Below are 127,215 nucleotides of genomic sequence, written 5' to 3' on the forward strand. Positions count from 1 at the left end.
TCCATAGTTCTTCAGACACTCTGTCTATCAGATTTAATCCCTTGAATCTATTTGTCATTTCCACTGTACAACCATAAGGGATTTGACTTAGGTCATACCTGAGTGGTATTGTGGTTTTCCCTAGTTTCTTCAGTTTAAGTCTGAATCTTGCAATTAGGAGTTCATGATCTGAGCTACAGTCAGCTCCCACTCTTGTTTTTGCTGACTGTACAGAACGTCTCCTTAATGGACTCTCCTTAATGGGTGGCATCTGGGTACTGGTGTGTGTGTGAAGTTTGGCTCTCTTTTGTCCTGAAGGATCCTACATTTACAGGTGTTTATTTTACTCTACTACCCAGTGTGGAAAGGCACCCAGCCCCTTTCTAATGCTCCTCCTTCCCAAAAGTGATGCCTTTCTGAAGTCGCAGCTGAGCCCCGAGCTGCCCTGTGGTCCTGTCTTGGCGGCTGGTCTGCGACCGTTGTTGGAGTTCTGGACCTATTTCAGCTCAGTCTTAGGGCACTTGTCCATCTCCTCTCCTTTCCACAGTCCTTCTTAGTTCTCCAGGAAGTCTTAAGAAAGAGGCTCGAGAGAGATCTTTGGTGGACTTTGGGGTTTTTCACTTACAAGAAATGTGAGGCTTCTATTTTTCATGATTTGTGCGGTTGCATTTTTTTTTTTTTTTGCAGGACTGTACAGAGATTTAGTTTTAATGATGGTCACTATCTTGTGTTACACAGATGTTCTTTAACTACCTTTTTTATAGTTTCATCTTTAGAGTTTATAATGTTTTGTGAAAATGTAACACAGTTTCAAATATGGTTTTCACACCGTTAAGCAGTGTTTAGTTCAGTCGCTCAGTCATGTACGACTCTTTGTGACCCCATGAACCACAGCATGCCAGGCCTCCCTGTCCATCACCAACTCCCAGAGTCCACCCAAACCCATGTCCACTGAGTTGGTGATGCCATCCAACCATCTCATCCTCTGTCCGTCCCCTTCTCCTCTTGCCCTCAATCTTTCCCAGCATCAGGGTCTTTTCAAATGAGTCAGCTCTTCCCATCAGGTGGCCAAAATATTAGAGTTTCAGCTTCAACATCAGTCCTTCCAATGAACACCCAGGACTGATCTCCTTTAGGATGGACTGGTTGGATCTCCTTGCAGTCCAAGGGACTCTCAAGAGTCTTCTCCAACACCACAGTTCAAAAGCATCAATTCTTCGGCGCTCAGCTTTCCTTATAGTCCAACTCTCACATCCATACACGACCACTGGAAAAACCATAGCCTTGACTAGATGGACCTTTGTTGACAAAGTAATGTCTCTATTTTTGATATGCTGTCTAGGTTGGTCATAACTTTCCTTCCAAGGAGTAAGCGTCTTTTAATTTCATGGCTGCAATCACCATCTACAGTGATTTTAGAGCCCAGAAAAATAAACTCAGCCACCATTTCCACTGTTTCTCCATCTATTTGCCATGAAGTAATGGGACCGGATGCCATGATCTTAGTTTTCTGAATGTTGAGCTTTAAGCCAACTTTGTCACTCTCCTCTTTCACTTTCATCAAGAGGCTCTTTAGTTCCTCTTCACTTTCTGCCATAAGGGTGGTGTCATCTGCATATCTGAGGTTATTGATATTTCTCCCAGCGATCTTGATTCCAGCTTGTGCTTCATCCAGCCCAGCGTTTCTCATGATGTACTCTACATATAAGTTAAATAAGCAGGGTGACAATATATAGCCTTGATGTATTCCTTTTCCTATTTGGAACCAGTCTGTTGTTCCATATCCAGTTCCAACTGTTGCTTCCTGACCTGCATATAGCTTTTTCAAGAGGCAAGTCAGGTGGTCTGGTATGCCCATCTCTTTCAGAATTTTCCACAGTTTATTGTGATCCACACAGTCAAAGGCTTTGGCATAGTCAATAAAGCAGAAATAGATGTTTTTCTGGAACTCTCTTGCTTTTTCCACGATCCAGCGGATGTTGGCAATTTGATCTCTGGTTCCTCTGCCTTTTCTAAAACCAGCTTGAACATCAGGAAGTTCACGGTTCACGTATTGCTGAAGCCTGGCTTGGAGAATTTTGAGCATTACTTTACTAGCGTGTGAGATAAGTGCAACTGTGCGGTAATTTGAGCATTCTTTGGCATTGCCTTTCTTTGGGATTGGAATGAAAACTGACCTTTTCCAGTCTTGTGGCCACTGCTGAGTTTTCCAAATTTGCTGGCATATTGAGTGCAGCACTTTCACAGCATCATCTTTCAGGATTTGAAATAGCTCCACTGGAATTCCATCACCTCCACTAGCTTTGTTTGTAGTGATGCTTCCTAAGGCCCACTTGACTTCACATTCCAGGATGTCTGGCTCTAGGGGAGTGATCACACCATCGTGTTTATCTGGGTCATGAAGATCTTTCTTGTACAGTTCTTCTGTGTATTCTTGCCACCTCTTAATATCTTCTGCTTCTGTTAGGTCCATACCGTTTCTGTCCTTTATTGAGCCCATCTTTGCATGAAATGTTCCCTTGGTATCTCTAATTTTCTTGAAGAGATCTCTAGTCTTTCCCATTCTATTGTTTTCCTCTATATCTTTTCACTGATCGCTGAGGAAGGCTTTCTTCTTTCTCCTTGCTGTTCTTTGGAACTCTGCATTCAGATGGGTATATCTTTCTTTTTCTCCTTTGCTTTTTGCTTCCCTTCTTTTTCCAGCTATTTGTAAGGCCTCCTCAGACAGCCATTTTGCCTTTTTGCATTTCTTTTCCATGGGGATGGTCTTGATCCCTGTCTCCTCCATGTCACAAACCTCCATCCATAGTTTATCAGGCACTCTGTCTGTCAGATCTAGTCCCTTAAATCTATTTCTCACTTCCACTGTATAGTCATAAGGGATTTGATTTAGGTCATACCTGAATGGTGTAGTATTTTCTCCAGTTTCTTCAATTTCAGTCTGAATTTGTCAATAAGGAGTTCATGATCTGAGCCACAGTCAGCTCGCGATCTTGTTTTTGCTGACTGTATAGAGCTTCTCCATCTTTGGCTGCAAAGAATATAATCAGTCTGATTTTGGTGTTGCCCATCTGATGGTCAGATGTAAGCAGAGTAATCCTAGGTGTTTCCACAGCCTATGCTGCAGTCTGAGTGTCTGAGTACCTGCCCCCACAACTAAAGTCCTCTGCGGACAATAACCCACAAGGTCCTGTTGTGCAGCACAGGGAGCTCTGCTTCGTAACACGTGGCCGCCTGGATGGGGCGGGGTCTGGGGGAGCACAGTACATGTATGTGTACGGCTGAGTGCCCCTGCTCATCTGAAACCGTCTCAACATTGTTAATTGGCTATACCCCAATAGAAAATAAAAAGTTTAAATTGAAAAAAAGTGTGTGTGTATATATATATATATTATATATATATATATTATATATATAATATATATATATGGAGTTCTAATTCTTTGGCCACCTGATGTGAAGAACTGACTCATTAGAAAAGACCCTGATGCTGGGAAAGATTGAAGGCGAGAGGAGAAGGGGACGACAGAGGATGAGATGGCTGGATGGCATCACGGACTCAATGGACATGAGTTTGAGTAAGCTCTGGGAATTGGTGGTGGACAGGGAGGCCTGGTGTTCTGCAGTCCATGGGGTCACAAAGAGTCGGACACGCCTGAGCAACTGAACTGAACTGATACACACACATAAATATATAAAACGGAATCACTTTTTGTAGAGCAGTAATTAACATAACACTGTAAATCAACTATATTTCAATAAAATCATTAAAATAAAAAAGTAAAAAGCCATAAAGTGAAAGTAACTTAGCCCTGTCTGACTCTTTGAGACCCAATGGACTATACAGTCCATGGAATCCTCCAGGCCAGATTATTGGAGTGGGTTCTACTCCCTTCTCCAGGGGATCTTCCGGATTCAGAGATCCAACCCGGGTCTCCTGCATTGCAGGCAGATTCTCTACCATCACCAGGGTAGTCATTGGACCTATACGTCTGAAAGTCACTCAGTCGTGACCCAGAGTTGGTATAGTCCATGGGATTCTCCAGGCCAGAATACTGGAGTGGGTAGTTGTTCCCTTTTCTAGGGGATCTTCCCGACCCAGGGATCGAACCCAGGTCTCCCGCATTGCAGCTGACACCCTAAGCCCTGATGTGATGGGACTGAGGGGTGGGGCCTTTGGGAGGTGATTAGGTCATGAGGGTGGAGCCTCACGATGGGAATGGTGGTTTGGTGTTAGATGCTAAGTCATGTCCGACTCTGTGACCCCATGGACCTTAGCCCGCCAGGCTCCTCTCCCCATGGGATTTTCCAGACAAGAATACTGGAGTGGGTTGCTGTTTCCTTCTCCAGGGGATCTTTCCAACACAGGGATTGAACCTGGGTCTCCTGCATTGCAGGCAGTCTCTTTACTGACTAAGCCCCCAGGGAAGCCCAATGGGTCTGCTTCTAGCATCTGCTTTTTTCTGCTGTCTCGCTCACTTAGTCTTCATCTCTCAGGTGTTTTTCAGGAAATCCTGCTTGAAAAAATAATGAACAAGGTCAATGTGAAGGTTGGGATGATGTTTTTGTCTTTCACTATCGTTTTCTCCCATCAGGCATCTGGGAGGCTGGTGGTCAGCTGGGGACCCTGACCACCAACAGTTCTGTTGCTTCCTGACCTGCATACAGGTTTCTCAAGAGGCAGGTCAGGTGGTCTGGTATTCCCATCTCTTTCAGAATTTTCCATAGTTTATTGTGATCCACACAGTCAAAGGCTTTGGCATAGTCAACAAAGCAGAAGTAGATGTTTTTCTGGAATTCTCTTGTCAAGAGTGTATCTCTATTACCCTTTAATAAAACTTTGCTACACGAAAAGCTCCCAGTAGTCAAGCCTTGTCTCTGGCCCTGGATCGAAATCCTCTCCTCTGGAGGTCACCAGTCCTGGCGTAGCACACGGCTCACCACCGCAACCTTTCACTGGCACCACCAACCCAGTGCCAAAGCCTACCAGTGCAGCCTCCAAATGCAGCCCACAGCACCCCTGCCTGTTTCATCACTGAAACACCCTCTGAACCTTAGCAGACGCTCTCCTGGAAGGCTGGCTCCCAACCAAGCAGGAAGGCCATGTGTCCACGGCGCTGACATCCTTGCCCGGGCCCTCCCAGTGCAATCAGAAGAACTGAAGCCCCCGCCAGGCTTCAAGGCACAGAAGGCTGTGGCCGGAGACCCTAACTTACAGCCCAACCCTTGCCTGACCCTCAGATTCAGCCACTTGGGCCTCCTGAAGCTTATCAAATAGGCCAGGGCTCAGGCCCACGTGGTTGAGGGTCCTCTGCTTGACCCTCTCCATCCCCGCCCCCATTTTGTCTTCCTGACCTCCCCCCAGGTCTGTTTACCTGTCTGCTCTATCAGGGGTAAGGGCTCTGACTCCTCCGTGGGACCCCCAGCTCCGAGCACAGGACTAACACCAAGTATGCGGTCACAGTATTTGGGGAGTTAACTCACTAAACCATTTTTAGATACGCCACCTCATATTCCGTGGTCGTCTTCAGTATAGGTAATCCCTTAAGCAAAGCCCACCCCAACAAATTACTAACAGTAATCAGGTCTCTAAGAGCTTGGAGATAATGCAGGCGATCCAAGCCAGGCTCGCGGCGAGGAGCGCGCTCCGCTGCCTGCGTCCGCCCGCGGAGCCCGGCGCCCGAAGCGCACGCAGGCCCGCCCCCTCTGCGCTGGCCCCGCCCCCCGCCCCGGCCGGAGCAGGCCCCGCCCCTCTGCAGCCGGCCCTCCCTCTTTCCGGCCCCGCCCCTCCGCTCCGGCCTGCACAGACCCCGCCCAGCGCCCCGCCCCTTCCCATCCGGCCCCGCCCTCCGCCGGCCGGGTGTAGGTCAGCCCGCCGGCTCCCCGCCGCCGCGCCAGCCATGGTGAACTTGGGCCTGTCCCGGGTGGACGACGCCGTGGCCAGCAAGCACCCGGTGAGAAGGCCGGCCTGGACGCGGGCCCCGACCTCAGAAGCTGACCTGAGCGGGGCGGGGGCCTTGGTGGGAGTACCCTCATCAGGGAAGCGAAGAGGGACAGAGGTGTGGGACCCTCTTGCGGTGGCAGTGGAGGCCTCCTGCCTGGGTGGGCAGGGGGGCAGGCGGGGTGTGGCTGGGCCCCCAGGGCCTCACGATGAGTGGTCCCCTCCCCCGGGGCCGGAGTGCGCCCTAGGGAGGGACAGGAGGGGCAGGGAACTGAGCCTTCAACCCCTTCCCCCTCCCAGGGACTAGGCGAGTACGCGGCTTGCCAGTCGAACGCTTTCGTGAAGGGCGTTTCCACCTTTGTCACAGGTAGGCTGGGTGCTGGGTGTGAGGAGGTCGCACCCTGACTCCCCAGCAAGTGGCGCCAGCTCACCAGCCCGCAGTGCTGGGAGCCTGGAAGGTGCTGCGGGCACGCGGGCTCTGCCGCGGTGGTCCCCTGGCCGGCCCGAGGACAAGCTGGCTGATGGGGACCGTGGCTCTTGGCAGGCACCGGTGCAACCTTCGGCCTGCAGATGCTGGTTCAAAGGAAGCTTCCATACCCCTTTCAGTGGAAGGTGCTGCTGGCTGTGGGTGGGTACTCCAGCCTGGGACCCCTGAAGTGCACCTCAGTTGCCGCTGGCTCTTCAGCAGAAGTGGGTTCCCACTGGGGGTGGGTGGCTGTGGTTCTGGGCATGCCCATCCCCCTGACGCCTGCCCCCTGCTCCCCAGTCGCAGGCTCAGTGGCCAGCTACTGGGTGACTCGAGTGGAGTCGCAGAAATGCAGCAACCTCTGGCTCTTCCTGGAGACAGGGCAGCTCCCCAAAGACATGGGCACAGGTGAGAGCCCCCAGGGCAGCAGGACGCAGAACCGAGGCTGCAGTGTCCAGAATTGGAGGCAGCAAGCCCGGGTCCAAGGTGTAGGCTGCACAGGCCTGTCCCCTCGACATGCACACGAGGGGCAGGGCGGGAAGGAGAGGGCCCGCATGCAGGAGGAAGACGCAGGAGGGGGTGGGTGGCCCGGGGGGAATGAGTGCAGAGGGAGGAAGGCAGACACCCCAAGAAGAGCGGCTGGATGGAAAGGCCCTGCATCGGACACCAGGCTGGCTGATCTCAGGTCTGGCCTCCACTGCCTGCACCCTTCCTGTTCCAAGCCTCAGTTTTTGCCTCCAGAAAATGGGCACAGGGACTGGGAACAGCTTTGGGGTGTGGTTCTAGCTGTCTTCTCTGCCTCCTATAGATCGGCGCAGCTAGGAGAGCTCCAGCCAGGGCACAGAAGACCTGGGGCCAGACAATTCTAGAACACAGCCCTCGGCACCTCTGCGCCCCAGATTGGCCCTCCCCACACCCGTGGCCCCCGCACACAGGCATGACCAGGTCTGTTGAACCTGTGCAGACTGCTCCTGCCCAGCCTGGCTGCCCGGGAGCTCAAGCCAGGAGACTCTGTTTCTGGGATGGCTGTCCTGCAGGTGGACACAGCGCTGGAGAGGACCAGCATGCCTCATGCACCTTTGGGGACAGCCCTGGAGCAGGGAGGGGGCTTCTGCACTCTGCTGCTGACACTCCCTTTCTGGCCCCTGCATCCCCCACCCACCCCAGTCACAGATGACAGTTCCCCTGGGGGCTGCGGAACTAATAAACACCTTGTCCTATTTCCCACCTAAGTTCTAAAGCAGTCAGGGAACATGTCGCAGCAGTAGGAAGATGAGAGAAACGTCTCCTTGGAACCACACCGCTGAGGGGAGGAGGCACCAGGGCACTTCTGAATCTGAACCCCAGAATTAGACATCTGGCGGGCCCCACGTGCTCTCCACGCGGGCTGGGGGTCGGGGGAGGCACAGAGCAGATGTGTGCAGCCGAACAGCACCTGCTCTCAGGAGAGGAGGGCCGGAAGTGACCACTCCCACCCACCTACCATTCCAGCCCACCTATCAGATTAAGTCACTTCTCTCTGGGGGAGGAGGAAGTGAGGGGTGCAGGGGACCAGAGCCAGCTGACTGGAGCTCTGTCCACATGGAGGAAGGCTTCTGAGGGGGCAGGACTCTCCAGCTCAGCCACGGCCCACAGAGGGAGAGGGAGCGGAAGACATGACCCGAAACCTGGGCAGAGCTGTCGTCATTTCCATCAGGCTCCTCCAGAACACTGAAGGTGCACCTCCCAGGGCGTCACTGCTCCAGGCCCAGCCCCGCCCTGCTGGCCTGGCCCTCACTCAAAAGAACATCTGTTGCACACTTATGTGCACCAAGGAATCTGTGTGTAGAAGGCAAGATGGTAACTGTGGCGTAAGTCAGCTAGAGTTTGCGTTTTCTTTCATGTAGAAGTCCAAGTGGGTGGCCTGGGGCCAACAGGGAGTCAGGAACCCAGGCTCCTTTTACTGTGCTCTATGCTGTAAGGGCCCCCATTCCAAATCTTCCTCATGGTGCCAGGCAGCTGTACCAGCTCCAGCCATCATGTCTTCACCCCTGTGAAAAGGAAGGAGAAAGGGAGGGAGGAGAGTGATTCACTCACCACTCCTGCATTCACTCCATTGGCTAGAACTAAGTCAGGAGGGACGCCTGGTGCAAAGGCACCTAGGAGGGTGGCCTTGCTCCAGGCAGCCACGTGTCCCCATGATCTCTGTCTGAAGAGAGGAGAGCCAGTATCAGGGGACAGGCTCTGCATCACACCTGGGAGAAGAGGGGCAGCGAAGGAGTAGACCGTGCCCACGGCAGGTCCTTCCTGAGGGTAAGACCTGGGCTCTGAGGGAGGGCAGAGGATGAACTTGGAGTTTCAGATGGGACTGAAAACCGAGAGTGAGCAGAAAGGAAAAGGGTCTGTGTGAGTGGTCACAGAAAAAGATGCACACTGTAACAGCACATGGGTGAAGGCCATTGTCGTGGCTGAATTGTCTCCCCCAAGTTCACAGTGTGCGGCCCTGACCCCCAGGACCTCAGGATGTGACCGCATCTAGAGACAGGGCCTTTGGAGGGGTTGTTGTTCAGTCGCTCAGTCATGTCCGACTCTGCGACACCATGGACTGTAGCACACCAAGCCTCCCTGTCCTTCACCGTCTCCCAGTTTGCTCAAACTCATGTTCAATGAGTTGGTGATGCCATCCACCCATCTCATCCTCTGTCACCCCCTTTTCCTCTTGCCCTCAACCTTTCCCAGCATCAGGGTCTTTTCTAATGAGTCAGCTCTTTGCATCAGGTTGCCCAGGTATTGGAGCTTCAGCTTCAGCATCGGTCCTTCCAGTGAATATTCAGGGTTGATTTCCTTTAGGCTTGACGGGTTTGATCTCCTTGCAGTCCAAGGGACTCTTAAGAGTTTTCTCCAGCACCACAGTTCGAAAGCTTTCTTTGGTGCCCAGCCTTCTTTAAAGGGGTAACTAAATTAATTAAATGGGGGTGGGCCCTCATCCCATCAGACTGGTGTGCTTATCAGAGCAGATTAGGACCCAGAGAGTCCAGGGTAAGGACCCCATGAGGACACAGCAGGAATGCGGCATCTGCCAGCCTGGGGGAGAGGCCTCAGCAGAAGCCAGCCCTTGATCTCAGACCGCCAGCCTCCAGGTTGCACAACAGTAAATTCCTGTTTTAGCTGCCGGGTCTGTGGTGCTCTGTTTCCGCAGCCCTGGCAAACTCATGCAGGTTGGGAAAAGTACCCCAGCTGGTGCGCACCCCCTGGAACCCCAGGCTTGAGCCACGTGGCTGTAAGGCAGGCTTGGACTAGGGTGCAGAGGGAGGACACTGGCCCCTCCTGTAGTCAGTTGAAGTTGTTGAAACTCACTCAGTTGTGTCCAACTCTTTGCAACCCCATGGACTGTAGCCCACCAGGCTCCTCTGTCCATGGGGATTCTCCAGGCAAGAATACTGGAGTGGGTTGCCATGCCCTCCTCCAGGGGATCATCCCCCACCCAGGGATCGAACCGAGGTCTCCCGCGTTGCAGGCGGATTCTTTGCTGTCTGAGCCACCCGGGAGGCCAAATTTATTTCTGGAGTAAGTGAGAGCTAAAGCCAGATCCAGGACTTCGCCAGGGAAGTGGAGGTCGAGCAGGGAAGGTTACTGAGAGATGTGGGGTAGTGAGGACTGAGGTTGGGGTCTCACAAGCCAGGTCCCCAGGGTGTGGTTTGAACTTAGGGTGGGGTGAGGGAATGGAGACCCTGTAGGCAGTGAGAAGTTGGCGGTTTTTCGAGGCACCATGGAGGACCTTAGGGGTGTGGGGAGGACGGGGAGGGTGCAGTGTGAAGCCACCACAAGTCACCCTGCAGAAGACAGCAACACTGACCAGGGCAGCACTCCTGGGCAGAGAGCAGCAGGGAGACTCGTCTGGGGGAACAACTCAGGCTGGCTGGGGGCAGAGGATGGGGTCACCAGGGAGGGCCGGGAATTCCTGGGTTCCCTGGGCATTGAGAACCTCGGTCCCTGTCACAATGGGCCAGGATTCCAGGGACAATCTAAACAGGTTCTGCGGAGCAGGCTCAGCACAGAGAGGGCGGGAGGTGCGGAGGGGTCCTGGAGGACCCCCAGGGCCGCCATGAAGATCCGCAATGAGGCAGAGATGGAGGAGCAGATCCAGGAGCTGAAGACCATCACTCGGCTCCAGGGTACGCCTGCCACCGGGTGACTCGGGGCTCCAGGTGCAGGACTGTTGGTCCTAACACAGAGACAGCCCAGGGCAAACTGGCTAGGGGCCAGGCCACTGCTCACCCACAAGCAGAGCTGGAAGGATGGATGGGAAGGGTCTGCCATGGGGAGGGGCTGGAGAAGCTGGGGGCTTCAAAGAGATTTGTGAGTATAGTGGGCCCAAAGCCAGAGGGGACAGGAGCGTCTGGGAGTGATGACAGGCCTGCCCATCCTGGCTTCCACCTGCCCCACCCACCCCACCACCCAGCAACACTGTCCCCTGAACGCTGAGCACCGCTGGACAGCGAAGTGGGCCCCCATGCAGGCTGGAAGGAAGCTGCATGGGCTTAGAGACAGCAAACTCATGACCCCACTCCGGGCCTCCCCGGCCCCGAGCCTCGGCCACCAGGAATCCAGGCCCAGCCCTCGGCCCACATCCCACTGCCCTGCCCCTCCCCCACCCACAGAGCAATGTCGGGCGCTGCAGATCCAGTCCGTGAAGGAGAAGACAGTCAAGAACAAGGCCACGCTGGCTCTCCTGCGCAGCAACATCCGCCGCAGGTCCCAGGAGTGGGCTTTGGCCAAGAAGGTGGACTCGGGGCCCTTCCTGCTGCCTGATGGCTGGGGACGAGGGGGGGTGGGGGGGGGTGGGGGGGTGGGGGGAGGGGTGGGGTGCGCGCTGTAATAGCCTCTACCCCCAACACAAGTGGACAGCTGGCCCCTGCTTTCCCCACGCTGACCCCACCACCCACCTTAGGGGGTGGGGCCAGGACCCAACTCGGGGCCCTTTCTGGGGCTACCCCCTACGGCAGCCACTGAGGAGACACGGGAACCCCCCTCTCTGGACCCCATCACATCCGAGAGGGGATGACCTGATGGGGCCTGCAGCGCTCTGCCCCTTGCGGCCCCAGGAGCTGGGGTCTTGCTACTCAGAAGGGGCCTGGGGAGAGGGCCTGGAGGGGCCTGCGGCCGGGTGAACGCAGAGGGGATGGGCCCCCAGCTCACCGCCACCGCTCCGCAGTACGACCAGTGGGCCATCTCCAGGGCCTGTGGGAAGGACGTGCCCATGAGGCTGGCCAACAGCCGCTGCACCATGGAGGTAGGCGGCGGGACGGCCCCTCCGCCCCGCCCAGCCGGTGCCCCCCAACTACTCTAGGAGGTGGAGCCGGTGGGGAGCAGAGCGAGCGCCCAGCCCCAGGGTCCCTGCGGAGCTCCCACGTGCTCCGTGACCCCCCCGCGCACCCACTCGCGGGCCGTGCCCTCCCCGGCGCAGGTGGCGCGGGAGAAGCTGCGCAAGTATGTTTTCGACCGCGTGAACGTGCACAACGTGCTGATCCACTTGGTGCGGCGGCGCGGGCAGAAGCTGGAGAGTATGCAGCTGGAGCTGGCCGGCCTGAAGAGCCAGCCAGAGGCCACCAAGGAAGAACTGCGCCTGCAGCAGGTGCGGCCGAGGGGCGGGGCTGAGCAGGGGGCGGGCCCTGGGGAGGCGGGGCTCATGTGCCGGCCGGCGCGGGGCTGCGTGGGGCGGGGCTAAGTGAGACCCCGCCCCTAGGAAGAGAGGCCAGCCCCGCCCCCGTGAGTCTCTGGGCTCCCAGGTGGCCTGTCCCCAAGGCACTCTCAATGTGCCCTCCACCCCCCAACCCCAGGTCATCCGTCAGCTGGAGAACAACATAGAAAAGACGACGATCAAGATCACCACAAGCCAAAATATCCACTTCCTGTACATGGACCTGCTGGACCACCTGAAAAAGGTGAGCCCCCTCACCCCGCATCCCAACACCTGCCGCCGCATCTTGGTTCCAGGGAACCTAACCGCGCTTGAAGGGCGGGACTCTCAGGCCCCAGGCCGTGTGCAGGACTGGGATCTCCGTGGGGGCGGGGTCCTCCAGGGCAGGGCACCCCCACACACAGGGGCAAGAGACGAATCCAGCACCCTCAGGAAGTCCCCTCACATCATCCAGGGCTAGCTGCCTCTGCACAGGCCAGCAGCCTGGGCTTGCTGCCCACTTCTTCCAAGCCAGCCCCCAGGCTCCCTGCCGAGGAGACAGGGAAGCCCCAGGGGCCTTGAGCCCTCCTAAGAGGCAAGCCCCCTTCACTGGAGGCCCCCCCCCCAGGCCCCCACAGAGCAGAGCCCAGGCACCTGCCACAGGCCAGACGGCCAGAAGATGGAAGGAGGATAGGGCCCCTCTCTCATCTGGATGCATTCTATCCTCCCAGCGGTCCCTTCTTGCATTTTTAGAACATATGCATTAAAACAATACCTCCTGTGGCCACCTGAATTTTTTCTTGGTTGCATGGCACAGCATTTGCATTCTTAGTTCCTGGACTAGGGATCAAACTGGTGCCTCCTCCAGAGGAAGCCTGGAGTCTCAACCGCTGGACCGCCAGGGTAGTCCCCACACCCACTAAAATAAAAGAACAACTTTCTGGGAGTCCAGAGGTTAAGACTCTGTGCTCCCAATGCAGGGGCACATGTTCGATTCCTGGCCAGGGAACTAACATCCCACATGCCACGTGGCACACCCCTTCCCCCCAAAAAAGTAGACATTAAAGATACTATATATTCTTTAAAAATAAATTTTTAAAAACAGTAGAGAGTCTACATAATAGTTATCAACAACAAAATACTAACAGCTAAGGTGTCTTGGACATTTGTGAACCTGACCCTGTGTTAAATAATACATCATTCTACCATCTCAATCCATCCTGAGAGCAACCCCTTGAAAGAGCCATTATTACCTGTTACACACGGGGAAACTCAGGTTAAGTGGCTTTCCTACGGTCCCACGCTAGCTGGTCAGGTTAGCCTTGGCCCTGAGTCCTGCGTCTGACCCCACACCATCTACTTCACTTCAGAGAGCAGTCAGCCTCCCGGGGCTCCAGGGGCACCTCTCAGGTAGTCGGACTCCCCATCACAACTTCTTACGAAGTGTCTCTGGGTTCTAGCCCTGGGCAGGGAGAAGTCCCCCAGCAGGAGGCCGTTTTCCCTCTCAAAACTTTCCTTTAACCTGCTTTGGGCCTTGCTGGGGCCAAAGGCCAGGCTCTACTTGTCCTCTGGGCTCGCACAGTCTGGGGTGAGGAGTGGAGGGCAGGCATGGTCCACTCTGGGGGACAGAGGAGAGTCAGGAAGGGGCCAGGGGAGCCAACCTGGGACGGGCCCACAGCTCCTGGGCCGTCAGGGGTTCTGCCCCCCTGCCCTTGCCCTTGTGCTGCAGAAGCTGGCAGGATACCCCACAGAGCTGGGCAAGCTGCAGAGTCTCGTGACCAACTACTGCTTGGAGCTGTCGGACATGACAGTCATGTCCCAGGATGCCATGATGATTACAGATGAGGTCAAGGTGAGCTCCCAGGCTGGGGCCCTGCAGGGCCGTCTTGCAAACCTGTCTGGCCCAGGGCCCACCTGGACACCCCTGCCCACACCTTGCCATCACTGGAGGAGTCCAGTGGCTGCCCTGCCAGCCAGCTCTCCTCATCCCCCATGAGTCTGGGCAGACAGGGTCCCACCAGACACAGAATCCAGGAAGTAGACGGAGGAGACAGAGATTTGGCCTGGCCAGGGCAGGTGGCACCCCTTCACCCCGTCTGTGCTGAGGCCCCTGAAAAGCCTGTGTACCCCTCTTCATGAAGCAGGGCCACCCTGGGGTGCAGACCTGATCAGGGGGGCAGTGCACAAGTGGGTTCTGGGGGTGGAGATTGGGCGACACAGTCTTGGGGTCTAACAGGGCCAAAAGGAGCCATGGGGGCTGGAGCCCCCATGTGGGGCAGCATGTGGCCCCCGGGGAACCTGGAGCCCTGAGAGGAGATGGAGGGGACAAAGGATCAGATTCATGTTCCCAAACGGGTACGCTCTGACTGCAGAGATCAGAGGACCAGGGTCGAGATGCTAGTCACAAGGGCGAGGCTCCACATGGTGGAGATGAACTCGAGGCCTTTAAGAAGTCACCCTGATGAGGGGTAGGGTGTTAGATGTGCAGGCCAAGGGAGAACGCAGGGTCCGGGACGTGTGAGCAGGCGGGGACGGAAGGACAGTAGATTTAGCCACCAAAGCCGGATGTGCTGGGAGAGAGGTGGTTTGGGGAAAGATGATGAGCTTTTGTTTAGACACATGGAATCCACTTTAGTGAGTTCTAAGGGGAGCTGGCAAGGTCTACAAGATGGCAGAGCAGAAGGATGTGAGCCAAAGGTCCATCTGGTCAAAGCTATGGTTTTTCCAGTAGTCATGTATGGATGTGAGAGTTGGACTATAAAGAAAGCTGAGTGCCGAAGAATTGATGCTTATGAACTGTGGTGTTGGAGAAGACTCTTGAGAGTCCCCTGGACTGTGAGAAAATCACACCAATCAATCCTAAAGGAAATCAATCCTGAATATTCATTGGAAGGACTGATGCTGAGGCTGAAGCTCTGATACTTTGGCCACTTGATGCAAAGAACCGACTCACTGGAAAAGACCCTGATGCTAGGAAAGACTGAAGGCAGGAGAAGGGGGTGACAGATGAGATGGCTGGATGGCATCACCAACTCAGTGGACATGAGTTTGAGCAAGCTCCGGGAGTTGATGATGAACAGGAAAGCCTGGCGTGCTGCAGTCCATGGAGTCACAGAGAGTCAGACACGACTGAGGACTGAACTGACCTGAAGGGGAGCTGGCAGAGGTGGCAGAGAGAAGTGTAATACAAGGGAGGGCTCAGAGGCCAGGAGAGGGGACACAGGTGCAGCATCCCAGATCAGGAAGACACTGGCTTAGCACCCCACACGGCCTTAGTGGGACAGACCCCCGCCCCTTCCCCGTGTCCCCAGATGAACATGAGGCAAGGGGAGGCCACCTTCATCGAGGAGCGCCGGGCACGAGAGAACCGGCTGAACCAGCAGAAGAAGCTGATCGACAAGATCCACACCAAGGAGATGAGCGAGAAGTACCGCCGGGTGAGCTGGCCCATCTGGGCACTGCTCTCCGGGATGCCCAGCGCTCCTCAGCCCCGCAGAGGATGCCCCTCACCACACCTCCTCCTCCCTCTCTCCAGGGCCGGCGGGACTTGGACTTCCCCTCCAACCTGATGGGTCCAGAAACTCTGAAAGGTAAGCGCTCAGCTCCCACTGCCCCAGCCAAGGTCCAGAGAGGTCGGTCACCATGAGGCTGGGTGTCACCTGCAGTGGCCAGGGTGAGGGAGACCGATGAACCCCGAGCCCTCCCTGGTGGGCCCTGCACAGGCACACACCAATTGCCACAGCACTGGCTTCAGGGTGCTGCCACTGGCTCTGGGCTCTCGGCCAGGTGTGGCTAACCCCACCCCCGCACCCCGCCTCTCAGCTGTAAAATGCACTCAGCAATGCCCCCCTGGAACCCAAGCCCCTCTGAGAAGCTCCACTAAGCCCCACTACGCCAGCCGCTTCTGCTCCTGCTCTGGATGGAGCCGCTCGAGGGCTGGCTGAGGAGGGAGCCAGTTAAGATACAGGCAACTCTGAAGGCTACCCAGCTCTTGGGTGGCCTCCCCTGAGGACATGGGGGGCATCTGATGGCCCGCACAGAGCTCCCACGCCCTCCATGCATGCTGGCCGTCCTTCCCCTCTGCTGTGCCCAGTGAGGAAGAGAGAGGCCTCCAAGGCTGACGTTGAATACCAAACGAATGTGACTGCTCTGGTGGAGAAGGTCAAGACTGCCGTGCAGTGCTCCCACCTCTGGGTACTACTCACTGACTCCTGGATGTGGGCAGAGGGGCAGGGGGAAGGGCCCATCCCCAGCCCAAGGCCCAGCTGAGCCCGGCCAGGCTCTGCAGACATCTTCACATGAATGGAGACACAGGGCAGCAGCCCGCAGATCAAAGTGGACGGCCCCTGGGCCACAGCCAGCAAGCCTGAGCTGTGGTCCAGGATCGCACAGAGCCCACGGGAACTTGAGGATTAAACCCCGAGGGGGTGGCCTCCACCTCCGACTCCTTCCCCTTCCCAAACCAACAGCAGCTGCCTCTCCACCTAACCCCCCTTTTACTTTAATCCGCTCTGGGATTATTATTAGTAAACCTTGAGCTCCTGTCCATGGTCCTGACATAAGCTTGTCCACCCTTGGACAAGCGACTCAGAGCCACTCGGTCTTGGCGGTGGTCTCTCCAGCTCTTCATTGGGGTCGTCTGCCCGCTCTGCCTGTCATGAGGGGTGGCATGCAAGAACACACACCGAGGGCCTCACAGGCCTTCAACACATCGCGTGGTTGACATTACTGACCACCGGGAGCCAGAAGAACCAGCTGCCCCCTGGCTCACAGCTGCTGCTTGCCCCACTGGCCCTGGCAGGACATTGCTGGACGGTTCCTGGCTCAGAAGGGCACGGAGGAGGACCTGGAGCTGCAGATGGAGGACTGTGAGGAGAGGCGGGCGCAGCTGGAAGCCTTGATGAAGAAGCTGGAGATAGAGGAGGCCACGCTCAAGTTCCGCCAGACGCCCAGCTCCGTCAGGTACGTGGGGGGTCCCGCCTCTCTCTGCACTGACTGCCAGGCTTGGAGCTGAGCAGACCCGCTGCCTCAGGGCCTGGCAAGGGTGCTCCCCGCGCCCATGTCTTAGTTCTTGAGCCGGAATTAGCACAACACTCGCTCAGGACCCCGCTGCCATGCCCTCGGTCCGCCACCTCCCACCCTCATCCTCAACAGCTTTAAGTCTGTTGAGAAGAAAATGAACGATATGCTGAAGGAGGAGGAAGAGCGGCTGCAGCTGGCTCACAGCAAGATGACCAAGAGTCAGAAGCTGCTGCTGACCATCCAGACCGGCATCGACAACCTCTACATCCGCCTGATTGGCATTCCCCTACCCACAGGCCAGGTACCAGCGGAGCCGGGAGGAGCCCCCAGCACAGAGGGTCCCTGGGAGGGGCCAGGGCGAGACAACTGGTTCCTCCCCGCTACAGAAGGAAGCAGTGCCCTCGACCACCCTGGACATGTACAGCAAGCTGGCGTACTGCGAGGGCAGGCTGCTGTACCTGGCCGACCGAGTGCAGATGCTGGCCGAAACGGAGGAGGTAGCCCTGGGCCAGGGGTGCCTGCACGCCCCACCTGCCCCAAGGCTCACCGGCCCCGTGCCCTGCAGGTCAGCACCCAGGTGAGGGATGTGTTGGAGTCCTCCACCCTGAGGGAGAAGCAGAACACCAGGATCAGCTTTGAGGAGACGGAGGAGGATGTCATAGGTACAGGAGGCCCAGCAGCTGGAGGGGAGGCGGGGGCAGGCGGCCGGCCTGAGCCGTGCAGAGGCAGGGGCTAGGGGTGGCGCTTGCTGCATCTGACCAGGGTGGCCTGGAGGGACAGTGGGGGCTAAAGCAATGGGAGGCCGCGTCAGCTGTACCCACGGGACTTTAACTGATGGAGGCGATGGGAAGGCACCAGCGCCAGTAGGCAGGCAGGGGGTGCCTAGGCCAGGGCCCCTATGGGGGTCTGTGTGGGAAGCAGCAGGGCGCACAGCTTAAGACCCTCCCATTCTAATAATTCTGGCGCGTGTGGGGCCTCGGGGCTGTCCCCCTCTTGTCTGGCACCTGTCCTTGAGGGATTCAGGCTTGGCGTATAGGGTAGATATTAGCGGTCGAGCGTGGGCTCTGGAAGGACTGGGTGAACTCTCGGCTGTCTCTCTCCCCGGGTGTGCGAGACCCCAGACGCCAGACAGTAAGAAATACACGTCGTTGGTACAACGGGCCCTGCCGTGAAAGGGCGCCAGAGGACAGCCCAGGATCTGGTGACGCAGGTGGGGCAGAGGGGCTGCGGGCGCAGCTGCCCTCCCCCTCCTTCCTTGCAGAGACCTTCCAGTTCGCCGACGTGGACCACAGTTACGTGCCCTCGCGGGCCGAGATCAAGAGGCAAGGTCAGCGGCTGATGGAGGAGAAACTCAAAGTGGCCAAGAAGAAGAAGAAGTGACCGGAGGAGGACGAGGAGGCCGCCCTGCCCCCCCCCCCCGCCCCCACGCTTGCACTGCTTACACAAATAAACATTTTTCCAGGACTTCGGGGCGCCGAGGGGACGCGGATGCGAGGCATCACGTGGGGAAGTCTGCAGGGAAGTGGGGTGCTCGGTGTGGATCTGGGTCCTGGGGTTCAGGGGCGAGGGTGAGCAGGAGGGTCCAGGCGGGGGCGCGGACGGGGATCCGGACTGAGCTGAAATCCGGGGGACAAACTCGTAAGGCGGGACTGCAGAGTCCGAGGCCCTTTGCCTGCACCGCGCCGCTCTCCCGTGACCCTCGCGGTGCTCGGTACCCTTGCGCCTCGCGCCCTGCGCCCCGCGCCTGCGGCATTCTGCGCATCCGCACCTCGCGAGCCGTACTCCGATGACCCTCGCGGCGCCCGGTAGCCGCGCACCTCGCGCGCCGCACTCCCGTGGCCCTCGCGGCGCCCCGTAGCTGCACGCCCCACGCCCGCAGCGCTATGCGCACGCGCGCCGCACTCCCGTGGCCCTCGCGGCGCCCCGTAGCTCTGCGCCCCGCTGAGCCGGCGCCAAGATGGCGGCGCTGACGAGCACAGAGCGGCCGCGCCGGGGGCCGTGGGGGCCGGAGCGGAGCCTCCGCAGCTGAGCCCCCGAGCTGCCCTGCAGGCCGGCGTTCGCCCGCCGGAACCCGGGGCATGGTGCGACTACCGCCGCGCCGCCGCCGCCGCTGAGCTCGCGGGCCGTACCGGGCTCGGACGTGGGAGCAGGAAGATGTTCTCCGCGCTCAAGAAGCTGGTGGGGTCGGAGCAGGCGCCGGGCCGCGACAGGAACATCCCGGCCGGGCTGCAGTCCATGAACCAGGCGCTGCAGAGGCGCTTCGCCAAGGGGGTGCAGTACAACAGTGAGTGCGGCCCGGCGCGGAGGCGCCTGCGGGGCATGTGGGGAGGGTGGGGGCCCGGCCGCGCCGCCCGAGTCTCGCTGAATCCGGGTAGCTCCGACCCGGGAAGCGCGCGGGGACTCGTCGCACCCCGAGGGCCTTGCTGTCTGCATTCCGGCCAGCTGAGCCCTTGTCTGTGCCTGCGCGGATGGCGGGGGCCCCGGGGCGCTCCCTTGGGGTCCGGAGGTAATGCGGGCCGGCGAGGAGGGCCCAGAGCACCGCAGGACCGGGGGCCGGGCGCCTCGGCCTGCGGCTCTCCCGTCTGGCCTGTGGGTCATTCCCCAGGAATGCTGGCCCGGCGGGGGAACAGGCGTGCGTCTCGCGTGCACGGTGCGGTTCGTCCAGGCGGCTCCGGGTGCGTCTGCGGCACCCTGACTGGCCCAGGTGACCCCGTCCGAGAGGGGTTCTTACGTAACGGGGGCGAGTCTGTGGTCTGTGACCCGGTCTTAAAGGGGTGGCGGGCTCTCCACCCGCGAGCCGTGTGCCCACCCGCAGGAGGACGGGGCCGGGGATTCCGCTGGCCTGCTAGTTTGACCTACGGGGTTTTTCTCTGTAGACTTGGTATTCAGTTTGAAGAGGGAATGTCAGCTGCGCAGCTCGTTCTTGCTCCCCTTTTTTAAAAAGAAGCATTTGTAAGAGATATATTTAGAAGAACTTTAGAAGGAACAGACTCTTGTTACTGCAGAGCCTTCTCTTCTATGGGAAGGAGTTATTTACCCGATGCCCTGAAAGCCTAGATCGTTTCCAGTCCTCAGCTATAAATTATGTAAAATAGTTTAGCTCCTAGACGCTGACTGCCCTCTTGACCTCTTTAAAGTTTTTCCATCTTGCTGGCTTTTCGGTAGTGGTATTTGAAGTTGTTTGTTTTAATGTGTTCTCTGCTTCTAAATCTTTCCCCCCTAAGTATTTCTGTATATTGCTACAAGATATCGGACATTCCCCCATTTCCGACTTGCAGGGAAGCCTGCCAGTCTCTGTGATGAGCCCTGTATTTCAGTTAACAATGTGCCATATTAAGAAACTGATTGGAAAGACTTGGTTTGAATTTAAAAGAGGAGTCGTTTTGCACGTATTCTACCCAATTTTGTGTGTGATTCTCTCACGTTCCCAGAAGAGAACAGTAAATCAAAATACTCATTTTCAGGGACTTCCCTGGTGGCTCAGTGGATTAAGCATCCATCTTCCAGTACAGGGGACACAGGTTCGATCCCTGGCCGGGGAACTAAAATCCCACATGCTCAGGATCAACTAAGCCCACGGGCCACAACCAGTGAGCCTACACACCCCAACTAGAGAGAGGCCTGTGCCGCAAAGACAGCGGCGGGCCACAGTTAGGACCCGACACAGCCAAAAGTAAATATTAAAAAAAAAATACACTCATTTTCACACGTCTTATAATTCACCTTTGGTTCCCGTTATTTAATTTTATTCAGTTCAGTTCAGTCGCTCAGTCGTGTCCGACTCTTTGCAACCCCATGGACTGCAGCACGCCAGGCCTCCCTGTCCATCACCAACTCCTGGAGTTTACTCAGACTCATGTCCATCGAGTCAGTGATGCCATCCAACCATCTCATCCTCTGTTGTCCCCTTCTCCTCCTGCCCTCAATCTTTGCCAGCATCAGGGTCTTTTCAAATAAGTCATCTCTTCACATCAGGTGGCCAAAGTATTGGAGTTTCAGGTTCAACATCAGTCCTTCCAATGAATATTCAGGACTGATCTCCTTTAGGATGGACTGGTTGGATCTCCTTGCAGTCCAATGGACTCTCAAGAGTCTTCTCCAACACCACAGTTCAAAAGCATCACTTCTTCGGCGCTCAGCTTTCTTTATAGTCCAACTCTCACATCCATACGTGACCACTGGAAAAACCATAGCCTTGACCAGACGGACCTTTATTGACAAAGTAATGTCTCTCCTTAATTTTATTAGTTATAGTATTATTTGTTAAAACTTAATCTTCCTCCTTTGGAAACTGGCCTGGAAAGTGTTTACCTTCTGAAAAGCCCTCCCTGGTGGACACCCCCCTGGTTGGGGTTGGGGGGTGGGTCAGAAGCAGAAAGGACACTGGAATCCTTCCAGAGAAGAGCCCCCACTTCAGGGATTGGGGTTGCATGGCAGCAGATTCTGATGCAGAACACAATGCGTGAAATGTGGAGCGGTTGAGAAGCCGAGCCCCGTGCCTGTGTGACGTTTCAGGCTGACGCTGTCCCCGTCGTGGGCTAATACGCACTTTCCAAACTTTTTTACTTCCTTTATTAGTCAGCAGAAAAGAACATTTCTAGTACTTACTTTCCAAAACATCTTACTTAAGGAAGCACACCAGCCGTATGATAACTATGGACTCAGGATTTTTATGGGTAAAGAGCTCTTATAGAACTTTGTTCTCCTGCGGCAGATAAGTCGTTTTCTTGTAAATTGCTGTGATGGTGAGAAGTGACTCACATGCAGAGTCCCAGCATACACATCACATTTAGCATCAAAGCCCAGGTGAGCCACGGGACCACACCTGTGGGTCAGAAGCCGTTCGCGTGTGAGGCGGCAGGATGCTCCCTGAGCTGTGTGCTCTTGGTGCTCCGGGTGGGCCCGGGTGGTCAGCTGTGTCTGCTGGAGTGAGGATGCACTGGTCTTGTGGATTCCATGCCCTTGCTCCGGCTGCATTCAGAGTCCTGGCCAGTCAGATTTCAGTGCTAGAACTCAGGAAAGCTTTGAAAGGTTGGTCACTGGGAAAGGGCTTTTCCTTTCAGACATGAGCGGCTGCGTTTGGTAGACTGTGCGGCCTGCCCCGTCAGGGCTGGTGTGCGGATCCCCAAGCGTTGCTGTCTGAGACGTGCTCCACGCTTTTCTTCATAGGTTTTCCTTCCCTGGCATTCATCTGCTTAGCAAATATTTACCGAGCGCTCATCAGTGAGAACCCAGACCACAGTCTCTGCGCTACGGGGCTTACATTTAGGGGGAGTGGAAGGCAGGCAGCGGGCACACAGCCTGATGGCGGCCGAGGGTCTGCGCAGGCTGAGGGCTGAGGCTGGGGCTGCTGAGCCGAAGGTCAGCGCCGGCCTCAGGGAGAAGGGCCGAGGGCGTGTCGCAGTGCAGTGAGGTCAGGAGAGGAGCGTGAGGCCAAGCCGAAGGAGAGAGGGAGACATGGCCTTAGGCCCTCATGGCCCTCCCGCCATGCCCCATCCCAGGGACTCTGTGAAGAGAGACCCTGGAGGTTGTGTTGGGAGGAGCTGCCAGGAGGGGGCCAGCTGTCCAGCGACCCCTGCTGGTGGCACCACCAAAGGGCATCGTGGGGTTTCAGTCCTGCCTCCTGCAGAGGGAATGCATCACTCCCATCCAGGATAGACTGGCAGCTTTCTTTTGTATTTAAAAAAAAAGATACCCTGTTTCGCTTGCAGTGTGTGGCAGTCTGGGTGAATTACTATAGAACCAGGGAGTAAAAGAGATTCTGGAGCCCGTAGCCAATCCCGTGTCTGTGGTGTTCCTTCCTTCGAATAAAAGGCACAGGATAGAAAGGCAGCTGTTCTGTTCAGTAAAACGGCCACACGCTTCTCAGGTCAGGGCTTCTCGTCACTTCTTGAGTGAATCTTAATTAAAGGTTTTCCATTGAATCACTTAGTTTATCTGAGTGATGTCTAAGTTTCTAACATTGATTTGACTTTTTTACTTAGAAGTAGAGATCGGTTACTTTTTTTAACCAGATGAAACCAGGTCTTTCTGTTTATTTCTGGTATTATACACTTTCTTCTAATTGGCTTTTTGAAGGATAGATTTCAGATTTTAAAAGGATTTCAGTTAGAGAGAAAATTAAGACTTCATTCTCAAAACAGAATAGAAAACAAATATATGTTAAAGTTGGTCAGTTCAGTTGCTCAGTTGTGTCTGACTCTCTGCGACCCCATGGACTGCAGCACACCAGGCCTCCCTGTCCATCACCAACTCCCGGAGTTTACCCAAACTCGTGTCCATTGAGTCAGTGATGCCATCCTACCATCTCATCCTCCGTCGTCCCCTTCTCCTCCTGCCTTCAATCTTTCCCAGCATCAGGGTCTCTTCCAGTGAGTCCGTTCTTTGAATCAGGTGGCCAAAGTATTGGAGCTTCAGCATCAGTCCTTCCAATGAATATTCAGGACTGATCTCCTTTAGAATGGACTGGTTGCATCTCCTTGCAGTCCAAGGGACTCTCATCGGTCTTCTGCAACACCACAGTTCAAAAGCATCAATTCTTCAGCGCTCAGCTTTCTTTATGGTTCAACTCTCACATCCATACATGACCACTGGAAAAACCATAGCTTTGACTACGGACCTTTATTGGCAAAGTAATGTCTTTGCTTTTTAATACTTTTCTTCCAAGGAGCAAGCATCTTTTAATTTCATGGCTGCAGTCGCCATCTGCAGTGATTCTGGAGCCCAAAAAAATAAACTCTGTCACTGTTTCCACTGTTGGCCACGAAGTGATGGGACCGGAAACATATCAAAGAAGGAAACGGTTGTAAGATTATATCAAGAGTCAGAACAGAAAGGTTGTGTTTGAAAAAGAACCAAAGAGACCCTCCAGAAACGAAGAAGCACGGTCAGTAAGACAAGAAGCCGGCGGACGGGTGACGCAGCGTAGTGTTCCAGCTGAAGACGGAGCGTGCACTGATGGCGAGGCGCAGACTCGGGATGCGTGTGGCGCGTGCGCTGACGGAGACGCAGGCTCAGGATGCGTGTGGCGTGTGCGCTGATGGCGAGATGCAGGCTCAGGATGGAGCCGGGCATGCACACGTGCGATTGGAGTCTCAGAAACAAAGAGCAGGATGGAGAGGCGGCCACTGGAGAAACTCAGGCCAGGCTCTCCTGCGGCTCACAAAGCACACAGAACACCGAGAAGCCTGAGGCTGCGGCTTCTACACCCCAGAGCTGGACGCATCGTGGGAATCTCAGGACAGCAAAGCTGAAGGGGAAGAGAGCAAACGGAGCACCTTCAGAGAGGAATGAGAGCCCAACCCCACGCTGTCAGTGACCGCGCTGAGGGGGAGCTGAGAGCCTGACCCCACGGTAGCAGTGACGGCGCTGGGGGAGCCCCGAGAGCCTGACCCCACGCTGGCAGTGACCGCGCTGAGGGGCAGCTGAGAGCCCGACCCCACGCTGGCAGCGACGGCGCTCTGGGGTAGCCCCGTCGGCCTAGAAACGCAGGTGATCAGCCCTGCAGTCTGCGGGGGCCAGGCTCCTACCGAGATGGATCCTGGGCTGTGCACTCCAGGCGGATGGACGGTGAGCTTGGGAGATGCAGGAGGTCTGCAGGGCACAGAGATGGGGAACAGGCCTTGCGGCTGCCGTGGAAAACACAGGAGGAGAGGCCAGAATGCTCGCAGCCAGCACACAGCCCCGAGCTGACCAGTGGCGAGTGGCGTCTGAGTGGGGGCCGAGGACACTGGCTTCAGACTTACTGTGGCAAAGGTGTGTGTCAGAAGCTTAAGAGCAGAAATAACTTGGCGAATCTTCCAGGTAAATACCAGGCAAAAACAGGAATTTACAAAACCTTGCCCATTGTGAAAAGGCAGAAAAAAGGGGAGGGAACCTCTTGCAGGGACTGGAGACTGTCAGCTGCCAGGGAAGGCGACCATGCAGACTCAGCAGCAAAAGAAGACTGTGATTTGATTTCCTTCCGGTGTGTGATACGTAAGAATGACGTCCAGCTCACAGTGGCACAGAAAGGCCGGAAGCGGGGATGTGGGACCAAGCCCTGGGTAGACATCGGCCACAGGGAAGCTGAGCCGTGGGCGCTGGGACTGGGTGCAGGGCACACAACCGGCCCGGCGGGCGGAAGACCCGGTGGAGCAGCAGGCGCCTGCACCCAGCCCCCCAGACCCAGGCGCGTCCCTAACGCCAGTGGTCCCCACAGACAGCTGGGAGTGTGCGCCGTGAGGACCACGTGTGTGGCCGCAGTGAGCAGAACTGGTTAGGAACAACGACAAGCACAGCTCCGAGGGGAAACTTGGAAACGTCTCTAAGTAATTTACGGGTTGAAGAAGTACTTGTGATTCCCCACATACTTGGGCTGGTCATCGACCTGAGAATACAGCTTGAAAACCCAGGAAAAAGAGCAGGGTAAACCCCAAGGAAGTAAAAGGAAGTAAGTGACAAGGGGAAAAACAGAAGCAGGTGCTTTTTAAGAAGAATCAACAGAGGCGTCCAGCCAACCAAACAGGCTGTGTGCCCATGACTGGCCAAGCTGATGAACCCCTGGGAAGATTAATTAAAAAGACAAAACCGGTATCATGAAGGATAAAGAGTACACAGCTGCAGCCACTCAGTCAACGTGTTACGGTGACTTCGCGTCCCTCTGTTGGAAACTGAGAAGACAGCCCCCTAGAGAATGACTGGGCAAGAAACATGGTGTCTGTGCCCCCAGGCCCAGCCCTGCCGGGCGCTCGGTGCTAGCCGGGGAGACGCTGCCCCAGCCCAGCCTGTGGCCTCCAGAGCGCCTCCCTGCAGGCTGCCCAGCTTCCCTCCCCAGAGGCCCAGCTGCCCACCCAAGGCCATCAGCTCCACCCCGACCCGCTGGTTCTGCCGAGCTCCCCAGCTCTCTGGAACACTCTTAGGCCGAGCCCCTGCCTTCTCTGCAGGCAGCAGGAAGCCCACTCCTCTGCAACGCCTTGGGACCTTGCCCCCCTCCCCACCTTGTCCCCAGCCCGCCCTGTCCTCTTGGGCATGTGCGTGAGCACGCCTCTCCTAAGCAGTGGCTGGGCAGCAAGGTAGAATCCAGGCTTCCTGCCATCTCCCCACGTGTGTCATGAGGAGCCCTATGTCCTGCACCCAAGACGCAGGGCTGCGGGAAAGCAGGTTAAGGGCAGCCGTGGGACACGCAGGGCTGCGGAGGGGAGCGCACAGCCCTGCCTGCTCCGGAGGCTGCCTTCCTGAGTGCAGACTCCCAGGTGTGGGCCAGCTGCCCTGGGGACCTGGGGGTGAGCAGGGCTGCCCGCTCTCCAGCCTGTGCCCGCTGCCTCTTCCCCCAGGGCTCCCTGCTCGCCAGCGTACAGACATGAGTGTGCAGAAGGTGTGCGTGGATGCTTGCGGAGGAGCAAGTTTGCCTTGCTCTGATTGTTTGCCTGACCTGTGCTCTCTCCCAGTGAAGATCGTGATCCGTGGGGACAGGAACACGGGCAAGACGGCGCTGTGGCACCGGCTGCAGGGCAAGAAGTTCGTGGAGGAGTACATCCCCACGCAGGAGATCCAGGTCACCAGCATCCACTGGAGCTACAAAAGTGAGCACTCTCCTGTGACCCCTGCCCAGCCGGGGGTCGGGTGGGTGTAGCCTGCCAGGAGGAGGGGGGCTCTCCTGTAACCCCCCCAGCCTGGGGTCAGGCAGGCTCGGCCTGTGGGGAAGGACGGGGCTCTCCTGTGACCCCCACCCAGCCTGGGGTCGGGTGGGTGTGGCCTGCCAGGAGGAGGGGAGCTCTCCTGTAACCACTCCAGCCTGGGGTCAGGCAGGCTCAGCCTGTGGGGAAGGAGGGGGCTCTCCTGTGACCCCCAGTCTGGGGTTGGGCGGGCGCAGCCTGCGGGGAGGGAAGGCTGTCCCGTCACCCCTAGCCTGGAGTCAGCCCTGGGACGCCACACACGCTGCTTTGGGGTCGCCCTGAAGTCCCCGCTCCTGTAGGAGATTTGTCCACTTGGGGATTAGTGCCAGGGGCTGGACCCTGGCTGTCGGAGCAGACCGGCCGGGCCGGGTCGGGCTGGTTCCAGCCGCAGCTTGCACTGGCCTCAGCAGGCAGGCTCCTCAGTCCTCGGAGCCCAGCTCTCTGCGGCCCTTGGGAAGCCCCACCCCCGCAGGGTCCCAGGAGGGGTTTGCTGGCAGAATCACCTGGTGGGCAGAGCACCCCTGGCAGCCACCCGGGCATGACCAGGATGGCGGGCCCCCCTCCCCTTGTGGGGGTCGGTGACCGCTGGGACCCTGCGGGGAGGCAGGGGAGGGACCCTGCGGGGAGGCAGGGGAGCCACTCTGCGTGCTTGGGAATCATGACAGTAAAAGGCCTTTGAGCCGTCTTAAACATTCCCTGTCATCAGAAAACCAGGCCCTGTAGGCCGGCAGCAGGATGCCCGGGCCTCAGCGGGCCTCCCAACCCTCCCGGCGCCCGCCAGGCACCGTCTGGGCAGCCACACAGGCTCGGCGTCACCCTGCCCCAGCTGCACTGGGCCCCACCCCCAGGGTGCCCCTTCTTGGTTCAGGGTGAAGCTCTGTCCCTCCTCTGGGTGGCACGTACGTCTCTCCCCTTTCCCCACAGGATCCTTGGGAGGTGGGTAGCCCCCGACCGCCTGGGGATGTGCCCCGGACCTCACCCCAGGCTGGCGACCCCTAGACAGCGCTGCCAAAGAGCAGCTGTGGAGTCACTGGGACCAGGCCTTCCCGCAGCAGCCAGGGGCACAGGGCACTAGCTGGGCGCGAGCCTGCCTCAGGGGTGCCTTTAGGACCTGGGGTCCTGTCACCTGAGCACGCGTCCAGGTTGCTCCCCGCCTCCCAGGAAGGAGCGTCCCGGATGCTGTGCCTGCTGCCTCTGCAGGAGCCCTGGGGGCGGCGCCCGGGGGAGTGTGGCGTCTGCACGGCCTGGAGGCCCATCTTTGGAGCCGCAGGCTGACCCTGGGCTCTGATCCTGCTGTTCTCCCTTTTCAGCCACTGACGACGTCGTGAAAGTTGAAGTCTGGGATGTAGTCGACAAAGGTGAGTCATACCCGTCGACTTTTCTCTTCCGGCTCTCTCCACCCTGCAGCTGTCTGAGCGGCTCCTCCGCTGCCCCCTTGACCCGGCTCCCGGCAGGCTCACTGTTGGCTCCAGGAGCAGGCGGGCTGGCCGGCGGCCGGGCTCCGTGCCGGCTGTGATGTTGGCTTTGGGTCTGCGGTGGGGGGCGAGCGCCCAGCACTGCCCCTCGGGCATGAGGCCCCTGCCGGGGGCGGGGTGCAGGGAGAAGCCGCCCTGCTCGCGCCGCCCTCGGGCACAGCGCCTCCACCCGTGACTGTGTCCATCTGTCCTTAAGGAAAATGCAAGAAGCGAGGTGACGGCCTGAAGATGGAGAACGACCCCCAGGAGGTGAGCTGGTCCGTCCCGCGTGGCCCCTACTTCACGGGGTGGTTGTGAGCAGGCATCTGTGCTTCAGCCTCTCTGCCCGCCTGGCCCGGCCCTCCCGAGGACTGCATCTGCTGGCGCTGGAGGGACGCAGTGGCCACTCCTGAGCAGCCTGGAGTGGCGGACTGACCCGAGCTGCTGCTCACGTCCGTGACCCCACTTGGGGCTGCAGTGGCCTGGGAGGTGTTCATGTGGAGAGCCCACATCTCACTCCTGGCGCAGAGGCCGGGCCCGTAAAGGCACAGGCGCGCCTGTGGGTGTAGCTGGGCACACATGGGCCCCCTGTGGCTCCACGAGGACCCCACACGACTGGCAGCGTTCCTGACCTGTGACAGGCTGTGCCAGCTTCGAGGGCCTTCTGTTCACGGCTTCCTGACAGCGGGCCGGAAGGTTCCGTGAGCGCCAGCCCAGGTCCCCGACCTTCATGGACACGTTGCACTGCCCCAGCACCACAGCGTCCCTGGTGTGGGTTCTGGAAGGTTCTCTGGCTGCGTCCTCAGGTCTGGGACGCGCTTCAGCTCACTAGTGCCCACGGCAGCACCTGTGAGCCCCGCGCGTAGGACCAGCAGGCAGTGCAGGCCCTGGTCTGAGGGCAGGCCGTGTGGCCGTGCCAGTTAGCCTCGTGTTGACTTTTTTCCTCCCCAAAACAAAAACACTTGATGTCTTTTGGGTACTCACGTGTGGGTCATGGCCCGTTTCTGAGGTTTGGTTCCCCGTCCGCAGGCGGAGTCCGAGATGGCCCTGGATGCGGAGTTCCTGGACGTGTACAAGAACTGCAATGGGGTGGTCATGATGTTTGACATCACCAAGCAGTGGTAAGGACGCTGGGCTGCGAGGGCGTTGCAACTCCCGAGACTACGCCCAGCGCTGCTCCAGGGCCAGCCTTGGGCTGGGAGCTCCCTGGCCATTCAGCCTCGTGGAGCCACCGGCCTGGGGGCCTCAGCACTTGAGTCTGGAAGTGGGCCAAGTGGGGTGCTCACGTCTGCGCCAGGCGGCAGGCCGGGGTGGGGAGGCACGCGCCCCCCAGCTGTGCGGCCCTGCTAGCGTCGAGTGGCCGTTTGTGTGGGGGTCCCCAGATCCCACGTTCCTGGGCTCGCTGGGGGGCACACCGCTGTGGCTCATCACAGCCGAGGCTCAGGAGCAAGATGAGCAAAGAGGGACGTGCAGAGGTGTGGGGACACCCTCCACCAGCCCCGAGGGTCGTGTTTGCGTGGGCTCTCGTGGGTGGGGCCTCGTCCCTCGGCTCTGAGCTGTGATAGCACCACCCGTGGCAGGAGGCCCAGCGCCAGGCCCTTCTGACGCCCGGGACCCCGGCTCTGGGGGGCAGCTGGTGGCCGACAGGAGCGTCCTCCCCGCGTGACTTGGGCCGGCCTTGCCAGAGGCTTTTCCAGGCTGGTGGCCTCGAGTCTGCGCGCTGCCTGGAGAGGACATGCAGGGGAGCTGCGGTGGCTGCGCAGCTGGGGACGCTCGGAGCAGCCCGGCCATCCCCGAAGCCGCCGCGAGACCTGCCGGGACACGGCCCCTCCCAGCGTGGGCGCTCCTTTACCACGGGCCCTCCGTGTCATGGCTGGACAGTCTCCCGGGCTTCACCCACTCACCCCAGGGTGCCCGTCAGTGACTTGGGTGTCTGGGGTCTAACACAGCTCCAGCCTTGCCTAGCGCTCTGGGGACCCGCCCTCCCACCTGCAGGGACAGATGGCTTAGTGCCCACAAAGGACAGGGTGCCAGTCCATGTGTGAGCGGCCCCCAGTGGCGGCAGGGTGCTCAGCAGGAAGGGCCGCTGTGTGCCTGGAGCTCGAGGCCAGAGCCCCTGCAGGAGTAGCAGGTCTGCCTCTGGGCACAGCCGGCCTGGGGGGCCCGCCCCGGGGCCGGGGGTGCCGTCCCCTCCTGGGAGCAGTGCGGGCGCTGGCACGGCCCCTTGGCCTCGTGTGCCCTGTCACCACTGCTGAAGCTCCTGGCCGTGGCTGGATGAGCTGTGACCAGAGGCCAGGAGGACGGGGAGCCACGCAGATGGATGTCCCCGCACCTCAGGCTGCTGGCTGGGGAGGGGGCGGGAGGGAGGCTGAGCCCACCCAGGAGACCCGGTGCGGGTGGGGAGGTTCGCTGCCCCAGATCCCCAGGGAGCATGGCTCCGCTTCGCTCCTGCAGTGCCGGGCGCTGTCCCCATCACCAGAAGAGGGCGCTGGGACACGCCAGCGTTTCCAGTCGGGGAGCTCAGTGTGCACAGAGCGTGCACATAGTGGCCAGAGGTGGGTGGGCTCCGGGTCAGAGTGCCCTGAATCTGGGCACGGGGGCGCACTTCCTTGCTCACCACTCAGGAGACAGGAGCATGGGCCCCATGCCCCCACTGAAAGCAGCCTGGGCACACGGTGCCCACAGAGGGTGCGGACGGGTCTGGGGACACGCGGGTACGGGGCGACCCCTCGGGGTGGCTTGCACCCTGGGGGTCCTCTGACGCCGCGCCCACGCCCTTGGGTGGAGGCTCAGGCAGGCCTCTCCCCCCATGTGCCCCCGAGGACCTTCAACTACATCCTGCGGGAGCTGCCCAAAGTGCCGACACACGTGCCCGTGTGTGTGCTGGGGAACTACCGCGACATGGGCGAGCACCGCGTCATCCTGCCCGACGACGTGCGCGACGTCCTCGACCACCTGGACAGGTGGGCCCACGGCTGCCCCCAGACACGCCCGACCCCCCCACCGGGACGCTCCTGTCCCCCTGGATCGGCCTGCTGCACTGCCCCTGCCCGAGCCCTGGCCACCCCCCCAGCTGCAGGCCCCGGGCCCTCCTGGAGACTGACTCGGGCAGGGTCACGGCTGAGCACCCCCAGTGTGCGGCAGGGATGTCGGCCCGGTCCCTGGGCCAGCATGGGTGGGGTGCACCGTGAGGCCGTGCAGGGGCAGACGGCCCCAGCTGCCTGGTCTTGGCGTCCACCAGAGGGCGCCCTGCCGAGCAGAGCCACCTGAACCTCGTGTCTCCACCTGGGACGGTGGGCCTGTTACCCACTGGCCGACCCAGCGCCCGGGGGCACTGCCCCCAGGACGGCCTAGCCCGGCTGCATCCTCGGCCCAGTGCGCCCCGCTGCCCCGGCCGCCTCAGGCTCTCCGACTCTGCTCTCCTGCGAACAGGCCCCCGGGATCCTCTTATTTCCGCTACGCTGAGTCCTCCATGAAGAACAGCTTCGGCCTCAAGTACCTGCACAGGTTCTTCAACATCCCCTTCCTGCAGCTTCAGGTGAGCACCGCCGGCAGGGGCGGGGCTCGCAGCCACCGACGGGGTGCCCCAGGCTGGTTGGGGAGCTGGGCCCTCCCCAGCTTGTCTGCGTGGGTCCTTCTCGGTGCTGTGGCCTGTGGCAGTGACCAGCCCTCGTGGGCACCCCGCTGCCCCCGCCGTGGGCCTGGGCACTCTGCCGACAGCTGCAGGGGCTGAGAAGCCCACGCTCTCCCCCACCGGGCTGGCTACCCTCTCTGGAGTCTCGCTCTCCCTTTTGTGGGGGAATGCTCTTAGATTTACAGAAAAGGCTGAGGCTTTCTGCACCCTGGCTCAGCTCACTCCTGCCCCGCCACAACAGTAGCCCCACACGTCACAGTCACAGCTCTGCAGGCTGCAGTGGCCCTTCAGATGTGTCTGGCTCAGTGTCTGACCTTAGACAAGCAATCGGCTTTCAAGGCAAGACCCCAGAGGTGACAGCCTTGCTCATCACGGAGCACAGACACACAGCACCCCATGTCCGTCCCTGGGGTGCTGGCTTGTGGCTCTTGCCGCCGCAGAGGCCTCTCGCTTCCTCTGAAAGGGTGCAGAGCTCACTAGTGAGAGCGGTTGTCTTTCCTCCTCTCTCACCTTCTGAAGAGACGAGGCCCCTGAAGGCCGGGATGCAGGCACTCACCCTTTACCTGCCCTTTCCCTGGGCACCCTGGGGGTTGATCTGCGTCACCCTTAGGGGTGCCTTGAGCTTCCTGTCAGAGCACAGCATGCACACAGTTGCAGGAAAACACCCCCAGCGTGGACTGAAGGGCAGCAGTGGGCAGAGCGGAAGGTGGAAGCCATCCTGCCACGGAGCACCGGGCCGGCAGGAAGCGCGTGTCTCAGCAAGTGCTGGAGCTTCCCGAACCTCAGGGCACCTGTGTGAACAGGGCGCTGTCTCGGGTGCTTTGCGCACGTTGCGACCTCTGCCCCTCGAGCCTCACGGAGCCACCCAGGCATCTCACTGGCCCCTGGGCGCGGCCCTGCGGGCTCCGGGCTCCGCGGTGGCCTTGTCCGTTGGGGGCCGCCAGGCCGATGGGCAATTGATCACACCAGGACAGCCCCGGCTCAGCCTCCTGCTTCCTGTCTGCAGAGGGAGACGCTGCTGCGGCAGCTGGAGACAAACCAGCTGGACATAGACGCCACGCTGGAGGAGCTGTCTGTGCAGCAGGAGACCGAGGACCAGAACTATGACATGTGCGTGTGGCTGGGCCGCGCTCGCGCTCAGACCCCCGGGCGGGCTCTGCGGGAAGGCGGGTGCGTGCTGGGCCAGGCTGCACCCCAGCCCTGCTCTGCACTCGGCGGCGGCACGTGCATGCCTCCCGCCACGTAGACGTGTCTGCACGAGGAGCTGCTGCTCAGAGAAACCGAGTCCCGTCAGCTCTGAGTTGGTACAGGCCCTGGGCCTTGCTGCAGTCAGGTCTCAGCCCTTCCTGGGAATCAGATGAGACAGCGGCTCTTCCCCAGCCTCCCTGGTATGGGAGGTCAGGCACGTGGGCTCTGCCGCCCTGCCCACTGAGCACTTCCGCTGGGCCTGCCTCACTGAGTGTGATGGGCGCATGGAGTGGCCACCTGTCTCAGGGGCAGGGGTGGGGGTGCTCAGGCCTGTTGCAGCTGTAGGCATCGATTGCCTGGTCTCCCCGCCTCTGTCCAGACCGGCCCAGCTGCTGGCCCCCTGGTGTGAAGCCCAAGGCGCCGCTGACCAGCCTCGTGTCCACCCCAGGCCCCTGCATGTCCGGCGGCCCTGTTTGCCAGCCGAGGCCCTGTCCCTGTTTTGATGTCGGTGTTCCTGGGTGACACCCGTGGAGACAGCTCCTTGCCCCTGGGAGGGCGCAGGGGGGGAACCCAAACCTCCAGGCCCCTGATAGCAGAGGGAGGGGTGTTGTCCGAGCGCGTCCAGCGGGATGGCTGACCCATGGAGAGCAGGCCTGGCAGGCACTCCTCTGACACGCGACAGGGCGGGTCGTGGGCACCCAGAGTGCGGGACAGCCCCGTCTGCCTGAGGATCAGGTTGGCTCCTGGGGTGGGCATGTCTCTTTGGGGAAGGCCTGGCCCCAAATTTCCACTAAACTGTGTCCTGTGCTCTACTGGGTGTTCTTGGGGCAGGGCAGCCGCTGTTCCACCTGCGCCTCTGGTGGGACCCTCCTGTCTCCTTGCCGCCCCAGGGCCTCAGGGAGGGACTTTGGGCCTCCCCGGAAGCAGATGCAGCTACTGGCTCTGACACGGGGGGCGGCAGGGTGGGGGTGTCTCACCCACCCCATCAGGCTGGCCTTGCTGCAGGTGCCGCCCCCACACCCCCACCCCCGCCAAGGCTGACCAGCTCCCGCCAGGTCTCCACCTGAACGTGGGCACCAGGTCCCCTGGGGAGGCGGCAGCTGGAGCCCCCCCATGGTGCCCACCCTCCACCAGCCCCCAGGACAGTCCCTGGAGAAGGCGGCACCCTGGGGGTTCAGCAGTGGTGTCACTGCGGCCTGCCCTGAGCCGCTGGGGGACCGCCAAGGTCGGGGGCGGACCCCACCCCAGCCCCCGCCAAGACCCTGTCCTGTGCCTGCCCCTCCCCGTCTCCACACAGCAGCCTGGAGGCAAGGACTCCGGCTCTCCATCGCACACCTGTTTGAAAGCTCGTCCCCCCAGAGGAGGGCCCTGCCCAGGCTTCCATGCTGCCGGTGTCCTCAGCCAGGGGGAGGTGGTGCCCAGGACTCCGGGGCAGGGACCCTGTCGCCATCAGCACAGCAGCTCCAGGGACCTCATGCAGGGAGGGCTGTGTCAGGGCGGCGGTGCGCTCACACACATGGAGGGCTGTGTCGGGGCGGGCGGAGTTCACGTGGTCTGTTCCCGCAGCTTCCTGGAGATGATGGAGGCGCGCAGCCGTGGCCACGCATCCCCGCTGACCACCAGCGGGCAGAGCCCGTCCTCCGGCTCCCAGTCCCCCGTGGTGCCTCCCAGCACGGTGTCTACGGGGAGCTCCAGCCCCAGCACGCCCCAGCCGGTTCTGCAGCCACCCCTCCAGGCCCCCCCGGCACCCCCTGCCCCTGCTGAAGCCCCGCCCCTGCCAGCCGCACCTCCCCGACGCAGCATCATCGCTCGGCTGTTTGGGTCCACGCCAGCAACAGAGGTGGCCCCCCCACCCCCAGGTAGGCCCCACCTCCAGGGACGACCCCAACCCCAGGGAGGACCGGAGGCAGGCCCAGGCTTCCCGAGGGGGAGCAGCCCTGTCTGTCTCCCCCGCCCCGGGAGGGACAAGGTCCCCCATCCTCCTGAGCAGGCGGCCCCACAGCCCAGCCGTACCATCCCGTTCATGGGCCAGCTGGGGGGGTTGGTGAGCACGAGCTGGCACCCACTGTCCCCAGAGCCGACCCCAGCTGCAGAGGCCTCCCCCCAAGTCCAGAACGTGGAGGACTTCGTTCCTGAAGATAGCCTGGACGGCAGTTTCCTGGAGGACACAGTCCCTGCCAAGGATGAGAAGAGACTGGGAGCCAGGGGCCCCCAGGACAGTGACAGGTGAGGGCAGGGCCCAGAGGCAGCGGGCAGCTGGGGCCATCCTCAGCCTGGCCCTCTGCCCATTAGGTGTGGACTCCGGGAACACACACCTGTCCACATCTGGGCGCTGGGACAGAGCAGAGGTGCGCGGAGGAGGAAGGGAGAGCAGCTTCAGGCCACAGCCTGACTCCTCGGTGTCGCGACTCAGCAGGCGTCCCCCTTGCCTGACCCTGGGCTGCTGCTGCTTGAGAGCACAGGCCGGGCCTGCTGGACAGAGCCTGGGGCAAAAGAGCCGCTATGCACTTCTCCCCGGGGGCAGAGCGAGTGTGAAGGGGAGGCTCGGGCTTGTGGCCACCTGCGGCCCCTCCACGCACTCTTCCAGAACCCCGTCCCCTTCAGACCCGCCCCCACCCCTGCTTTTCTCACACATGTGGCAGCCCCCCTCAACAGGGGTGCCCTGGCAGCTGGTGCCCCTTGGCCGTGTCCACGCAGGGCGGAGCAGCCCCACAGGCCCAGGCCTGGAGGCTAGAGTGGGTGCTCTGGGCCCTCCTCGTGACTTCTGACTGCCCCGCCCTCCCTGCAGCGACAGGGAGACCCAGGCAGGGAACCCCATGGTGGCAGGTTTCCAGGATGACGTGGACCTTGAAGATAAGCCTCCCAGCAAGCCCCTGCCACCCACGGGCCCCGTGCCCAGCGAGGACATCACTCTGTCCAGCGAGGAGGAGGCAGAGGAGGGGGCAGGGCACCCCAAGGCTGCAGTCCTGGCCCCCCAGAAGTGCCCTGAGCCAGAGACCAGACGGTGTGTTGGGGCGGAAGGGAAGAGGTGCCGGGCCCTGGGGGGAGGGAAGGCGGGAGGCGGCCTCAGGTCCCTGACGCTCTTCTGTGTCCCCAGGTCCTCCACAAAGGCCTTGGGGCCGCCCCGGGACGCGGCTCCCAGGGCGGCAAAGCCCCGCCCCGAGGGCCCCTCTGGCAAGCTGGAGGAGGGCACGGACAAGCCAGTGTCGTCAGAGAGCGATGCCGAGGGGCCCATCGCCGCCCAGATGCTGTCCTTTGTCATGGACGACCCAGACTTTGAGAGCGATTCAGATGCTCAGCGGAGAGCGGTGAGGACCAGCCTTGCACCGTGCTGCTTGCGAGCCCAGGGCAGCCAGGTGGGCGGGGGTCGTGCCGCCCGATGCGTAGGGGCTCCCAGGGCTAGGTCAGGCCCGTGGGGACTGCAGGGCTGCCCCACTGGGTGCCATGTACAACAGGCCCAGCTGACCCTGCTCTGGGGATGGCTAGGGGGCTGCCGTGTCACAGCTGCCACACGCAGGCCATCATCACTGGGGGGCCCCTGGCCTGGGGCGGTAACGGGAGCCCCTGGGGGTCACGTGACAGCCAGGGGGATGCGGGGGTCTGCGGTTGACCCGCCTGCTCCCTGTCCAGGGCGAGTTCCCTGTGCGAGAGGACCTCTCCGACCTGACCGATGAGGACGCTGGCCCCGTGCAGCCCCCCGCACCCCCCAAACCCCTGGCCCCCTCCTTCAGACTGAAGGACGACTCCGATCTCTTCGGGCTGGGGCTGGAAGAGCCGGGCCGCGAGGACAGCAGCGAGCAAGGTAGCAGCGTTGGGCCCGCCCCTCCTGCCAGGCGCCAGCTGGCCTCGCCCTCGCCCTGAGCCCAGAGCTCCGGAGCAGGGGCACGGGCGGCAGGCAGGCCCCCACAGGGCCGGAAGCCCCGTCCCCAGCCCTGCTCTGCGTGGCCCCGCTGTTCTCTGACCACCTCCCAGCTCCCCAGGCACCTGATCTGCAGCCCACGGGAGGCCTTTGCAGGCGCAGGCGGTGGGCGGGAGCGCTTCTGGGCCGCGGTCCCGCCCTGCTTTTCTGGCCTTCTGCAGAGAGAGGGCCTGGTCTCTGGGCCCGTGGGGACCCACAGTCTCTGGCTGCCGGCTCCTGGCGTCATCCCAGTCTGGGCCGCTGGACCCTAGAAACCGACCTGGGGCCTCCCTGGGCCTTCCTTGTCCCCAGAGCAGAGAGGAAAGGACGTCTGTCTGCAGGAGTGGCCCGGGCCCTGCCCAAACCCAGGGCAGAGGCTGCAGGGCTAGGTGCTGGCTCTGGGCTGTGCTCACGCTGGGGACCCAGGGACCCTAGCTCAGACCAGACTTGCCCACCCCCGGCTTAACCCAGGCTGCTGTTCCCTGCCAGGCCTAGGGCGGGCCTGGCTTCGGGCCGGGGCACTGACGCTGCCTCTCCTCTGCAGATAAGGAGGGCAGGCCCCCCGCGAAGGAGAAGAAAAAGAAGAAGAAAAAGGGCAGAGAGGTACCTGAGTCCCCGGGCGCCCTGGGGCGGCCCCGCTCACCCAGCCGCCCTGACACCGCGGTGTGCCCCTATAGGAGGAAGACAAGGCGGCGAAGAAGAGGAGCAAGCATAAGAAGAGCCGGGAGCGGGCGGACGACAAGGGCAGGGACGAGCGGCGGCGGCGGCCCCGGGGCCCGCAGAGGACGGCCCTGGACGAGCTGGAGGCTTTTCTGGGCGGCGGGGCGCCTGGCGGCCCCCTCCGGGGCGGGGGCGACTACGAAGCACTCTAGGCCCCGCCCTGCGGACCACGGAGGGCCGTGCGCTGGGGGCTAGGCCTGCCCTGCAGGGAGGGGCGGCGGGCAGCCGGCCCCCCGCGCTTCTCAGGGATGGGACAGGCCGAGGAGGCCCGTGAGGCTGTTTACAGGGGGGGTGCGTCCCCGCCGGCCCCTGCTCGCCCCCGGCCCGCTGCACGCGCTCACCTGGCCTGCTGCATGCGGGCCGTCCCCGCTTCCTGCTGCGGCTCAGCCGGCGCCGCAGGCCTCCGTCCCCCGACCCCAGGACCGCTGCGCGCCAAGGCCAGGCAGTGCTGGCGCCCCTGCGGGGGTGGCTCTTTCCAGGCACGGCCTCTGGCTTTGCACCTGAGCTCGGGCATGCGCGGGCCGAGCAGGAGGCCCTCAGCACTCGTGTCCTTCACTGTCCTCCGCACTGCTCGGACCATAAAGCTCTCCTGTTTTACTGCGCATCCGTGTGTGCTGCTGCTGCCAGGGGCCCGGCCCAGGTGGGCAGGAAGTGGGTGGGCAGGAAGGTCCCGAGCTCCCCGCCTACAGGCCATGGGGCTCTTCTCCCTGCGAGGTGACTGCTCTCAGGGTAGGAGGCCTCAGGCAGGCTCTGCCCCACTAGCGCTGTGCTGCGTGCAGGCGGGCCAGTGCAGCCGCCCTCCGCGGACCTGGTCCTACCCCTGAGGGCGGCTGTGCACCCCTGCTCCCACCTGGCACTGACCTCAGCCCTGCAGGCCCCTCTGGCTGTCATTAGGGCTCTGCCCCACCCACAGGTGCCCGAGAACTGTCGCCTCCAAAGGCGTACAGACTGCCTTCTAAGGACGAAGAGGGGGCAGTGGGCAGGCCGCCCTCTCCCCAACTCGGGTGCCCAGAGAGCCCCACACCCAGGACGCAGATGGGCAGCCATGACTGGGCAGGGGCCGGGCACCACACTGACCCATAAGGGCATCTGTAACCCAGTTCGTGAGGCTGGCTGTCAATGTAGTGCCCACTACCATGAGGACCAGACTGACCTGGACTGGCCCAAGGGCCCCTCAGCTGACAGGCCAGAACGTGGCTGCCCCTGCCCCTGGGAGCTGCAGGTACCAGCGCCCTGCCCGTCTGCCAGCCTGGACTGTTTCCTGGCTCAGCCTCATGTGAAGGGCTGGACGGGGGATGTTACCATGCAGTTCTGGGGTGTGCACACCTGACCAGGGCAGTGGGGCCTCTGCCTGCCTGGACACGGGGGGCAGAGGAGCCTGTCCTCCCGGAGAGGCCGCACAGCGGGAGGACAGGAAGCAGCAGGGCCCTGGGGGTGCCCACGTGCCCGGGGAAGGCTTGGCGAAGACAGGCCTGCAGCAAAGAGGCCAGCAGGGCATAGGGCTGCCCATCTGCTCCTGCCTAGGCTGGCCGCAGGCGTTTATTCCGGGAGCTGTCCGCAGCGCGGCCAGGACTTGGGCCGCCTCCAAGGCCCGCGCTCCAAGGCCGGCCAGGCTGCCGGCTGCCCTCCAACAGATGTCCGGGAGGTGGGGGCGGGCAGGCTGGGCCAGGCGCTCCTCGGCCCGAGGTCTTCTCGCTGGACCCCAGGCATGTATCTTGAGGGCTGAAGGAGCCCCTCACCGCGCGGCCGGCTCGGCCCCAAGCAGGAGCCAGCGCGCTACGCAGGTCCCCGGCCCACCGCGCGGTCCCTTTAAGTGCAGTCCCGCCGGCCGCCATCGGGGGCAGCACCGAGCGGCCCGGCAGCCTCACGCCGCTGCCTCGAAGCTTCTGCCGGTGCCGGGGCCGCGGCGGCGCGGGGGACGGCGGAGCGCGCGCAGGCCTGCGCAGACCGCCGGGCGCGGTGCGGGAGCACCGCCCAGGTAAGGGGTCCAGGCCGCTGCCCCGCGGATCTTCTGTGAGTGCGGCGACCAAGAGGACGGGGACGCTGCGCCTTGGAGGACGGCGGTCCCCACCCCCGGGGGCTCGGGGCTGGGCCGGGCTGCGCGCCGGGGAGGGCCACCCGCCGGGCCCCTTAGGCCTGGGACCCCGGCGGGGGCGGACCGTCCCATCGCCAAGGGAAGGGGTGTCGCCCAGTCTGGCTCCTCGGGGACCGTGGCAGCTCCAAGGCCGGGCTGTCACCTCCCTGGGGCGGAGCCTCATACCCTGTCATCCAGCCCCCGGTCCTGGCCTGGCTTCAGGGTGGGAGGGGGATGGGCCTGGAAACCAGGGACAGGTGGGTGGGGGTGCTGAGATGGGGACAAGCACTGGGCCTGGGTGTCTCTGACCCAGGGGGGCAGCTCTGCTGGCAGGAAAGCCCTGGCACACCGGGGACACAGAGGGTCAGCCAGACCAGAGACCCTGCCAGGTGAGCACCCAGCTCGCTTTTCCGAGCTCACCTTGGAGCATGCTCTCCCAGCCTGTGAGGAGGTGGAGACCCCGTACCGCTGTCTGAGCCACCCCCCTCCACTCCTAGCCTCTCTAGGCTTTGGGCACCCAGAGAAGCCGCTGCCCCAAGTCTGAACGTGGGCCTAGTACAGAGGGGTGGACCCCAGCTCAGCCTGCATGCGGGGGCATGGAACCTCAGGTTTCCATGGAGCTCTTCCGTGATGCTGAGGGGAGGGCCTGCCTGAGAATTGCAGGTGGCAGGGGCTCGATCCACCCACCGCCCTGCCTCCCCTGCTGGCGGCCTCCTGGCCTGCTGCGCCGCTCAGGGACCTGGGGGCAGCCTTGAGCTCCTTGAGCTCACACACCCCCACGTGGTCCAGCAGCCAGGGCCTGGTTTCCGCTGCCATGCGCTCGCTGCAAAGATTGGGGGGTCGCTCTCCCAGCCTTGTCATGACAGCCCTAAAGAGCTTGGTGAGTTTCAACCACCCCAAAAAGAGGGAGAGTCAGAGGCGGTTCCTGCAAAGCAAGGGGAGCTTTGGGGCCCAGGTATGAGCTCCGGAAGCACGGCTGTGGCCAGCGCCACACGGAGACTGAGGGCAGGGCAGCAAGCCCATGAGCCTGTGCCACGCCTGGGCCTGACGGGGCCACTTCAGGGCCTGCAGGGGCCTCTGCGCTGGGCCTTGACACAGTGCTGGGGGACGGCTGCATGTCCAGCTGCGCCAGTTGTGGGGGGCAGGGGGTGCAGGAGGCTGGCTAAGGTTGCTTAAGGCTGGGGCCAGGGGCTTCAGACTGCAGCATGGGGGGATTGCTCTGCACTAGGCGTTAGGAGCGGGCTTCATCACCTGCTTTATAGGAGCCAGCACCTTAAAGCAGTCTGTGAAGGCCCCAGTGAGCACACAGTTGTCCCACCTGTGGGCACCGGTGGGGTGGTCCTGGGGTCACTCTCATTCTTCCTACCCTACTGCTGGCCTGTCCCTGAAAGGGGGTCTACCCCAGCCTGCCAGCGGTCACTAGTGAGCACAGGAGCTCGGGGGCCGCTGCGATGACGTCCCCTTTCTGGTCACCCACCTCCTCCCAGCAGAAAGTGGCCCAGAAAGGATGGTGTGGAGGAGGGGGCAAGACCCGAGTGGCTGGACAGCTGGGCGCCCCCTGCAGGTGCCTGGGACGCCGGCATGGAACACGGGCCTGTGGCCGCAGGCCTTGGCTGCCTCCCGGGCTGTGCCCCAGGTAAGCCGGGCCAGCGCTGGGGGTTAGCGGGGCCTGGGCTGCAGAGGGGCCGCCCTGACCCGCGTCTCCCCTCAGGGCGAAAGCCCCGAAAGGCCGAGTGAGCTGACGCCTGGAGACTTCTTTTAAGATGACCCGCACCGACCCGCCGGATCTGCTCGTGTCGACCGTGTACCAGGACATCAAGGTGGCGGCCCCGGGGCCCGTGTCGAGGCCCCCGCCATGTGAGCGCCCCATGGCCCGGCCTGCAGCGCCCGCGCCTTTCAACAAGCGCCACTGTCGAAGCTTCGATTTCCTGGAGGGGCTGGACGGGGTGGCCATGGAGGCCCGCCCGGAGGCGCCGCCTCCGGAGCCCGCCGCGCCGCGCGCCCGATCCCGCGACAGCGAGACCCGGCGCCGCGCCCGTTCCAAGAGCGCCCCCCGCGCGCCCCCGAGCCTGGCGCCCGCGCCCGCCTCACCACCCGTGCTGCCGCGCCGAGGCCGAGAAGCGCAGCGAACGGCGCGGGCCGACGCGTCGCCCCGCCGGGAGCCCGCGTACCCCGCGCTGCGCGCGCTCGCCAACGAGCTACACCCCATCAAGCTACAGCCGCAGCGGGGCGGCCCTGGCCGCATCGCGCCCCTCTGCGCTGCAGCCAACCGCTGCGCGCCAGCTGAGCCACCCGCGGGGCCCGCCCCCCACGTCCGCTGCCGCCTGGACATCAAGCCAGACGAAGCGGTGCTGCAGCACGCCGCCCGGGGCTCACGGCCCTGCGGGCCCTCCGAGCCCGCGCCCTGGCCCCGCGCCGCCCCGCAGCTCCACGGTCTTACGGTGCCCGGGCCTCGCCACGTGGCCCTCTCGCGCACCCCCACCCCCAGTGACTCGTACTGCACCGACCCCCGGGCGCTGTACTGCGACGGACCGCTCCCTGGGCCCCGGGATTACGCGGAGCGCCGGAGTGTGCCCTTCACCACCCCGCCGGGGCCCACCCAGTTCTTCTACACGGAGGAACCAGAGGGCCACCCTGGGGGCTTCATGGCCAGCCCTGGCCCGCCCTTCGACGGCTACTATCCCAGGCCTTTTCTGCCCGAAGAGCCCCCGGGGCCCAGTCCAAGACGCGGGAGCGGCTACTACGCGGGAGAAGTTCGAACCTTCCCGGTCCAGGAACCACCCTCCCGCTCCTACTACGGGGAGGCCCCCCGCGCCTACGGCCCGCCCTGCGGCCCGCGTTATGCCCCCGAGGAGCCTCGAGCCCGCCCCGCCGCCCGCGCGTTTTACACTGAGGACTTCGGGCGGTACCGCAATCGAGAAGCCCTGACGCGGACTTATCCACACCCGCGAGGCAGCCCGGCCTGGGGTGACTGGGGCCCGCGGCCTTACCGCACCCTGCAGGTGGCGCCCCCGCCGGACCCCGGCCCGCTGCTCGCCTCCTGGCACGGAGGCACGGGCACTAGTCCACCCCGGCTAGCGACCGACAGTCGCCACTACTCGCGCTCCTGGGACAACATCCTGGCATCTGGGCCACGCCGCGAAGACCCCTTGGGCCGGGGCCGTAGCTACGAGAACCTGCTGGGCCACGAGGCGCGGGAGCCGCGGGGCACGTCCCCCGAAGGCCGGCGCCCGCCCGTCGTCGTGAACCTGTCCACCTCGCCCCGACGCTACGCGGCGCTGTCCTTGTCCGAGACGTCCCTGTCCGAGAAGGGCCGTGTTGGGGAGGGCCCAGGCCGAAACTGGTACGTCACACCGGAGATCACCATCACCGACAACGATCTGCGCGCCGCCGAGCGCCCGGCCGCCAGGAGCTGGGAGATGCCGGGGAGCTGCCCCCGCCAGTCTCAGCCCGCCGCCCCCGACGGCCCCGCCTCTGGCCGCCAGCGCAGCCTCGAACAGCTGGACGAGCTCATCACTGACCTGGTCATCGACTCGCGGTCCCCAGCCGGCCAGGCGCTCGAGCCCACGTCCGACGGCCTGGGCCGCCAGCTGCGGCGCCTGCTCGACTCGCGGCCCTCGGGGCCCGGGGGCCCAGCGCTGGCGCCGCGCTCGCCACCTGCGTCTGCCGGTAGCGCCGAAGAGCCCGCGGGCCAGGGGCAGGCGGCCGACGCCTCCCCTGAGCCCAGCGCCGACGAGGACGACCTGATGACGTGCTCCAACGCGCGCTGCGGGCGCACCGAGACCATGTTCAACGCCTGCCTCTACTTCAAGTCCTGCCACAGCTGCTACACCTACTACTGCTCGCGCCTGTGCCGCCGCGAGGACTGGGACGCGCACAAGGCGCGCTGCGTGTACGGCCGCGTGGGCAGCGTGTGCCGCCACGTGCTGCAGTTCTGCCGCGACAGCGGCCCGGTGCACCGCGCCTTCTCGCGCATCGCGCGCGTCGGCTTCTTGTCCCGCGGCCGTGGGGTGCTCTTCCTGGGCTTCCCGAGCCCCGGCTCCGCAGACAACTTCCTGCGCTTCGGCCTCGAGGGGCTTTTGCTGTCGCCCACCTACCTGTCGCTGCGCGAGCTGGCCACGCATGCGGCCCCACTGGGCAGCTATGCTCGGGAGCTGGCGGCCGCTGGGCGCCTCTACGAACCAGCCGAGTGCTTCCTGCTCAGCGTGTCGGTGGCTGTGGGCCCCGGGGCCACCCCGCCCGGCGCCCCTGCCAGGCCAGTGCCCGCGCCTCGCAGCCCGGGACCCACGGTGCGCAAGTTCGCCAAAGTGGCGCTGGCGGCCGGCAGCCCAGCACGGCCCCCCCCCGCGCGGGGCCGCGAACCCGACATGGAGACTTTGATCCTGACGCCGCCGCCCGGCACTGCGGGCCTAGACCAGGACGGCGAGGCGGGCCGGCGAGCACGCGAGGTGGCCTTCATTCACATCCAGCGAGAGCTGCGGCTGCGCGGCGTCTTCCTGCGCCACGAGTTCCCGCGCGTCTACGAGCAGCTCTGCGAGTTTGTCGAAGCCAACCGGCGCTTCACGCCCACCACCATCTACCCCACGGACCGGCGCACCGGCCGCCCCTTCATGTGCATGATCATGGCTGCGTCCGAGCCGCGCGCGCTCGACTGGGTGGCCAGTGCGAACCTCTTGGATGACATCATGTGAGCCGCGGGGGAGCGTCCGGCCCCGCCCAGTCCACCCAGGGCCCACCCTGAACCCCGTCAGGTCCACCAAGCCCCGCCCAGTCCACCCAGGGCCCACCCTGAACCCCATCAGGTCCACCCAAGCCTCACTCGGTCCACCAGGCCCCGCCCACATCGCCGCGAGCTCCGCCCCGTCGCGGTCTCCAGAAGCGCCGCCTTTCCCCCCCTTCCGGCGACAACCCTCCCAGTCCCGCCGGGCTCTTTCTCCCCCAGTTCGTCCTCGGGGCTCCCTAGAGGCAGGTCCTCGACCGCTTGGTGCTCCCCGCTGGGAGGTGGGGTGGGTCTGAGGACCAGCCCGCCCTGCCTTTGCGCGGAGGGGTCACTACTGCAGACCCGACCGCGCGTATCCGACTCGTCCGCCCCCTGCCCATCTGCAGGGCCTCCCTGGAGCCTCTCCAACCGCGGCTCGCCGTGGTCCAGGAGCCCGAGTTGACCAAAGCCTAGTCCTGTCCCTTTAAACACACCCCCCCCACCCGCTTCCTGTGGTCTGGGATGCACCCTGCTCAGAGGCTTTTCCTCTCTGGAGGACAGACACGCTGATTGGTCTCGGTGTGTCCGCACCCCGAGCACTTCCTGGCCTGGTGGGCAGGCAGGGCCGGCGGGGACCTGCGTGGGGCCCTCGCAGACTGGGTCAGACCTCGGTACACTGACGGTGCTGCCCGCCCTGCCGCAGGGGTTGGGACAAGCAGCAGTGAAGGGGTACTGGGGGTGGGGGGGTCCTCAACCAAGGCACAAGACACCCAACCAGAGGGGAGGAGGTCCTGGGCCGGGGAAGCGGAGGGGAGGGGCGCTGGCCAGAGCTCAGACCCGGCAGGGCGTGGGTTGGGCTGCCTGCTCTCACCTGGTCGATGGCCCCAGGCGTGCGCCAGAGCGGCCCTAACCTCACAGGCGGGAGCAGGTGCAGAGACTGGGTGAGCGCGAGCGGCCGAGGAGGCCCTCCAGTTGGGACCCTATCAGTAGCCCTAGTGAGGACCGAGGAGGAGGTTCGTCCCCAGTCTGGAGCAGGGGCGGGAGCGAGCTACTTCCACAGGGCGGCGGTCCGTCAGAGGTGTGGGGGGGGGCGCAGTTGCGCAAACGCCCGCGCTCTAACTCGCTCTGGCCCCGCCTTGTGGTGCTGGCTGGACGCTTGAGGCTGGAGTGCACGCTCCAGTGTCCGTTATCCCCGCTCTCGTCGGGGGGTGCCCGCTGGCCCTGGCCCGAGAGGGCGAGGCCCGGCGCCCGGAAAGGCCTTCCTGAAGCCCCAGGCCCCCGTCAGGGCCAGGTGGTGGGAGGCATCGATTCAATTAAATTGTGGGCCCCACCCCCCACCTCCGATCGCTGCCCGCACCCCCGCGCCCATCTCCTCTCGTTCCTTCACCTGCCTGCGCGCCTGCCTCGGCTCCGCGCATTCGCACCGGCCACGCGCCCCGCTTAGCCCCTCCCGCCTTCGCGGCCTCACAAACTGGCCGCCGCGCCCCTTGCCCAGGGGCCTCCGCCTTCGGCCCCACGCGCCGCCCAGGAAGGACCCTGGACTGGGGTTACTTCCAGAGGGGGAGCGCTTTTGAACCAAGGAAAATATAACTCGAATGTAGCCACTGCTGCCTCGTTTTTTGTTCAGAGTGGGTGCGACGTTGAAGATTTTCGGAACCGAGGGGGGCGGGCCTTTGGAAACAGGGGTGGGAAACCACTGAACAACGTGGAGTGGGAGGGTGGAGAGAGGGGCTCGGACTCGGTGGGGACGCGGTCTGGGAGACCGTGGGACTCGGTGGGGACGGGGGGCGGGAGACCGTGGGACTCGGTGGGGACGCGGGCCGGGAGGCCGTGGGACTCGGTGGGGACCGGGGGGCGGGAGACCGCGGGACTCGGTGGGGACGGGGCCCGGGAGACGGTGGGACTCGGTGAGGACGGGGCCGGGAGACCGTGGGACTCGGTGGGGACGGGGACGGGGCCGGGAGACCGTGGGACTCGGTGGGGACGCGGGGCGGGAGACCGCGGGACTCGGTGGGGACGGGGCCCAGGAGACCGTGGAACTCGGTGGGGACGCGGGGCGAGAGACCGTGGGACTCGGTGGGGACGGGGGCCAGGAGACCGTGGGACTCGGTGGGGACGGGGGCCAGGAGACCGTGGGACTCGGTGGGGACGGGGGGCGGGAGGCCGTGGGACTCGGGGCGGGAGACCGTGCGACTCGGTGGGGCCGGGGGGCGGGAGGCCGTGAGACTCGGTGGGGACGGGGACGGGAGACCGTGAGACTCGGTGGGGACGCGGGCGGGAGACCGTGGGACTCGGTGGGGACGGGGCGGGAGACCGTGAGACTCGGTGGGGACGCGGGCGGGAGGCCGTGGGACTCGGTGGGGACGGGGCCGGGAGGCCGTGGGACTCGGTGGGGACGCGGGGCGGGAGACCGTGGGACTCGGTGGGGACGCGGGCGGGAGGCCGCGGGACAGCACGGGGAGTACGCGGGCGCGAGGCCCTCAGATACGCTGCGGGGACCCAGGAGGAAGCCGAGGGCAGCGCGCGTGATCTGCGGAGGGAGTCAGGGCCAGCGCGCGCCCCCTGCGCCTCGTGGGCCGCCCAGCCCCGCCAGAGGGGCCCGTCAGCCGCCCCCGACCCCCGAGCAGGGGCTTCTCCGTGGGCTGAAAGGTATCCGCACCCACTCCCGGCTCCTTGTTCCCCTTTAAGAGGAGCTGGCGCGGTCACCGCGCTGCAAGGAGCTGGGCCGCGATTGGCCCGCCTGTGCCGCCGGTCGGCCGCACGGTTGGCTGAGGCGCTGGGCCCGGGCAGCATGCCCCCGCGGGATTGGCTAGCGGCTTCCAGGCCCCGCCCCCCCGCGCCGTCAGCGCAGCCAGGGGTCGCATGGGGCAGGGCCGCGGGCCGCAGGGCGAGCGCGCTCCGGGAACATGGCGGCGGCGGGCCTCGCCCAGATCCCCGACGTGGACATCGACTCCGACGGCGTCTTCAAGTATGTGCTGATTCGAGTCTATGCGGCGCCGCCCTCCGGGGACCCGGCCGTGGAGACCAAAGAGATCGTGCGCGGCTACAAGTGGGCCGAGTACCACGGTGAGGGCGGGGCGGTGGGCCGGGGGCGGGGCCTCGGGCTCTGTGGGCGGGGCCAGCGCGTCTGGAGCGGGGCCGAGGGCGGGGGTGGGGTAGACCCTGTACCGGGTCTCCTCGCCGGCTGGCTGGGTGGCAGGGAGGCATCCAGACTGTCCTGGAGACGAGGGGCTGCCGTGGCCCGACCCCCACTCCTAGTCCCAGGGCCCCTGCCCAGGCGCACCCCCTCCTCCCTTTTCTCCCGTCCGGAGAGTCTCCTCTCCTGGAGACGGGGGCTGCTTAGACCTGGGGGGCCGGGGTAGGGGATGCGGGGGAGGGCCTCAGACCCCCTCCGCCCTGGCTGGTGCTGAGCTTCCCTCCCATTCCAGCCGACATCTACGACAAGGTGTCAGGCGAGATACAGAAGAAGGGCTATGACTGCGAGTGCCTGGGGGGCGGGCGCATCTCCCACCAGAGCCAGGACAGGAAGATCCACGTGTACGGCTACTCCATGGTGAGCCCACAGCTGAGGGCCCCAGTCCTGCCTGGGGAACACCCGGCCCTTCTCAGCCACAGAACCCTGCCTCCAGGGCCCGCAGCCTCCCAGTTTCCACGCGGCATGACCCAGGAAACATAGGGGGTGGGAGGGAGCCACTGCTTGCCCCCCGTGGGCTGTGTGCTGTTCCTGCCCCAAAGGCCTGGCCGGGCCACTGTCCTCCAGCACTTCGAGGCTGCCAGCGCTGCGTTGGAGCTCGGATGCCTGCCTCTCCCTTCACCACTCTACCTGCAGAGTCACAGGGCACCCAAAGCTGGCTCGGCCTCTGGCTGGAGGGCCCTCCCTCCAGGTTGGCTCACTCGAGGCCACACTTCCCCAGGAGAGTGGCTTGGGTGGCTAGGGGGATGACAGCCTCCTCCACAGCTGGCTCCTGGTGTCCCTGCTGCCTGGGGGCCCCCAGAGCCAGAACCGGGTGTGTGAGAGCCACCTCCTTCTGTCAGGGTTACGGTCGCGCCCAGCACTCTGTCTCTACTGAGAAGATCAAAGCCAAGTATCCGGACTACGAAGTCACGTGGGCTGACGACGGCTACTGAGGCCCACTCGAGGCCCGCTCCGTCCAGCAGCCCACTCAGAACTCTGCCCTGAAAACCCCTCCCAAGGGGCCGGACTGCACCCCCTGGCACTTTGCCACCCTGGCCAGGCCTCGGTACCTGGGGCTCCCTCTCGGGAGAATTAAAAGCATCGTCAGCTCTGCTGCTCCCTGAGCTCTGTGTGTCTTGGCGTCTGTGTTCTCAGCTCACCTCGCTGTACTTCCAGCTAGTGTGGGTGGGTGGCTGAGAGCTAGAGGCTGCCCCTCACCCGGATCTGCCCCGGGGGCCCAGGGAGTGGCAGTGCGCACTCAGCCCTTTGGGGTCTGATAAGGGGGCCCTGGCCGCTGCCGCCGTTTATGGCCTGATTGCTTCTCCGTGCACCTGCTGTCCGCACGGTCATCTGGGAAGAGGCCTGACAAGCCCTTATGCAAGGAGCTAGGGCCAAGTCCCTCCAGCCTGCGGAGGCGGGGGCCCCTCCTGGTATGGGGTAGGGGCACCAGCAACTCCCGTCTTGGCCACTGCTGACTGAGGTCACAAGTAGGGTGGTCTGTGGCCCCTCGACTCCAGAATTGGGGCCGCTGCCTCAGGCTCCTGCTTCAAGTGAACCAGGTGTCAGGCGTGGATCCCCTCTCCCAGGACCCTCCTCCTGGCGCTGCAGGGAGCAGAGGCCTGCATCACGCTGCACCCGCCTCCTCTGGACTCCAGGGCCCTCACAGGAGCCTCTCCACACAGGCGCCGTCGTCACGCTTTTAAAGATGAGGAAGCTGAGGTTCAGGTTAGACAAGCTCCCAAGGCCGGACGGCGATACACTGGGCAGCGCCTGGCTCCAAATCCTCCACTGGGGTCAGTGTGCTGCGAGGCCCAGAGCCCCTCGGCTCCTCTGGACCTTGTGCCTGGCTGTGCCCAGCCCACACCACACGGCTCGGACACTTTTTGATGAGAGAACAGTCGTTGTTAAGCAAGCAAGTGAAGAGGAGCCACAGGCCAAGTTTCGGGCAGGGACGATGTCCCTAGTCGCCAGGGACGATGTCCCTGGTCGCCAGGGTTGCCCCTTCCCTGTGCAGGGAACTCAAGCCAGGTGCGTGGTTTGCACAAGCGGCGTTCGTGCCCGGCTGAGTTGAACTCTGCGGGACCAGAGGCCCCAGGAGGAGCAACTGAAGCTTGTGCCACTCGGCACTGTCTCCAGCGGGGCCTCCACCAGATGGCTGGTCAGGAGTGGGCACCACGGCTGAGGCCCGACCTTCGGCCAAAAGGGGGCCAGGCAGGTGGGAGCCCCCTGTGCCGGGGCCTCTCTTCCTGGGTGCACTTACAGCCAGGTGTTCGTCCTTGTCAGCATGGGGTGGGGCCAGCGAAGGGCTGCAGATACAGAAAGAGCTGAGCCAGACCCGCAGTCAGAGCAGAGTCGGCCTGCGGGGCCTCAGGCTGACAGCCAGGCAGAGTCCCCACCAGGCTGGCCAGGGCACACAGCGCCCCAGGCCTCCCTGCCTCGGGCCTGACCATGCCTCTGCACGGTCATTTCCTGCCCACCGTGGTCATGCTCCTGGGTGAGTTGCCGGGCCTGGCTCCTGAAGCAGGAACGACAGGGGCCCCAGCTGCTGGGTCTGCAGGGAAGGAGGGACGTGGGCCCAGGATGGCCTGCAGTCCGGACGCCGGGCGAGCCCTTGGGGTCCTGGGGACGGCCTCGCTGGAGTGGGGATCTGAGTCCAGCCCGCTCTGGGTGCAGGCTGGGGGGCCTGGGCCGCAGCCCCTCCCGAGTCGTGCTGGGCTCCGGTCCTCCCTGGGGAGGGACCCACGTTGGGGATGGTTGGTCCCTTGCACACACAGGCACCCCATCCTGACAGCCAGCCTCTCCTGGGCCCTGACAGGGACCCCTGGGGGCAGTTCTCCGTGGTTTTCTGGCCCCCTCCCTGCACAGCCTCTTGGCCCAGCCCCCACATGTCCCAGGATGCCTGACTCTTAGGGGTCTCTGTCCTGGGGAACAGCGGGGCCTCCCTACCCCAGGCCACCTGGCTGTCTCTGCTGGCAGCAGGGTCCCCCGGCTGGGCCTGGGTCCCCAACCACTGCAGGACCCCCCGCGAGGCCGTGTGCAACTTTGTGTGTGACTGCAGGGGCTGCCCCGATGAGGCGCAGTGCGGTGAGCCGGGGCCAGGGGGGCAGCAGCGGGGCCCACCCTCGCAGCCACCCCGCCTGACCCCCTGCCCTCCCAGGTTACCACGGGGCCTCGCCCAGCCTGGGCACCCCCTTCACCTGTGACTTTGAGCGGGACTCCTGTGGCTGGCGGGACATCAGCACTGCGGGCTACCGCTGGCTCCGAGACCGCGCAGGGGCCTCGCCAGAGGGGCCAGGGCTGCGCGCGGACCACACTCTGGGCACTGACCTTGGTGAGGCCTGGGTGGGGCTCCATGCTGTCCCCAGCCCTCTGTGCCTCCCGCCCCATCTCCTGACCTCTCAGCTGGCCAGGCTGGTATGTGGCAGTCGGCACACACCGAGGGAGGGAGACGGCCACCGCGGCCCTGCGCTCCCCTGTCCTGCACGAAGCCGCCCCCACCTGCGAGCTGAGGCTCTGGTACCACGTGGCCTCAGGAGGTGCGCACCCCATACCCTGTGACCCGAGCCAGGTGGCCCAAGACGAGGGGCGCAGAGACGGGAAGGCGCCCCCAGGGTGGGCAGGGGTCCTGGGGTGGGCACAGCCACGGGCCTGGGGGAGGCCTGGGGCCTGAGCTGCCCCCGGACCCCTCACTGCAGATGTGGCCGAGCTGCGGCTGGAGCTCACCCACGGTGTGGAGACGCTGACCCTGTGGCAGAGCACAGGGCCCTGGGACCCAGACTGGCAGGAGCTGGCGGTGCCCACTGGCCGCATCCGGGGCGCCTTCAGGGTGAGATGGGCACGCTGGACGTGGGGCCGTCGGGGAGGGTCTGGGCCCTGACTTAAGGACTTCGCTCACTCCAGGTGACCTTCTCTGCCACGAGAAATGCCACCCACAGGGGCACTGTGGCCTTGGACGACGTGGCCTTCTGGCGCTGCGGGCTGCCCAGTAAGGTCCCCCGGCCGTGGGCCCACTCCTGGAGCGGGGAGGGGGTCAGCAGGAGGCCCTGGTCAGTGGCCCCGCCTGGGGACTTGGGGCAGGTGATGGGTTAACCCTGCCCCCAGCCCCCCAGGCACACTGCCCCCGGGGGCACCACCGTTGCCGGAACGAGGCCTGTGTGGAGCCCGCCCAGCTGTGCGACGGGGAGGACAACTGTGGGGACCATTCGGATGAGGATGCGGCCCCCTGCAGTGAGTGGGACAGGGGGCTGACCCTTGGCACCGTCCTTCGGGGGCTGAGACAGCTGATGTCCACCAGAGCTTGGGCCGTGAGCACAGGCCTGGGCGGCCCAGGGGCCAGGCAGGAGGCCCCACTCGACAGCCAGAACCCCCTTGTCCCCCAGGACACTACATAGCCACCGATTTTGAGATGGGCCTCGGCCTGTGGAACCACTCAGAGGGCTGGACCCGAAATCACAGTGCCGGCGGCCCCAGGTACCCCGCCTGGCCACGCGGTGACCACACCTGGAACAGCGCACAGGGTGAGGCCTGGGGACCGCCGCCCGCCCTGCCCCGCCCCGGGACCCCCCGCCCCAGCCTGCCGCCCCGACCCAGGCCTCTCATCTCCCCAGGCTCCTTCCTCGCATCTGTGGCCGAGCCCAGCACCCCAGCGGTCCTCTCCAGCCCCGAGTTCCAGGCCTCGGCCCCCCACAACTGCTCGGTGAGTGGGTGGGAGTCACAGGGCGCGGCCCTGGCTGCCCAGGCCCTGTGGCGTCTCCGCTAACCGTGCTCGGCCCCTGCTAGCTCGTCTTCTATCACTACCTGCACGGGTCTGAGGCCGGCTGCCTCCAGGTGTTCCTGCAGACGGCGAGCCCTGCGGCCCCCCAGACCCCCGTCCTGCTGCGCAGGCGCCATGGGGAGCTGGGGGCCGCCTGGGTCCGAGACCGAGTTGACATCCAGAGCGAGCACCCCTTTCGGGTGAGGCTGGCGAGGGCAGCATCGTGCGGGGAGGTCCGGGGCCCCTCAGGGAGTCCCATGTGGGCCCCTCCACCGTCTCAGGAGGAGGGCAGGCCAGAGGACGGGAGGGGCTCCCTGCAGAGATGCCCCCTGAAGGGCTGGGTGTCCAGCAAGAGCCAAGGATGAGGTGTGGATTCTGGGGAGAGGACTCGGGGGCAGACCGGCCTGGGGATCACAGAGGGGTGCTGGGGCGCCTCCGACCCCATCCGTCCCCAGATCCTCCTGGCTGCGCAGACAGGCCCGGGGGGCGTCGTGGGCCTGGATGACCTCATCCTGTCCAACCACTGCAAGCCAATCCCAGGTGAGCCTGCTGGGCACCCTCACGCCCCACCCTGGGAGAAGCACAGGCCCCGCCAACCCACCTGACCCCTGCGCTGGCCCACAGAGCTGGCGGGTCCACCTCCAGGGTGCTGGGCCCCAGGCCCCTGGCCCCAGCCACCCAGCCTGCGGCCTCGGAGCTTCTGCGAGCCCGGACACTTCTTCTGTGGGGACCTGTGTGTGCCCCCGGAGCAGCTGTGTGACTTCCAGCAGCAATGCCCGGGGGGCGAGGACGAGCAGGAGTGTGGTGAGCCGGCCAGGGGCCTCCCTCCCTTCCCGCAGCCTCCCCTCTGGGAGCGGCTGGCGAGGCCCCAGGCCCATCCATGCCCCCTGCCCTTGCAGGCACCACAGACTTCGAGTCACTCTCAGGCGGGGGCTGGGAGGACGCCAGTGTGGGGCGGCTGCAGTGGGTGCGCCTCCCGGCCCCGGACAGGGGGATGCCCAGCCCGGACGCCCACGGGGCTGCTGGTGAGGCTCCGCCCGAGACAGCCTGGGGCCTGCCTTCCAGCTGCCCCCTCTCCTTAGGGAGGGCGCTGAGTCGGGGTCCCTGGGAGGAACCAGCTCTGAGGCCTGCTCTCCCCAGGGCACTTCCTGGCTGTGCAGAGGGCCTGGGGGCAGCTGGCCGAGGAGGCCCGGGCGCTCACACCCACCCTTGGCCCCTCGGGCCCCCGCTGCGAGCTCCGCCTGGTTTACTATCTCCAGAGTCACCCCCAAGGTACCACCGTCCCTTTGCACCCTCTGCCCCATCCTGGGGTGGGGAGTCAGAGCCCCCGGGCGAAGGACAGGGGCAGGACGGGCGCCCACAGTGATCCCTTGCCAGGCTTCCTGGAGCTGGTCGTGGTGGAGGGCAGCCGCCGCGAGCTGGTGTGGCAGGCCCTGGGCACCACCGCTGGGGGCTGGAAGGTGGACAGGGTCCTTCTCGGGGCTCGCCGCCGGCCGTTTCGGGTGAGGAGAGCGGCCTGGGGCAGAGAGGGGCCCCCGCGGGGCCTGCCCTGGCTGACGGCCTCCTCCCTCGTGCCCCCTGAAGCTGGAGTTGGTTGGACTGGTGGACTTGGACGGCCCCGGGCAGCAGGGCGCAGGGGTGGACGACGTGACCCTGACGGGCTGCAGCCCCACAGCAGCCGCTGAGGAAGACTCAGGTGCTTCCCCCGGGTGCCCGGCCCCCCACCCAGGCCTCCTCGAGGGGCCCCCAGGAGCCCCCTCTCCAGGAGCCAGTCTCCCCCACCCTCTCGGCACTCAGGAGGGGTGTTGGGGGTGCTGACCCACCTCTGCCCGCCCCCAGAGGTCTCCTGTAACTTTGAGCGGGGGGCCTGCGGCTGGCACACCGGCCACCTCACAGATGCCCACTGGCACCGGGTCGAGAGCCGTGGCCCGAGGTATGACCACACCACGGGCCAAGGTAAGCCAGGGTGCCCGGGGGGCAGCTGCTAGACCCCGCCTCCTGGAGGCAGAGAGGAGCGCGGGGCTGAGCTCCTCCAGCCTGGGCCCCGCAGCCCAGCGCCTTGGGTGCCCGGGGGGCAGCTGCTAGACCCCGCCTGCTGGAGGCAGAGAGGAGCGCGGGGCTGAGCCCTCCAGCCTGGGGCCCACAGCCCAGCGCCTTGGGTGCCCGGGGGGCAGCTGCTAGACCCCGCCTCCTGGAGGCAGAGAGGAGCGCGGGGCTGAGCTCCTCCAGCCTGGGGCCCACAGCCCAGCGCCTTGGGTGCCCGGGGGGCAGCTGCTAGACCCCGCCTGCTGGAGGCAGAGAGGAGCACGGGGCTGAGCCCTCCAGCCTGGGGCCCCACAGCCCAGCCCCTTGCGCCCCCGCAGGCCACTTCATGCTCTTGGACCCCGTGGACCCCCCAGCCCGGGGCCCTGCTGCCCACCTGCTCACCCAGCCCAGGGTGCCCTCAGCCCCTCAGGAGTGCCTCTCCTTCTGGTTCCACCTCTTCGGGCCCCAGATCGGTGAGGCCAGCAGCTGGGAAGGGCCTCAAGGGAGCCTCACCGGGGCCCCAAGTCCTGCCTCTTGCTCCCTCAGGGGCCCTGGGAGGGGATGAGAGGCAGGGGTTAAGGCCTTATCCCCTCCCAACCAACCCCCGTCTCTAGGGACCCTACGCCTGGCAGTGAGGCGAGAAGGGGAGGCAGAAACGCACTTGTGGTCGCGGTCTGGCACCCACGGCAACTGCTGGCACGAAGCCTGGGCCACCCTCCACCACCAGCCGGACGCGGGCGCCAAGTACCAGGTGAGGCCCGGGGCGTGGGCGCGGTGGGTGAGGCGAGGCCCCAGCCGCTGACCTCTCTCTGCCCCCCAGCTGCTGTTTGAGGGCCTCCGGGATGGGTACCACGGCAGCATGGCACTGGACGATGTGACCCTGCGGCCCGGGCCCTGCTGGGCCCCCAGGCGCTGCTCCTTTGAGGACTCAGCCTGTGGCTTCTCCGTGGGGGGCCGGGGCCTCTGGACACGCCAGGCCAACGCCTCGTGGGGCCCCCACGCTGACCACACCACGGAGACAGCTCAGGGTGCCCACTGGGGTGGGGCAGTGGGCAGACAGGTGGGGTGGGGAGGGCGGGGCGGCGGCCGGTGGGCTGACCCTGCCACCCCCCAGGGCACTACATGGTCGTGGACATGAGCCCGCAGGCCCTGCCCCGTGGCCACGCGGCCTTGCTGACCTCGGAGGAGCAGCGGCCCCTGGTGCAGCCCACCTGCCTGACCTTCTGGTACCACCTGAGCCTCCGCAACCCAGGTGAGGGGCTGCTGGGAGCCGGGGCCGTGGTGTCCCCTCAGGAGGCCCTTGGGAGCCCCCCAACCACAGGGGCCTGAGCAGGCACCCCTGCCACGCTGACGGGGCTGGCTGCTCGGCGGCAGGCACCCTGAGGGTCCACGTGGAGGAGGCCGGCAGGCAGCAAGTACTCAGCGTCAGCTCCCACGGAGGGGCCGCCTGGCGCCTGGGCAGCGTGGACCTGCAGGCCGGGCAGGCCTGGAGGGTGAGTGGAATAGGGGGCCCTCCTCACCCCAAAGGCTGTCTAGGGCGCAGCAGGCACGACCTTCGCCCGGTGCCCCCCAGGTGGTGTTCGAGGCAGTGGCCGCCGGCGTGGAGCACTCCTACGTGGCGCTGGACGACCTGCTCCTCCAGGATGAGCCCTGCCCCCTGCCAGGTGGGCGCCTGTGGCCTGGCTCCTGGTGGTCCTGGCTCCCTGCCACCCCCACAACGCCCGGCCTGACCTCCACACCCCGCAGCAATGGTGCCCCAGGGGTGGAGGGCGCGGGGCATCACCCTCACAGCCGGCCCCTGCAGCTTCCTGTGACTTCGAGGCTGGTCTGTGTGGCTGGAACCATGTGCCCCGGCCCGGCCTGGGCGGGTACAGCTGGGACTGGAGCAGCGGAGCCTCGCCCTCCCGCTACCCGCAGCCCCCCGTGGACCACACCCTGGGCACAGAGGCAGGTGGGTCCAAGGCAGGAAGGGCACCCAGAGCCACACACGCCTCACCCCAGCCTGGCCCGCCCAGCGCCCAGCGGGGTCAGAGGCCACAGATCGGGGCGCCGGCTCCATCGGGTCCGCTGGGCACCCGCTCTCTCATCCCCAGGCCACTTCGCCCTCTTCGAGACCAGCGTGCTGGGCCCAGGGGGCCGAGCGGCCGGGCTCATCAGCCAGCCTCTGCCCCCCACCACGGCCTCTTGTCTGCGCTTCTGGTACCACATGGGCTTCCCCGAGCACTTCTGTGAGTGAGCCAGAGCCCCGGGGTGCGGCAGGGGGTGCCGGGGCCGCCCCACTCTGCCTGAGCGTCTTCACACCCTGCTCCCAGACCAGGGCGAGCTGAGGGTCCTCCTGAGCAGCGCGCAGGGGCAGCTGGCCGTGTGGGGCGCGGGTGGGCGCCACAGACACCAGTGGCTGGAGGGCCAGGTGGACGTGGCCAGTGCCAGAGAGTTCCAGGTGAGGCGGGTGCGCCAACCCGGAGCCCTTGGGTGGCTCCAGCCCTCTCCCCGGCCCATGCAGCCTCTTCTCCCTCCCGTCAGATTGTGTTTGAAGCCACGCTGGGCGGCCAACCGGCCCTGGGGCCCATTGCCCTGGATGACGTTGAGTATCTGGCTGGGCAGCGGTGCCAGCTGTCCACACCCAGCCAGGGTAAGCCCTGCCTAGCGGGCCGGTTCTGCTCCAGGGCAGGGCCTCTGCCAGCCCCTGGGTTGGCGGGTCATGCCCTTGCCTGAGGGACGAGGAGAGCCACAGGCCGGCTGCCCTTGCTTCGGGGCCCCAGCCCGGGGCCGGGCCGTCCCGGGTTCCTGTGCCCCCAGGAGCGGGGTGCCCCCAGCCTCTGCCCACTGTGCTCCAGCTCCCGGTCAGGCCAGAGACCACAGCCGCCCTCCTGCTGGAGCCCTCGCTGGGGGCTGTGACTTCACGATAAAGGGGGCATCCAGCCTGGGGCTATAAGCCCCGGGTCTGCAGCCCTGTGCCTGCCAGGGCCCAGCCTCAGCCCGTAACTGGTGACTTCAGAGGGGACCTGGAAACGCCAGGCTGTGGGGCAGCCATGCCGGGCACCCTCCTCGAGCCTGGGTGGGGCTGAGACGAGACTGGGATCCTGGGTCACGTGCCCTGCGGCCCGCAGGGGATGGGGCGGCGGCCGCGGTGGTGCCGGCTGCGGTCAGCGGCACCCTCCTCCTGCTCGTGCTGCTGCTGCTGCTCGGGGTTGCAGGCCGGCGCTGGCTGCAGAAGGGGGGCTGCCCCTCTTGGGGCAAGGCGGACACCGTGACCCCCGGCTTCGACAACATTCTCTTCAGTGCGGTAGGAGCCCTGGGTGGGGGTGGCGGATGGGAGCCGGGGGTCGCTGTGTGCTGCCCCACACTCAGCCTGATGGTGCACAGGGCCCCAGTGGCCACTAAGCTCCTCCCCTTCCCCCTAGGACCGCGTCACCCTGCCAGCATCAGTCCCCCACGACCAGTAGACGAGCCAGAGAAGACCTCAGCTCCTCACACGAGCTCACCGGCCACCGGAACCCCGGGCCAGGGACCAACAGCTGCCTCCCTGCCAATACACTGAGGCCCTGTGCCCGTCACCCTCACGGGGCTGCACCCACAGACCAAGTGTGGTCCCAACCCCAGCAACATACGCCCCAGCCCTCAGGGACACCGCCCCGCCGGCCGGGGTCTGCCCGTCAGCAGGAAGAGTAGTTCCCCAGACCCGATCCAGTCTACCTGAGAGCACACGCTTGGGGGCCCCTCCCGTGGGCCTCGGTGGCTCAGGAGACGGCCAGGGGCTCGAGGCACCTGGAGGCAGCACTGCCCCAGCCCAGGCCAGAGGGACCCCCCAGGGCCCCACCTCACTGGGCGATTCCGTATCTGATGAAAGACAGAAACCCCACAGGTTCAGGCAGCAGACAGTAGCAGACACTCGTCAGGGTCCACGGTGGCCGGGGCTGGACTGGCGGGGGGTGCTCCCATCTGTCCAGAGTCCCAAAGAAAGGCCCCCGTGCCCGCCCTGCCAGGGCCAAGGCCCCCGTGCCCGCCCTGCCAGGGTCACGGTCCCCGTGCCCGCCCTCCCAAGGTCACGGTCCCCGTGCCCGCCCTCCCAGGGTCAAGGTCCCCGTGCCCGCCCTCCCAGGGTCACGGTCCCCGTGCCCGCCCTTCCCCGGTCAGAATCCCCACCCACCGGCCACCCCCATGTAATAAAAGGAGCAGAGTCTTTCTAACCCAGGGACAGTCCCAGGTGTGATCTTACACACAGGAGATTCAGACACCACCCACCCAAGTCTGCGGAGGACCCCCGGCTTGGCTGTCCTGGAGGGTGTGACGGCCACTCCTGCACAGCCAGGTGCCCCCTCCAGCCCAGGCGGCACCACTTTGCCACCCGAGCCCACTGGGATCCACAGACAAAAATGTGACTGGGGACTTGGCACCGGGGGCGCCCGAGTCTGATGCCCAGAGGCTGACCGATGCCCACTAACCGTCCCAGCAAAAGTGACGAGAAACAGCTTGCAGAGGGACCATCCCAGCCCCTCAGGTTCCCTCGCGGTGCCTCATGAAGATAGCCCTTTGCAGCACTGGGGGCTGGAGGGAGGGAGCACTGCAGGCACGACAGCAGAGGGTGGGGGGCAAGGCAACACCACCAGCAGAAGGGCAAAAACTTTATTAGCTTCTCTACGAGCCAGGCTGGACATACAGCTCCTCTCCCAGATGGTGACCACCCACCCCCTGCCAGCTCCCCGGAGCCATCCCCGCAGCGGGATGGACCCCGGGGGAGAGGAAGGCAGTGTTCTGCACCCCACTGAGGGCGGGGGGCAGGGAAGAAAAAAATCAGAAGCAAACACTTTGCAAGGTTTTGTTAGTTAGACAGCAGGTACGATGAGAGGGGTTCCCGGGCGGGGCTCCCGCCCATGTTCCGCTCGGCCGCGTGGAGAGACCCGTGCTGGCGCCGGTGGTCGAGGGGACCAGCCGGACAAGATCAGCCGGAACGCACTGATTTCGAGGCTTTATGTTCATTTTGCCCTTGGCCCCTTCTCGATCGGCTTCCCAATGTCCTTCCCCCGGAGCTTCAGGCCTGAAAGAGCCACGGGCCGCCACTGACCACTGCAGCTCCCACTCTGGACTTCAAGGCACAGGGCAGCTCCTCAGCCTCCGAACCCACTGTCCCTGGGGCACAGGCTCCCGTCCTCTGGAGGGGGCGGGGAGTGCCATCCTGGCCCTGGGCTCTCACCCACCCCAGGACTAGTTCTCACGTCTGATTCTAAAGAGCATATGCCTGCCCCTCCTCGAGGGGAAAGCACAGCCCCTCCCAGGACCAGGCTTCCGCTTGGAGCCATGCTGCTGCCAATGCTGGGTGGGCCGCACGGAGGGGTGGGGAGACGTGAGGGGGGTGCGCCCAGAGACAGCATGCTCCTGGGAATGTTCTTCAGGCTCTGGAGGATTCCGGGGCCCTCAGGGCCTTCCTGCACCCTCCTTACCAACTGCAGCCAGGAGGGGCAGCCACCCTGCGCCTGGCCAGGCAGTGAAGGCCAGCAGGACACTTACCAATGGCTCTCTCGATCTTGCCCAGAACCTGGTTGTTGGGAATGGCCCGGCCACTCTCGTAGTCCGCAATGACTTGCGGCTTCTCGTTGATTTTCTAGAGAGAACATGTGTTTGCCCGTCAGCTCCAGGCGGTGGTGGGAGACGGACACAGCCAGGGGAGGGCCTCAGGCTCCGCACGGCTGTGTGCAGGCCCAGGACTAGAGCAGACGCAGCTCGGCAAGTCCCAGCTGACTCGTGCGGGCCCTCAGAGGTCTTGGGGCTCCCCGGGCCCGCGCCCGCCTGCCTGGCTGTGGCTGGAGGGCCCGTGTGCTCACCGTGGCCGGGGTCCCAGGGCCTGCGCCCGCCTGCCTGGCTGTGGCTGGAGGGCCCGTGTGCTCACCGTGGCCGGGGTCCCAGGGCCTGCGCCCGCCTGCCTGGCTGCGGCTGGAGGGGGCTGTGCGCTCACCGTGGCCAGGTCCTTCTGCGTCAGCCCCTTGCCCTCAGAGGTCTCAGGGCTCCCGCGGCCCGCGCCCGCCCGCCCGGCTACAGCTGGGGGCCGTGCGCTCACCGTGGCCGGGGCTCCCGGGGCCCGCGCCCGCCCGCCCGGCTACAGCTGGGGGCCGTGCGCTCACCGTGGCCGGGGCTCCCGGGGCCCGCGCCCGCCCGCCCAGCTGCGGCTGGGGCCGTGCGCTCACCGTGGCCAAGTCCTTCTGCGTCAGCCCCTTGCTCTGCCGGCCCTGCTGGATGACCTTGCCGACCTCCAGGGTGACCCGATCGTGGTGCAGCTCCTCGGTCTCCCGGTCCAGCTTGGCCGTGTTCTTGGTGATCGAATGCTGCTTGTTCTGGCCGGCGGCCCCTGGACCGTGCAAGGCAAGAGCAAAGGAGAAGGTCTGCAACAATCCCACAGGTGAGCCGGTTCGGAATGGAACCCGGCCCCACAGGCGCCCTGAGCCTAGCAGACAGGCTCAGCCAGGCCACCCAAAGTGGAGACACCCTCACAGACCTAGGAGCACTGAGCCCATGACTTCCTCCCAGCGACAGGAAGTGGGTGGGAGGACCCCTCCTGATTCATGCCAACCACCGCTGCTCCAACAGGACCCTCACACCCACCAGCTCTGCAGCCACCCTAACGACCGGGGAACCCAGACACTCCCCGGTCCCACAAGTGGACATATAAGTACCTACATTTCTTAGAAGTCTCCACATCTTCTCCTCGTCTCTGAGCCGCTAAGATGGCCTAGAAAATTAGAAAGTGTTTTTTGGTCAAAATTAGCTTTCCGGTACCTGGCCAACCCCAGTTTAGGCTGCTGCTGCTAAGTCGCTTCAGTCGTGTCCGACTCTGTGCGGCCCCATAGACAGCAGCCCACCAGGCTCCCCCGTCCCTGGGATTCTCCAAGCAAGAACACTGGAGTGGGCTGCCACTTCCCTCTTCAATGCATAAAAGTGAAAAATGAAAGTGAAGTCGCTCAGTCATGTCTGACTCTTAGCGACCCCATGGACTGCAGCCCACCAGGCTTCTCCATCCATGGGATTCTCCAGGCAAGAGTACTGGAGTGGGGTGCCATTGCCTTCGCAGTTTAGGCTACTGTCAGCCAACTGATAATGCCTCATGCTTTTCAAGCCCTGGCAGTCAGGCTCTGAAGTCACACCCTGAAGCGCCCTGCTACGTGCCTAGTGCCTGATGTTTTCTCAAGGACCGACAAGCAAATGCCGGCTTTAAGCCAAAGCTTGTCATACAAATCCCTCTACGTCCAACTGTCCAGGCAACTCTCAATAAACTTCTGCTCAAGAAAACAGAAACAGCTCATGACTCTGCTGTTGAAAAAGACAGGCAAGTGAGTCCTTTTAGAAACCCACACTGGAAATAGACTTCTCTACGAGACTCTCCTGCAAAAGCCGGAAAGAACGTTTGGCCTTCCTCAGCCAAACTGGCTCCTAATAAAATACAGCACATCGCACAAGGCCTGTGGCCCTCGCCCCAAACGCTGGCAGAGGCAGCGCTACCCCTTGATCCACAGTGTAGAAAAGGAATGTAACATATTTCTTAAAGTTTCTGACACCTTAGAGACACGGCTGTGGGGCATTCTAAGTGTGACATGTTCACAAACGTTTTCTAAAGCTGTTCACGTGATTCCTAGCTTGTGGCTATTAAGGTTCCTTTGAAAAAAAAAGAGAGAGAGAGACTGAACTTGGTTTTGACCAACTGGAAAGTCCTGGGCAGGTCGATGAATGCTAGTCAGCAGGGCCAAAGCCAGTCGTGGCCCAGAGCTGGCACTGCGTGGCTAAGGCCGGCCCAAGGCTGCTGAGAGTAGAAAGGAGCAGGGCTGGAGACTGACCTGCCCGTCCCAGCTTCCCTTACAGCGACTCACAGGGGAACCCGATGGATTCCCAGAGAACCGTCTGCCCCAAGTGCCCTCAGGGCATGCCGGCTACTCTGGCAAGATGGGGACACCAGGGTCACCGCAAGCTGAGTCCTAGGCCACTCAGCCCAGGGCCAGGAACTCCCTTCGGCCGGCAGTGTGCTTCAGTGGGCTCCGCGGGCGGCCTCGGACTGGCCGGGCACCGGGCAGCCGGCGGACGGGGGAAGAACTCGCCGGGGCGGTGGTGCCCGCCAACCCTGCCCGCGTCCGATCGCTTCCCAGGGCCCGCCACTGACCGTCCTCGCTGACAGCCTCGGCCCAATCCCCTCCTCCACCCGGGTCCGGCAGTGCCTGTCCCGCGGGCCCGTGTCACAGCCCGAAGCCGCCTCGACGCCCCCGGCCCGCCCCAGGGCCCCTCTCCGCGCCCACCCGGTGCCCGATCCGGCGCCGGGCCCACTGCCCGCCCACGGCCTTGGGTCCCGAGGCCCGCGCCGCGCCCGCACCTGCTTGGACTTGGCCTGGGCGGCCGTGGGGCCCTTTTTGCGCAGCACCGTCACCGTGTCCCAGTCGCTCTCAGCCATGGCGGGGCGGGCAGGGAAGGCGGTCCGTCCGGCGGCTCCGCGGCAGCTGCTCGAGACCCGGCGACGCGACGTCCCCTCGTCGCTGGGCCGCTTCCGGCGCCCGCTGCGGGCCCGCCCCTCCTCCCATTGGCCGGCGACTCGGGGGGCGGGTACTTCCCTCGGCTCGGAGCCAATCCGCGCCCGGCTCGTCTAAGCAAGACCCCGCTGTGCGCGACGTGGGGCGGGAGACGGAGCGGCCCGGACGCGTGGCCGCTGGGGGGCGCTGCAGGGGCCGGGGCAGCTGGGGGTGGCTGAGGCGGGGACGGGGGCCGCTGGGGGCGCTGAAGGGTGCAGGGGCCGCGGGCGCGGAGGCGAGAGGAGGAGGGGTGGGGCGAAGGGGAGCCCGGCTCGGGAAGGCGGTGCAGGGTGGCCCCCGAAACCAGGTGGGGGCCGGGACGAAAGGAGGAGTACTGGCCGGGGAAGGGGAAACGCGAGTGGGGGGGTCTGTGCGAGAAGCGGGGAGAGGGCAGGGGGCGCAGGTGGCGGGAAGGAGGAGACGGGAGCCAACGCCTGGCTTCTTGCGCCCGGTTGGCGGGGACGCGGCCTGGCCCCTCGCGGGCAAGGTGTGCGCGCGAACTTGATGCAGGGGAAAGTGGCCTCGTCGATTCCTCTGTCGTTGATGTTCGTTTCTGTTTCCTGACTTTTTTGGTCACCTTGCACGCCAACTGAAGTTCTCTTTCTCGGGGGTTATTATCAAGCGATACAAAGATGGTGGGGGCCAGGGTGGATGCAGGTTAGGTGGGGCCTGAAGCGAATATATTTTGTGGGAGGACGCAAGGAAATATGTAAAATTATTAAGACAAAATTAGTTATACAATATGTTTTTGCGTAACGTGTATTTTGAATAATGTATACATAACTTTACAGTATAATATGAATGTATACATAATGTAATGAATGCTATTTTACGACAACTAATACAGTTATTTTATGGTAATCTTGGATCATGAGAAAATAAGTCAAATTGACAAATGCCACAAGCATCACAAAATTCAGAAAAATAGCCTTGGTATGAGTTAATGAATGCATCTTTAATGCCTTTGCTTGCATTTTTGTCCGCATTCTCATTGAATGCCACATCATGACTTTGCAGAATTGTTTTCTGGAAAGAACAGTTCAGACGTTGCTTTAACCTGTTAGATCAAAGTTAATGTTGACCTTGGTTTGGGTGGCGCTCCTGGCTTAGCATAGATGTGCTCTGTTAGCAGTGTTCCTGTAGGCTTATGCTCCACAACAGGAATTCTAATACGCGTGTAGACACCACTGTGGCGGACCACAGGCAGATGGAGAGCATGGGAGGAACTCACTCTCATGGGGAAAAGGGGCAGTCAGGGGGCGCTGGGGGTCCAGTGGAGGCTTCCCATTGGCTGGACTGCTGAAATCTCTGACAGACTGAGCTGTGCGTGGGGTAGGGGGCCAACAGAAGTCTCCTTCCTCCCGCCTGATGCTGAGTAGAGGCGCCTCCCCAGTGGGAGATAGAGATCTCTTCCTGTTTAGAGTAACTGACGCACCTGGTGGGGGTGAGCGCTTCCCCCAGCCTGAAGCCTCCTGCAGGTGTGGTTTCTGTAATTAATTCCACATTTCCCCCTTTCATGAAGATCTTTTGTCAAAGTATCAGTGATCAAGAGTTGGGATCTCGGGACTTCCCTGGTCATCCAGTGCCTGAGACTCTGAGTTACCAGTACAAAGTGCCCGGGTTGGGTCTCTGGTGAGGGAAGCCTCAACTAAGACCCAGCACAGCCGAAGAAATTAACTTAAAAAAAGATGAGAGGACCTCCCTGGTGCTCCAGTGGCTGAGACTCCATTCTTCTAATGCAGGGAGCTCGGGTTCAATCCCTGGTTAGGGAACTGGATCCCACGTGCCGCAGCTAAGAGTTCTCACGATGCGACTAACACCTGGTGTAGTCAAATCAAGAAATGTTAAAACTAAAAAGAGGAGGATCTCTGTATAGTGGTGTTCTGTCCCTCAGTGCCAAGGACCTTCCCTGGTTGGCACGTCCCTCCCATGTCGGTCGTGGTCGAGTCACAGCTGTGCCTGACTTTCATGATGGACTGTCACCCGCCAGGCTCCTCTGTCCATGGGATTTTCCAGGCAAGAATACTGGAGTGGGTTGCCATTTCCTTCTCCAGGGGAATTTCCCAACCCAGGGATTGGACCCGGATCTCCTGTATTTCAGGCAGCCTCCTGCATTACAGGTGGGTTCTTTACCAACTGAGTCACCAAGGAAGCCCCACATCACTTCCCATTTTGGAGGAAAAGTAAACAAATGAGGCAGATGGCATCTGAGTGAGGAAGAGCACCGTAGGGAGAGCTCTCAGCACTCCTTTTACAAGTCCATGCTTAGCCAAGGCTATAAGCACTAGGAATTATCTCAAAGTGCTAAGCTAGCATCATCGTGTCAAAAGTGAAAGTCACTCAGTTGTGTCCGACTCTTTGCGACCCCATGGACTGTCCGTGGAATTCTCCAGGCCAGAATACTGGAGTGGGTAGCCTTTCCCTTCTCCAACAGATCTTCCCAACCCAGGAATCAAACCGTGGTCTCCTGCATTGCAGGTGAATTCTTTACCAACTGAGCTATCAGGGAAGCCATCGTCTTATTAGAAGTGTCATTTTTTATAAAGTTTCAACAAACAATAGATGCAGAACTCGAGTATATTGAGCAGAATTAAAAACCACATAATAGGGACACCCTTGGTGGCACAGTGGATAAGAATCTGCCTGCCAGTGCAGGGGACACGGGTTCAATTCCTGGTCTGGGAAGATTCTACGTGCCACAGAGCAACTAAAGCCCGTGCACCGCAACTGCTCAGCCCGGGTGCTGCAGCTCCTGAAGCCCTCGGGCCTGTGCTCAGCAGTGAGAGGAGCCAATGCAGTGAGAAGCCCGGGCGCCACAACCGAGAGCAGCCCTGCTCACGGCAACTAGAGAAACCCCGCGCTCAGCAGCAGAGACCCAGCACCACCACACAGAGATGAAGTATTTTTTAAAGAAGCATACAATAAACCCAATTTGCAAGACGGTTCCACATCAGGAGCCCAGAACTGCAGGAATCCAGCCAAATAAACGAAAAAGACAGCTGGTTATCAGATGACGGTGCTATAGCCAACGTGCCTGCTCTTTAATTTTCTGTCATTGGGTCTCTACTTCCCCAGAGGCCTTTAACCATCGAAGGAAGAGGCGTTTGCTATTGCAGACACCTGCTCGCTCAGCAAGCAGGTGATCACAGGTTCGCTGGCGCTCACTCCCGTCCATGGGAGGAAGGGTCTTCCTACAGAGGCAAAGCCAGAAACTCTTAACGCCTCCTGCAAAGTTCTCACTTAAGGCCGTTACAGAGGTTTAATGGGACCGATCCATGTGAGGCTTCTCTTCCATTACGCAGGGAGAACAGGACAGTGAATGTAGCAGGGCACACTGTCCTGTCTTCTCCAACTATCACGACAGGAGGCTGCCCGAGCATAGCAGCCATTCCCCAGACTTCCACATGTGAAGGTGCACGCAGGGGACATGTGTACATAAAGCTCCCACACGAGTGATGGAATCTGTGAATTCCTTCACTAGCTCAGAGGCACTGACGTTACTCAGCCAAGTTTCAAACAGGTTGTCACTGTCCACTTTAGTAATTATGTTATCAGCAAAAGAGAGACTATGTGGAAAAGCCGAGGAGTTGCAATTCAGGGTGTTAGAAGTGTGACCCACCATAGGCAAATCCAGAGAACAACATGGAGGAGAACTTGCTTTTATAGGGGAAGGGGGGAGCTGGCAGGGGCTGTGATGACCAGAAAAGTGACTGGAGGAAGTAGGATTCTAGTGGAGGCTTCCCATTGGCTGGGCCCCTGTTTTCATTGGCTGGGCTGTGGGGGTGGTTGAGGGTGCCCAGGGCAGCTTCCTTCCTCCTGCCTGATAGTAAGTAGAGGCACCTTCCTCTCTGGGGTAATTGGTGTCCATGGCAGGCACAAGGGCTTCTCCTACAGCCCAGTCCCACCTCCAGCTTTGGCTGGCAGCGGCTAAGTCATGTCCTACTCTTGTGACCCCATGGACTGTAGCCTGGCAGGCTCTTCTCTCCAGGCAAAAATACTGGAGAAGTGAAAGAAAATTACTGTAAGTTTGTTAAGGTTCATAAAGGGCATTCTTTGGTCACCTCTGAGTGAGAGTGGATGGACAAATGTGGCTGGATTGTCTGTTGAATATAACAAGATGGAAAAGGTTGATTGTGACGAAAGCGTTGTCAAATTTGCAGATACTAAGACTTGAAAACAGAAACTGATCCATGATGTTCTTTATTACTGTGAACAATGGACGTGTTGGAATGTGCATTCCCCTCTTTTTTGAGAAAACACATTCATATAAAGAAAGTTTTGACCCATCACTTTCCCCTTTCCTGTACTGTTTATTGAGTGTACTTACTTTTCACTTTTTACATGACTGTGTGCATGAAGTTCAGCAAGACGGCGTTCCCACCACTAGCTCTTCTTTTCAGGCCACTGTCATTACTGAACTCTCGGTCCTCCGGAGACGGGGAGCTGAAAGATCCATTGGGCATCCCCAGTGGGGACTGCAAAGGCCAGGTGTGTGGGAGGAGAGGGTGGGCTGTGGTCTCTGGGGGCCGAGTGGCTGGACCAGGAGTGGAGGAGCCCAGCAGCTTCTCCAGAGCCCTGGCGGCCACCTCTTTCAGCTGCAGAACGTAGCCCCACCTAGACTGAGCCAGGTACAGGCCTCTGCAGGTGGTCAGGGGAGGAGAGGGCCCAGCAGGAGAGGGTGGCGCTGCCAGGGATGGGCCTGGGTTCAGTGGAAGCTAGGAGGGGTGGTGGACAGCTGGCAGAACCAGGGTCACAGGTCCCAGCTGGGCTGTAGACTGCTGGGTCCTGGACAGGAGGGAGCCCCATGGAGGAGGGTGGCCATGGTGGGGCGGGAAATGTCTGCTGCGGAGGGGTCCTGGGAGATCCCCACGGGCCAGCCGTAGCCTCTCCGACACGGAGCTGGTGGGTCTTAGCGTGAGCAGAGCCATCTTAGGGTTTCCGGGTTCGAAGTGAGGCAGTGGAGCGAGTTCCGCCCAGGTAGCAAGCAAGTGCGGGTCCTAGGCGGGAGGTCCCGCCGGCGTCAAGGGGCAAGGGCCGCAGTTCCGGATGAGGCCGGCAGGAGGCGCGCGCGGACCGACCGCTGCTCCCCAATGAGCCCGAAGGGGCCGCTGCCCTCCAAAGATCCACATCTGGGGGAGGACAGGCGCACAGGAGGCTAGTCCCACCAGGGGTGGGGGAGAGGCCCACTTAACACAGGGCAACCAGGAGAGAGACCTTCTCTATCTTGAGACACTAGCGGGCCTGGGCTGTGTCCAGCGCCTGGCGGGGGGAAGGCAGCTCTTCCCCGCCACCTGTGAGCTGGCGCAAAGACCCTGGGGCCAGGTTGGCCTGGTGTCGGGAGGCTGTGGGTGGTCAGGGCAGCCCTGGCACCTGTGATTCTGCACGTGAGCTTGTCTCCCAGGTCTGCAGTTCTGCATGTGGGGTGGGGTCCATTTTCTAAGAATCTGGGCAGAGCTTGTCTCTAAGTGGGGGAATTGGGGGTGATCTTTGCCTTCTTGGCAATTTTATGTGTTTTCCGGAGCTTCCAAAATGCTCTTCTGTTGTTTAAAACCAAATGTTTTTGAATAGGTGGTACCATGAAGTGGTTTAAAAACAGTAGGTGTTCAGAGAAACTGGCCCCTCCCCACCTCCCACCATGTCAATTACTTCCTCCTGCATCCTTCCCAAGTCTACAGAGAATACAAAATACAAACGGCCATGGAGACCCTTCTCTCCCACCTCGGCTTACGGAGGACGCTGCACACATTGTCACCTCCTTGCACCTCTTCTGCACCTGGGCGTCAGTGGGCGTGACTGGCTGCTGTGAAGTCAGCTGCCGGACCTCACCACCCCCTTCTTTCTCCTTTTTTGGAGGAGGGACAGCGTGGGCAGTGCGCTTCCAGGCGGGGGAGCGGGGGAGCCCCTTGTGGCTAGCGCTGGGGCAGGGGAATTCTGGGCAGGACTGGAGGCTGGCCTTTCTGGAACCCCCTCCATCAGGTGACTACACAGTGAGAGTGAAACTGGCTCCTTTCAGAAGCTGCAGCCCCGGGGTGACCTTCAGGGCTCAGCTCTCAGGACAGGGAGTGGGTTGTGTCAGGAGGCTGGCTCTACCAGCTCCGGGCTCTGCTCTGGGGACAGCTTCAGGCACAGGGGGGCAGCCCACATCCAGGGTCCCAAGTGGGGGCCTATGTTGACCCGCCTGCCTCAGGGCTGAGTGCTGTTCTCCCAGAAGCCTGGGCGTAAAGGACAGGAGGTGAGGTGTCCAAGGAGACCGGCCGTGCCAGTGAGGAGCAGAGGTGCCCTGGGCATTAGGGAGTGTCCTGGGGCGCTGATGAGGGCCTGGGAGAGAAGACCCCAGGCGGCTGAGCAGGCGCCAGGGGCCAGGGAGGGGGCCTCGGGCAGAGTAGGAGGTGGCGGTCGCACCGTCCCCAGGGGTCTGCAGGCCCAGTGAACGGCAGATGGGGCCTGTCCTGCCTGCTTGGGAGAGCTGAGAAAAGCCAGGAGCCACAGCAGCTTCGACCCGGGTCTGTAGCCGGGCCCACATCTCTCTGGGGGCACCGAGGTGAGGGACAGAGGCCCCAGGCCACAGCCCTCAAGGGAGCAGGCAGATGATGCAGGCCCCGGCAGGGTCCACTGGGGCTGTCCCAGTCACCTCCCGGAAGGCTGCCTCAGAGACTGAGTTTTGCTTTCTTTTTGGCAGGAAGGAACCTGCATGGGAATCCCCTGCGTTGCTGGACGACCAGAGTGAGTCATCTCTTCCCAGCCTGCCAGGACCTAGATGTCACCTTCTGAGCTGGTGGCGGGTGTGGGCTGGCCGCGTCTCCGTCAGCAGCCCCTCCCTGCCAAGGCTCCGTCTCCCCGGTCTCTCCAGGACCTGCTGCCAGAACCACACACACGCACACGCATATACACACACACACACACACACACACACACACGCACACTCTATGTATTGATCAGTGTATGCAAGGAGACCCTCTGAACTGGCAGTCTGAAAGATATGAAAGCATTCTCATGCTGGAAGCCTCTCTAGGACCTTCAAGATTAGCTCAGCTCTGTCACTGCCAAGGGCTGCAGGCAGCCACCTTCTGGGGAAGCAGGACTTTCGCCCAGGAAACCTCCTCGGGAGGCAGGGTGGGCTGATGGGGCCCTGAGCCCAGCACCTTCGCTGTCCCAATGCTGGAAGGGGGAGTGAGGTCTGAGCCTCCCTGGGGACGCACTGCAGAGGCAGGTGAGCGACTCCCAGATTTTACCCTGAAGAAAGAGGGGTGCTGCTATGGGGAACCTCATGGGACAGCCTCGGCCCCCCAGACCCCAGGAGAAGAGACCTCCTTACCCCTGAGAGCTCCATGAGTCATGAGCCTTGAGAGAAAGGCTCACGGAACCCACAGGAGGGGACGGTGGGGCAGGGATGCTCAAGGCAAGTGTTAGCCACTCAGTCCTGTCCGACTCTCTGCAACCCCATGGACTGTAGACTGCCAGGCTCCTCTGTCCATGGGATTCTCCAGGCGAGAAAACTGGCATGGGTTGCTATGCCTTCTTCCAGGGCACCTTCTCAACCCGGGGATTGAACCCAGGTCCCCCACATTGCAGGCAGATTCTTCACTGTCTGAGCCACCAGGGAAGTGGCAAACTCAGCCTTGAGGTTCACAAAACTCGTGCTGGACGCAGGGTGGCCTCGCTGCTGCATGCAGGGCTGTGGTGTTTGGGACTGGGGAATTCCGACGCCAAGTCATGATTTATGCAGTGTGACAAGAGTACTTCTGGATGCCGAGTGGATAATTTACATTACGTGGCTTCACAGCCTGCCTGGTTTCGTTCACTCCGTCCTTAAGCACTTTGCTTGGCTTCTGATGCTCCCCTGAAACAGGGGTGCCCAGTGTTCTGTGCGACCTGCCAAAGGAATCTTGCCCGTCCCTTCCTGCAAGATGGGGAGAGCCATCCCCTTTCCCCCGAGCTGGTGTCAGAAGAGACTGTTCTCAGGTATTTAGAAAGCCGTGTCCCACGGGAGAGAATCCGAATCCTCCCCACCCTCCTTCAGCAGATAAGAAACGCTTGTCCTGGGGTCCCACACGCAGAGGCAGTGCCCTGCCCCTCCCGGCGCGGTCCTTTTGTTCTGGTCAAGACTGCAGCCTCATTTCTAAATGTTTCCACTTGTGTGTTTGCATGCCAAAGGCATGTATATTTGGTTTTGTTTGGTGGTAAAATTCACATAATGGAAAACTCACCATTTAAACCACTTTCAAGCTTACATTTCAGTGTCATCTGTACTTTTGCAAGGTCGGGCAACCATCGCCGCTACTTGATATAGAACATTTCACTACTTGCAAAGGAGACCTCCCTTTAGGTCTTCCTACCCTTTAGACAGGAAGGAGGAGGAGGGCATGGCAACCCACTCCAATATTCTTGCCTGGAGAATCCCCATGGACAGAGGAGCCTTGTGGGCTTCACTCCATGGGGTCGCAGAGTCGGACACGACTGAGCGACTAAGTACAAGCACCCTTTAGATAGGCGGGGTCCGTTTGTACTTTTTCTCATGAATGTAACCCACTCTCGGGCTCAGCTCTGCGCCGGGACCCTGGGCCTGGAGTTGACCCTCCGAGAATGAACAGCTACCACCGGCATAAGGAGCCGCGGAGTCCTTCCAGGACAGAGCCCTCGGGAGACTTAAGTATCCAAGGCGCGGCAGCCCCGCCCAATCGGTGCCCGCTGAAGCTCCCTGCGCGCTTCTGGTAGGCTCCAGTGTCAGTCCGTCAGGAGGCGGGAGGGGTGGGGACAGGGCCGGCCAATCGGGCCCCCCGTGGCTCTCTGCAGGCCCTTGGTAGGCTTTTGTGTCAGTCCGTCAGGTGGGCGGGGGCCCTAATGAGGGGGCGGGGAGAAATCTAGCCAATAGGTGCTCGCTATGGCTTCCTGGGCGCCTCTGGTAGGCCCCCACAGCAGTCCGTCAGGCGGGCTAGGGGGCGGGTCGGCGGCACCCGCAGCGGCTGGCTGGCAGGCAGTTCCGGGCGCGAGGCGACCGTTGGTGAGTCCTGACGTCGGGGTCGGGGTCGTGGTGGGGTCGAGGGTCGGGGTCTAGGGGCGGGGACGCGGGGTGGCGGGGCGCGCGGACCCGGGAGGCCCGGCGGGAAGCGCGGACGCCGCGGCGCGCGCGCCTGAGGGGATTTCTCGGGGCCGGAAACTGAAAGTCGGAGCGGGCCCCACTCAGGAAGGTTCGCGAACGGCGGGGCGTCCGCGGGGGCGGGCCCGGGTCCGGTGGGGCCCCCGCGCCTCGAGCCGCCCGCCAGCTGCGGCCGCGGCCCCGCTTGGGGTGCGGACGGGCTCCCAGACCTCGGGGCCGCCGCGAGCTCCTCCGCCTGCCCCGGCCCCGCTGCGCTTTGGCCTTGCCCGACGGTGACCCCGGGCCCCGGGGCGGATGCGGGGTCCAGAGCGGAGGCAGGTGTCGGGGCGGGCGGAGCCCGGGGACGCTGCTCTGCCGCGTGTGTGGGGCCTCGGGTTCGGTGGACGCCGAGCGGGCTCCCGGTGGACCCGGCGGCGGGCACAGCGGGAGCCGGGGACAGCTGCGCCCGCGCCGGCCGCCGTTCGGCGGATCAGAGTCTGGCAGGGCAGGGGGCGTGCCGGGCCTCGCGCCTGGCCCTGCGTGACTCAGGGGCCACATGTCCCCGGCGGTGGGGCCGGCGACAGCCTTTGCTGCTCAGTCTCTGGCTTTAGGTGGAGGTCCCAGCCTGCCCAGAAGTGTGGCTTGAGTTGTTTCTGTATTTTTTAACAGCTTTATTGCGGTGTAGTTTGCATATCGTAAAACTCCTCATTGCTTGAATTTCAAACTCCTAAGAAGTGCTTTTGTAAAGCCTTTTCTGGGGGGCAGGAGCCTCTTCACACATTTGGGCGTCTGACTCTCTGATTCCAGCCCCCAGCCTGGCCCAGCTCCCACCTCAGCCTGCCCTCCGGGGACCGAAGCCCCGCCCCCCTGAGGCTGCAGCCCGCGAAGGCCGCGCTGGGAGCCGAGCCCCCGTGCGCTCCGGTCCTGTTGCGGGGGACAGCTGCGTGGGCACCTCCTGAGACACCCAGGCTGCACCACGGGCCCTTCGGGCATCCCCCTGCCTGCGTCCCAGACCTCTGCTGTCCCAGGCTGCGTGGTGCCCTGTGACCCCGGTCTGTCGGCTGTACTGGTGGTGGTGGTGCCACTCAGCGTGCCCAGCACCCTGCGTGGCGCACGGCAGGATGAGGTGAAGGTCACATGTGTGCATCACTGACTCGGTCACTCTGGGGAACTGAAGGAAGGGGCTGTTTCAACAGTGCTTGTGAGCTGGGGCTGGAGCGGAGAAGTTATAGCCATCACTAGGTGCTGAGGACAGTATTTTGGGGGGGAAGAATAGACCTTTTGACTTGAGTCAGGTGTGGGCCCCTCTTAGCAGTGGGAAAGGCCAGCCTACCTGCCAGCATGGTCAGCGCACCAGTGTGGACTCGGCACAGCCTGGCAGGTGGGTTTCCATGGCAGGATGGCACACACACAGGCAAGGGGAGGAAGGTCAAGAGAAGAAAACTCAGAAAAAAGTGACCTGCAGGCCCCACAGGTCACGTGGAGCGGGGTGCACACATCCCGTCCGTCCCCGAGTCCAGGCTTGGGCTCGATGCCCCGTCACGAAGGGTGCTAGGACTGCCCTTCCGGGAGATGGGTCCAGGGGGCAGGTGTGTCACTGTTCCGTGGAGGGGCTGTGTCTCGGGAGAGGGACCGAGGCAGGCTCCACAGAAGCCTGGCTCTGAGCAGCAGGGCAGGCCCGCAGGTGGTGGAGAGGGGTTTGGGGCAGGTGTTCTTGTGGACTGGCTGTGGTTTAGGAGGTGAATGCACAGCAGTGGTGGGGGTAGGAGGTGAGTAGCAGGGGTGATGTGGTGCGGGTTCCAGGATTGGGGTGCCCTGCTTTGGAACGGGGTAGGGCATGGCTGGGCTAGTGTGTGGGGGGGGCAGCACAGAGGAAGGGCCGGACCCAGGCATGGGAGTTGGTGACCAGCGGGAGCCTGGGAAGCAGGGAGGGCAGTCATAACCCCCTGCACATGCCCGGGCCACTCCTCCCTGCCTCTAGGCCCGTGATGCCCTTGTGCCAAGGGAGCAGGTGAGGGCTCTCTGGGACTCCGAGAGCCTGCTTGGGCAGCCTGGGGGTCTGAGGGAGGAGCCGGGTCCCCGTCACGTGTTTAAGGGCCTGGGGCGGCCCTGCGGTACGTCACATCGCGGTGGACGGTGGCCTGGCCCAGCGGTAGCATTGTGGTCAGGTTCTGGATGCTGGTTTTTTTTGGGGGGGCAGGGATTGTTGGGTCTTCATTTCTGCAAGTGGGCTTTCTCAGTCTGAACATTGCTGGACTCATGGGGGCAGGATGTGCCAGCTTGGTCAGTGGACGCCAAGCGGGCTCCCGGTGGACCTGGCGGTGGGCTTAGCAGGAGCCGGGGACAGCTGCGCCCGTGACGGCTGCTGCTTGACCAGAGTCTGGCAGGGCAGGGGGCTTGACAGCACGAGTAGCTGCGAGCGGGTGCTGCGAGAAGGGCGGGCGCAGCATGTCCTCCTGCGCTCTCGTGTCAGCAGTTGCTGGGTGCTGAGTTGGTACCCGATCACGTGGCATCGCGTCGAGCTTGAAGGAGGTGGACGCCGTGTGAACGGTGCTGCTCACTGGGGCTCTGGTCCTGGGGCCGCGCTGCGCACCACACGCAGATGCCAGGCCTTGACTGTGGCCGCGGGAGGTCTGCTGTGCAGGCAGCTCAGCCCTGGGGGGTGGGAGCCCAAGCACTGCAAGCAGCAGGGGCGGCTGTCGGGAGCGTGGGTTTGGGGGAGTTCAGTCCCTGCATTGGGGCATCCCAGAGGGAGGCTTTTGAGTTGAACCCGTGTGTCTGCTGGCGACAGGTGGCCCCCCAGCAGCCGCCTGTTCGACTCTTGATGTGACGCTGGTTTGGGCAGCAGCTCAGCCTTCTGAGATAACTCACTGACACCCATGCAGCGGGCGAGGACGGTGGGGCCCAGCTGCCCAGTGGCCTCGGGCTCAGCCGGGGTCTGGGCGATCTCCCGCAGGGATGGCCCTTTCCACGGGTCCTCCCGCTCTGCACACAGGTGGGACCTGGGCTTGCGAAGGAGGCCTGCAGTGAAGGAGATGGCAAGGAGCAGTAGGTGCCAGGCGCCTCCACCCTCCTGGGGGCTGCAGCCCACCTGGGGACTTCTTTTGTGTTAAAGCCCACTTCTAAGGTTGCCCTCCATTGTTAGCGCTATGAAGCAGGGTTGTTCTGGATGAAGGTGCGTGTGTGTGCCGTAATTAGGGCTTTCACCATCTTTTTTGGATTTTCTGGGAATACAAGCTCCGTCTCTTTATTTTTAAAATGAAATATTTGTACAGAATCCGTGTCTCCTGCATTGACAGGCCGGTTCTTCACCACTGAGCCACCAGGGAAGCCCTCCGTTTCTCGATGGACACCAACCGGTGTCCTGGCCGCCTGGAGTCAGCACAGGCCCCTCACATTCAGGGCTTGGCCCCACAGGGCTGCCCCCACCCCACCTCCGATGGCAGTGGGTGGGCGAGGCCTCCTGTACTTCAGACCCACTGACTGTAAATTGAGGGTTTTCATGACCCCTCCTTGGGGTCAATGATTTGCTAACAGAGCTCGGAAAACTCAGAGAATCTCAAGTGTCGGCCTGCTGGGAGAGACACCAAGGGCCAGGTACAGGGGTGGGGAGGGCAGCCAGACCCACTCCGTGCATTTCCCGTGTCCAACTAGAAGCTCTCCAAACTCCCTGGTTTAGAGTTTTCTAGAGGGCTCCACTGTGAAGGTGCGCTTGATAAATCATCAGTAAGTCACCTCTAGTTCCCCTCACCCCCAGGAGATGGGGGTGGTGGTAGAGGGGCCATCCGGCCCCATCGCTCAGGAAGCCCTGGGGGGTCTGGGTGCTGCCGGCAGGGAGAAGCCCCCGCGCCTGCTGCCTCAGAATCGCCCCCGGGCAGCCGCCCCCCAGCTCCTTCGTCTCCTGTTAGCTTTGCCTGTCCTCCAAGTCCCTGTAACTGGAATTATTCTATAAGTAATTTTTGGTGTCTAGTAGAAGCGCCGTTTAGCAGAATGTCCCTCTGTGGTGTCGAGTCAGCGTGCCCCTGTCTGGAGCGTGTTTGGGTGTGAGCTGGTGTGAGGCAGGGCTGGGCGCGCGGGGCACTCCTTGCTCTTTACCACCTTGCCCGAGAGAAGTGAGGACTTGGAAAATAAACTGGAGGCTCGGAGGCCCAGGAAGGGTTTGGTTCCTGGTTGGAGGTTCCTGACACTTGACCCCTCACATCTGTCACCCTGAGTTCAAAGGTGGCCGGCCACCCGCCTGCAGTGCGGGAGGGTGCAGTGCAGCCCGGAGGGGCCGAAGGGGCCGCAGGTGTCTGGGCGGGCGGCTGCAGCAGCGTGCGGTTCGGGTGGGGTTTGGGCACGAGTTTAGAGCCTCTGTGGTGTCCCTGTTATGATCCTTTTTTTTTGTTAGTTCTACCAGTTTATGGCTACCCACCCATGTCCCCCCACCCTCACGCACATGTGCTCAGTCAGGGGACCCGTGGGCTGCAGCCCGCCAAGCTCCTCCGTGGATTTTTCCAGGCAAGAATACTGGAGTGGGTTGCCATTTCCTCTTCCCTCCGTTAGGATTAAGAGTTAAAGTGCATCTATAGATGTGATGGAGTGAAACATTTAAGGCTTTAAGCACTGAGACCTCCCAGGGCGCCCTCGCTCTGGGCCAGGGAGCTGTGACTGCTGAGGGGGACGTCGAGGCCTGCAATGTATTGGGGCTTTTTCCCTCTTTATTGCTCAAAAAAGAGACCGTTGTGTGGTTCTTCAGCGTCCAACAGGAGTAACAGTCTGTGGATTAATGGAATGGGCTCAGCGTGCCACAGGAGGTGTGGCCAGCCAGCCGCATTTGGGTGGAAAGCTGCCGAGGGAGACCGGCTGTCTTGGGGCTGGGGTCAGCGCGGCGGCACCTGGCTGCCCGGGGGCCCCCTGCAGGCGACTGTGAACGCTGTCCAGTGTTTCCCGAGCACTCCACGATCGCCACCTCGAGGAGATGCCAGCCCCAAGAGTTGAGGGCTGCGGTCTCCGTCGGACGTGGGCTGGGCCGGCTGGCCTGGGAGAGGGGCCACCCCGCAGTGGGGGGTGCCCGCTGCCTCAGCCTCGACCCCCGCGTGTACGAGACCAGCGTCCCGCCTCTCAGGCTGGACCCCCACAGCCCAGCGGCCTCGGCCCCTGGTGGCCGCGCGTCCCCGGACCCACCCTGATGCGCTGTGCTCTCCCTTAGGGCGTGGGCTTGGTGGGCTGCGGCGCTCATGGCTGCAGCCAGCGTGACCCCTCCCGGCTCCCTGGACCTACTGCAGCCCGGCTTCTCCAAGACTCTCCTGGGGACCAAGCTAGAGGACAAGTACCTGTGCTCGGCCTGCAAGAACGTGCTGCGCAGACCCTTCCAGGCTCAGTGTGGCCATCGCTACTGCTCCTTCTGCCTGAGCAGCATCCTGAGGTGGGCCCGTGGTGGGGGCGAGGCGGTCGTCTCCTCGGGCCAGTCTTCCCGCTCCTCCGTGTCTTTAGTGGGAACCGCACAGTCTGACAGAGTCGCAGGCTCACAGCCCTTTTGCGCCGGGCGCCTGTGTCCCCGAGGGGCTGGGAGGCGGGGGCGGTGGCTGGTCCTCAGGACAGTGGTCCCCGGTCCCCGTGTCCGTCTGTGGGGTGCGCTGGCACACACTGCCCTGTGCCTGCTGGCCGCCCTACTTGGTGGCCGTGAAAGCGCCAGGGCCATGGGGTGGGTCTGGTGGCTGGCAGGGGCTGCTCGCCATCGGCAGCAGGCTCACAGGGCCGCTCCCCCCTCCAGCTCCGGGCCCCAGAGCTGCGCCGCCTGCGTGCACGAGGGCATTTACGAGGAGGGCGTCTCAATCCTGGAGAGCAGCTCGGTGAGTGAGCTGTAGGCGCTGCGCTGGCCGCGTCACGAAAGGGAGCCTGGGGGCAGCAGCTGCATAGGAGAGGCGGCCCTTCCCGAGCCTCGGCTCCGGGCCTGGGGTGGGTGGTGGGGGGCTCACCCGAGGGCCGCTGTCTCCCCAGGCGTTCCCGGACAATGCTGCCCGCAGGGAGGTGGAGAGCCTGCCGGCCGTCTGCCCCAGCGAGGGCTGCTCCTGGAAGGGGACCCTGAAGGACTACGAGGTAGGGGCCTCCACGGAGGAGAGCAGCCGCCACTTGGGTGGCCGCACGGAGCTGCGCGCCCGGGGCTGGGGAGCTCACCATGTGTGCATGCTCCTGGGGTGGCCGGGGGGCAGGGAGCAGCAGCATGAGCGGGGCCCGGGTGCGGCCGGAGCACCACGCAGGTGAGAAGTCAGCTTTCTCGCTGCTGGGGTGGTGGTGTCTCCTCGCTGAGCATGTTCACGCTGGAGGATGCAGGAGTGGCCCACTTGTCAGTCCTGGGGTCACAGGAAGGCGTCTTGACAAGGTGCCAGCGACAAGGGCAGTGGCCGGGTGCGTCTCTTGTGGGCCCGTCTGGCAGGTTGGGGAACCTCTGTGCCAGCCACACCCTGGCAGCTGGGCCTACCACCCCGCTGCCTCCTTGGGAGCCGGGCCAGTGCTCTTCCTGGAGGCTCTCCTCTGCGGGGCGCCCGCACAAGCGGTGCCCGCAGCACTTCCCAGTGGTCGGGTGCTCCCCGCGGAGGACGCGGTGCCCACACTGTGGCGGGTCACACCCCGGGCTAGGCCTAGTCTTGAGAACAGGGGAGCCCGCCCCAGGCTGCAGGGGGAGGGGCCTTGGGCTGTTACACCAAGGCCCCTCTCAGCCATGGGGTCCTTGACGCGGGGTCTGAGGGAGGGGAGCGCGACAGGGCAGGGTGGCCAGGCCCAGCCTGAGGGGCTGGGGCTCGTGTGTCGGGGCGGGGGGGCCCCAGGATGGGCCCCGGAGGAGGCCTCGATGCCCGCACAGCCCCCTGGCGAGGCCGCAGGGCTGTCTGCAGGGCACCTGTTCTCTGCCCAGGGCTGCCCAGACCACAGAGCAGTCTCCCAGCCGGGGGGCAAGTCCAGGCTGTCCTGAGTTTCTGCCTGAGGGCGGGGCCCGTCGGCTCTGGAGTGGGACCCTGGGTGCCCGCAGACCCCCTCTTCCTGTCCCAGCCTGGGCCCTGCCCAGCGGTGCTGCCTGTTTTCTTGCCCAACTCAACATCGTGGGCTTCGGGCTCTCGGGGTCTGCATTTTGCCAGAACAGCTTGTCCACGTCTGTGGAGGAGCCTGTGGGCAGATGGACAGCACGTATGCTCTGCTCTGATTAGGCACCGGGCCTGGACGCACAGGCCTTTCTGCGCCCCTTCCGGGAGCAGGACTCCATGGGCCACCATGGGGCAGGGGCACGGACGGGTCCCGTCTGTGGACGGGCCTGCGCTGTTGCTGCCCGGGGCTGTCCAGAGAGGAGGCCTTGGGGCAGGGTCTCCCTGCAGGGGCGGGGGGGGTGGGATGCTGTGATGCTTTTTGAGGGGACCAAAGGTCCCTGGGGACAGGTGGAGTAACCCCAGCTCCCGAGTCCTCGGGGGCTTCTGCGTCCGGCTGGCAGTGCGAGGGCAGCTTCGAGGACCTCTGGCTGAGAGCCTGGGACCACAGCCAGCCGTGGGCCCGCCAACCCTGCAGGCACGCGGGCTGGAAAGTCCCTGGCTGGGCCTGGGAGCTCAGGAAAGTCCCCAAGGGGGTGGTCATGTGGGAGGCGGGCCCGCCTGGTCTCTTGAGTGCAGCCCTCGGTGCAGTTAGCTTAACCTGTCACTGGCTCGAGAGGCCACAGCCGGCGAGGCCCGCCTCGGTGTGCAGGCAGCCACCTTGCTGCGTGGCGGCCCCGCCCTCTGCCCCGCGCCAAGACATCTGCCCTCTGGGTTGCTCAGAACTGGGGCCGTGCTGGGAAATGCTGGGGCTGCAGCTGAGCTCCGGAGAGTGTGGAAAGATGGGGAAAATCCTGTGTAGCCTTTGAATAAGCTTTTCCCTTGCAGTGATGTCTAGCGTTTTCTAAGAACCCAGTGAGATAATGTTCCAGTTCAGTCAGAAGGTGGTAGAGCGCCTGCCAATGCAGGTGGGGGCGGCTGGGGGCTGCTCTCTGGAAGGGAGAGGCAGGGAACGGCAGAGGGAACAGCAGGGAGAGAGGACCTCGGGCTTCAGAGGAGGGTCCGGGCGGACCTGGGGGGGCCAGGCTATGGGGCCGTCGCAGCTGAAGGGGGCGCACAGCGGGGGTGCTGGGCCCTGCCGGGGCGTCCAGAGTTGAAACACCTGAGCATTTGGTTTGAACTCTGGCTGACGGCGTGTTTGTTGATTTCTCCGTGCTGTCCGAGAGGAGTGGGAGCTGACGGAGCCAGCCCGGCCCCTGAACGGGACCCTGAGCCTGGGGGCGGCCGCCGTGGAGTGGGGCCAGGCTCGACCAGGCGGGCCTTCCTCTCCAGGCTTGGTCAAGCTGCCCCGTGCCCAGCCTCCGGCATTTCCTTTGCTTTGATCAAACCCAGGTGCCCCTTGTTTGTGCTTCAGGAGCTGTGGTGTCTCAGGCTCCCCTCGGCCTCCGTGTGGTGGTTTGCCCTGCGCTCAGTGCGGTCAGACCAGAACCCTCTGGGGAGTTGCGGGTGCCCTGGGGGTTCAGGGACGTGCCCCCTGGGCATACCTGCAGGGCAGTGTTTGAGGCGCTGTCCACGGAGCGGCAGCCCTGGGGCAGGGTCCCTCCGCTCTGCTCCCTGCATCCGGTATTGTCCTGCCCACCCGCTGCGCGGCCCGTCTGTGTCCTGGGGCCCGGCCTCCGCAGCAGCGTCCCTGACGCCCGGCCCCCCCCCTGCCCCCCCCCCCCCGCCATGTGGGGCTGCCTGGGGGCTGCATCCCATCTGATGCGCACCCCTGGGGCGGCGTGGAGCTGGGGTCCTGGGGGCTCCCCGGCTGCCTGGAGGGCCTCCCTGTGCCGAGCCTCCAGGGTGCTCCTGGGGTTCTGCTTTCCCCGCAGCCAAGCCTGCCGCGCAAGGTGGAGGCCGTGTGCCCGCCGTCCTGGACTGTGGGCCGCGTGGAGACGGCCCGAGACAGGCTCCTCCTCCTTCAGGGTCACTGTGGCTGACCTCTGGGGCATCCAGCCCTGCAGATCGGCCCTGCAGCCCTGAGCGGCCCCCGCTTGGTGGGGGCCCAGCCTGCATCTCCACAGAGGCTCTGGCCCCGTGGGGTGGTGTGCTTGGCGCCTAGCTGTGCTCCTACGAGTGGTCATGTTCACATGATATGGATTTGACTGCAGTTTTTATAAAAGCACCGCACACAAAGCGTCACGTCCTGTGTTCTGCTTACTGCCTCTTCCTGCGCCCTTTCCGGCCAGGCTTCCTGACGGCTCTCCTGGTCTCCGCCTGTCCCCTGCGCCCACCACCCCGCCCATTTCCCGGCCCACCCTTTCTCTCCGCTCCAGCTGCCTCCGCCTCCTCTCTCACCCCGTGGCCACCCCAGTGCCCGGCAGGCCTGGCTCTCACGGCCGCGGCACAGCCACCCACGTCGTCGCCTCTCCTGGGACAGCCTGGGCCTGGCTGATCGTTCGGAGCCCCAGGCTGGGACCCCGCGTCCCCGGCCACATCACCCATGGCCTCGGCTCCAGGAGGGTGAGGGGAGGGCCTCCGTCTGGCTGTCGCCTGGGCCGGGGTGGCTCTCCTCTGTCTTTCGTCCTCTGAGAGCCTGTCCCTCTGCCTCCGTGCCCCCCTCACCGTCCCCTCTGTGTCCAGAAGGTGGGGCTCCGCTGGCTGGACCCGGGTCCTGATCTCTGCCCTGGAGCAGGGGCGCCGGAGTGAGCGTGGGGGTCCTGTGGCCTGGACGCGGCCAGAATCCCGCCACTGCCCCGCTGACACCCGCTCCCTCTGTTGCCAGAGCTGCCACGAAGGACAGTGCCCGTTCATGCTGACCGAGTGCCCGGCGTGCAAAGGCCTCGTGCGCCTGGGCGAGAAGGAGCACCACCTGGAGCACCAGTGCCCGGAGCGGAGCCTCAGCTGCCGGCACTGCAGGGCGCCCTGCTCCCCTGCCGACATGAAGGTGAGTGCGCCGGGGCGGCATGCGGGCCTGCGTCTTCCTCCCTTGGCCTCCTGGCGTCCAGACGGGCCGGCCCCGAGCCTGTGGATGCCCCCCGCATGCCGGGCCAGGGCCCTGACGGCCGCCGTGCCCCTTGCAGGCGCACCACCAGATCTGCCCCAAGTTCCCCTTGACGTGCGACGGCTGCGGCAAGAAGAAGATCGCCCGTGAGAAGGTGGGTGCTCTGGGCCAGAGTGGGCTCCATGTCTCTCCCGCCCCCCCACCCCCCAAGGCACTGCCCGGTGTCTGCGCCCTTGGCCCGCGTGGGCGGGGACCTGGCGCTTGGGTGTTCCACGCTGTGTCAGGGCTCCCAGTTTGCTGGGGGTCTCTGTCTCTGAGGGCGGGGCGGGGCGGGGTGGGCAGCAGCTCTCGTCTGCTCCTGCAGCACGTGGTCTCACAGGCCCCTCTCACGTCCCTGCTGGCTGTGTGGGGATCTGACCTGTGTGGCCGGCTGTCTCTCCAGCCCTCCAGCTCTTGGGGGAGGATGAGAGCCCTGTGGCCTGTTTTTGGGGAGGCAGCTGTGGTGCGTCTGACAGAGTCCGTCTGTCTTCTTTTCCTTTGAGTGTCTGGGGTCGCTCTGTAGAGAGAACTCGTTTGTGGCTGTGTTGAGCCGTCACGGTGCTCCAGGGTGAGGACTGGGCGGTGGGTGCTTTCTGGGCGCCTGGGGCTCGGGTCCCTCCCAGGCCGGGAGGGGGCCCGTCCCGCCCCGCCCTGCCAGCCTTGGGCCCTCAGGCCTGGCCGCGCAAGCGGTGAGGACTGTGTCCCGGCTGGTTTCAGGTGGCGATGCTCGGCGTGTGAACATGGCCAAGAGCTTTTCTGCCTTGAGTTTCACCAGCATCCCCCCCAGCTTTTTTTTATATTGGGGTGTAGTTTGATCCCTGGAGGAAGGCATGGCATCCCACTCCAGTATTCTTGCCTGGAGAATCTCATGGACAGGGAAGCCTGGCGGGCTACAGTCCATGGGGTCACAGAAGGTCAGACACAACTGAGCGACTCCCGCTAACTCACCGCTGGCCTTAGAGCCCCGGGGCCATAGACCAGCCGTAGGGGGGAGACGGCAGGGCTGCTTTCTGGGACTCGGAGGCCTGTGCGGGGAATAGAGGCTCCGCGAATGATCTGAGATGTCCTCAGCCTGTGCTGGCTTCAAGCACACACATGGCTGAGTTTGCATGTATGCGTGTGAGTGTGAGCGTGCTGTGCACGAGTGTGCACTGCAGCTTTGGGAGCACCTTGCTGGGCCTTGTCTGGCCTGAGTGTGCAGAAGCCGGTGGGGTGGGTCCAGGGACCTTTGCTCGGACTTTGATCTGGTCGGGGCCGCAGGGGTGAGTGGCCAGAGCAGAGGCGGAGCCGTGTTGACTCCAGGCCCGTCAGTTTCAGGACCACGTCCGGGCGTGTGGCAGATGCCGAGTCCCGTGCCGATTCCACGCTGTTGGCTGCCCCGAGATGGTGAGTCCGGGTCTTCAGGTGGCCCGGGTCCTCGTTCTCAAGCAGAGACCCTTCTGGACACGTCTCCACTCTCACTCCAGCCCGGCCCACGGGTGTCTGGCTCTGTCCATTGTCCTCCCAGTGATCCCCAGTGCCTAGCCTTGACCACCCAGTGGAAAGGATGCCCAGCATGTTGCGCCCCCCGAGGGCTGGCCACGCCCCCTGCCCATCCGCTCACCTCGCTTCACCTGGCTATTCTGGCCAAAAGCCCCATGGTCATCCTGGACCTGCCTCCTGTCTCTCGTCACGTCCAGTCTCCAGCCCAGCTTCTGTTCTTCCCAGACGGCCCCTAGCCCTCCCCACCTCACTTCTGTGGCCTGCGTGGCCCTGCTGTGTGATCTCAGTCCAGCCACTGGCCCAGCTGTCCTCCAACACGCCAACTTTCTCTGGACCTTGAACCCACCTCCTCTCTGTGGCCGCTCCTGCCAGCTTCTGGGCGGCTCCCTGTGCGTGTGGCCCTGGCCCTCCTCTCTCACTGGTTCTGTGTCCCCGAGGGCTGGGCATGTGCAGGCCTGGCCCGTAGAGATGGGCACCCCAGCCCTCTGCACTCGGCGGGCGCGGCCTGCTGGCGCCGCTGGTACCTGGTGACTTGGCGTCGCTGGGTCTCAGCACCTGCCCTGATTTTCTGAGGTTGAATGGGGGTGGGGCCCCCTCCATCCCTCGGTCTGTGTGTGCCCTCCTGCTTCTGGGCATTGCAGCGCTGGTTATTTCCCACATGGGCCCAAGGGCTGTTAGCGGCCAGCAGAGGGGCCCAGGGCATGAAGGGCCTCTTCTCAGCCTATGGAGGGTCCCGTCCTGTTGACCTCGTGGCTCCAGCAGCAGCCTCGGCGCAGCCCCCACGTCAAGCGCCCCAGGTTCCCGGGCACGAGGCCTCCCCTGCAGCTGCGTCCCTTTATCTGTGCTCTAGACTTTCTCGGCCCTTTTGACCCTCCACACTTGCTGTGGAGCTTTGCAAGGGACGTGGCTGCAAAGTCAGATCTGTGCGGGGGGACTACCTGAAGGTGAATTTTACCCCCACCCCCTGCCGTGTGGCAGTGTCTTTGATGGCTCCTCCCGCGGCTCACACGCGGGGGCGGCCCATGGGGAGGTCTGTGTCCCAAGGTGGGGGTGGGTGGTACCGCGCTGCCGCTCAGTGTCAGGACTCACCCTCCTGCCACCACGCGCTCGGGCACTGGCGCCTGCTAAGGTCTGCACCCGGGGCCTGCGGGGCTGAGTGCTGTCGCCCCGGCAGGTGGAGAGCGAGCAGCAGCCGGAGCACGAGGCGCAGCGGCTCCAGGAGCACCTGGCCCTGCTGCTGGGCGTCCTGCTGGAGGCTGGGCGGCCCCCGGGGGACAGCCGCCTGCTCCTCAGGCCAGGCGAGGGCGCCTTGGAGGCCGGCACACCCTCCAGGGTGGCGGAGCTGCTGCAGAGGTGCGAGGCCCTGGAGCGGAAGACAGCCACCTTCGAGAACATCGTCTGTGTGCTGAACCGGGAGGTGGAGCGGGTGGCCGTGACGGCTGAGGCCTGCGGCCGGCAGCACCGGCTGGACCAAGACAGGATCGAGGCCCTGAGCAACAAGGTCCGTGCTGAGGGCAGGGCGTGTGCCCACAGTGCCCAGGCCTCCTCAGACAGGGGCCAGGGGCCGCGGGGTGTCCGAGCCAGGGATGGAGGGTGGCGCTTGGGTGTCCAGCAGGCTCCCTGCTCCACCAGGGCCTGAGCAGAGCTCCTCTGATCCCCTCCTCCGATGGGGGCAGAGGTGGCCACGGGGGGTGTGCTTGCTGCTTGTGTGGACCCACGCGCGTTTCCTCCTGGGGTGGGGGTCTCAGGGGCATGGAGCCCACCTGCGAGCAGCTGAGCCAGGAAGGCTAAGGCGCTGGGCGAGGGGCATCCTCCTGGAGATGGGGACAGGCACGGAGGTCTGGCACAAGCTCGTGTGTGCTGGACGCAAGTTGGTCTCCGAAGGCCTGGTGGAGGCCCGTCCTCACAGCCCCGCACCCCAGGTGCAGCAGCTGGAGAGGAGCATCGGCCTGAAGGACCTGGCCATGGCCGACCTGGAGCAGAAGGTCCTCGAGATGGAGGCGTCCACCTTTGACGGCGTGTTCATCTGGAAGATCTCGGACTTCTCCAGGAAGCGCCAGGAAGCCGTGGCCGGCCGCACGCCCGCCATCTTCTCCCCAGGTGCTCTTGGGGGCTTTCCCGCCCCTGCCCCGGGCTGAGGTCTGCCGCAGGCCTGCTCCCTGCTCCTCACCCCCCTCACTCTAACACGGCCGCCCCTGCTGTGTCCAGTGCTCAGCCCTCCGCTCCTCGTTGGACGGGAGGCTCGTCCAGACCGGGGGTGGCTGGCCTTGGCCCTCTGCCCAGAGCCCTGCGAGCTGCGCGTTGACCCAGCCTGAGCCTCCCGGCCGGCAGCAGAGCCAACATGGGCTCACGTTCAGGCCCCGTTTCTCCACGCTCTGTGTGTGTCTGTGTCGGTGGCTGACCCCTCCTCGAGCCCGGGCTGAGTGGCAGGCGCTGTGGGGGAGCCGCACGGCCGGCCTGAGCTCACCCCCCGCCCCGCAGCCTTCTACACCAGCAGGTGCGGCTACAAGATGTGCCTGCGCGCCTACCTCAACGGGGACGGCACGGGGCGCGGCACGCACCTGTCCCTCTTCTTCGTGCTGATGCGTGGCCCGCACGACGCCCTCCTGCGCTGGCCCTTCAACCAGAAGGTGCGTGCAGGGCTGCCTCAGAGAGCTTGTGTGCCAGGGCGGCGGGCAGCCGGGCTGAGCCGGGCACCCAGGTGTGGGTCTAGGTGAGGACGGAAGTGAGGGGACGCACAGCCCCGTGGCCCTCGAGGAGGATGTGGCGTCCCCGAGTGCAGGGCAGGGTCGCGCTTCTCCCCGGGGGGCGCTGCTCCTGGGCCGGGGCAGCTGGGAGCTCCTGCTGAGAAAATGCCCGTGAGAAGACTGTCCTCAGAGAGAAGGCCCGAGGGCCACGCATCGGCACCAGCCTTGGGCCTCTGTCAGCAGACAGGCCGGGCCGGGCCCAGAGGGACACGCCCAGCCGCCCGCGGAGCCGTGATTGCCTGTGGCCCCCGGGCGCTGTCCCCCCAGGTGACCCTGATGCTGCTGGACCAGAACAACCGGGAGCACGTGATCGACGCCTTCAGGCCCGACGTGACCTCGTCCTCCTTCCAGAGGCCGGTCGGCGACATGAACATCGCCAGCGGCTGCCCGCTTTTCTGCCCTGTCTCCAAGATGGAGGCCAAGAACTCGTACGTGCGTGACGACGCCATCTTCATCAAGGCCATCGTGGACCTGACCGGGCTCTAGCCGCCTCTCACGCAGCGCGGCCCTGTGCTGGCTGCACGCCTGCTGAGCTCAGTCCTGAAGTGCCCGTCCTGAGCGGGGCCGGGCTGCGGGGCTGTGTGTCCCTGGCGGGTGCGCCCCACGGCCCTGGAGCCCTCAGCCCACAGCAGGGCGGCCGCGGCTAGGAGCCCGGGAGAGGAGGGTCGGCCTCGGGCCTGGCTGCCGCTCGGAGGAGAGCCCTGCTGGGCCAGCCTGACAGGCTGCACGCGGGGGGTGCCCCGTGTCCCCAGCCCTGCAGGGTGTGTGGGGGGCCCAGCCCTGCCAAGAGACACGTCAGCTTCCCCGTCCGTGCGGGGAGGTGTTAGCAAACCCTCAGCTCTCTGTGCTGAGTGCTGTCCTGGCTCCGGCCCTGGGGGCAGTGACCCTGGCCGTCTCCCTGAGTGTCCCGTGGCTCCTGGACACCGCGGACCTCAGGGAAATCGGCTGTTCTCCTGGGAGACTGCTTGTTGGGCGGCTTCCCTCCCTCAGGTCTCACCAGGAGCTGCCGTGGAGAGCAGGGCCCCGGGCCTGAAAAGTGTCAGTGGCTTTGTCTTCAGTGGGGGCCTGATGTGGTGTCGCCCCAGGAGCAGCCTCGCCCACCCTGGGGGTCCCCTTGACAGCGGCAGAGCCCGGGCGGCCTGAGCACGGGGTGCAGCTGGTGGGCCCTGTCGGGGCCTCAGCCTTGGGGCCCCCGGCCAGGCGCAGGTCCTGGCCGCTGGCTGTCCACACCCAGCTGTGCTCGTGACTGCGCCTGGGAGACTCGAGGGCCAGGTCCTCAGAGAGCCCGGGACACGCTCAGCACTGCCACTCACGTCTCTGGTCTGAGTTGTTAATCAGCAGCAAAGCACGGAGAGATATAAACTCCGTGCCCAGAGTTAACCATGTACACGTTTTGAATTACATATTTTAATTAAAAAGGCGTTGCAGAAAAGCGGAGTCCTGCTTCCTTCCCCTCGTGCCGCCTCAGCTGGCCAAGGCGCTGCCCTTGTGGATCGGGTCCTCTGCTGTGTGTGTGATTTCTGTCTCTGTGTCTGGTCTCCCACGCGTGACATGTGTGCACTGGGTCCCCTGCCCCAGGGTGGAGAGCCTGGCGTGCTAAGCACGGTGGGGGTGTAAACGCCAGCCCCCCAGTCTGTCGCCTCCCCACTCCACTCCCACAGGCACACACCTGCCCGCGCCCGTCTCCGGGGCTGGCCGGGCGTCCCTGCTGCCCTGCATCCCATCCAGCCCTGCGCACAGGCTCACAGCTTCGGCAGGATCCCTCCTGGCTGGAGGAAGCGCCTGGAATCCCGTGCCTGTCTGTGCTGCTGTGGTCAGGGAGGGGAGCGTCCTGTATGTACCAGATTTGTGGCTGATACTCGTCATGGGGTGAACTGTGTCCCCCAAAAGCTACCACGTACTGTTTCTCGGTGCTTCTTAGAATGCGACCTCGTTTGGAATGGCAGCCTTTACAGAGATTAGTTAGAGGGAGGCGTTAGGCTGGGCTCAATCCAGCATGCCTGGAGTGGACACGCAGAGCGGCGCGCACGTGCAGGCCTGGGGAGCGTGCTGCGTCGGGGGGTGGGGTGCGTGTCTGTGTCCGGAGCCCTGGAGACCGAGGGCGAACCCAGGAAGAGCCCGGGAGGGCACCTCCCCAGGAGCGGCCCTGCCAGCCCCGTGAGCTCCGACCTCAGCCTCCAGGACTCGGAGAGGATCAGTTCTCCATTTTAAACTTCCCGGTGTGCCGCTCACTGTCTGGGCCGCCTGGGAAGCCGCCGGGGAGGGCTCGGCTGTGTCTCCACGGCCTCTGCCCACTGGCTTCATCTTTTGCTGAGAGGAGCGACTGGCCTCTCCGGCGGTCACTTCCGCCGCATCTCACTTTTCTGCCATGTGTTTTGAGGCTCTGCTGTTAGCTACACACACGTGTGGGATGGTTCTCTCTACTTGATGAGTTAGCTGCCTCGCCAGACATCGTAACTGGCCTCTTCCTAGTCAGTCACACATGTTTGGAGAACTCGGGAGAGGGTTCCCGTTGCTGCCGCTGCCGCCTCCTGCTCACATCGTGTCCTTCCTGTCGGGAGAGCGCCTCCACCACGCCCAATGGAGTGGGGCCTTCTCACTGGAGACCTAGTTCTGGGCTGTCTCCGTTTGTCCAGCACTCGGAAGATTCTCTGCTTCTGGGCCTCCCTGGCGGGCCAGCTGCTAGGGCTCCAGTCACTGCCACGGCCCGAGTTCAATCCCCGGTCGGAAATGGAGGTCCCGCAAGCCGAGGCATGCCCGCCCTGAGTGCTGCTTCCTGTGGCCCCGGGCCTCTGGGAGGACCGCACGGCCCCACACGCTGTCCCCTGGGGTGAGCTGCGTCTCCTCTCTGCCGTCAGTGTCCTGCCTTCAGTTTTCACCTCTGGTTACTTGTGTCCGGATGTGTGTGCTTGTCCCGAGTCCTGCTCAGCTTCTTCGATCTGTAGGTTTGTATGTTCCACCAAATCTGCGGACGTTGTCAGCCACTACTACTTCGAACCGCTTCCTTCTGCCCACAGCCCTCAGACCCTCACTCGCCCTCCCCTGCTCTCCTCTCTGCCCTGTCCTCAGTCATGTTCGCCGGCTCTCCTCTGACTTCATCCTGCTGTTGAGTCTGTCTAGTGAGTTTGTTTCTTTGATGAGACGTATCTGCCCTAACGTCTGTGGCACGGCGTGTGCGATGCTCGCTCAGGTGTCTCAGCAGCCGCCACAGTCCCTGTATGCTCACGCTGACACGCTCGGCACTTGTGGGCGTGTCTTTCCCCCAGTTCTGTGAGAGCCGCCTAGCTGTGCATTAGACTCTGAACATGGACTTCATCTGGTCTGGGTCTGGTTAGGCTCAGGCTCACGGCCCCACTGCAACCTGTGGGCTGGACCCCACATCTGCTGCGCCCCCCAAGCCCTCCTCTCTGGACGGGCCACGTGTGCACCCCCAGCCCTGGGTGGGCCCCCTGTGTGTGCACCCCCAGCCCTGGGCGGGGACGCAGGCACTGCTCTGTGAGCTCACCAGGCATTGGGTCACATCCTCGGGAGCAGCCCCACAGCCAAGGGGCTCCTGGGCCTTGCGAGCCCTGCACGGGCTGTTTCTCAAGCCGCTCCCTCTGGCTGGTTGCTGGCACCCCGTCTGGCCCCCCCCGTCTGGTCCCCAGCCTGAAACCTGTGGCCTGTGGCCTGGCTGTCAGTCCTCTCCTCAGGCCGCCGCACCTGGGGCCACAGAGCCCTCAGGGGTGCCCCGCCTCTCAGCACTCAGTCCGCTTCGTGAGCCCCCTTTCCTGCCCCTCGGTGGGCTGGTGGCCATGCTGCAGGCCCAGCAATCAAAGATGGGCGCTGGGGAGAGGTGCGGTGCTGAGGCCCAGCTGCCCCGGTGCCTTCTGCAGAGCCTTGGGTGGTGGGCCCGCCGCGCTTTGCCCGGGAGGGGCGGGGCCTTGAGCTGCTCCCCACCGAGCTTGGAGGCTCGAATGGGGCTCCTGCCCTCCATCAGACCTCTGTTCGCACCCTGGGGACAGTCTCCTCTTCAGAGCCACCTCCCAGGCCCCCCTGTTCCCCTGTTCTTCTGGCAGGTTTCTGCTTCTCTGCTTTCTGTTGTCTGATTCCACAGCAGCTGGTCTGGGTCCAGCCTCCTTTCCCTGCGTGAAGCATTTAGCCCAGTCGCTGTACCTCTTCCCTGTCAGCTCCCTTTTAAATGTCAGTTTCTGCCTGTTCTCAATTCCTATTCTGCTGCTTCTGCTTTACAGGTTTTGTATTTCCTTGATGGCTTTCATGGAGAAGGCAATGGCCCCCCACTCCAGTACTCTTGCCTGGCAAATCCCATGGACAGAGGAGCCTGGTAGGCTGCAGTCCATGGGGTCGCTGAACAACTTCACTTTCACTTTTCACTTTCATGCATTGGAGAAGGAAATGGCAACCCACTCCAGAGTTCTTGCCTGGAGAATTCCAGGAACAGGGGAGCCTGGTGGGCTGCCGTCTATGGGGTCACACAGAGTCGGACACAACTGAAGCGACTTAGCAGCAGCAGATGGCTTTCAATTAAACATATCCCCGGTCTTTTCCAGAAACTGTTTCATCTTGCAGCTCCTCCGGACAGTAGTGTCCATGGGGTTTTTGCTGGTTCCTGCCCGTGGCCAAGCACAGGCTCTGGACTGCGGCTCCAGTGGGTCCAGGGCAGTGCATCCCGGCTCCACTGCTGTTGGGGCCCCTTCCCTGTTCTCACGGGTCCAGCGGTTTGCAGACAAATCCAGGGATGTGAGCGCCCCTGCGTCTGACACAGCGCTGGGGCTGTCCTTGGGGAGCCGCTGTGCTGCTAGCTGGCTCCTCCAGGCACGTTGAAGTCCTCCCAGGCTAGCTCACCTGTGTGCGCCTGGCCTTGCCTGGCCCGTCTCCCTGCGGCCGGCTTGACTATGACCCCGCAGGCGACTGGGCCAGCCTCTGCTCACCACTGCCCCTGGCTGGAAGGATGTAAGGTCCCCGAGGGCCTGTCCATGACTCTCTCGACCAGCCTGTTGAGGCGCCGTGTGTGGGGCTGCTCGGCAGGCCGCCGCCACACCAGAGCCCCGCCACGCCAGGGCCCCCACCCCCAGCGTCCCCAGACGAACACACAGGCCGGGTGAGCCCTGGGAGGGCCGGGGCCACCCCTGCCCCTCTACTGTCCATTGTCACGTGCCAGGCGCCACAGGGCTCTGCCACTGCCCCAGCCAGGGCCCCCTGAGGACTCCAAGCCCTGAGCCGGTGGCTCCACAGGCACCCAGGCGGGCGGAGCTCTGGTTCCCCAGCCTGCTGCCGGCCCGCCTGCCGTCAGTCCTCCTGTGCCCCCTGCTGGCGGGGAGCGGGCACACAGTGGGCCTGTTCAGGAGTGGGTGCCAGGGCCTTGTTTAGACGCCGTGGGGGCTACAGCTGGGGACACAAACTTGAGTCCCCACTGGCCGGCTCAGGGCAGTTCCAGCGTGTGGCCTGGGGCGCCCCACCCCGTCCAGCAAGCACACCAAGGGCCCGAGTGGATGCCACACCCCTCCCTGCACAGAGACTGGTCAGTGCTGTGCTCTTGCCAACTGTTTATTCAGACCCTGAACAGGTGACCAGTGACATGCACATCCCCTGGGCTCATGACAGCCTGACCTGCATTGCAACCCTGATGCTGGGCAGCTCCCAGAGGAGGGAGCCCCAGCTCCCTGGGCAAGGCTGGGCCCAGTGAACAGCGCCAGGCCCCACAGGGCTGCCAGGGGACACGTGGTGCTGAAGGGCCCAGGGCCCAGGCCCAGGGGAAAGGGGTGGGTGAGGAGCGGGGGGCGGGGACACAGTGTCCTGTGCGCCCCGGGCCAGTCAGACGTGACCCTGGCTGCCCGGTGCTGAGCGGCACAGCTGTGGGAGGCGGTGTGTGTGCGCGAGTGTGGTGGGGGCCAGGCCGCGCTCCCTGCGGCCTCCCGGCCCCCTTCCTAAGGCATTCCTGTGGCGAGCTGCTCTGCCCCTGTGCGGTCTGGGCAGCACTCAGCCCTGGGAAAGGGTCCCGGGCGTGCTCGGCGGGCCCCAGCGCCTCAGTGCTTCTGGCTGGCGAACCAGGAGAAAAAAGGGCGCGGGCGCGGGCGCGGGGCCTGGAGGACGCGCACGGTGCGGGGCGAGCGCCAGGCTTTGATGGTGGCGTCGTCGCTGGCCGTCAGCAGGAGCTCTTGCTCCTGGGGGCTGAAGACCACAGAGTTGACCACATCCTCGTGCCGCAGCTTGGCCAGGCAGATGTTGTAGTGGCGGTCCCAGATGTAGCCGTGGCGGTCCTCGGCCCCACTGGGGAGGGGACAGTGCGGTGAGCCCCCCCCCCCCCCGCCCCCAACCCCGCCCTGCCCCGCCCCGCCCCACCCCGGCATCACCCCACCACCTGGCCACGAAGTCCCTGCTGACGTCCAGGAAGATGAAGAAGCACTCGTCGTTGGGCGTGTAGGCGCGGTGCGCGCGCAGAGCCCGCTTCACCTCCCGCATGGTCTTGAGATCGAAAACCAGCAGGTCGATCTCCTCGGCGATGGGTGGCGGCTGCATGGGGTCAGCCACCACCGAGCCGCTGGGCCAGGCGCGGCTGTTCACGTACAGGTACCTGCGCCGGCACGCAGTTCAGTGCGCGCCCACGGAGCTTCCCCCCGCCCCCGGGCTGCCCACAGAGGCCCACCTGTTGTCGGGGGACAGGCCCATGCCGATGATATGTCCGTGCACGTCGATGACGTGGTCCAGCGCATCGAAGAAGGCGTCGGAGCCCCGGCCCTCGCCCAGAACGGGCCCGGCTGTGGTCATCTGGTGCGGTAAGATCTGCTTGATGCCTGCAAGGAGGGCGGGGGTGGCGGCGGCGCCTCGGTACCTGGCAATTCCCAGACGGCTAGGGTTCTGCCTGCCCTGCATCCCCAGATCTGAACGTGTGCCTGCCCAGGGGTGAGTGGGGGCAGCGCTGGCCTAGAGCAGCGTCCCCGGACAAACGGAGGAAGGGGCTCTGCCCACAGGCGGGCCCGCCCCAGGCCCCTCACCGATCTGGTGCGGTGAGTAGGTGAGGCAGCCGGTGGTGAAGATGAGGAGCTTGTTCCCGGCGGCGGCCCTGCCCTGCTCCGGGGGCTTGGTGTGGCCCTGGGCCAGCAGCTTGGCCACCTTAGTCTCCAGCGTGCTCTCCGGCAGCAGGGGCTGTGCCCGGCCCTCCAGGAACCCGTCCAGGAGGCGCCGCAGGCCCTTGGCGCGGGCCGGACTCGGGTCGCTCTCCTCATCCTCGCCATCGCTGCCCAGGTCGAAGACGCGGCTGGAGTCTGTGCCGGGGGCGCCGGCGTCCAGCAGGAGGTCGGGGCTGTCGAAGCGGCTGCAGTCGGCCACCATGACGGTGCGGATGGTGCTGGCGTTGAGGTTCTGGATCTTGAAGAGCCGCTTCACCACGTTCACGTTCTCCGACTCCACGTCCTGGGGGCGGGAGCGCGGAGGTCGGCGCGGGCTGCGGGAGGCCGCGCCGGCCACAGGGCGCCCCCCGCGCGCACCTGGAAGGCGTTGTTGAGCCAGAGCACTGAGCAGGACGTGATGTCCCCGATGCGGTGCAGGTTCCCCGAGATCAAGCTGGTGTCGGTGAGCCAGCAGCCAAACACGTCGTAGGGCTTGTTGCGGACCCGGGACAGCAGGGCAAAGGTGTCTGGGGGAGCAGAGGGAAGGGGCGGGGCGGGCGGGGCTGGAGGGGTGGGGCGCAGGTGTCTGGGCAGAGGGTGGAGCGTTAGGGGCGGGGTGGTCGGGCCGCCCGCCCCCAGCCCTCTCTTACCTAGGCTGATGACCGCGATCTCGCCTGAGGAGGAGTTGTGGGGCCCTAGGAACACCCCAGACGCCAGCAGCAGCGAGTCGTCCTGGTTAAACTGGGAGAACTGGGTGTAGCTCCAGTTGTAGGGCCGCATGTCCGCGCTGTGCAGTAGCGAGATGGTCGGGTCGTTGTTCCAAATCTGCGTGTGGGGCGCCCAGCAGGCACGCCTGGTGAGCCCGCTCTGCTGGCGCCCGGAAACCGCCATCGGGTGGGGGTCCCTTGTCTCTGGCCTTCAGACCACCCGAGGCCTGTGAGTACGTGGTGCTCCGGCGAGCTCTGGCCTAGCTGCACGCAGGGCCCCTGCTCATCTGCAGGCAGTTAGGGCCGCCCAGCCCCGGCCTCCCAGCCCGGGCGGTCGTCCAGGTTCCGACCCTCGCCGTGGGCTGTCAGCCCTGACCCTCTCCCCCCCGCCCCCGGGGCGGCCGCCCTCACCTTCACTGTGCAGTCCTTGGAGCAGGAAGCAAACTGGTAGCCTGAGTGGGAGAAGCTGAGGTGCAGGACTTGGTCGGTGTGCTCCCGGAGCGTCTGCACCTCCACGCAGGGCACCGCGTCATAGAGGCGGCGGAACTCCTCGAACCAGGACGTGGCCGCTGTCGGGGGTGGGGGGGTCATGCTGGGGCTGCGGGCCTCAAGCCCAGGCCCTGGCAGCCGGGGGCCGCCCTGCCCACCCTCCGGGCCCGCTCCCAGGCCCAGCCCGCCGTCCCCAGCCAGCGTGAGGGCCAGTGCTGACCTGGGTGCCGGGGCACATCTCGGGCCACTTGGTAGTAGCGGTAGAACTGCTCCCTCCATAGGCACTCGTCCCTGGACACAGCCTGCCACTGGCGGCACGCCAGCCCGGCGGCCAGCACGTCGGCCGGGCCCAGGCTCAGGAAGATCTGGTAGACCAGGCTGTCTGGAAGCAGGGGTGTTTCCCCCTCGTCCATCGTGACATTCTGCCCCGGCGGCCCTGAAACACACGCACAACCCCTTAGCTGCCGGTGGGACCCGGGAGGACACTGGCCCCCAGGTCCAAGGAGAGGCACAGGAGCCCGGGGCTGAGCGGAGCCGAGCCAGCCCAGTGGGTGCTCCTCCTGCCCCACCAACTGCCCTGCTGGGCATTATATTGGACTGAGCATGTGCGGAGGGCCGGCTGGCACTGCCTGCACGGCCAAGGAGCCAAGAGCTTCCCCAAGCCCCCCTACACAGCCGTGCTCCTCGGACCCTGCACTCCTGAGGTCCCCCAAGGCCCAGTGAGTCCCTGAACACGCAGCTTCCCGGCCTGGTCCAGCTGGAGCTGGAGTGGCCGTGGGCTCGGGGGACCCACTGTCACCCCAAAAGTTCCCCTCCTCAGGAGGACAGGCTTTCTGGGTGGGGCCCTCTGACTTCCCCCCCATAGGATCCCGGGGAGACATCTGGTTGCCAGAGCTGGTGACCGCTCCGAGGCCCAGAAGGGAAGGGTCGGTGACCCCTGCGCACCATCTCTGACCTTGCTGCCCCAGGCTTCGGAGCGGTCAGCATGGGATAGAGGTCCTTCCCAGGAGAGACTCGGGGCCGGCGGGACGAGGGCCGGCCCGGCCGCCCGTCCCACACGCCGCCAGGAACACCAGCCGGCCCTGACCTCTGCCCTTTGGCCTGGGGGACCCTGCCAGGTTGGCCGCAGGCCAGCGCGGACACGGCCGGGCGGGGCGGGGCGGGGCGGGAGCTGGGCCGCCCAGCGCCCCCCACCCTCCCTGAGGGGCTGCCGGGGGCGGGGCCGCGGCTCGGGCCCCGCCACCCCAGTCCCGGCGGCCTCGGCGATTCATTCATTGGCCAAGGACGCGTCCGGGGAGTTGGGGGGCCGGACCAGGGGTCGGGGCGGGGTGACGACGCTCTCCGGGCTAGGCTGTGAGGGCCCTGGCCGGGGTCCGGACGCCGCCGTGACGACGTTCCCCGGGCGGGCGCACTCACCGCGGCCGCCTCCGCCCGGATGCGCGGCCCCCGCCCCGGCGCCCGGCCTCAGCCCACGGACCCTCTTCCGCCCTTCGTCGACGCTCCGGCCGCCGCGTCTCTATGATGGAAGCCGCCAGGCTGATGCCACGAGCCCCGAGGCATCGATGACCGTCGCCGGCCGAGCGCCACCGCCCGCGTCGGCCGTTCCTGCGCCTGCGCGTCAGGACCCCGCGGCCCGGGGCGTCCTTGTGCGCCTGTGCGCGTCCGGCCTCCCCTGGAACAGCGGCCCTGGCAGCGGGGAGGGGCGGCGGCCGTGGGCGGGGCTGCGCGCGGGGCTCAGGCTCGCGGGTTCGAGACCGAGCTCCGGCGTTCCGCGGCCTCACAGGCCCTTGCTTCGCTGTGGGGAGATGAACGTGCAAAGGGGTGAGCACCCGCCGCAGTGGAAATCACCGGGTTTGTGGACAAGAGAAAGAAAGGGAAGGTCGCTCAGTCGTGTCCGACGCTGTGCGACCCCATGAACTGCAGCCCACCAGGCTCCTCTGTCCATTCATGGCGTGTACAGTTCGTCGCAGTCTCCAAGCAAGAATCCTGGGTTGCCTTTTCCTCCTCCAGGGGATCTTCCCGACCCAGGGTTCAAACCCGGTTCTCCCGCGTTGCAGGTGGACTCAGAGCCACCTGGTGGACAAAGACCAGAGGTCAACTTGGACTTTGGACACCGGACATGGCGACCGGCCCCTGCCGGGAAGCGCAGGGCCAAGGTCAGATGTCCAGGGTGAGGCTGAGTTCACTGGGAGGCTGAGTCGGGGGTTGCCTGGCCCAGGGCAGAGGTTTCTGGTGGCGGGAGCATGGGCGGACTTCCTGGGCGGGGCGGCTGGGCAGCAGTGGGCAGTGGACTCTGACCTGGGACGTGGCCGTCCTGCCCTGCGGGTCCCCTCGCCCTGCCCTGCGGGTCCCCTCGCCCTGTCGCCGCCATCGCCATGCTGACCCCCAGGATTGCAGCCCTCTTGACTCTGCTTCTGGCCAGCAGCTCCCTGGGTCAGCGGGTGCGGAGACCCCCGCGGCCCCCATCCCCTATCAGCACCATCCAGCCCAAGGCCAACTTTGACGCCCAGCAGGTAGAGCCAGGACGAGGTGGGGCAGGGGCCCACCCGGCTCTGCCGCCCCTCACACAGCCTGCTCCCCAGTTCTCAGGGACCTGGCTCCTGGTGGCCGTGGCCTCCCCGTGTCGCTACCTGCAGGAGCAGGGCCATCGGGCTGAGGCCACCACTCTGCACGTGGCTCCTCAGGGCTCAGCCATGGTTGTCAGCACCTTCCGAAAGCTGTGAGTCCCAGCGAGGACCCCTGAGCCCACCCCAGCTGCGGCCTCACCCGGGTCGGTGTGCCCCAGCCTGCTGGGCATCCTCCCATGATGGCCGTGCCCCCAGGGATGGAATCTGCTGGGCAGTGCGGCAGCTGTACGGAGACACGGGACGCCCAGGGCGCTTCCTGCTCCAAGGTGAGGCGGTGGCCACTGGGGGTGGGTACGGCGCTGGCGGTGGGGCTGACCCGCCGGCTCCCCACAGCCCGGGGCGCCCGCGGGCCGGTGGACGTGGTCGTCGGGGACACGGACTACCGCGGCTTTGCCGTCTTGTACCTGGAGAGGGCGCGGCAGCTGTCGGTGAAGCTGTACGGTACGTCCTGGGGCCCTGGGGCCCGGGTCTGCTGCGCCCGCAGGGCTGTTGGGTGGGCTGGGTGGGCCCTCTCCTCCCTCCCGCCTGCCCCTGCTCTTCAGCCCAAATGTGGGGACAGAACGGGACGGGGAAGCGGGGGAGCAGGGGTCAGATCGCAGCCCGAGGCACACAGCCCAGCCCCCAGAGCGCCCTGCAGGCCCCTGCCCCGTGGGTGCCCAGGAGCCCGTGTGTCCTGCACGCAGTCCGCTCGCTCCCTGTGAGCGATTCCTTCCTGAGTGTGTTTGAGCAGCGGGTCCAGGGGGCCAACCTGACCGAGGACCACACCCTGTTCTTCCCCAAGTACGGTGAGTGTCATCCCCTGCCCCTGTCTCCCCCTGGCTCACCGCCCACCCCCCACCTCCGGCTGCCCCTGACCCCTGGCCCGGCCCCCAGGTTTCTGCGAGGCCGCGGACCAGTTCCACACCCTGGACGGTGAGCGGGCAGCTCCAGCGGGCAGTATGTAGGGGGTGGTGCCCAGGGTCCCCTCACAGCTGAGACGCGTCTGTGCTGCAGAAGTGCGGAGGTGAGGCGGGTGGCCACCATGCGCGAGGAAGGAGCCGGCCCGGAGCTGGACCTGCCACCCCTCATCCACCGCCCCCGCGAAGCTGCCCCTCCCCCGGGTGCTCCGTGGGCTCTCATTAAACGTCGCAGCCTCAGTCACTGCCTCTTCCTTTCCATCCTGGAACCCCGAGTCTGCCCACCTGTTCTGCTTCCCTGGTGGGCTGGAGGGCGGGGGCCCACCTCCTGGTGCCGAGCCCTCCCCAGGGAGTTGGGGGTGGGGAACAGCTCCTGGCCACGGCCTAGGGCACCTGGCAGCCTGCCCTCGGACCCCAGTGTCCCCTGCTCTGTCCCGTGTACTGGCGCCTGTCTCTCCTGCTCCCTGGCTCTGAGCAGGCCTGCCCCGTGGCCCCACTGGGCCGTCCTGCTGGGCAGACGCCCTGGTCTTCTCCAGAGCCTTCCCTGCAGGTCTCCCTTGCCTCCTGAGACCCCTCCTGGGAGCCAGGGCCCAGAGCCCCAGGGGCCCGTAGCCAAGGCAGGAAGGGCCCCTGGGGAGGAGCATGTGGCTTCAGGGGGTCAGGCAGGGAAACCAGCCCCCATCACTTCCTGGGTCTGGGGCCCATCTGAGGCAGCTGGGAGCCTGCGTGGCCCTCACGGCCGCTCCAGGGGCAGACAGGGCCAGACAGGGCACAGGACTGGCTGGTGAACAGGACTGCCCCCCGGGGCGAGTCCACGTGTGGCTGCGAGCAACAGGCGCCCCTGGGGGCAACCACGTCGGTGGGCCGGCAGGGGGCCCAGAGTGCCGGGGGAGGGGTGCCTGGACAGACGGGGTGGCCCCCAGGAGCCCACACCCAGGGTCTGCCCAAGGTCACCAGTCATGAGGGACCACAAGATGATCTCTAGCCTGTAGAGAAGAACTTTCTGGAAGGTGGGAGCCCTGAGGTCTGGGGACAGATGGGGGCTGGTGTCCCGCCCCCCAGCCTCTGCCTGGAGGGGCTTCTCCGCACAACCGCAGGCTGTTGGTAGAAGGTCAAGCATGGGGATGGGGCCTCCCGCGGTCGACTGTGCGCCCTCCACACGTGGGTCCCGGCCAAGCTTCCCGGGACCCTCACCTGTGTCCCTGACAGCGGAGAGGACGCCAAAGAAAAAACCCGCGGTGCAGAGCCCTGAGAAGCAGAGACCAAAGGGCAGGAGCTCTGATGGAGCATCCGCTCCACCCCCCGCCAGGTCTGCTGGTGTGGGGGTGCCCAGCTCCGGGCCCACTGGTGAAAGCCCGCCCCCTGACCCGTCCTTTGAAGCTGCAGAGGACGTGGGCCAGATCCAGCTGCCCCCAGGCCCGCCCGCCCGCGCTCCGATGGGCCCCGGACCTGCGCCCTGCCCCCACTGGAGGCTGGCCTTCTTCCCCCACCTCTCTCCCACCTTCTTCCCCGCACAGCAGCCCGTGGCGGGCGGGAGCCAGGCCTACGCGACGGCTGCTAGTCGTCCCCGGGGCACTGCAGGCAGCTGTGCCTGGCACACACTGCCCAGCCCGCCCCGTCCCACTGTGCCCCCCATGAGGAGGAGGGTCGGCCCTCCTCAAGAGGACTTGGGGAGACCTGAGGGCAAATGGCGGCCCCCATGCTGGGGCCACACTGGGGCAGGAGATCAGGGAGTGGGCCTCAGCTCGGCCAAAGCCGCCCTGTCTGGGGAGACTCAGTGTCTGCCCGATGGACATCTCTGAGATGCCCACTGCGTGTCAGGCCCCTGCCCCTGGGAGCTGAAGTCCAGGGCTCGCCACTCCTGATGCTGGTGAGGCAGAGTGGGCACAGCAAGACGGACCACCCCCCCCGGCCTCCCCACCTGGGCTGCGGGGAGGCCAGGCCACCCCGGGTGAGCTCCAGGCCACAAACAGGAGGGACCTCCGTCTGGTCCCTGGAGAGCAGGGTCGGAGACCCCTGGGCCCACCTCCGCGTGCCCACCTCCCTCCTCCCCCCGCGGGCCCGTCCAGACCTGGGCAGGGGGTACGGTTGCTGGGAGGAGCCCACAGCCCTCCAGGGCCCAGTGTCCACAGTGGGCAGGGACCATGTCCCTTGGTGCTGGGCTCCCAGCCAGACAGGCAGATGGGGCTGGCAGGAAGGGGAAAGTCAAAGACCCCGCCGAGCTGGGCACCTCATCACCCGGGCTGCGGCTCTGAGCTGGCAGTTCCCAGAGGCCCCCGCAGGCCTGGCCGCACGTGCCCAGGCAGGAAGGAGGGTCTGTGCCCTGAGTGTGGGCAGCTGCGGGCAGGAGGCCAGGCTCCCTAGAGCCTCCTCGGGCTTCTGGGGAAGGAAGGGTGCTCCCAGCGGGGCTGGGCTCCAGGGGCTGCGCCAGGCCTCTCGAGGGCTCCCAGGGCCCAGGCCGAGGGCAGCCCAGCCCCGCCGCAGCTCTTACACAGAGCTGGGGGCCGGGGACACCGTAGCGAGTGCTACGGCCTCAATGTTTTTGATTTCACTAAAATGTGTAACGAGCTCTAGTTACACTTCAGGAAACGAGGTGAAGCAATTGTAGTTCTGGGTGAGTCGTTTTATATGCTCAGCCGCTCAGTTGTGTCCAACCCTGCAACCACACAGACCGCGGCACACCAGGCTTCCCTGTCCACCATCTCCGGAGCTTGCTCAAGCTCATGTCCGTGGAGTCGGTCACGCCCTCCAGCCACTTCATCCTCTCTCGCCCCCTCCTCCTCTTAAGTTTCAGAATCTAGGGACTTCCCTGGTGCTCCAGTGGCTAACTGTGCTCCCAACGTAGGAGGCCCCGGTTTGATCCCTGGTCAGAGGACCAGATCCCACACGCTGAAACTAAAGATCCCTCGTGCCTCAACGAAAATTGAAGATCCTGGCGGCCACGAGACCCAGCACAGCCAAATACATTTTTTTTTAATTGTTTTCAAAAACTAGGTGAGGCAGTTGCAGTTCTAGATGAGTCGTTTTTACGTGTGTGCTCAGTCACGTCAGACTCTGCGGACACGTGCGACCCCATGGACTGTAGCCCACCAGGCTCCTCTGCTCCCGGGATTTCCCAGGCAAGAATGGTGGAGTGGGTTGCTATTTCCTTCTTCAGGGGACCTTCTTGACCAAGGGATCAGACCCACATCTGCAGTGGCAGGTGGATTCTTCACCACTGCACCACTGGGGAAGCCCTGAGTCGTTTTGTGTAAAGATTTTATCGGTTATAATTGAGCTTTGCCTTTTAATTGTAAGAGTTGGCTTTTTATCGGGCTTCCCAGGGGTGGTAAAGAACCTGCAGCTCAGGCCTGGGGTGGGGGAGGATCCCCTGGAGGAGGGCCTGGTGACACACCCCAGCACTCTTGCCTAGAGAATCTTATCAGAAAGAGAAACCTTGAAAAGCTTAGGGAACTCTGACTGGCAGTCTTGGTCAGGGAGTCTGGAAGGGCCATGCATGCCTGAGCTGCACTGACTCGGACCCCCCACCCGCCCCTCGGGGATGAGGCTCCGCGTCCCAGCCTCCAGCACCGCTTCCCCACCGCGGCTGCAACACCAGCGGGCGCTCGGCGTTTTCTGGCCACGCGGCTGGCGGGAGTTCCCAGACCAGGGACTGAACCCGGCTGTGGCCGTGAAAGCCGGGAATTCTAACCACTGGGCCACCAGGGCACTCCCTGTGCTCGGCGCTTCCCGGTGGGCACCTGCTGTCCCTGCCCCTGCAGGAGCTCCGGTGGGCAGGGGGCCAGGCCCCTGCGTGTGGGGACAGGGCCAGATGTCCCCCACCGCAGAGGGGCCTCCAAGTTCCCCAGCTTGAGAGGGCTTCACGGGGGCTCACTCACCCTTCCCGCTCCCCTGCAGCAGCGTTCCTACTCTGCTGGGTGCACACGTGGAGGGGGGTGCCCTGCCTGGGGGGGGGCAGGGCCTGGGGGGGAACAGGGCCTGGGGGAGACAGGGCCTGAGGGGGGACAGGGCCTGGGGGAGACAGGGCCTGGGGGGGACAGGGCCTGGGGGGGGACAGGGCCTGGGGGAGACAGGGCCTGGGGGAGACCGGGCCTGGGGGGGACCGGGCCTGGGGGGGAACAGGGCCTGGGGGAGACAGGGCCCGCGGGGGGACAGGGCCCACGGGGGTACAGGGTCCGGGGGGGAATAGGGCCTGGAGGGGGACAGGGCCTGCGGGGGGACAGGGCCCGGGGGGGGATAGGGCCTGGAGGGGGACAGGGCCCGGGGGGGGATAGGGCCTGGAGGGGGACAGGGCCCACGGGGGGACAGGGCCTGGGGGGGACAGGGCCCACGGGGGTACAGGGTCCGGGGGGGAATAGGGCCTGGAGGGGGACAGGGCCTGGGGGGCAGTGGGAGCCCTGGGCCTGGGGCTCCGCTCAGGGCTGGGTTGGGGTGGAGGCCTCGCCTGGCCTCAGCCACTGCAGGAGCTAACCATGGCAGGTCAGGTGGTCACAGGGCCCTGGTGGGATGGCGGCACTTGGGGGCGGGCTGTCCCATCTGACACGCTGCTGACCGCCGCTCTCAGTCTCCCTGGAGGGCCCAGTGGGCGGGACAGTGGTAGGAGGAGGGCCCGGCCTGGCGCGGCAGAGTGCCCACAGCCCAAGGGGCCAGGTGCCGCCTCGGCCAGGCTGAGGATCAAGTGGGGTCAGCGGAGTAGGATAGGAGCTTTCAGAGGGGCTGGGGGCTGCCCCCCAGCTTAGGCGGAGCGTGACGGGTCCTTCGGGAGGTTAACCACCAGGTCGCTGAGGCCAGAGTCTGTGAGCAGAAGACCTGGCTAACCGGCCAGGCTCAGGGAGGTCAAGGCAGGGGGCTGAGCCCCCCAGAGCCCCCGCCCCACCCCAGGGCCAGGCCCTTCCCAGAGGAGAGGAGGCGGCCTGGGACTGAGCCAAGGCCTGAAGCCTTGGGCCCGGAGGCCAAGGGTCGGGGGAGGTGGCCCAGGGCAAGCTCGGGGGTCGAGCACAGGTCCTTCCCACGTCTGACGGAGCCCAGCACCCAGTGCCCGGCTGGAGTGGAGAGGAGGGCTCTGTCCTCCCCCAGGGGTGTCTGAGGCCACCCACGCCCTCCACAGCTGCCCTCCAGCCCCCAGGACCAGCGTGTGGGGCCGCCCCCGCCCGGCTGGCCTTCCCTGTCCCCTCCTCCCCTGCCCGCCTCCTGGGCGGTGACTCAGGTCCCCCCGGCCCTGTTCTGGCCCCACTTCGGTCTCGGGGCTGTGGAGCCGCCTGCGGGCTGGCTGCCCTGCCTGTTCCAGAGTGAGAACGCCCTGGCCCTGACCCTGACCCCTGGGTTCCCGCCTGGGACACAGCATTCTGTCCTTTGGTGCAGCTGGGCCGGCGTGGGGAGGCCCCCGGAGGGGGCAAGGGGCGGCCGAGCCCGGGAGGCTGGCTCGGGCCTCCCCGGGAGGGCTGGACCCAGTGGGCACCCCACCTGCCCCATTGGCTTCCCACGCTGTCCAGGCTGTGACCCAGATGCCCCCATCTCTGGTGGGCAGGGCCTGATTGGGCCCCACCCCTGGAGCCCACCCCCAGCCTGGTCCTGAGGAGGACGGTGCCAGGTCACACCCCCAGGCAGGCCCATAAAGAGGTGGGCGAGCCTGAGGTCAGCAGCACCAGCGGCGCGTCCCACCCCGTCCCTGCCGGGATGGGCCCGCGGTTGGCCCTGTGGGTGCTTCTGTACCTGCCGAGAGCCCTCCAGGGACAGAGCCCACACACCCGGGCGGCCCCCAGCTCTGTTCTGCAGAGTTTCGAGGACAGCAAGGTCAGGGCCAAGGAGGGACGGGAGGTGCCCGCCAGGCCTGGGTGCGGGGAGTCAGCCAGGCCAGGTCTCTGGGCACCCCCACCATGGAGACCCCTGGCCTCTGGCAGCAGAGAACCCTAGACTCCCCTGTAGTCCCCACCTCTCCCTGTGGAGTTGGGGGGAATATCTCAGTTCCTCTGCCCAGAGAGCCCCCCCTGCCAGCATACAGTCCCTGTGGGGCCCCCCCAGCCAGCGTCACAGTCCCTGCGAGGCCCGGGCTCTCTCGGGCTCCTGCCAGCGTGACCGAACACCGGGAGCTGTTGCCGAGTGCAGCAGGGTTCCCGGCCAGCCCGGCCCCTGCCTACCCCCGGCCCCCTGCAGTTCCAGGGGGAGTGGTATGTCCTCGGCCTGGCGGGCAACACCCACACGGTAGCAGACAGGTCCCTGCTGAGCCCTTTCACGGCGACGTTCGTGCTAAATAAAAACAACCACTTGGAAGCGGCATACGCCATGATCCGGTGAGTGAGGGGCCCGTGCCTCCGCGGCAGCTCCACCAGGGGCTCTGGCCGCACTCTCCCAGGGCCTTCCTCCTAACTTGATGTCCAGCACGAGCCGCTAACAACCTCACCCGGGTCTAGGGGGGCGTCTTCAAAAGAGGGGAGGCACGGACTAGATCACAGACTCAGGAGACCCCAGGGCTGGTGGATGCCAGGTTCCACTGGATCCAAGATCTCACACACTGTGATCAGAGCCTCCTCACCCCCTCCCTCTCCTCCTCTCAGCTCTGCCTGCCCTGGACTTCCATTCAGGCAGGTTCTCCCCTCACAGGGATAAGACAGTGGCTTACACTGACGTCCTCTTCAGATCAGAATTCCAGAACAGAAGAAATATCCAGGCCGGCCTGGCCATGGTGTCTGATCGGCTCTTCTTGAGTCCTGCGTTCCCCTGGACCCGTTGCTGTGCTGTCCAGGGCGACAGGCACTCTGGTGGAACAGCCGGGATGACTGGTTGGGGAGAGTGGGGAGGCTTGATGGACAGCCCTGGGGGTGCCCTGGGGGTGCACAGCCCCCCTGGAGACGCTGAAACCACAAGGGCTTCCTTCCCGGGGCAGCTCCTCCAGCAGGTCCCGAGGCCTTCCTCGCCCACCCACCCAGAGATCTCTTTCGCTTGGGGTTCTTGGATCCCGGCATGAGACAGGAAGCCCGGAGGCCAGCAGCGGGGCACAGAGCAGCCCCCTGCCCCAGCTCTGTGCAGGCTCAGCCACGCCAGACCCCAGCGGGGAGTCTCCAAATCCTTACCAGCTCCCGATCCCTCGGGGGGCAGGGACTCAGTGCAAACACCACCTCCAGAAGCCTCCGCTGTTGCTGTCAGTCGAGTGTGTTTGCCTGGCAGGGTCAGGGCACCAGGTCCTGCCTCCCAGCTCAAGTCCAGGGCCCAGCCAGAGCTCTCCCAGGCACGTCACGGCCCAGAAACACCGTCCCTCGAGCGTGTGCCTCGGGTGCATTTCGGGTCTGGTTCCAGGCCGAGGAATGGTCAGCGGGTGGACCTGATGGAGGCCACAGACGGGTGGGCCACACGGCGCCAGAGCTCCCAGGGCTGAGGTCCCCTCCACGGGGCAAAGCCCCAGGGCTGCTGGGGCTCGTGAGTGGGCCCTCCTGGTGGGTCCACCTGGGGGCAGCCCCTGGGAAAGGCCCGGCCGGGTTCTGGAACCTTCTTCCTGCCCGTCCCCCTCCCCAGGGGCCAGCGCTGTGTCACCTGGTCGTACGAGCTTATTTCGCAGTCCCAGCCTGGGACGTTCTCGGTGGATCACAGTGGAGGTGAGGGGGCGGGGGGCGGGGGGAGGAGGGGGCAGCCTGTGGGCGCTGGCGGAGGCCTGACGAGGCTGCCTCGCCAGAGCCCGGGGCGGACCCCGAGGAGATCCAAGTGTATGACACGGACTACGTGTCCTTCGCCCTCCTGCTCTCCAAAAAGCAGTCGGACCTGCAGAGGATCCTCAGGGTCAGCCTGCTGTGTGAGCCCCTCGCCCCAGCGCGGTCAGTCAGCGTGGGTGGGGGGCAGGGAGGCCAGTCTACGTGTGGCTGAAGCCAGGCCATGCTCCTCGGCCCCCAGGCAGAATATGGGCTATTCAGACCCAGGTGCTGGACAAGTTCGTCTGCCTGGTCCGAGCTCAGGGCCTCTCGGATGACAGTATCGTCTTTCCAGACCTGACAGGTGGGCTTCTGCACCAGCTGGCGTCTGCCCGGGGCCTCGGAGCCCTGCGGGGGTCCTGCGGGAGCCCGGCCCACACCTGTGGCCCAAGCGTGGGGTCCCAGCTACCCCAGGGTTCAGCCTGAGTCCGTATTGGGGGTCTCAATGCTCCTTGGTCTCCTCCCTACCTGCGTCCCCTTCCCCGGGGCCAGCCCCTCCCCCACGGTCTCCCTTCCCCTAGGTCCCCCAGTCCTGGGTCACCCCCTCCCACTTGGGACCCCTCCCCAGGTCACCCCACCACACCCGGGTCACCCCCTCCCACCTGGGTCCCCCTTCCCAGGTCACCCCTCCCATCCGGGTCACCCCCTCCCACCTGGGTCCCCCTCCCCCGGGTCACCCCTCCACACCCGGGTCACCCCCTCCCACCTGGGTCCCCCTCCCCCGGGTCACCCCTCCACACCCAGGTCACCCTTCCTACCCGGGTCACCCCTTCCTGGGTCACCCCCTCCCACTCAGGTCCCCCCTCCCCTGGGTCACCCCTCCACACCAAGGTCACCCCTTCTCGGGTCACCCTCCCACCCGGGTCCCCCTCCCCCAGGTCACCCCCTCCCACCTGTGTCCCCCGCCTACCCAGGTCACCCCTCCACACCCAGGTCCCCTCCCCCAGGTCACCCCCTTCCACCTGAGTCCCTCTCCCATCCCACCCAGGTCACCCTTCCACACCCAGGTCACCCCTTCCTGGGTCACCCCCTCCCACTCAGGTCCCCCCTCCCCCGGGTCACCCCTCCACACCCAGGTCACCCCTTCCCGGGTCACCCTCCCACCCGGGTCCCCCTCCCCCAGGTCACCCCCTCCCACCTGTGTCCCCCGCCTACCCAGGTCACCCCTCCACACCCAGGTCCCCTCCCCTGGGTCACCCCCTCCCCAGCCAAGTGCCCCTCCCATCACCCCTGAGTTTCCTTCCTCTGCTCTTACACATGACAGCCACATGCACATATACCACTTCACGCTTGAACATATACCACTTACACACGCATGCACACACACGTGCACAGGGAGGATGCCCTCGGGTACACACTCACTCACAAGCATGTGCATGCCCACCGCACACCCACCATGCTTGGCCACCAGGGTCTGCAGTGAGTCTGGCCCCATGGGCACTTCCCCCCAGAAGGTCAGGCTGGCAGCAGGGCAGCCCCTAGAGGTGCCTCGGCCCCCACCCCAGCCCTTGCCCCCTCCCTGCCTCCTCCCCATTCCCTCCTGAAAGCGACTGTGTGCACGTGTGTGTGCGTGTGTGCACGATGCCAGTCTGTGTGTGTGTGCACGTGTGTGCGTGCGTGTGCACACGTGTGTGCATGTGTGCATGATGCCAGTCTGTGCGTGTGTGCGTGTGTGCACGTGTGTGTGTACATGTGTGCACGATGCCAGTCTGTGCGTGTGTGCGTGTGTGCACGTGTGTGTACATGTGTGCACGATGCCAGTCTGTGTGTGTGTGTGTGCATGTGTGTGTGTCTGTGTCTGTCTTGGTTTCCCTCCCGGCTCTGCCCCGTCCCCTGCGGCCTCCATCCCGAGGCTCTGTCTCTCCATCAGAGTGGTCAGTCCTGCCTGAGAAATGCTGAAAGATGAAGTCACCTCATCCCCCGCCAAACCCGGCCTCACTGCCCCACTCTCCCCACCTCCACTCCCAGCATGAAATAAACTCGCTGTGCTGGGACCTAGGAGTGTGAGCGACCGTGACCTTGGGGCAGGTGGGGAGGCACCCGGGTGGGGGCTGCCCTCAGAGCACCCATGCCCAGCCCCTGCCCACCAGGGGCGTGCGCACGAGGGCGTGAATGTGTCTGCATGTCCTTGTGGGCAGTACTAGGTGGTTCCCAGGACAAGGCCCCTCATCCTCCCAGCTCCTTGCTGGGGGACCTCAGAGGCCTCCCTCTGCCCCCAGAAGGCCTGGAGGACCGGACACAGAGGCCCCAGGCTGGGGAAGGGGAGCTGGGCCTCCTGCCACTGAGGGTGCAGGGACAGGGACGCTGCAGAGCAGAGGCTGCCAGCCGGGACACCAACCTCAGTCTGAGCGCTGGGCACCACCCCTTCCTGAGTCTCTTCCCGGTGCACCCCCGGATCTACCAGCCGGGAGGTGTAGGGTGCGCCCAGGGCCGGGGTGGAACCGGCCCCAGGAGAGGGTAACAGGCATCCAGAGAGACCCTGCTGTGCCTGACCTTGGCCTCCAGGCGCATCTACCCTCAGGAGGACTCCACGAGGGGGTGGTCTAAAACTCCTCTGAAGGCAGCCCTTCCAGCATCCCTGGGCGGTGGAGCCTGGTCTCATAGACACGTCCACCGAGCAGGGTGTCGCAGAACCCAGGCGGGTTCTGGGACGGAAGCCTTCCTTGATGGCCCAGATTGACCCTGTAATAGACCCCAGGGGCACCGCGGTTTGACGTCCCTCTGGGCATCTGACTCTCCAACAGCTCGGGTTGTCCAGGCACAAGCCTGCTCTGCCCGCCGCTGTGTCCCAGACGCCGAACGGCAGCGGCCACAGAGGAGGCCGTGAACACCTGCCTGCTGGGGGCAGGGGGCGGGCCCTGAGCGGATGGACGGACGGAGGTGGGGGGGTTAGCAGAGGGCTCGAGGTGTGCAGGTGGGTGGCTGGTGGGAGGACGGGTGGAGGAGGTGGGCGTGAGGGTGGCTGTGTTCTGACCAAGGGCTTGTGGTTGTGGGGTGCAGCCTTCCTTCCTGCGTGAGGATGGGCCTGTCCGCTGTGGACTGGCTACTGGGTGATGGTTCACAGGGTGGACCCTCCGCCGTGGTCCCTCTCTGTCCCGCTGTGTTTCTTCCTCCGTCCTTCCCCCGCTGACCCGTGATGTTCTCCGTGGACGGGGCCATCCTTAGAGGCAGGTCTAAGCCCTCGCCGGCCTGGGGCCCGGGCCAGACAGGGGACAGCAGCTGGGTGGGGTCCAGGCCCCGGGCGCAGGCAGAGAGGTGGGGCCCCACTCGGCCCCCAGACTTCTTAACCCTGCACAGCCCTGCGGGGGCGGGGGGTGCTCCTTGGTGCCTCTGCACAGATGGGGAAACTGAGGTTCAAGGATGCTGGCCGACCCCTTGGCAGAGTCACCAGACCTCTGGCCACACGCACGCCCCTCCTGTCTGGTCAGTGGGGTGGGCCTGGGGTTCACTGTCAGCTGGGCTGGAAGCACTGCGAGGGTGGGGGTGGATAGGTGCTCCGGTCCTGAGGGGACGGAGCCGAGGTTGGGCAGAGATGGGCGCTGGAAGCATGTGTTCTGGCCTGCGGCTGGCCCGATGGTCTCCGTAGGAAGACAGAGGGGCCTGTTTAATCGTCTGAAGAGCAGTTTCCAACTCTGAGCTGCCAGGCCCCGCCCACCAGTGACCGGCAGCGCGCTGGGAGCCTGGGGGGGTGTCCCGCAGCCCCGCCTCCCGCCTGCCCTTCCCCCAGCCCCGGCCTGGCCCCGCCCTCCAGTCTGGCCCCGCCCTCCGTGCCCCGCCCTCCGGCCTGGCCCTGTCCTCCAGGCTGGGTCTCTACCTGTCCCCATGGGAGAGTGTGGGGCGATGGCCCTGCCCGGCAGGCCCAGATGGCTTGCTTTTGGCTAAAGTCAAGACGCAGCTGCGCAGGGTCACTGCAGTCGCCCCACCCCTAGCCCCGCTGGCCCGAGTGCTGCCACAGCTGTCCTGCTGGCCGTCTGTCCAGGTCATGCCCTCGGCCCATGCCACCTGCCGCCTCTCTCTGAGGCTGGCTGGACGTCCCTCCCTACATTCTGGGTGGCTCGGTTACCAGCCTGTCCCCAGGACGGGTCAGTATCACCTGGAACCCTACCTCTACCCTCTGACAAGCAGAAACCCTGTAAAGTCGAAAGCGGGGGCCTGGGGCCAGGGACACGGGTGGGTCCAGCCAGTCCCTGGGCTCAGACTCGCTGGCACCTGAGCCTTTAGAGGCATGAAGATGTCAGAAGACCCCAGTGCCCTGGGGAGCTCAGCCCCTTGGTTCTCTCAACCAAGCCCCCTGCAGGCAGGGCAGTGTGGCGGCCGCATGCCAGCAGGGCCAGACGTGGGCGAGGGCCCAGACCAGGCCCCGACTCCGGCCATGGGATTCTAATCCTGCTGGCCGGGTGGACACACGGGCCCTGCTGAGCTGTGGCCGTGACGTTGGTTGGTCCAGGAACCCGGGATTCAGCGCAGTTCTATTTCCCAGGTCTCTGGGGCCCCTGAGGGCGGTGACATGGCTGGGAGGACAGAGCTGCGTCTGGGTCTGGGTGGCCGCAGTGACCACCCCGGCACAGGAGAGACCACCCTGGCCCCTGGGGGACCGTTTCAGGGAGAGCAGAGGGCCCTTGAGGTCTCAGGACCCTTTGAGGCCCCAAGTGTGCAACTGGGCTTGCTGGGGTCTGACCACTTGAGGGGGGACAGGGCAGGGCAGCCAGAGGGACAGCTGCATGACCATGGGGCCGGGGAGAGGGCACAGGGCGGGACCATGGGCGGTTGACCCCCATCACCTTCCCTAGTGAGGAAGCCACAGTTCCCACCTGTGGTGGGGGAGGGCTGGGGCCATGCTGAAACACGGGCTCCACCTCCTCGGCCTTGCCCAGGCCCCCCCGCACACACGTCACATGCACAGCACACACACACACACACACACACACACACAGCACATGCAGGCGCACACATGCCCCCTGCTCACGTGCCCACACGGCTCTTGTTCCTGGTAACTTGGGGGCACCAGCTGTGAGGTCTGAGGCCTGCGGCAGCCCCGCCACAAAAACGAAGAAGAGTCTGACACGCGCTGCACCAGCATGAACCCCGAGGACACTGGGTAAAAGGCCAGACACGACGCAGAGCGTGTGGCTCCGTTTACACGAAGCGTCCAGAACAAGTGGGCCCACAGACAGTGGAGCGGTGGCTGCCAGGAGCTGGGGGCGGAGCGGCTAGGAAACCCTACGTGGCTTCAGAGTGCGGGCTGGAATCCAGGAAGACCAAGGCTGGCTCGGGGCGGGGGTGCTTCTGGCCCCACCCGGACCTCCTGAACGCATCACTAACAGCCAGTCGTTTAATCGCCTGCATGATGCAGCCTCCCCAGACCCCGCCAGTGAGGTCCGGAGAGGTCCGGTTGGGTGAATGTGCAGAGGTGCTGGGAAGGCAGTGCACCCCGGCCGTTGGCCGATTCCACCTGTACCTTCAGGATACACTGCAAATAGCAAGTGAGCCGTGGGCCTGCTCGTGTGGGCTGCAGCAGCTAGTACTGAGCCCCAGGAAGGGGTCCCGGGAGCCCCTGATTACAGCTGGTGAGGTGGTGGCGTCCGATGTGTGGGGACAGCCCTGTGGGACGGAGCCCTTGGTCTGTGGGGTCTGCACTGACGCCGGGGAGTTAGTGTCAAAATCAAACTGTGGGACACCCAGCTGGTGCCAGAGAACCAGAGAACTGGTTGGGGTGGAAACCGCCACATTTGCTGTCAGAGTGCTGTCTGTAAAAACGGCTCAGAGCTGCGTGCTCGGGATGAGGCTGCTGGGTCCTAGGAATCCCACGTCTGGAGTGCACAGACGCTGCCCACAAACATGTACGTGTATGCACACACACACATATACATACGTGTGTACACGCAGCAAACCTGCGCACGCACGCACACAACTACACACACACACACACACACGTAAATATATTGCTGCTCAGCCGCCCAGTCGCGTCTGCCTCTTTGTGACCCCGTGGAAAAAACAGGTGGGAAAGACATAAAGCACCTAGTAAGAAAGTACATTTAAATCCCAATGTAAGTTGTTACATTAAATAAAGTTATGTCTTAAAAGTCTCATCAGATAACATTTTTTCTTAATTGATTTATTTCTGGCTGTGCTGAGTCTTTGTTGCTGCCCAGGCTTTCCTCTGGTTGCGGGGAGCAGGGTCCTCCTCTTGTGGTGCCCGGCTGCTCGCTGCAGCGGCTTCTCTTGCTGCGGAGCACAGGCTGTGCCGTCTGTGGGCTCAGTGGCTTTGGCACATGAGCTGAGTTGCTCCATTAACCAGGGATCCAACTCATGTCTCCTGCACGGGCAGGTGGATTCTTTCAGGGAAGCTCCCAGACAGGATTTTTTTTAAATGCATCATAGGCTGTTTTATGAGAGAAACATTTAAGACAAAATGGTAAATAAATGTTAGGAGGAAAAAAAGAAAAACAAAAACAAAAAAATATTAGGAGGTAAAGGAAAAAGATTCCCTAGGTTAATACCAGTCCAGTGAAAGTTATACTAATACCAGACAAAGAAGACTTTAGGACATAAGAATTACTAGTGACGAAAGGGTGATTTCATAATGACAGTGGAATCAAGAACATACCAGAACTTTCCATTTGTATGAAGTTAATAATATGGCCTCAAAATAACAAAAGCAAGAAATAACAGAACCACAGGAGACAGAAACCCACAATCCTTGTGGGACTTTACAGACCTCCCTCCACGGATGACAGTCCTGGCTCGCGGGCTCATCCAGGACATGAGGTCTGAATAACGGGGAGTGGAGAGGGCACTGCACTCACCAGCTGCAGGTCGTACCTTCGCCCCAAGGACACAAGGAGGTCTCCCGACAGCTTTACTGAGGTGAAACGGACATGCAGCAAGCTGAGCACATTTCTGGGGACAAGTTGATAAGCTTGTAAATGTGTGTGTGTCCAGGAAACCGTGGTGATGAAGCTGAGTAAGTGACTCTGTCACCTCAAAAGTTTCCCTGAGTCCCTCGCCCCACAGGCACGGCTGTTATCACAGGTGAGTTTGCATTTTCTAGTCTCATCTCAGTGGAAACACACAGAGCAAACGCTTTTATTGCCTTCCTTCACTGAGAAAAAATGAGCTTGTGATGCATCCACATGGTTGCTTGAATCAATGGTCCATCCCTTTTTGTTGCTGAGAGATGGGCATACCAGACCACCTGACCTGCCTCCTGAGAAACCTGTATGCAGGTCAAGACGCAACAGTTGGCACTGGACAGACTGGTTCCCAATTGGTAAAGGAGTACATTAAAGCTGTATATTGTCACACTGCTTATTTAACTTCTATGCAGAGTACATCTTGTGAAATGCTGGGCTGGATGAAGCACAAGCTGGAATCTCGTGGAATATTGGAATATTGCTGGAAGAAATATCAATAACCTCAGATACGCAGGTGACACCACCCTTATGGCAGAAAGCAAAGAGGAACTGAAGAGCCTCTTCATGAAAGTGAAAGAGGAGACTGAAAAAGTTGGCTTAAAACTCAACATTCAGAAAACTAAGATCATGGCATCTGGTCCCATCACTTCATGCAAATAGATGGGGAAACAGTGGAAACAGTGATAGTTTGTTTTCTTGGGCTCCAAAATTGCTGCAGATGGTGACTGCAGCCATGAAATGAAAAGACTCATGCTCCTTTGAAGAAAAGCTATGACCAACCTAGACAGCATGTTAAAAAGCAGAGACATTACTTTGCTGACAAAGGTCCATCTAATCAAAGTCATGGTTTTGCCAGTAGTCATGTATGGATGTGAGAGTTGGACTATAAAGAATGCTGAATGCCAAAGAATTGATGCTTTTGAACTGTGGTGTTGGACAAGACTCTTGAGAGTCCCTTGGACTGCAAGGAAATCAACCAGTCAATCGTAAAGGGACTCAGTCCTGAACAGTCATTGGAAGGACTGATGCTGAAGCTGAAGCTCCAATACTTTGGCCACCTGATGGGAAGAACTGACTCACTGGAAAAGACCCTGATGCTGAGAAAGATTGAGGGCAGGAGGAGAAGGGGACGACAGAGGATGAGATGGTTGGATGGCATCACTGACTTGATGGACATGAGCTTGAGCAAGCCGTGGAAGTTGGTGATGGACAGGGAGGCCTGGCATGCTGCAGTCCCTGGGGTCGAAAAGAGTCGGACACAACTGAGTGACTGAACTGAGTGCTTAACCTCACAGATGTACCAAAAGTCGGTCATACATCTGCCCACTGATGGGCATCTCGGGTTCACAGTTTTCACTTCAGCTCAGTTCAGTTACAGGTTTTACTATGACCGATACATCTAGTTGATGTGGGTATTTACAAAAGTTAACCAACTACTAGACCACAAAGCAAGTTTCCATACACATAAGGATTAAGTGGAGGAGTAGGGGACCTCCCTGGTGCTCCAGTGGCTGAGACTCCACATTTCCACTGCAAGGGGTTCAATCTCTGGTGGGAAAACTAAGACCCCACAGTCGGCATGGCCAAAACCATTTTTTTAAATTTTTGTCTGACCACAACACAAACATATTGTAAATCAAATCTTCTTTTAAAAACATCTCTGCAGGTCTGGTAATTAAGAAATGTTCTTCTAAGAACATTATAAATTACCTATAGTTCAATTTTTAAAAAGGAAAAAAGGAGGGGAAAAAGTTCTTCTAAATAGTTGATGAGCAATTAAAGAGGAAATGAGGTGGAAATCAGAAATTGTCTAACTTTATTTCTTTATTTCTGGCTGTGCTGGGTCTTGGTTGCTGCAAGGGCTTTCTCGGTTGTGGAGTGTGGGTGTTACTCTCTGGTTGCGGAGCAGGGGCTCTAGGCACGTGGGGTCGACAGTTCCGGCTCCCGGGCTCAGTTGCTCTGCAGCCCACGGGATCTTCCTGGACCAGGGATCGAGCTCATGTCTCCCGCATTGGCAGGCGGATTCTTTACCACTTAGCCACGAGGGAGACCCTGAAGATATTTTTCACTAAACACTTTAGAAAACACTTTATGTCAAAGCTAGTGCCCCATCCCTGGGGCTGGCAGGGTGGGGGTGGAGGGGTGGGGAAGGGGTGTGGGGTGTTGGGGGGGGAGGGCCCCCCCCCCCCCCCCCCAACCCCGCAGCCACCCTGCACGTGTTAGCGGAGCGGAAGGGGGAAGGGTTAACCGCCTCGGTCAGGAAGTGGAGAAAACGGCAGCTCGCCCCGAGGGCGTCTCAGGAGGAAATAAGGCAGTCGGGCCAGGACCAAACGGAAAAACAGCAGAGCAGACAGCAAAGTCCCCGGCGGTTCCTGCAGCGGTCAAGTGGACGGACGGCGGGCAAGGCTGCCCGAGGAAGGAGATAGGCAGCACCCACCGCCAGGCTGCACAGCACTGCCCGAGACCATCCAGGCTCACGAGAGGGCATCACGGGCACCGTCACACGTCCAAAGGGAAAGTTTAGATGAAATGAGCAAAGTCCAAAACAAAATACCTACTAAACTGTCGCACGAGAACACAGAAAGCGGGGAGGGCTGCCGTGTCCCCTAGAACTGCAGACCAGACCCCCAACCCCGCGGCTGCTGCACTTGCCGGGACTCGAGGTGCGGGAGTGGGGGGCGCTCCTCGGGATCCCCGCTGCCACCGGGCCAGGCTGGGAGGGCAGGCCAGGGGGAGGGGCCGGCGAGGGAGAGCCTCCACCCCCAGGGCAATCCCCGGCTCGAACCAATGTCAGGCCAGCATCAGAGAAGACCTGCTCGAGGGGTGAGCTCCTCCGAATAAACGGCAGAGAGGGCAGGTTTGCATGAAAGGCACCTCACTGATGAACGGGGCGCCTGTGCGGGGCCTTTCCGCTGTCTCCCAGGCACACGCGAACTTCCGACAGCAGTGGGGAAGGGCGATCTCCCCCGTAGGAAACCGGGGTCCCTGCACAGCTGAGGAGGTGCCCCTTTCTCCTCAGCTGCGGGGCTGCCGGGTCCCCGCGGAACCACCTGCTTCCTGCTGTTGGCCACAGGCCCACTGAAGGCTCTGTTTTTTAAAAAAAAACCTGTAAAGTTAATCTCCAAGGACGTGGATGTAGAACGCTAACAGGAGGAAGGAGAAACAGGAAGGAAACACCAGCAAGGGCCGGGCCCCAGGGCCGGCTGCCTGGTTCTAGGTCCGGATCTGGGCTGGGAGGCCGTCAACCCCGGGGACCCTGCTTTCTCTGCAGCCGCTCCACTTCTCCTGCCCTTCATCCGCCCGGGTTTGCACCTGATGGACGGACCTGCCCCTCAGTGTCTGGGCAGCCGCGCCTGTGCTGGCCGAGGTCCCGCCCGCCTCTCCTGCAGGCGTGGGCGTCCCGGGGGGCCCTTTGGGAGCTCCGTGCTTCCCCACCGCCCTCCCGGCCCTCCTGTACAGAAACCCACTTTCCCCCACGACTGGGTCTAGAGCCCCATCCCTGGCCCAGGGGCTATCACAGCCTCCAGTTCAGTTACTGTGTCCCTGGAGGGGAGCCGGGCTGCAAGCTGCCTGGACAGGAGGCGGCCACAGGAAGTGCTGATGACCGGGACCCCTGCACTCCTGTTGGCGTCCCCTGGCTCCTGGGGAGGTCGTGCCTTAGGCTCGCTCCCGGGTGGAACACAACCCCGCGTCCCTCGAGACAGAAGGGGTCCCCCGGGCGCTGCCCTGTGGTCACTGCCGTTGGCCCCCCTGGGAAGCCAGCCCACAGATCAGGCACAGGGCCTGTGGACGCGGCGTCCGCGGCAGGGCCGCCCTGCCTGCTTCCTTCTGGGCAGGATGCCAGGGCCCGGGTAGGCGCCCCACGGGCCTGGACGGTGGATATGGGCCCGCTCGACGTGGCCAGACCACTGGACCCAAGTGGCCTTGGGACAAGGCGGGAGGCAGGTGCCTGGCCCACTCGCCCCTCGTGTGGCCCCCACCCCGTGAGCAGGCACAGGGTGAGGAAGTGTCAGGAGGGGCGGGCCTGGGCGCAGGGCGGGCCTGGGCACGGGGGCGGGGGCTGTGTGAGGCCAGGGCCCCCCTCCGGTCCCTGAGGCGGGGGAATGGGGAGGACAGGACAGGAAGGGCCCGTCCTGGAATGTTGTGCCCTGGGGGGAACTTGGGAGGCTGCAGGCTGGAGCTGTGCAGCTGGCCCACTGTGGGCCCGGACCCAGGCCCTGTGGGCGGCAGGATCAAGTCTGATCCTGGCCCCAGAGCCCCCAGCACCATCTGGGCCTGCTGGCCAGGGACCAGACCCTGGGGGCCTCCAGAGCTGACGCTGCCTGTTTCCTGAGACAGGAACGGGGTGGGCTGGGGTGTTCGGGGTCCTGGGGGACCGGATCTGTGGGTGCAGAGCTGAGCAGGAGCCCCCGCCGCCCGCCTTCCCTCCTGGGCCCATGCTGGCCCCGGGGAAGCACCTTTCCCAGTAGCCACCCCCCAACAAAGTGCAACCTGGGCTTGGTTGCCTGACTCCCCAGGAGTCACCCCTTGGCTCCCAAACACACAGTGAGGACACAGGGCCCCCAGGGAGGGTGATGCCACGTGACTGAGGATCCCGCTTGCTGTGGGGGCACCCCGTCCAGCTGTGGCAGGGAGACCGTGGGGAGTCCTCCAGATGCCTCTGCTGGGAAGACAGAAGGGGCAGCCTGTGTGGGGAGCTCTGTGAGGGGCCTGTGCACCCCTGGGTGGCCATGGGGCAGGTCCCCAGGAACAGGGCTGGGTGAGGCCTCCAGGCCAATCTTGTCCTGGAAAGGGGCCCCCACCATGCTGACCCTTCTGCAGACCCTTGACCTGACCTGGGAGCCAGGCGGGGCGGCCTGGACTCCCAACATGGAGGGAAGTGCGGGGCTGACAAGCCAGGCTCCCCCTGCCGCCCCTGCCCCATGCAAGCTGACCAGTTCCCAGGAGCCAGAAGAACAGACAGACCCTGGGAGGGAGAACAGGCCCCCGCTCAGCAGGTAGAGCCCTCCTGCCCCCAGCCCCAGAGCACCCCGGAGCATTCATACCCCTTCTTTCCTCCCTGGGGGGGCTTGCTGAAGGCTGGCGAGGCCAGGGTGCCAGGCGGCCAGAGCTCAGCCAGCAGGGTCCCCGGCTGGATGTCAAGGTGTCCAACGTCACCCATCATCCATGGCTGCCCGCACAGCAGGGCTCCTCCCGGGCAGCCATCTGGGGACCCCCCTGGTGTTCTCTTGGACGGGAAATGGCGGTGGGCTCGGGGAGGGTCTTGGCTCTGGGCACCGCAGATCCAGCCCAGGGAACTGCCCGTAGGATCCCGGGGGGTCTGAGGGCCACCTCCCTTCCCTGGTGAGGAGGCCACAGTTCCCTGGGTGCTGGGGATAGGAGGACGCAAACATCATTTCCACCGAGTGCACGCACCCAGACACGCATGCACACGTGTGCACCGGCGTGCCTGCGTCCGCAGACAGGCTGTCTCTTGTGTTTCTTCAGGATGATCACCCCGCAGGCAGGCTGCTCGGGTGGCTCAGGCAGGAATGCTGTGGCGGGAAGCTGTTTTGTTTTGAAGGAAGTTATTGTATTTCTTAGGTCTGGGCGGATTAGCCGGGAGTCGGGTTTTTTCCACTCCAGCAGTTACTGGAGCCCCTGGACAGCAGATGTCCCCTGAGGTGGCTGCACATGGCGGGGTCCCCTGGCTGCCCCCGGGGAAGGCTGGGCGGGTGGGCTGGGGAGACCAGTGTGAGGCGGCAGTGGTCCCAGAAGCGACCCCACTCTGGCGTGTCCGGCTAGCCTGGTCTCGGGGGCCCCACACCCTCCTTCCCCTGCGTCCTAGGGCCTGGGTCACGTCTCACCCCCACAAGGCCTTGGGGGGGGGGTCCCTGTGTACCCCTGGATCCCACAGCACCAAGTGGCATTCATGCCCACCCTGCTTGGGCCGAGGGGACAGGGTGACTCCGAGGCAGGGAGTGCCCCCATCCAGGACCAGGCCTCCGGAGACAGCTGAGCCCTGAGAGCGGGGCGTGGCGCTGGGCGTGGGAGGGCATGGGTGCAGGACGGGGACACGGGGCGTGGGGCGCAGGGCGCAGCATGCGCGGGGTGTGGGCACGGCGTGGGTGGGGCATGGGCTCGGGGCAGGGGCGGGGCGTGGGCGTGGGGCAGGGGCACGGCGTGGGTGGGGCATGGGTGTAGTGGGGCGTGGGGCAGGGGCACGGCGTGGGTGGGGCATGGGCACGGGGCGGGGGTGCATGGGCGCGGGGCATGGGGGTAGTGGGGGCGTGGGCGCAGGGTGGGGCGTGGGCGGGGCATGGGTGGGGCGCCGGGTGTGGGCGCAGGCGGGGCGGGGGCGTGGCGTGGGTGCCTGGCTTGGGGTGTGGGTGCTGCCCTCTTCTCACCCCCATGCTGGTTTCACAGACCAAGATGCTGTGAGCCCAGACCCCAGACTTGTTTGATTCTGGGAGTGGGTAGGGGCACCCCACCCCTGTCCCTCCCCTGGCTGGTTGGGGGAGGAACCACGTCATCCCCTAGGGTAACCAGCCTGGTGGTGAAGAGGCACGTGCACACACATGCACACGCACCCTACACACACACAGACACATGCAGCTCCCAGGAGGGGAGGAAGCAAAGGGGCAGGGGAAGGGCTGAGGGATGTGCACCCCAGAATTGCAGACCCGGTAGCTCTGAGTGAAGGACGAGCGGCCGTGTGCACCTGGGTGTGTGTGAGCAGGTGTGTGTGTGTGCACACTTGTAGGTGTGTGCGTGCGTGTGTCTCCCCAGGAAGGGGGCGAGGGCCCACGCCTAGTAGGAGGTGGGGCTGACCCACCTTGGTTCCGAGCCGGGAGAAGGGAAGGAAGGACGGCCCCTGAGCCCGCAGCCCCCCAGGCAGAGACGAGGGTCTTGCTCCGCCTGGGCTCCAGGAGGTCTGGCCATCACCGTCAAAGGGCCCTGTGTTCTGAAGCTGTGTTTGCATCCATCTGGTCAGTGCTAAGGGACGAGGCCTTCCCTTGCCCTTCCTGTGGCTGCTGCTGGCCAGGCCAAGGACGAACCACAGGGAGCTGGGGGTAGGCAGAGCCCCCCACGCCAACCCACCCTGGGGAGCCCAGGTCAGGGTCCTTCCCTCCGCAGCAGGGCCACGACTGGGCCAGCACCGAGGACTTTGGCCGGAGCCGTGGGCTGGGGAGGCCGCTCTGCGTCCAGGACTGAGACCTGAATCCTTCCAGCAGGGCCCCGTCCACGGCCCCGCCGCGCTCAGCCCTGCTTGAGGTCAGAGGACCTCAGGGCTGAGGGCCTGGCTGTGGCCGGGCCGGCCAGAGCTCTGAGCCCACATCTCGGCCACGGGGACCAAGCCTGGCAGTGAGACCCCACCAAGCCCGCCGCTCAGCCTCCCCGCTGCCCAAACCCCGGCTGGTCCAGCCTCCCTTAGGGCTGAGCCAGTGTCTCAGGCGGTGAGACCCCACCAAGCCCACCGCTCAGCCTCCCCGCTGCCCAAACCCCGGCTGGTCCAGCCTCCCTTAGGGCTGAGCCAGTGTCTCAGGCGGTGAGACCCCACCAAGCCCGCCGCTCAGCCTCCCCGCTGCCCCAACCCCGGCTGGTCCAGCCTCCCTTAGGGCTGAGCCAGTGTCTCAGGCGGTGAGACCCCACCAAGCCCGCCGCTCAGCCTCCCCGCTGCCCAAACCCCGGCTGGTCCAGCCTCCCTTAGGGCTGAGCCAGTGTCTCAGCCTCCCTTCACGGCCAGGCGGGGTCCCGGCGTGTGTGTCCGGGCAGCCCCGAGGCAGCTGGGGGCGGAGGCCAGGCTCCTCACTCAGGAAGAGCCACCTGCCCGGGAGTGCGCAGGGCCTGGGTCCTGCTGCCCACAGCCCTGCTCTGGGCCATAACCTCTGACCTCCCTTGATCTCGGATCTCAGGGCCCAGTCTCTTCCTCGAGGCCCGCAGCCCGCGGTCCTCCTGGTCCCAGGGCCCCATGCCCACCCCAGCCTCCCCGTCTGCAGCCTCCAAAGAACCTGTTCCTCTGCGTTGGGGCCCAGTGAGCCCTGGGCACAGGCCTCCAGCCCACTCTGCCACCATCTGTGTCCTGACGCCAGGCCTGGTTCACGTCCACCCCGGGACCCCGCTGTCTCCTTTCTGCTCCTGCTGCAGGCCAAGGGAGCCCCAGCACCCCCACACAGCCCCCTTTACCTCCCCCAAGATCTGGCAACTGTGCCCCTCTAACCTCGGGTGCCCCAAGGACCTCATCCAAGTGCCACTGAGACAGGCCTTGGCTGACCCTTCCACGATGGCCCGTCCCACCTCACCTCTGCCCAGTGTGGGAGCCCAGCTGGCCGCTGCACGGGGAAGCCTGCACTGCCCCCAGCGTGGCCTAGCCAGGGGCCAGGGTGCACCTGGAGGGCCTGATACCCGGGAGCCACGGAGTCACAGCCCAGAGGACACTGACGCACGTGGAGGGGTGGGGGGTGTCCTGAGTTCCAGGCCTGCGCGGCGTCTGAACTCAGAGGCCGGGGCAAATCGGCCACAGAACGCAGAGAACAGGCTCCAGGACTAGGGGCTGCCGGACCAGAGAAGGGGTGCTAGGCCCTCAGGCCTGGGGCCCCCGTCGACGCAGCCGCGTCCTGGCGAGGCCCAAGGGAGCTGGCAACAGCCACGGATGCAGAGGCTGTGGCTTCTGCGCTCTGGGCAGCGGGTCGCGGCCACATGGCCACTCTGCACCAGAGACCTGTGGTGACTTCCGCACCTCCCCAGAAGCCTTCTGAGAGAGGCGCGCCCTGGTCCGTCCTCGGCGCTGGTGTGGGGAGGACTGAGCCCGCAGCGCACAGCAGAGGCCACCCACAGAGCTGATGAGCCGCGGGAGGGTCCGCGAGCCGCCAGGCGCCTCCTGGGCTCCAGCCGCCACCTCCGGGCTTTTACATCAGAGAGAAACAGACTTGGGTCTCGTCTAAGCCACAGTCGTGCTGGGTTCTCCGCCCAATCCCAGCAGAGGGGCAGCCTACGAGACCCCTCCCCAAGCCTGCAACCGTCAAGCTCAGGGAAGGCCAGGGGCGAGTGTGTGAACAGTCACAGCCCAGAGCGTCCGAGGAGCTGTGATTGTCAGCCGTCACATGGGACAGGAAAGGAAGATTGGGGAAACTGAGAAAGTAGGATATCCACATCCGTGCTCAGCTGCGTCCAACCCTTTGGGACCCCACAGACTGTAGCCCACAGGATCTTCTGTCCGTGGGATTCTCCAAGCAAGAACACTGGAGCGGGTTGCCATTTCCCCCTCCAGGGGATCATCCTGACCCACGGGTTGCCATTTCACCCTCCAGGGGACCGTCATGACCCACGGGTTGCCGTGCCCTCCTCCAGGGGACCATCCTGCCCAGGGGTCATGCCCTCCTCCAGGGGACCGTCCTGCCTGAGGGTCGTGCCCTCCTCCAGGGGACCGTCCTGCCCGGGGGTCGAGCCCTCCTCCAGGGGACCGTCCTGCCTGGGGGTCGAGCTGAGTCTCCTGTGTCTCTTGCACAGCAGGTGGATTCTTCACTGCTCAGCCGTCAGGGAAGCTGTGGGATAAAGCACAGACTTCGGTTAACAGTGTGTTAGCGTTCGTTCGTTACCTGTGACCAGTGCTCTGCACTGACGTGACACGTTAATAACGGGCTCGGGGCTCGATGGGCAGGAGTGCGGGTGAACTCCGGGAGGGATGGACAGGGCGGCCTGGCGTGCTGCAGTCCACGGTGTCTCAGAGTCGGACATGACCGAGCGACTGAACTGAACTGAACTGAACTGGGGGCTTTACGGGACCCCTCTGTACCATCTTCACCAGTCTTCTGTAGATCTAAAACGATTCTAAAGTTTTTACTTTTTAAAATCTTACTGTTCAAACACTGCAAACAGGCTCAGGAGGCGCGAGTCAGTGAGCCCCCGGGCCCGCCAGCAGGAAGCTTTGTGGACGGAGGCTGCCTCTGCTCGCTGTTCTTCCTGAATCCCTTGGTGGGTCTGCTGGGAAATTCCCCGTTTTTTCGAGGAAGCTCTCTCTCCTTCTCCTCTGAGTGTCTGTGGGCTTTCCCCCCTTCCTGCCCTGTTGATTTGCGCTTCCTCGTGTCTTGAGCAATCATCCCGGGCTTCCTCCTTGTTCTTAGTCTTTCCTGAATCTCAGCATTTGGCTCTCATATTCTACTGTCTAACTAATCCTTGGTCCTCATGGCCCCGCAGAGCACCCCGGCTGCCCGCACCCCCAGGCCCACCCCTCCACGCAGCAGCTCCTCCTCTGTGCTGGCCCAGAGCCCCAGGGTCAGAAGTCAGCCACTACCCGCTCCACTCCGGGTTGTCTACAAGCCCCGATGTGTTCTGCAGAGAAACCGGACCCACAGGATATGGTCTAGATGCCTACAGGGAGATCTATTCTAGGGACAAGCTCCTCAGTCTGCTCGCTGGGCCCGGGGGAGTGGGGGTGTGACTCAGCCCGAGTTCGAAGGCCTGGGAACCCAGGGCTGCGCGGGACCTGGGGGCACAGGTGTCTGTGGGTGGGGGAGGGAGGACACGGCTTAGGCCGGCCAAGAGACCCCCCCCCAACCTTGTGCTCTATTTGGGCCCTCGCTGCTGCTCTCTCTCAAATGCCCCCCAGACACACCAGGAACGAGGTTCTTTCGGCTCTCTGGGTGCCCTGAGCTCAGGCAAATGGCCAGCCTGGGGCACGGCCGAGCCCCCAGCCCCCAGCCGAGGGGCTGCAGCTCCCCTCACAGGCCAGGCTGCCCGAGGCCCCTGCTCCTGAGGGGACCCCAGGTTTCTGGAGCAGGCCAGGGAGTGGGCGGCTGAGGGCAGGGCCCTCGGGCGTGTGAGCAGAGGCCAGCCGGGACTCGGGAACGGTGAGGACGGCTCAGCCCGGCTGAGAGCTGGTGCTGCGCCTGGGGGTGCAGGGACAAGCTCTCTGGGTGAGGGTGCCCCCCGGAGTCCAGGCACCGAGCCCTGAGCCCAGAAACTCCCAGGTTCCTCCCAGCCCCCAGCAGTGCTCTGCCAAGAGAGCAGCCTGTGGTCCCTCAGGGGCCCCGGCTGGGTCTACCTCACCAGGGGCACCCGTTTCAGGACTAGGGGAGGGGAAGGCCCTCCATGGCCAGCCAGCAGCCACCACGGGGCAGGGGGTGGGATGGGGGCAGCGGCCCTTGCCACTCCGCTGGGCCTGGGGGGTGGGGCTGGAGAACAGGGCGGTGGCCGCAGGCAGCTCTGGCTGAGCCCCAAGCTCGGTGCAGAGTGGGTCAGTGCCCGGCCGGCCCGGCACAGTCCGTCTCCACCACCCACCTGCCCCCCAGGACCAGAGCATGGCTGGGCCGTCTCCCAGCGTGGGTGGCTGGGCCACGGCTGTGCCCGCCAGACCAGGACGGGCAGACACGTGTTCCAGGGTGGCCGTCCAGCTGGGCACAGGTTGTCCTTAGCTCCGGTGCTGGATGTGATGCCCCCAGGCCCGGCTGTAGCTCCCAGCTGCTGTCCTGGCCCACGAGACCCAGATGTCTAGGATGGCGTGCTGACTGCTCAGACTGTGGGGTCAGGGGTGGGGGCAGCAGAGTGTCAAGAAGCCACGCCAGGGACCCTAGCACGAACTGGCGGTCTCAGCAGGGGCCCGGCCCCACCCCATCTGGGATCAGAACCCAGAACGGGGCAGGCTGGGCAGAGGGACCCACGGCCCCCCACCAGGGCAGCCGCCGCCCAGGCCTCTCAGGAAAGGAGTCTGGGGCCCCAGTGGGTGGCATCATCCTGCTGGGAGCGTGCAGAGCCAGGCCCTGGGCCCCAGCCAGCTCCAGGGCTTCCATCTCCCCGGGGCCCCAGCGGGCCTCTCCAGATCTGTCCTGGGCACAAGCTGAGGCGGATGGGGTGAGAGGGCACCCGGCCTGAGGGTCCTGGAGCTGCCAGGATGGAGGGAAGAGGGTGAGAGCAGGCAGATGGGACCCGTGGAGCCCTGGGGAGGCGGGAACATCTCCATGCCTCCTTACATAGGAAGAGACCGCGGCTCAGGGAGGCCAGGGTCGGCCTGTCCTGTCAACCCCGGGGAGCCTCTGGCCCTGGTCGGTGCCTCAGGGCAGCCCCAGCACGGGCTCTGTCGGCTGAGAGGGTCCCTGGCTCTGGGATGCCCGGGCGGGGTGGACGGGGCTCCCGGGACCCGGCCCAGCCCCAGCCCCCACGGTTTCAAAGGTGATGTTCCCACCTTGGCCCAGCGGGCAGCTCCTTTAGGGAGGACCATGCCTGATTCAGGACGACCTCGACCATCTTCAAGCTCAAGGATGACCTTCACTTTCCCATCACTGCTCTCTGCTTGGGGGAGGCTGGATGTCAAGGGCCCCTGCCGGGAGGCAGGGCAGCCTAGGGTGACCCCCGTACAGACAGGTGGGAAGGCCGACAGCGCCCGGTGGGGAGGAGCCAGGCAGGTGCAGCCGGAGCTTGGCGGGGGGAAGGAGGCGCCCGGGCGGGGGCTGGTGGTAGACAGGTGGGTCCAGTGACACGGGGACTTCACCCAGGGCACCCCGACTTCACTCAGGACACCCTGACTTCACTCAGGGCACCCCAACTTCACCCAGGGCACCCCGACTTCACCCAGGACACCCCAACTTCACCCAGGGCACTCCGGCTTCACCCAGGGCACCCCGACTTCACCCAGGACACCCCGACTTCACCCGGGGCACCCCGACTTCACTCAGGACACCCCAACTTCACCCAGGGCACCCTGACTTCATCCAGGACACCCAGACTTCACCAAGGACACCCCGACTTCACCCAGGACACCCTGACTTCACCCAGGGCACCCTGACCTCACCCACGATACCCCAACTTCAAGACAGCCTGACTTCACCCAGGACACCCTGACTTCATCCATGGTACCCCAATTTCATCCAGGACACCCCGACTTCAGTACCCACGAGGCTTGCCACCCTGACTTCACCAAGGACACCCCAACTTCACCCAGGGCACGCCGACTTCATCCAGGACACCCCGACTTCAGCACCCACCAGGCCCCCCCGAGGGTTGTGGCCCCTTGGGAAACATGTGGGCACAGGATCCTTCCTGAGGCGCCCCAGACTCCCCACCCCTCTCACCCAGCCTCACGCCGTCCCCAAAGCCCCTCCATCCGGGAGACTCACCCCCTTCCCTCCGCCTACCTCTCCCCACCGGGCCCCACCCTGCAAGCACTGAGTCCATATCCTGTCCCTGGGGGCCTGGAAGGTGGGTCCCCCACCCAGGAAGGACCCAGAGCTGCTCCCCAGGTCACAGGGCAGCCAGGGGAGGCCTGAGGGGCACCCAGAGGTGAGCCATGGTGAGCAGCCTCACTGGCAGGAGGAGGCAGATGGGAGGCACGGTCAGTCAGCATCAGCCAGGCCCTCTGTGTGGAGGTCAAGGCAGGTCCCCGAGAGCAGAAGGCAGGCTCTGGAGGGAGGGTCCTCCCAGGGCTCACCTCTCCTGCTCACAGGACCGATGGAAGAGCTGAACAAACTTGAGGGGGAAATTCATCAGGTTTGTCCGGAGCCTGGGCATCACCTGTGACCACGTTGCCTTCCTGCCCAAACCCTGGCCCAGGAGGCTGAGGTGGGCGGGGTGGGGGCCCAGAGCCCCAGGGGGCCGAGGCGCTCGGGTGGGGTGGGGTCCTTTGGGGAGGGAACGACGATGGACCCCAGGCCCCTGGGTCCTGGCCCAGGCCCCCTGGTAAGGAATTCATCAGGACCCAGGCAGCTAGACTGGGTGCAGCGGCTCCGGAAAAGGGTCCAGGGCAGGACTGGGGCCCCTGGAGGACCCAGAGTGGAGCACAGAAGGTCCTGAACAGCAGCCAGGAAAGAGCACCTGGGGGCGGCCTGGGGCAGGGGGCTGGGGGAGGGGACTGAGGGAGGGGACTGAGGGAGGGGACGGGGGAGGGGACGGGGGAGGGGGCTGGGGGAGGGGGCTGGAGCAGGGGGCTGAGGGAGGGGACGGGGGAGGGGACGGGGGAGGGGGCTGGGGGAGGGGGCTGGAGCAGGGGGCTGGGGGAGGGGACGGGGGAGGGGACGGGGGAGGGGGCTGGGGGAGGGGGCTGGAGCAGGGGGCTGGGGGAGGGGACTGGGGGAGGGGACTGAGGGAGGGGAGGGGACTGGGGCAGGGGGCTGGGGGAGGGGACAGGGGGAGTGGGCTGGGGGAGGGGACTGGAGCAGGGGGCTGGGGGAGGGGACTTGGATGGAGGAGGACAGGGCAGGGGAGGGTCACCCCGAGGGCAGAGAGGACTTGACTCACGGGGCCATCTGTGTGACTGGAGGAGGGAGGGCACAGGCCCAGGGGACATGTGCTGGGGGGCTGGGCAGGGGGCATTCTCGAGATGAAAGGTTAAAGCTACAAATGCAAGATTAGCTTCAGGGTCTCAGAAGAAACACAGCAAGTGAGAGAGGGCCCGACCGGCCTCACTGAGCGCATCAGGGATCTGGGGCGGGCCGAGGAGCCCCAGGACGCCTGCCGAGCTGCCCCCAGACGCGGACGAGACCCCCGGAGCTCCCTCCCCACTCAGGTCCCTCTGCCCCGGGTCCCCCTCTCCACAGAGGCCCCTGCCCCCCAGGCTTCCCCTTCCCTCCAGGGTCTGTCTCCCCACCCCGTCTCTTTCCTGCCTCTGTT

At 64.0% G+C, this 127,215-nt stretch overlaps 11 protein-coding genes and 2 long non-coding RNA genes across 26 annotated transcripts; 9 read left to right on the plus strand and 4 right to left on the minus strand.

Moving 5' to 3' along the window:
• The first annotated feature begins 5,793 nt into the window (after nt 1-5,793).
• TMEM141 (transmembrane protein 141) lies at nt 5,794-7,613 on the plus strand. Of its 2 annotated transcripts, XM_061434215.1 has the most exons (5): nt 5,802-5,933; nt 6,221-6,287; nt 6,465-6,548; nt 6,687-6,794; nt 7,195-7,613. In XM_061434215.1, the coding sequence occupies exons 1-5, from the start codon at nt 5,880-5,882 to the stop codon at nt 7,206-7,208; spliced, it is 327 nt and encodes a 108-aa protein (XP_061290199.1). In that variant the 5' UTR covers nt 5,802-5,879; the 3' UTR covers nt 7,209-7,613. The 2 variants fall into 2 exon arrangements, with proteins under 2 accessions (XP_061290200.1, XP_061290199.1); XM_061434216.1 differs by lacking the exon at nt 7,195-7,613 and having other exon boundaries at nt 5,794-5,933; nt 6,465-6,610; nt 6,687-6,775.
• A 624-nt stretch (nt 7,614-8,237) lies between these two features.
• LOC133257797 (uncharacterized) lies at nt 8,238-10,310 on the minus strand. The gene is made up of 2 exons (XR_009739702.1): nt 10,222-10,310; nt 8,238-8,416 (listed from the first exon to the last, which is right to left on the minus strand). It is a non-coding gene; the product is annotated as an uncharacterized LOC133257797 (long non-coding RNA).
• On the plus strand, nt 8,416-18,531 carry CCDC183 (coiled-coil domain containing 183). Of its 4 annotated transcripts, XM_061434199.1 has the most exons (14): nt 8,416-10,540; nt 11,027-11,148; nt 11,581-11,658; nt 11,833-12,000; nt 12,206-12,310; nt 13,775-13,897; nt 15,357-15,482; nt 15,581-15,635; nt 16,139-16,239; nt 16,847-17,007; nt 17,200-17,368; nt 17,454-17,564; nt 17,633-17,729; nt 18,329-18,531. In XM_061434199.1, the coding sequence occupies exons 1-14, from the start codon at nt 10,135-10,137 to the stop codon at nt 18,445-18,447; spliced, it is 1,941 nt and encodes a 646-aa protein (XP_061290183.1). In that variant the 5' UTR covers nt 8,416-10,134; the 3' UTR covers nt 18,448-18,531. The 4 variants fall into 4 exon arrangements, with proteins under 4 accessions (XP_061290183.1, XP_061290184.1, XP_061290182.1 ...); XM_061434200.1 differs by lacking the exon at nt 17,454-17,564; XM_061434198.1 differs by having other exon boundaries at nt 17,200-17,729.
• A 470-nt stretch (nt 18,532-19,001) lies between these two features.
• RABL6 (RAB, member RAS oncogene family like 6) lies at nt 19,002-38,219 on the plus strand. Its single transcript, XM_061434196.1, has 15 exons — nt 19,002-19,351; nt 26,496-26,630; nt 28,034-28,081; nt 28,395-28,447; nt 29,207-29,298; nt 31,000-31,140; nt 31,610-31,715; nt 32,818-32,921; nt 34,566-34,858; nt 35,075-35,225; nt 35,788-36,003; nt 36,097-36,307; nt 36,630-36,801; nt 37,442-37,500; nt 37,575-38,219. The coding sequence occupies exons 1-15, from the start codon at nt 19,222-19,224 to the stop codon at nt 37,767-37,769; spliced, it is 2,106 nt and encodes a 701-aa protein (XP_061290180.1). The 5' UTR covers nt 19,002-19,221; the 3' UTR covers nt 37,770-38,219.
• LOC133257798 (uncharacterized) lies at nt 23,537-25,311 on the minus strand. Its single transcript, XR_009739703.1, has 2 exons — nt 24,597-25,311; nt 23,537-24,316 (listed from the first exon to the last, which is right to left on the minus strand). It is a non-coding gene; the product is annotated as an uncharacterized LOC133257798 (long non-coding RNA).
• A 1,732-nt stretch (nt 38,220-39,951) lies between the features above and the next one.
• On the plus strand, nt 39,952-45,994 carry AJM1 (apical junction component 1 homolog). Its single transcript, XM_061434195.1, has 3 exons — nt 39,952-40,080; nt 41,182-41,327; nt 41,403-45,994. Exon 3 carries the CDS (start codon nt 41,455-41,457, stop codon nt 44,380-44,382), a length of 2,928 nt encoding a protein of 975 aa, XP_061290179.1. The 5' UTR covers nt 39,952-40,080; nt 41,182-41,327; nt 41,403-41,454; the 3' UTR covers nt 44,383-45,994.
• Nucleotides 45,995-47,225: 1,231 nt separating this feature from the next.
• On the plus strand, nt 47,226-48,689 carry PHPT1 (phosphohistidine phosphatase 1). Its single transcript, XM_061434214.1, has 3 exons — nt 47,226-47,456; nt 47,819-47,943; nt 48,426-48,689. Exons 1-3 carry the CDS (start codon nt 47,297-47,299, stop codon nt 48,516-48,518), a joined length of 378 nt encoding a protein of 125 aa, XP_061290198.1. The 5' UTR covers nt 47,226-47,296; the 3' UTR covers nt 48,519-48,689.
• Nucleotides 48,690-50,013: 1,324 nt separating this feature from the next.
• MAMDC4 (MAM domain containing 4) lies at nt 50,014-58,538 on the plus strand. Its single transcript, XM_061431409.1, has 28 exons — nt 50,014-50,059; nt 50,542-50,649; nt 50,723-50,896; nt 50,976-51,101; nt 51,261-51,391; nt 51,466-51,550; nt 51,667-51,792; nt 51,945-52,082; nt 52,173-52,261; nt 52,345-52,518; nt 52,774-52,858; nt 52,943-53,122; nt 53,218-53,343; nt 53,459-53,820; nt 53,903-54,014; nt 54,158-54,274; nt 54,682-54,816; nt 54,958-55,094; nt 55,164-55,371; nt 55,458-55,595; nt 55,718-55,836; nt 55,917-56,007; nt 56,148-56,294; nt 56,437-56,571; nt 56,656-56,783; nt 56,867-56,975; nt 57,454-57,629; nt 57,748-58,538. Exons 1-28 carry the CDS (start codon nt 50,014-50,016, stop codon nt 57,787-57,789), a joined length of 3,744 nt encoding a protein of 1,247 aa, XP_061287393.1. The 3' UTR covers nt 57,790-58,538.
• Nucleotides 58,539-58,955: 417 nt separating this feature from the next.
• On the minus strand, nt 58,956-62,976 carry EDF1 (endothelial differentiation related factor 1). The gene is made up of 5 exons (XM_061434213.1): nt 62,694-62,976; nt 61,016-61,067; nt 60,526-60,686; nt 59,852-59,945; nt 58,956-59,381 (listed from the first exon to the last, which is right to left on the minus strand). The coding sequence occupies exons 1-5, from the start codon at nt 62,769-62,771 to the stop codon at nt 59,320-59,322; spliced, it is 447 nt and encodes a 148-aa protein (XP_061290197.1). The 5' UTR covers nt 62,772-62,976; the 3' UTR covers nt 58,956-59,319.
• Nucleotides 62,977-71,829: 8,853 nt separating this feature from the next.
• On the plus strand, nt 71,830-87,646 carry TRAF2 (TNF receptor associated factor 2). 2 transcript variants are annotated; one of them, XM_061434208.1, is made up of 11 exons: nt 71,830-71,887; nt 77,154-77,369; nt 77,718-77,796; nt 77,945-78,043; nt 81,728-81,889; nt 82,026-82,100; nt 83,297-83,371; nt 84,642-84,968; nt 85,390-85,567; nt 85,949-86,097; nt 86,482-87,646. In XM_061434208.1, the coding sequence occupies exons 2-11, from the start codon at nt 77,182-77,184 to the stop codon at nt 86,698-86,700; spliced, it is 1,551 nt and encodes a 516-aa protein (XP_061290192.1). In that variant the 5' UTR covers nt 71,830-71,887; nt 77,154-77,181; the 3' UTR covers nt 86,701-87,646. The 2 variants fall into 2 exon arrangements, with proteins under 2 accessions (XP_061290192.1, XP_061290193.1); XM_061434209.1 differs by lacking the exon at nt 71,830-71,887 and adding an exon at nt 71,968-72,074.
• A 4,099-nt stretch (nt 87,647-91,745) lies between these two features.
• Nucleotides 91,746-96,080, minus strand: FBXW5 (F-box and WD repeat domain containing 5). Of its 5 annotated transcripts, none has more exons than XM_061434206.1 (9): nt 95,997-96,080; nt 94,740-94,955; nt 94,442-94,599; nt 93,974-94,148; nt 93,702-93,850; nt 93,210-93,627; nt 92,861-93,008; nt 92,576-92,788; nt 91,746-92,484 (listed from the first exon to the last, which is right to left on the minus strand). In XM_061434206.1, the coding sequence occupies exons 2-9, from the start codon at nt 94,930-94,932 to the stop codon at nt 92,241-92,243; spliced, it is 1,698 nt and encodes a 565-aa protein (XP_061290190.1). In that variant the 5' UTR covers nt 94,933-94,955; nt 95,997-96,080; the 3' UTR covers nt 91,746-92,240. The 5 variants fall into 5 exon arrangements, with proteins under 5 accessions (XP_061290190.1, XP_061290188.1, XP_061290186.1 ...); XM_061434204.1 differs by having other exon boundaries at nt 95,936-96,020; XM_061434202.1 differs by having other exon boundaries at nt 93,702-93,886; nt 95,936-96,020.
• Nucleotides 96,081-96,252: 172 nt separating this feature from the next.
• C8G (complement C8 gamma chain) lies at nt 96,253-98,282 on the plus strand. Of its 3 annotated transcripts, XM_061434211.1 has the most exons (8): nt 96,263-96,675; nt 96,945-97,032; nt 97,102-97,238; nt 97,342-97,412; nt 97,480-97,587; nt 97,830-97,931; nt 98,020-98,058; nt 98,140-98,282. In XM_061434211.1, the coding sequence occupies exons 1-8, from the start codon at nt 96,467-96,469 to the stop codon at nt 98,151-98,153; spliced, it is 768 nt and encodes a 255-aa protein (XP_061290195.1). In that variant the 5' UTR covers nt 96,263-96,466; the 3' UTR covers nt 98,154-98,282. The 3 variants fall into 3 exon arrangements, with proteins under 3 accessions (XP_061290194.1, XP_061290195.1, XP_061290196.1); XM_061434212.1 differs by lacking the exon at nt 96,263-96,675 and having other exon boundaries at nt 96,696-97,032; XM_061434210.1 differs by lacking the exon at nt 96,945-97,032 and having other exon boundaries at nt 96,253-96,689; nt 97,204-97,238; nt 97,480-97,931.
• A 4,200-nt stretch (nt 98,283-102,482) lies between these two features.
• On the plus strand, nt 102,483-107,715 carry LCN12 (lipocalin 12). 3 transcript variants are annotated; one of them, XM_061434217.1, is made up of 7 exons: nt 102,483-103,835; nt 104,196-104,332; nt 104,643-104,800; nt 105,552-105,631; nt 105,709-105,825; nt 105,924-106,025; nt 107,592-107,715. In XM_061434217.1, exons 1-6 carry the CDS (start codon nt 103,719-103,721, stop codon nt 106,020-106,022), a joined length of 708 nt encoding a protein of 235 aa, XP_061290201.1. In that variant the 5' UTR covers nt 102,483-103,718; the 3' UTR covers nt 106,023-106,025; nt 107,592-107,715. The 3 variants fall into 3 exon arrangements, with proteins under 3 accessions (XP_061290201.1, XP_061290204.1, XP_061290202.1); XM_061434220.1 differs by lacking the exon at nt 104,643-104,800 and having other exon boundaries at nt 102,488-103,835; nt 105,709-105,812; XM_061434218.1 differs by lacking the exon at nt 104,643-104,800 and having other exon boundaries at nt 102,496-103,835.
• The last annotated feature ends 19,500 nt before the right edge of the window (nt 107,716-127,215 follow it).

This window comes from Bos javanicus, chromosome 11 (genome assembly GCF_032452875.1).
Source record: "Bos javanicus breed banteng chromosome 11, ARS-OSU_banteng_1.0, whole genome shotgun sequence".
NCBI lineage: Eukaryota > Metazoa > Chordata > Mammalia > Artiodactyla > Bovidae > Bos > Bos javanicus.

What these genes read in the sequence shown, in the direction of transcription:
- TMEM141 (XM_061434215.1), top strand. Translation starts at nt 5,880, where the DNA reads ATGGTGAACTTGGGCCTGTCCCGGGTGGACGACGCCGTGGCCAGCAAG. An exon ending in CGTTTCCACCTTTGTCACAG is followed by an intron (nt 6,288 to 6,464) that starts GTAGGCTGGGTG and finishes GGCTCTTGGCAG; the next exon opens with GCACCGGTGCAACCTTCGGC. An exon ending in GAAGGTGCTGCTGGCTGTGG is followed by an intron (nt 6,549 to 6,686) that starts GTGGGTACTCCA and finishes CCTGCTCCCCAG; the next exon opens with TCGCAGGCTCAGTGGCCAGC.
- CCDC183 (XM_061434198.1), top strand. Translation starts at nt 10,135, where the DNA reads ATGGAGGACCTTAGGGGTGTGGGGAGGACGGGGAGGGTGCAGTGTGAA. An exon ending in GACCATCACTCGGCTCCAGG is followed by an intron (nt 10,541 to 11,026) that starts GTACGCCTGCCA and finishes CCCCACCCACAG; the next exon opens with AGCAATGTCGGGCGCTGCAG. An exon ending in AAGAACTGCGCCTGCAGCAG is followed by an intron (nt 12,001 to 12,205) that starts GTGCGGCCGAGG and finishes CCCCAACCCCAG; the next exon opens with GTCATCCGTCAGCTGGAGAA.
- RABL6 (XM_061434196.1), top strand. Translation starts at nt 19,222, where the DNA reads ATGTTCTCCGCGCTCAAGAAGCTGGTGGGGTCGGAGCAGGCGCCGGGC. An exon ending in CATCCACTGGAGCTACAAAA is followed by an intron (nt 26,631 to 28,033) that starts GTGAGCACTCTC and finishes CTCCCTTTTCAG; the next exon opens with CCACTGACGACGTCGTGAAA. An exon ending in GTCCTCGACCACCTGGACAG is followed by an intron (nt 31,141 to 31,609) that starts GTGGGCCCACGG and finishes TCCTGCGAACAG; the next exon opens with GCCCCCGGGATCCTCTTATT.
- AJM1 (XM_061434195.1), top strand. Translation starts at nt 41,455, where the DNA reads ATGACCCGCACCGACCCGCCGGATCTGCTCGTGTCGACCGTGTACCAG.
- PHPT1 (XM_061434214.1), top strand. Translation starts at nt 47,297, where the DNA reads ATGGCGGCGGCGGGCCTCGCCCAGATCCCCGACGTGGACATCGACTCC. An exon ending in CAAGTGGGCCGAGTACCACG is followed by an intron (nt 47,457 to 47,818) that starts GTGAGGGCGGGG and finishes CTCCCATTCCAG; the next exon opens with CCGACATCTACGACAAGGTG. An exon ending in ACGTGTACGGCTACTCCATG is followed by an intron (nt 47,944 to 48,425) that starts GTGAGCCCACAG and finishes TCCTTCTGTCAG; the next exon opens with GGTTACGGTCGCGCCCAGCA.
- MAMDC4 (XM_061431409.1), top strand. Translation starts at nt 50,014, where the DNA reads ATGCCTCTGCACGGTCATTTCCTGCCCACCGTGGTCATGCTCCTGG. An exon ending in CACTCTGGGCACTGACCTTG is followed by an intron (nt 50,897 to 50,975) that starts GTGAGGCCTGGG and finishes TCAGCTGGCCAG; the next exon opens with GCTGGTATGTGGCAGTCGGC. An exon ending in GTACCACGTGGCCTCAGGAG is followed by an intron (nt 51,102 to 51,260) that starts GTGCGCACCCCA and finishes CCCTCACTGCAG; the next exon opens with ATGTGGCCGAGCTGCGGCTG.
- EDF1 (XM_061434213.1), bottom strand. Translation starts at nt 62,771, where the DNA reads ATGGCTGAGAGCGACTGGGACACGGTGACGGTGCTGCGCAAAAAGGGC. An exon ending in CGCAGAAGGACTTGGCCACG is followed by an intron (nt 59,946 to 60,525) that starts GTGAGCGCACGG and finishes TGTTCTCTCTAG; the next exon opens with AAAATCAACGAGAAGCCGCA. An exon ending in CAAGATCGAGAGAGCCATTG is followed by an intron (nt 59,382 to 59,851) that starts GTAAGTGTCCTG and finishes TGGCTCTTTCAG; the next exon opens with GCCTGAAGCTCCGGGGGAAG.
- TRAF2 (XM_061434208.1), top strand. Translation starts at nt 77,182, where the DNA reads ATGGCTGCAGCCAGCGTGACCCCTCCCGGCTCCCTGGACCTACTGCAG. An exon ending in AGAAGATCGCCCGTGAGAAG is followed by an intron (nt 82,101 to 83,296) that starts GTGGGTGCTCTG and finishes CAGGCCCGTCAG; the next exon opens with TTTCAGGACCACGTCCGGGC. An exon ending in TCGAGGCCCTGAGCAACAAG is followed by an intron (nt 84,969 to 85,389) that starts GTCCGTGCTGAG and finishes CCCGCACCCCAG; the next exon opens with GTGCAGCAGCTGGAGAGGAG.
- FBXW5 (XM_061434202.1), bottom strand. Translation starts at nt 94,932, where the DNA reads ATGGACGAGGGGGAAACACCCCTGCTTCCAGACAGCCTGGTCTACCAG. An exon ending in GGCTCAACAACGCCTTCCAG is followed by an intron (nt 93,628 to 93,701) that starts GTGCGCGCGGGG and finishes TCCCGCCCCCAG; the next exon opens with GACGTGGAGTCGGAGAACGT. An exon ending in CTACTCACCGCACCAGATCG is followed by an intron (nt 93,009 to 93,209) that starts GTGAGGGGCCTG and finishes CCCTCCTTGCAG; the next exon opens with GCATCAAGCAGATCTTACCG.
- C8G (XM_061434210.1), top strand. Translation starts at nt 96,467, where the DNA reads ATGGCGTGTACAGTTCGTCGCAGTCTCCAAGCAAGAATCCTGGGTTGC. An exon ending in GCCAAGGTCAGATGTCCAGG is followed by an intron (nt 96,690 to 97,203) that starts GTGAGGCTGAGT and finishes GTGGCTCCTCAG; the next exon opens with GGCTCAGCCATGGTTGTCAG. An exon ending in CCTGTTCTTCCCCAAGTACG is followed by an intron (nt 97,932 to 98,019) that starts GTGAGTGTCATC and finishes CCCGGCCCCCAG; the next exon opens with GTTTCTGCGAGGCCGCGGAC.
- LCN12 (XM_061434217.1), top strand. Translation starts at nt 103,719, where the DNA reads ATGGGCCCGCGGTTGGCCCTGTGGGTGCTTCTGTACCTGCCGAGAGCC. An exon ending in AGAGTTTCGAGGACAGCAAG is followed by an intron (nt 103,836 to 104,195) that starts GTCAGGGCCAAG and finishes GGCCCCCTGCAG; the next exon opens with TTCCAGGGGGAGTGGTATGT. An exon ending in GCGGCATACGCCATGATCCG is followed by an intron (nt 104,333 to 104,642) that starts GTGAGTGAGGGG and finishes CTCCCCTCACAG; the next exon opens with GGATAAGACAGTGGCTTACA.